Source organism: Corylus avellana, chromosome 4 (genome assembly GCF_965113065.1).
Source record: "Corylus avellana chromosome 4, dhCorAvel1.hap1.2, whole genome shotgun sequence".
NCBI lineage: Eukaryota > Viridiplantae > Streptophyta > Magnoliopsida > Fagales > Betulaceae > Corylus > Corylus avellana.
The window spans coordinates 25062129-25199568 of NC_142493.1; the positions used below are offsets into that span (position 1 = coordinate 25062129).

General features: G+C 35.9%; 22 protein-coding genes, 2 non-coding genes and 1 pseudogene across 30 annotated transcripts in view; 17 read left to right on the forward strand and 8 right to left on the reverse strand.

Moving 5' to 3' along the window:
- Positions 1-3583: 3583 nt before the first annotated feature.
- On the reverse strand, positions 3584-9752 carry LOC132178821 (bet1-like SNARE 1-1). Its single transcript, XM_059591377.2, has 6 exons — positions 9650-9752; positions 7184-7340; positions 5854-5910; positions 5698-5757; positions 5511-5596; positions 3584-4835 (listed from the first exon to the last, which is right to left on the reverse strand). The coding sequence occupies exons 1-6, from the start codon at positions 9661-9663 to the stop codon at positions 4808-4810; spliced, it is 402 nt and encodes a 133-aa protein (XP_059447360.2). The 5' UTR covers positions 9664-9752; the 3' UTR covers positions 3584-4807.
- Positions 9753-14920: 5168 nt separating this feature from the next.
- Positions 14921-17095, reverse strand: LOC132177539 (plant/protein (DUF668)). Its single transcript, XM_059589907.2, has one exon. The coding sequence runs from the start codon at positions 16800-16802 to the stop codon at positions 15093-15095; it is 1710 nt and encodes a 569-aa protein (XP_059445890.2). The 5' UTR covers positions 16803-17095; the 3' UTR covers positions 14921-15092.
- A 10950-nt stretch (positions 17096-28045) lies between these two features.
- On the reverse strand, positions 28046-28663 carry LOC132179563 (uncharacterized protein At4g14450, chloroplastic). Its single transcript, XM_059592303.2, has one exon. The coding sequence runs from the start codon at positions 28572-28574 to the stop codon at positions 28257-28259; it is 318 nt and encodes a 105-aa protein (XP_059448286.2). The 5' UTR covers positions 28575-28663; the 3' UTR covers positions 28046-28256.
- Positions 28664-30701: 2038 nt separating this feature from the next.
- LOC132178751 (Helicase protein with RING/U-box domain-containing protein) lies at positions 30702-37787 on the reverse strand. The gene is made up of 18 exons (XM_059591277.2): positions 36403-37787; positions 36104-36237; positions 35691-35826; positions 35514-35567; positions 34811-34960; positions 34555-34706; positions 34320-34404; positions 33929-34153; positions 33532-33675; positions 33231-33383; positions 32900-32967; positions 32627-32749; positions 32418-32517; positions 32172-32284; positions 31482-32058; positions 31333-31404; positions 31131-31229; positions 30702-30988 (listed from the first exon to the last, which is right to left on the reverse strand). Exons 1-18 carry the CDS (start codon positions 37351-37353, stop codon positions 30866-30868), a joined length of 3459 nt encoding a protein of 1152 aa, XP_059447260.2. The 5' UTR covers positions 37354-37787; the 3' UTR covers positions 30702-30865.
- Positions 37788-40369: 2582 nt separating this feature from the next.
- LOC132178727 (enoyl-CoA delta isomerase 2, peroxisomal) lies at positions 40370-41363 on the forward strand. The gene has a single exon (XM_059591246.2). It carries the CDS (start codon positions 40541-40543, stop codon positions 41261-41263), a length of 723 nt encoding a protein of 240 aa, XP_059447229.2. The 5' UTR covers positions 40370-40540; the 3' UTR covers positions 41264-41363.
- Positions 41364-41527: 164 nt separating this feature from the next.
- Positions 41528-41656, reverse strand: LOC132180186 (U11 spliceosomal RNA). Its single transcript, XR_009440074.1, has one exon. It is a non-coding gene; the product is annotated as a U11 spliceosomal RNA (small nuclear RNA).
- Positions 41657-42608: 952 nt separating this feature from the next.
- ARP9 (actin-related protein 9) lies at positions 42609-57562 on the reverse strand. Of its 3 annotated transcripts, none has more exons than XM_059589588.2 (21): positions 57268-57559; positions 57074-57146; positions 56803-56912; positions 56485-56544; positions 56317-56382; positions 55653-55755; positions 52481-52689; positions 51755-51875; positions 50427-50491; positions 49603-49692; positions 49142-49192; positions 48230-48361; positions 47608-47697; positions 47447-47517; positions 47148-47347; positions 47036-47079; positions 46896-46945; positions 46168-46213; positions 44837-44887; positions 43173-43319; positions 42609-42810 (listed from the first exon to the last, which is right to left on the reverse strand). In XM_059589588.2, the coding sequence occupies exons 1-20, from the start codon at positions 57268-57270 to the stop codon at positions 43176-43178; spliced, it is 1779 nt and encodes a 592-aa protein (XP_059445571.2). In that variant the 5' UTR covers positions 57271-57559; the 3' UTR covers positions 42609-42810; positions 43173-43175. The 3 variants fall into 3 exon arrangements, 2 of the variants coding, with proteins under 2 accessions (XP_059445571.2, XP_059445570.2); XM_059589587.2 differs by having other exon boundaries at positions 43129-43319; positions 57268-57558; XR_009439744.2 differs by lacking the exons at positions 42609-42810; positions 43173-43319 and having other exon boundaries at positions 44844-44887; positions 46896-46941; positions 57268-57562.
- Positions 57563-58035: 473 nt separating this feature from the next.
- LOC132178888 (uncharacterized) lies at positions 58036-60949 on the reverse strand. 2 transcript variants are annotated; one of them, XM_059591463.2, is made up of 5 exons: positions 60639-60949; positions 59034-59148; positions 58841-58930; positions 58630-58728; positions 58036-58534 (listed from the first exon to the last, which is right to left on the reverse strand). In XM_059591463.2, the coding sequence occupies exons 1-5, from the start codon at positions 60704-60706 to the stop codon at positions 58433-58435; spliced, it is 474 nt and encodes a 157-aa protein (XP_059447446.1). In that variant the 5' UTR covers positions 60707-60949; the 3' UTR covers positions 58036-58432. The 2 variants fall into 2 exon arrangements, with proteins under 2 accessions (XP_059447446.1, XP_059447448.1); XM_059591465.2 differs by having other exon boundaries at positions 59034-59206.
- A 3492-nt stretch (positions 60950-64441) lies between these two features.
- Positions 64442-68270, forward strand: LOC132179739 (uncharacterized). The gene is made up of 5 exons (XM_059592503.2): positions 64442-64722; positions 67302-67416; positions 67536-67625; positions 67717-67815; positions 67928-68270. Exons 1-5 carry the CDS (start codon positions 64655-64657, stop codon positions 68027-68029), a joined length of 474 nt encoding a protein of 157 aa, XP_059448486.1. The 5' UTR covers positions 64442-64654; the 3' UTR covers positions 68030-68270.
- A 1010-nt stretch (positions 68271-69280) lies between these two features.
- LOC132179968 (1-aminocyclopropane-1-carboxylate oxidase homolog 1) lies at positions 69281-71005 on the forward strand. The gene is made up of 3 exons (XM_059592794.2): positions 69281-70014; positions 70179-70500; positions 70607-71005. The coding sequence occupies exons 1-3, from the start codon at positions 69476-69478 to the stop codon at positions 70856-70858; spliced, it is 1113 nt and encodes a 370-aa protein (XP_059448777.1). The 5' UTR covers positions 69281-69475; the 3' UTR covers positions 70859-71005.
- Positions 71006-71411: 406 nt separating this feature from the next.
- On the forward strand, positions 71412-72792 carry LOC148586505 (uncharacterized). The gene is made up of 2 exons (XM_088515669.1): positions 71412-71499; positions 72434-72792. The coding sequence occupies exons 1-2, from the start codon at positions 71412-71414 to the stop codon at positions 72790-72792; spliced, it is 447 nt and encodes a 148-aa protein (XP_088371795.1).
- Positions 72793-78692: 5900 nt separating this feature from the next.
- LOC132179966 (1-aminocyclopropane-1-carboxylate oxidase homolog 1) lies at positions 78693-82111 on the forward strand. The gene is made up of 3 exons (XM_059592793.2): positions 78693-79278; positions 79736-80057; positions 81709-82111. The coding sequence occupies exons 1-3, from the start codon at positions 78737-78739 to the stop codon at positions 81958-81960; spliced, it is 1116 nt and encodes a 371-aa protein (XP_059448776.2). The 5' UTR covers positions 78693-78736; the 3' UTR covers positions 81961-82111.
- Positions 82112-82920: 809 nt separating this feature from the next.
- On the forward strand, positions 82921-84655 carry LOC132178274 (1-aminocyclopropane-1-carboxylate oxidase homolog 11-like). Its single transcript, XM_088515670.1, has 3 exons — positions 82921-83124; positions 84335-84433; positions 84554-84655. Exons 1-3 carry the CDS (start codon positions 82921-82923, stop codon positions 84653-84655), a joined length of 405 nt encoding a protein of 134 aa, XP_088371796.1.
- A 1590-nt stretch (positions 84656-86245) lies between these two features.
- On the forward strand, positions 86246-88076 carry LOC132179969 (1-aminocyclopropane-1-carboxylate oxidase homolog 1-like). The gene is made up of 3 exons (XM_059592795.2): positions 86246-86946; positions 87111-87432; positions 87555-88076. Exons 1-3 carry the CDS (start codon positions 86408-86410, stop codon positions 87804-87806), a joined length of 1113 nt encoding a protein of 370 aa, XP_059448778.2. The 5' UTR covers positions 86246-86407; the 3' UTR covers positions 87807-88076.
- A 513-nt stretch (positions 88077-88589) lies between these two features.
- Positions 88590-92024, forward strand: LOC132179970 (1-aminocyclopropane-1-carboxylate oxidase homolog 1-like; annotated as a pseudogene). The gene is made up of 3 exons (XR_015911841.1): positions 88590-89198; positions 89616-89944; positions 91622-92024. The product of XR_015911841.1 is annotated as a 1-aminocyclopropane-1-carboxylate oxidase homolog 1-like (transcript).
- On the forward strand, positions 89856-95458 carry LOC132179971 (1-aminocyclopropane-1-carboxylate oxidase homolog 1-like). Its single transcript, XM_088515146.1, has 4 exons — positions 89856-89944; positions 92529-93099; positions 94638-94959; positions 95061-95458. The coding sequence occupies exons 2-4, from the start codon at positions 92561-92563 to the stop codon at positions 95310-95312; spliced, it is 1113 nt and encodes a 370-aa protein (XP_088371272.1). The 5' UTR covers positions 89856-89944; positions 92529-92560; the 3' UTR covers positions 95313-95458.
- Positions 95459-97771: 2313 nt separating this feature from the next.
- Positions 97772-100062, forward strand: LOC132179963 (1-aminocyclopropane-1-carboxylate oxidase homolog 1-like). Its single transcript, XM_059592789.2, has 3 exons — positions 97772-98322; positions 98428-98749; positions 99811-100062. The coding sequence occupies exons 1-3, from the start codon at positions 97772-97774 to the stop codon at positions 100060-100062; spliced, it is 1125 nt and encodes a 374-aa protein (XP_059448772.2).
- Positions 100063-100895: 833 nt separating this feature from the next.
- Positions 100896-100969, reverse strand: TRNAN-GUU (transfer RNA asparagine (anticodon GUU)). The gene has a single exon. It is a non-coding gene; the product is annotated as a tRNA-Asn (tRNA).
- A 1443-nt stretch (positions 100970-102412) lies between these two features.
- On the forward strand, positions 102413-105798 carry LOC132178864 (1-aminocyclopropane-1-carboxylate oxidase homolog 1-like). Its single transcript, XM_059591436.2, has 4 exons — positions 102413-102562; positions 102710-103265; positions 104021-104342; positions 105238-105798. Exons 1-4 carry the CDS (start codon positions 102523-102525, stop codon positions 105487-105489), a joined length of 1170 nt encoding a protein of 389 aa, XP_059447419.2. The 5' UTR covers positions 102413-102522; the 3' UTR covers positions 105490-105798.
- Positions 105799-107364: 1566 nt separating this feature from the next.
- Positions 107365-110289, forward strand: LOC132178723 (1-aminocyclopropane-1-carboxylate oxidase homolog 1). Its single transcript, XM_059591241.2, has 3 exons — positions 107365-108239; positions 108815-109136; positions 109897-110289. The coding sequence occupies exons 1-3, from the start codon at positions 107701-107703 to the stop codon at positions 110143-110145; spliced, it is 1110 nt and encodes a 369-aa protein (XP_059447224.2). The 5' UTR covers positions 107365-107700; the 3' UTR covers positions 110146-110289.
- Positions 110290-112746: 2457 nt separating this feature from the next.
- Positions 112747-115585, forward strand: LOC132180006 (1-aminocyclopropane-1-carboxylate oxidase homolog 1-like). Of its 3 annotated transcripts, none has more exons than XM_088515986.1 (3): positions 112747-113652; positions 114226-114547; positions 115241-115585. In XM_088515986.1, the coding sequence occupies exons 1-3, from the start codon at positions 113453-113455 to the stop codon at positions 115388-115390; spliced, it is 672 nt and encodes a 223-aa protein (XP_088372112.1). In that variant the 5' UTR covers positions 112747-113452; the 3' UTR covers positions 115391-115585. The 3 variants fall into 3 exon arrangements, with proteins under 3 accessions (XP_088372112.1, XP_088372113.1, XP_088372114.1); XM_088515987.1 differs by having other exon boundaries at positions 113438-113663; positions 114224-114547; positions 115139-115585; XM_088515988.1 differs by having other exon boundaries at positions 113564-113652; positions 114224-114547; positions 115139-115585.
- Positions 115586-117792: 2207 nt separating this feature from the next.
- On the forward strand, positions 117793-119890 carry LOC132178686 (1-aminocyclopropane-1-carboxylate oxidase homolog 1-like). Its single transcript, XM_059591188.2, has 3 exons — positions 117793-118351; positions 118448-118769; positions 119616-119890. Exons 1-3 carry the CDS (start codon positions 117798-117800, stop codon positions 119868-119870), a joined length of 1131 nt encoding a protein of 376 aa, XP_059447171.2. The 5' UTR covers positions 117793-117797; the 3' UTR covers positions 119871-119890.
- Positions 119891-122814: 2924 nt separating this feature from the next.
- LOC148586506 (1-aminocyclopropane-1-carboxylate oxidase homolog 1-like) lies at positions 122815-124457 on the forward strand. Its single transcript, XM_088515151.1, has 3 exons — positions 122815-123365; positions 123467-123788; positions 124060-124457. The coding sequence occupies exons 1-3, from the start codon at positions 122815-122817 to the stop codon at positions 124321-124323; spliced, it is 1137 nt and encodes a 378-aa protein (XP_088371277.1). The 3' UTR covers positions 124324-124457.
- A 4560-nt stretch (positions 124458-129017) lies between these two features.
- Positions 129018-132723, forward strand: LOC148586507 (1-aminocyclopropane-1-carboxylate oxidase homolog 1-like). Its single transcript, XM_088515983.1, has 3 exons — positions 129018-129697; positions 130925-131246; positions 132281-132723. Exons 1-3 carry the CDS (start codon positions 129156-129158, stop codon positions 132521-132523), a joined length of 1107 nt encoding a protein of 368 aa, XP_088372109.1. The 5' UTR covers positions 129018-129155; the 3' UTR covers positions 132524-132723.
- Positions 132724-135693: 2970 nt separating this feature from the next.
- The window catches only part of LOC132178819 (1-aminocyclopropane-1-carboxylate oxidase homolog 1), a 1755-nt gene continuing 8 nt past the window's right edge, over positions 135694-137440 (forward strand). Inside the window, exons 1-3 of the mRNA XM_088515982.1 lie at positions 135694-136406; positions 136567-136888; positions 136987-137440. The exon at positions 136987-137440 is cut by the window's right edge and continues 8 nt beyond it. Coding sequence (XP_088372108.1) covers positions 135865-136406; positions 136567-136888; positions 136987-137244 — 1122 coding nt within the window. The 5' untranslated portion in view covers positions 135694-135864 and the 3' untranslated portion in view covers positions 137245-137440. The remainder of the gene's footprint in view (positions 136407-136566; positions 136889-136986) is intronic.

The following is a 137440-nucleotide window of genomic DNA, read 5'->3' on the forward strand; positions in this document are numbered from 1 at the left end:
AAGATAAAACAACCATGCCCTTTTCATGTTATTATCCTACCACAAAGAGGAGCCAAGAGTGGTGGGCATGTGTTTGAACCATGAAGTGGTGATACTTTCTTGTAATTTAATGTTCAAGTAAAGTTATAAATTAGCATTCATGATTATGTTCATTGAAAATTACTTTTATCCTTTTTTTTTTTATATTACAGAAAAGACTAATCACTAAGGAAATTGAAGTGCATGTACGGAAGTTTAAGCCTTTTTTTTTGTTTTTTGGGTCAATGGAAGCTGATTTTTTAAAAAAAATAATAAACTAAAATAGAGAATATCATTAAAGGAAATGATGGTAAGACTTCCCCATACTATTATGTTATAATATAAAATTGTCCAATTGATATAAAATTGCTGATCATGGACTCCACTTTATATTGTGTTATGGATTTTTTTTTTTTTTTTTACGAAAAAAAGAAAAAATACCTACTTTGGTTCGAGTTGTAGCAACAACTTTTGGGCCTCTTGATTGGATTATTTGCCGTTGCCTAGGCAGTTAACCTACTCCGAAGAAGGTTCCTAACATCCAATTGTAGCATTACAGCTTAGAAAAAAAATTTAAAAAAAAAAAAATTGTAGCATTACGTAATTATTTTTTTTATGGTAATTATGTTTATGAATAGGGTGTTTTTCCAAAGCAGTCCCATATCCATACTAGTTTGAACTTCATATCTCTACGTTTGAGAGAGACCAAAGTAATTAAACTAAATTATAGAAAAAGTATATAGAGCATAAAATCGTTTGTACTATATATCCACAGTAAGTAGTCAAAAGTACTATATCTAACTGTACGAAGAAGGCTCACACTTAGGTTAAGTCCAACCAGTTTGTGACCCAATGACCCTTTCACCAGACTCTATAAGACTTTAGAATGCTCTATGTGCTTATATATAAGGCTTAAGGTACACAATTTCATTATCTTACGCAATATCAATAATACACTCCCTCATGCCCCTTATTGACTTGGGCGTCAAACTCCCCCTGTCCTCCGATTCTAGCGAGCTTTTGACATTTTCTACATTTTTTTCAAGTGGAGTGCTCCTTGGAAGGCGGTCTAAAGTTGCTGTGGTGATCCGTACGCCAACAACTTCCACAATAGAATTTGACACTCAAGGCATGCATTGCTAAATAGTGCTCGGCGTGGATCAACACTTGTAAAAATAAAATAAAATTGAGAGTTAATTTTCACTGTTACGTCATCCAAATTTTATATAGTAGTTGAATAACGTTTTACCAAATAACATTATTCTTTTATTTAGCAATTGCCAAGAAAATGCCTAGTGCTAATTAATCCATTCTCCCACGAAGACCATTCGTTGAATGAGTGCCACTGCCACCCTAACTAGTGGACAATGCATTTTAGGAATTTTCACTTCTTATCGGTCTAATTGATGCTCAAAATGCTTGACTTTAACCTCTATTCTCTCCTTGTTAACCTCATAACACTAGACTGATGGAAGCCCACAAGGTAAGAGGGCTGTTTGGTTGAAAGAATTTCCCTTAATTTCGTCTTAGCATTTACCGCTTGCTTTGAAAATTCAAGATAATACACGAGTGAAGACATTGTTGGTCCACTCATTATAGAGTAATTATATATGTCACTCTTGTGTCCCTTTTTTATCATTCTATGAATGAGGTGATTTTTAAAATCACAATTTGATCAAAATTCAATAATGATCAATTACAAGCTCAATGGTGATTTTAGAAACCACATCATTTTTAAAGTAATACAAGAGAAAAACAAAAGTGACTTCTAGCATTACTACTCATTACAATGAAAGGCCCACTCACTACAGAAGCACCAACTTTTTTTATTTTTCTCTTTTTGTGATAAGCTTTTCTTTATGTCTTCAAACTAGAGGAGCTCCATTGTTCACGATGGCCTCTTGTCCACAACTCCACTTGGTGAGCTGCATGCCACAACTCCACTTGGCCTCTTCAATGGTGGTACACGGTGATGGCAATGACTGGCAATAATGGCCGCATCGATCAGGCCTTGGGTGGTGGCTTGATTGGCATGGTATTGAGGGGCGGCCGGATCTGCGCCGGCTTGTTCAAAATCGATTGTGATGTGGATGAAAAAGGAGTGGATGTCTTGTGGGTCTTAGGTGTTTGGCCTGCTGGCGCTGCTAGGTTGTGTTGGTGTGGGAATTCAATTTTTGGATTGGTGGGAGTCTGTTGGGTTTTGGGTAGCTCATTTGTGCAATGATGGAGCTGGGTCTTTTTGTGTAAAAAAGTTTTTGGTGTTCTTATGTGGGTCAAGATGGGGGTGGTTGTTCGGTTGGCGGATTGGGTTGAGTGTTATCATGGGTTTTCGAAAATGTACCATGGATTTCACGAAGCCATTTTTTTCTATGTTACCAAAGGTCGATGCAAAACCTTTGTACATGGCCATTGGTTGAGATGGTTGGTGCAATGTGGAATCTGGTAGTTGCAGGTTCTGGGTACAATGAGTGCGATAAAGATAGTGGGTTTCTGGAATGTTTGCCAATCAACCTGCATGGGCCACCAATTGATGGAAACCCACTCAATGAAGGGACTTGTTTGGGTTGTTTGGGTGAAAGAATTCCCCATGTCGGTTAAGAGAATATCACAATAGCTCATTTCGGTAGGAAAACCCACAAAACCATAGGGTTAATGTATTTTCTAGTTTTCTTGCTGTATTTGATGGATTTGTAATAGAAAGAATGATCAAATATGAAAGATTGGATGGTAAATGAGAATGAGCACTTCAAAAAGCCCCAGAATCTCCAAGTCTGATTTGAAAACAACTAATCTCCGAGGAACATTTTACTGAATAATCATTTTCATGCCTTATACAATTCTATTAGACTATTACCACAAAAAAATAAAATTAAAAAAAATAATAAAATAATAATAAAATAAAATAAAAAAAGAAAGAAAGGGGGTTTTAGTGACGGTTTGGATTGTGTCGGTTTAAGAAACCAACACTATAACGTGTCGGTTCAACTGACACCAAATTAAAAATGGTGTCAATTGAACAGTAACCAACACTAATAATAGTGTCGGTTTACTGTTCAACCAACACTAAATTAAAAATAGTGTCGGTTGAACAATAAACCGACACTAATAAAGGTGCCGGTTTACTATTCAACCGACACCATTTTTAATTTAGTGTTGATTGAGCAAAAACCGACACTAAAATTGGTGTCAGTTGATTGTTCAACCGACATCAATTTCAAATTTTTAATTTTGAACAAAGATTCAACCCTCTTTTCTAATTTGAATCTTTTTTGGGGTTTAAAAGTTTAACACACTATCATCCCATTTCACGTTTCTTCCTCATTCAAAGAAGAATAATGAGAAGAAGAAGGAGATCTGGATCTAATTGACATTAAAATGAAATGTAAAAAATGAAAAAAGAAATCAGTAAATAAGTGGAAAAAATAATATATATATCAGAATTTAATAAATTAGTGATGGTTTTTTTTTTAAAAAAAAATCACTAATTAAAAGGTGTCAGTTTGGATAAACCATCACTAATTAGTGTCGGTTTTGCCTAAACCGACACATTTTCCCATTTCCCTACCCTTGTTTAGCTACCCTTTGGAACCGTCACTACTTTTGTAGTCACGATTTTTAGCCTTAAACCATCACCAAAAAACTATCACTAAACCTCTATTTTTTTGTAGCGTACGAGTCTTATATAGAGTTAGCCCTAAACTCAGGCCTAACTATTTGGGCCTTACTCACCCAAGGGCTTTGGCCCACTAACCTAATTTGCCCATTACAGTTAAGGAGCCCCTAATATTATATCCCTTACACCTACCCAAGGCGAGAAAATTCCACAAATTTACAAATATTTTGATTTTTTTATTGATCACAAGCTGATCATCTTTAAATAGAATACAATAAAATGACAAATAAATTGGTAAGGACTCCTAATTAATCTTAGTCTTAATTTTAATTAACATTATCCTAATTAATTAGAATTCTATTACAATTCAACTACTGCACGATTAAAAATACATGTAACATTTCTCTTTTAACAATATTTAACCCAAATCATTCATCTAAAAACTACATATAACCTAATTCAGTAGCCACCTGGCCTGAAACCAAATAAGAGTAAGCTTTGGGCCTAGATTCGGTTGAACCCATAATCAATTCCATAGAAACCAATGAGTCCATTATAAAGCGTTTCACATCCAACAACAATCAAATTCATGCCCGATTATATGGAACTTTTTGCACATGGTAAACTGCCCGTTAGATTTCTATTCTCTATTAATTAGATAACTCAAGTGCAGGCAAAATTTGATACCAAAACTAGTATGACACTAAAAGATTTAACCAATTAACGAGCTCACAATATTCACTTTCTGCAATTTCCTTTTTCACTTTTCTTTTTTCTTGTTTGATCACTTTTTACACATGTTGATGCCTAACGTCCAATATTTTTAGTGGAGGGAAATTTCTCCACGAATGGTAAACTGAATCTCTCCTACAGAATCCAAATGCAGCATACCACTCTAAGGCCAACATGCACACAGATATAATAATGCCAAAAAGTTCTTTCACGATTCATTCTAACCTTTGATAGATTCAAGCCTGGGATTTAGCCTCTGGCCATTCGAGCTAACATAAAACCTCCGGCAACCAACTATCTTGTGGCAGAGCTGCTGAGAAACCACTATTTAGTCATGTTTCAGTTTCTTGCCGCAAGAAAAAGGGTTTATACACCTTCATGGGCATGATTTTCCTCCTCAACATCCACCATCTCAGGAGTAGAAAGGATTCTCATAATTATACTTTAACCAAGCCTGAAAAATCGGAGGACCCTGCAAAGAAATAGGGCAATCAGCATCAACAGGACAGAGTTGTTCAAGATTTGCAAACTAGGTAGTCTAATTCCTTCTTGATGTCTTATTTATTGTGCAAGCAAATTCATCCTGCGAAACCTACATCACAACTGCTCGCTCAAAAATCGAGCACCAAGCTCTTCAAAAGTTTAACTAGTATCATGGCTTCAACACAGCAAGCATGGAATTACCAAGGAGTGCTGCTAATGAAGCCCCAAAATGGAATACAAGCTCCTCACTGATGCCGTTAACAAAGCATGCATGGGATTATCAAAGGATACTCCCAACAAAACCCAAAAATGGCATGCAATTGTTTAAAAAAGGCTATTAATAACGGTGCAGTAATGAGGAATTACTGTATCGAGGATTGAAACTGTTGCAATTTTACAATATAGAAAATTATTAGACCACTAGAAACTAAATTAAAATATTATAACTCCATGGATTTAGTGCTCAAGTATAAATATCATTGGAAGGTGATTTCAGTTTATCAAACACCAGTAAATATTCCTATATTATCAAACATAATATAATCATCTCCAGAGGATTGACTATGGAGATCACAAAGTTAGTAAGGCCTAGATGCTCATCCCCTTAGAAATGTATGGCATCAATATTGCAATTGACAGTACATACCACAGTTGAGTCATTTACCTGATTAGATAAAATATAATTAAAAAGAAAACCACAAAGCATGCAACAAGAGTACACATTCTCCGGCTTGATTTCTTCTCAAATACCTACAAAACAACGAAATCATTTTAATAAACCATTATCCAACAGTTCTGTCAATAAAATAAAAAGAATGGAGCAAGATGGTCAAGCAATCTAGTTCATGTACCATCTTGAAACGTTCCATGGTTCCTGACATCACGCCCCTTGATGAATCCATGTCGTTACCCTGATTTTACATAGAATTGATTTATAACATAAATGAAAAAAAAAAAAAAAAAAAAAAAAAAAAAAAAACTTAAATAGCTGTCAGTAACCCACTTACCATACGGTCAAGTAGACGATTATGACTTTCCACCTCATCATGTATATCACCTGTTAACTGTTGGTAAGTAATAAATGCATCAAAATTTGTTCTGTGAATAGATTACACATTTAAAAAGCATGTCTTTAATCCTTTATCTAGGCAATTAACACATTAATATTCCACCTTAGTTCCGTAAAGCTGGATTATTTTAGTATCATATACAAGTACAAAAGCATTCAATAATCGGCATGGAGGTGCACAATATTTCATGATTACCTAGTGACAAAAAAGAAGGTTTGATGAATGTATGTGTATTAAAAAGTGTGTGGTCACGCCTTCACAGGCATGTGCATGTTGGTGGACACATTAAAAGATCCTTTCTAACCACACAACAACAAAACCCATGGAAAAAGGCAAAAATGAGACCGCCACCACAAGGTTGGGAGAAAAATGGGAGGAAGACAATGTATTAACAAGGGATTATACCATTCATTGCCTGAGAGGTGATATCATTTCCCTTTATGAAGACTACATGATTGCAAAAGAAATCTATGATAGACTAAAGGAGAAGTAAGGCCCAAAGTCAAACACACACATACAGCTGTTGTTAGAGAAATACAATTGGACCCGCATGGGAGAAAACAACATCGTTGGAGACCATATTTGTGATGTACCACATCGCCTAGGTATGGAAATGAGGATGTGCTTAAATGTATACTACACCCTTAATGACAACAACGCGTTTTAAAGCCGTGATGGTCATGATCCTATCAAAACTCTGCAGTTAAGCGTGCTTCTGCTAGAGTAGTACCAAAATAGGTGACCTCTTGGAAAGTCTGGTTTGGGGGAGCCAAAAGCGGACAATATCGTGTGTCATTAAGGTAGCGTGTTACAAATGGTATCAGAGCTATTGCCCAGCCTGAGATGGGGGGAGCGTGCACAAGCCCATGAAGATCGCTAGCGGGCACTCGCTGGGACGAACGCCAAGAATGGGCTAATCCCATGAGGGTCGCCAGAGGCGACGCTGGGTCTTAAGAGGGGGTGATTGTGATGTCCCACATCGCCTAGGTATGGAGATGAGGATGTGCTTAAATGTATACTATACCCTTAATGACAACAACGCGTTTTTAAGCCGTGATGGTCATGATCCTATCAGAACTCCGCAATTAAACGCGCTTCTGCTGGAGTAGTACCAGGATGAGTGACCTCCTGGGAGTCTGGTTTGGGGAAGCCAAAAGCGGACAATATTGTATGTCATTGAGGTAGGGTGTTACAATATTCATCAAATGAAACTCATTACCAAAGAAAACCCTAACACTGATCATCCTTTGTCCCAGAGAAAACTTACGCTCTTAAGAAATATAACTCTGTCTTGCAAACTGTCCACAGCTCTCTCATTGTCATGATCATTAGTTTCATGGGAGTATGAGGAGGACACCCTAAGACCACCTTCCTCAAGTCCATCAAATCCATCAAAGAGAGACGCTTTGGCAGCACGGTGCTCCCTGCACAAAAAGAGATCATGCCATAAATTTAAAAATTGAACAAGTACACCATAAATGATGACAATTACCTTTCTAAATACAAAGACTTCTGCAAAACAAAGAAAAAACAGAAACAAGAGTACATCCTGTTGAAATAAACCTCAAACTACTAGGAGATTTTGAATTAACTGTGAACTAAGTTACTTAAAGCACTTTATGAGAATTCTACCCCCTACGCTCTCGAGTGCATATTTAAAGAGAATCGGCACTGTAATACTAAAATAAAAAAGTATTTAGATTTCCTCACTTTAAACCAAGTTTCAAGTGTCTGTTTCTTTTTTACTTACACCAAAAACATGTGGTTTTCCAATATAATTGATTCCCTAAGGGTACTTTGGTACGCAAAATAGACATATGGAATGAAATAACTACTATTTTGTTTGGTTAGTTTTTTATTCCTAGGATTCCTCAAAATGTGGAATAACTATTCCTCTAAAAAAGGAGAGGAATAATTATTCCTTTCCTATGGGAATAACATATCGATTAATCTTTCCCACAAAAATCCTCAAAAGAGAACGATTGAGAAAACCACTCTCTGAGAGAGAGAGAGAGAGTGGTTTTCTCAATCGTTCTCTTTTGATGATTTTCTCTCTCTCTCTCTCTCTCTCTTCCTACAAAAAATCCTCAACAGAGAACGATTGAGGAAACCTCTCTTTCTCTCTCTCACACACACAAATACCTTTTCATCCTCTCTCTGGCTTCATAGTCACAACACACCAACTGAGATTGCTCATTGCAAAATAGAGGAAAAAGACAAGTCACAACTCAACTCGAACATAAGATTCTCTTATTCGCTCATTTTGTGATATGTTTACATTATTGACATTGATAATATAACTTAGATGTGTCACAAATAATGCAGATGTTTGCAGACATTAAGGATTATACCCAAAACCCATTTAACGAGCATCAGAACATTAATCATAATGTATATAAAGCAAACTTTCAAAACAAGTATGATGCCAATAGACATGCCTATGACACAGATGCAAATTGGTCAATTGGATGTCCCACATTATTTGACAAAATCACACCAAATCCTACTCAGATAGGGTAGGGTTTCAGCTCTCAATTGTTTCGCAGCTCCACTACTATGTCACAGCCTCCTATTAGCTCACCTTTGTTATAGTGGTTGAATTATGATCTATTTTGTTTTCTTTCACTGTAATTAGTTGAAGAGTGATTGTAGTTTCTAATTTAAAGAGTTTCTGTTCACTGTAATCTTAGAAAGGTTGTGTCCCTTCTATTCCATGGTTTAGGTCATGACAGGGTGAGGGAATTACAGATTCTAAAACATCTTTACAAACTAATTTCTTTGAAGATCCACTTCCAGAAATAGATTCAAAATCCAGAGATTCTAGGCAACTGACCCCCAAAAATGTTCTTTGAAAACCCAGAACTGGAAATGAAATCAACTATTAAGCTTCCTCTCCAAATCGCCCAAATCAAAACCATTGCAAGGCTTTCAGTTTCTTCAACAGCAGCATCATCAACCACAATTTTTTTTTAAAAAAAAAAAATAGTTATAACATAATTGTTTGTGTTTAAAAAATAAAGAAAAAATATTCTTAAAAAATGTAAATTAGATTTGTATTATAAGGGTGTTTAGGAAATTTGGTTACAATATGATTCTATTCACCAGCGGATTACATAGTTGGTAACTGGTGTTCTATTAAAGTGTTACAACCAAACTAAGAAATAGGAATACAATTTCATTACAGCATCTTCTATTCCCCATAATAGTTATTCTTTTTTCCAATGAAATAGCAATTCCACATACCAAACGTATCCTTAAATGTTTCACCGCGGATAGACAAATTAATCCCAACTTTAAACAATTTTAGATACACAATTATCGACGAATCCCAAATTTAACTTAAACAAAACGCGACTATCTTTTTCAATTCACTAATCATGTAGCAACAACAACTGCATTGACAGTCCATCATAGTGTTGCGTCTAACTTTCGAAGTAAATTCACGAGAAAAGCCAATCAAAAACCAAAATTAGCATTGCAATAACTGCACCAGAATAAATTATATAACCGGAATCTACGATACAAAAACTAAATTAAGATTAAATTAAAGCAAAATTATTCAAACAATAAAATCAACCTATTTTGTTTGAATACCAGATCTTCATAATCAAAAATATACAAAATGGAGAAATCCAAATAAATCAATCGTATATAAGGTTCGTTGGATCACATTGAGATAAATATGAATGTGAAAATGAAAGGAGAATGTGAGCGAAAAGATTCGCAGGCGCACCTTCTGTAACTCATTGCTAAGACTCGCGTTTGTTTTTGTTTCCAGAGATTTCGAATTCTGAGTGAGAAGCTTGACGAAAGAGACCCGGCGATGGTGATGAGTTCAGAAGCGTGGAGGCTTTGAATAGCCTGTGCTCCATTTTGGTTTCTTTGGGGCCGAGTGGCTTCCTAAGCCCAATCAAAATTTAGGGCGGCCCTGGTTTCTAAGCCCATTCAGATTAAAGTACTTCACCTCAGCTTAATGAAGGCGTAAAGGTCCTCTTGCGTGGACATGTCAAAAATAAAAAACAAAAAAAAAAAAGGTGTAAAGGTGGCTTATGTTTGTTTTGATAGAAAGATAAATATAAATTATATGATTAAATTGATTCTTTATTAGTTTATGTGTTTTTTTGGTTGTGATTAAATATAATATCAAAGAAATGGTTTTGACTTTGAACCATGATCACTTAGGCTTCGTTTGGTTCGCGGAATATCTAGTTCATTGGAAAAGGATTAACTACTACTAAGAATAGAAGAGTGTGGAATAGATTAGCTATTCATATTCCTTTGTTTGGTTGTAATGCTGGAATATACTAGCTAATCTTATTCATTCGTTTGATACAATGCAATATGTTGGTGAATGGAATCATATTGTGATCAAATTTCCTAAAATACCCTTATAATACAAATACAATTTATATTATTAAGGACTTTTATTCTTTTTTTTTTTTTTAAACATAAACAACTTTACTATAACTTCTTTTTCTTTTTTGTTTTTAATTATGTCAGGTATGTGGCCTTTTTTTTTTTTTTCTTTTTTTTGGCAATTATGCTACAAAATTATTTATATAAAAAAAATATAGTTGCAGAAAACAGAATCAAACTCAATCTTGAAATCAAAAAAATATAGTTAGAGAATGTACAGAGAATCAAAAGAAATAAAAAAACAGATTATATATTTGTATTTTATAAAAACCTTGCAGATTCTATTTCTCCGTCAAAGAAAAAAAAAATGAGACAAAGAGATAGGAAGAAACAGAATTTAAAAAAAAAAAAGGTACATAAATAAAAAGACAGAGAAACGAAGAGAAAAAAAATTATAGAGAAACGGTACAAAGAATCAAAAGAAATAAAAAAACAGAATTAAAAAAAAAAAAAAAAAAAAAAAAAAAAAAAAAAAAAACTGAGAAACAGTACAAAGAAGGGAGACAGCATAGAGAAAAAAAAAATCCGTCTACACTTGCAGAAAAATTGTACCAGGAAAATCAGAGAGAAAATAGAAAGAGAGAGAAAAAGAGAAATGAAGATATATATATATATATATATATAGAGAGAGAGAGAGAGAGAGAGAGAGAAGAATCAGAGAGAGAGAACGAAATTTAATCCCACAAGTAGGGTTCTTTATGGCAATTTACATAATTAATTTAATCCCATAGGAAAGGATTAGCTAAGCCACTCATTTTTTAGTAGCTTAACTAACCCTGTGTGTATGTGATTAGTAGTCCTATGGAAATAGACTATTCCCAATAATAGAGTGTTACCAAACAAAGGATTAGCTATACCTAGTGTTAGCTAGTCCAATCCAAGAGTCTATTCCGCAAACCAAACGAGGCCTTAGTTTACTACTGGGCTGGCTTAATAGCATAGGCAAGTGAAACCACCTCCCCCAATTTGGGTAAATAAAAAGGGTGCGTAACTCAAACGTTGATGATCAAAATGTAAAATTTCAAATAAAATTTTCAATGCAAGAAAAATTACACCTTGAAAATTTAAAACTTATATTTATCATAAAGTTTAATACAACATTTTTTGGAGTTTTATCATTATGTCGCATCGTTGACCCATTTTCGCATTTCTTAAATCTTAAACAGTGCTAGTTGGCTTATCCCAAAACACCATCATAAGCTCATCCGGTGGATGCGAGAAAGCTGTCGGAGTTGGAACCACCCGACCGATAGCCGACATGCGCATCTGTTGTTTATCATGCTATCCCTACATCATATAGTTAACATGTAACATAGCATAGCTTGTCATACTATCCAACTTGACATGTGACACCCCTCCTCAATCGACTGAGACTTGAACAAAAATTTAGAAATTTTGAGTTTTGATTCCAATTTTTTTTGTTCTTTTTGACCTGACGCTTATGAGTTTTTTCGTGCTCAATCTAATTGGAGCGATATCACATCGATGACAACAAATTAGGCTTGCAAGTCTCCAAATTACGCATATAATATCAATTCAAAAAGCTTTTTTTGGCTCACACGTCGTGACCATCCAACTACGCTCCGTAAGCATGATTTTATGTTAAATATTACAATATTGGGATTTTTTATTTGCTCACAAAAGAACCTAACTATCACACCACCCCAAAACAAATGCAAATAGGGCGCCAAAACTATAGAGTAACGTATACTCACAAAAGAACCGCACCTTATAAAGCGGAGGTCATTAGTTTATGTGGACATGTCAAAAAAAAAAAAAAAAAAAAAAAAAAAAGATAAAACAAATCTAACACACAGCATAGCAGACAAGTTACCCCACTAACCCACTACATGGCATTTGCCATGTTCATATGTCCACATAGCATGCTGCAAGTCGCATCAAACACTTTGGACTTAGTTTACATATTTGCAAAGCCTAACACATTAATTACTTTACCGGTTTCAAACACTTCTAATCTTCCCTCCCCTTCTTGTGTCAAACATTTAATAAAAAAAAAAAAAAAACAAAACAAAAACAAAAACAAAAACAAATCTATCATACAACATAGTAGACAAGTTACCCCACTAACCCACTGCGTGGCATTTGCCATGTTCATATGTCCACATAGCACGCTGCAAGTCACATCAAACACTTGGACTTGATTTCCGTATTTGCAAAACCTAGCACATTAATTACTTTACCTTCGGTTTTAAACCTAATACAACATATTACAACATTATTTAACCCAAAAAGTTTAAGAGTCAATTGCAGATTCGATGGTGAATTTGCAAGCAAGGATTGGGAACTCACAGGGTGGATCTGACCATGAAAGCCATTTATTTCGCGACAGTACAAGGCTAATCGAAAGAGAGGCTTCTTTGTCAGAGTTCACACTCAAAATTAATGATATCCAACCACATGAAATTATGAATGAAGGTTCTTTTATTATCATAGTCAATGCCCTCTTCTACCACCTGATTTTCTTGTTGGATGAAGCTGTAAATTACTGATGAACAAATCTATTCTAAATTTCTAAGAAGAAATATAAAATCCATTCCCATTGTAGAATAGAGAACCGTAATTCAAATCCCAACATCTATTAAAACATGAGGGGAAAAACAACCCCTTTAAAGAAAAGAAGCCATTTTGCTTGCAATGTGGTAGGGTTTGCTATTTACGAATAGAAATTCAGTCCCCTTTTATAGAAGAGCCTCTTGGAAAATTAACACATGAATGCTCACAGATCAGAAGTAACAGGTACTTAGAAAGTTTCTAATCCATTATGGGGGCTTCTAATCAAAACTAATTAGCTTGAGATCACACATCATTCTTTGCAGATCCAGCTGGCACATAGAGGGTAGTACACATGTTGACGATTATGCATTAAATGCCTGTTATTCATTATATGGAAATCAGCCTCAAAGGCATATTGTACTCTAGAAATGTCACAACAGGACAGGTAGAGATTAAAGATCACATCAAAACATGGAAAAATCTGCCCCGGATGAACAATACCAGATTTTATGTGTTATTAAAACAATATAACATAACTGTTCCTTTTGAAGATCGCAATAAATATATGTATCCAGTAAGTTGGGAAAGAAAAGGAAGTGTCAGAAAGGGCATTTTGCTATAGGAAAAACAGGGTATCCTTGTATAAAAAAATCTAGAAACATAAATTTTGGCTTCGGATTAGATCATCAGGGCATGTTGATACTCACCCCTATCACATAATACTGATATATTTAAAAAGCCCCCTGTAGCAGAAAGCTTAAGAGGACATGGTGCAACAGATTCCAATCCCCAGTTTATATATATATATTTCATAATTGATAAGCAGATCGGGAAGCTGTCAATACAAGGAGGAACTACCCTGCTCAGGATAAGAAAAAGAGAAACCACCCTAAAGAGAGACATCATCCAGATACAGTAAATTCAGGATGCCTGTGTTCCGAGATGATATCAAAGTTTTCAAGTATGACTAAATTTGTTCATAATGACAAGTTAAAGAGGAGCTATGGAATTGTTTTCAGTTCAAAAAAGGGAAACACTTGTATGAGATTGCTGCTTGATTGATATCCCCTTCGAAGGGGATGTGAAATGACACTTGTAATATAGGGCACATCAACAAAATGATTCATTTGCTAACTCATTGAATATATATCTTCCTTTTCCTAAATGCAGCGTACAACTCTCCAGTGTACTACACTCTCCAAATGTGCTGGTTCTTCCCTCCTTCCTTACCATGGTAAGTTTTTCTGAAATAACTTCAATGAGAAGACAAAAGGTGTTAAGAAGACCTTTCTGTACCAACCCTAGACACACTAAGATCCATTTTCAAATCAAACCTGTATGAAAAGATAGAAATAAAATTACTACGATTTTGGGTATTCACTTAATTTAGTTAGGTATAGGTACTTCATTTCTAGTATTCAAGGCTCTTTATTTTGGAAGCATATATGATACCTGATTACCTGGGCTCCAAGAGGGCGGAGATGTAAGAAAAATTACCAACTTGACCCTTACACCAAGTGTTATATTTGGTTATTTACTAAAATCTCCATATATATCACTTCCTGGTCATCAAATTAAAATACTAGCTAAGGGATGTTCATTGAGAAGAAAAATGAATTTGAGGAACGTCCCCAGCAGGATGATGGCACTCGCATGGCAAGTTTTCGACAAAGAGCACAAAGATTTAGTAACACCTTCAAAATCGCCATCATGTTTGCTAAGTGAAAAATAATTTTTTAACTCCCAACTTTAAAACCAGTCACGATGCCTGGATCCAGATGATTTTCAAATGTGATAATTTTCAAAAGAGTTCCTATTTGGGATTTGGTACAAGTCCCTTACTCCACAATGCACCAAAGTCTACAGAGAATATGAACTTAACAACAGCCATTGTATTCTAGATGATATGACTCCACGCATAAAAGTATAAATTGCCAGCAATGCACTGAAATGTTGAGAAGGAAAAGCTACTAACTTTACACAAACATTTATACAAATTCTAAACAAGATGAAAATGATACTTCTTTTTCATAAATAATCGGAATTATATACTTCAGATTTCAACTTCTCGTACCTTACGACATGCTACATTAGTAAACTCAGAGCCTTCAACAATTAAAGGTCTTCAGAGTGCAAAGCTCAGGTATTCACATCCTGTTGAACTATCATCTGTATCTTCATAAGTATCGAGAACCAAGAAAAATGCTCTACCACCCACTTCACGTGTTCAAATCCCAGCAATTTTATCAATGAATATAAGCAGCTCCACATTGCAATTGCCAATCCATGCAGTCCTCAAAATCGAAACTGCTGGCACAGTCCAACAACGCATTCTGCTGATGCTCGTAGCGGCATATGTAATTCAACCCCACAAGAAGCTCACATATAGCCGCCTCTGTCTTTTCCCTGTCGGCGAAATACAGCGTCTGAAGCAGCAGAACATTCGTCCGCGTAACAATTTGATGCTGCTCGAAATTCCGCTCACTTTGCCACCTGATCATGTTATGTGCAAGTGGCGCAAGCCACCTAAGAATCCCATCAAGAGTCTCCTTCCAATCATGCGCAAGAGGGGCATCATATATTGCCAAATTTTTTATATAGGACTTGAGATTAGTCTTCAGAGACATTCTTAAGCTCGTGGGTAACATCTGATACAAATCGTCCCTGGCTTCCTCACCCACGAGATGCGGGTAGCGAAGCAACTTCTCTATAACAATTATAACATTCGCATAATGCAAGGCCAAAGCAGAGCCTCCCACGGTGGTCGGAGGAGCATAGACCGTCAAGCGGCTCTTTGGGCCGAACCGAGCGCCTTGTATCACACTCGACTTGGACTGTCTCTGATCCCCACTAAACAAACCACCAATCTGGGACCGATTAACACAATAATTAGAGTGATTAAGGTGCTCTCTTTTCAAACTAACATTCCCAGAAACTTGGTTACTACGGTCCTCATGATCAACATCTTCGTCATCGTCCTGAAACCTGGAAACCGAGCTGCTTAAGCTAAGGCAATCCGTGAAAAACCTCCCGGGGCTCGCCCCACACGGGAAATTCAAATCTTCTGGCCGAAACGGCGCCATCTCACCCTTCCGCGAATCAAATTGAGACTTAAAGCTCGGCACCCTTTTCTTCTCCAACGAACTACTCCTACTACGTTTCAACGGCTCCGAACCCGAACCCGTCTGAACTCCACATTGATTCTTCTTTATGTTCGTTGAAGTGTCACCAAACACGGCCCAAATCCTAGCGTAGATTGTGCAGACTGACCTGGCCAAGAGCTCCACAACCTTATCGTATATCTGGTTCCAAAGCGAGACCTCCTTGAGATGCCTCACGTCCTGCCTCTGCCAAATAAGCTTCTGCTCGAACGCCCTCTTGCTCTCCTCGTGCTGGTTGTTCTGGAACTTCTTGGTCGCCTGCTCCAGCTCGTTCAGCACCTCCATTTCGCTGTACAAACTCGCCGTCGCGTTCACAAGCCTCTCCATCTTCTTCACCATTCCCTCCATATCCCTCACCAAAAACCCCAATTCCCTCACGTCAATAACCCCACTCACAACGTCACCGTAGACGTGCTCGAACCCCTGCAAGGCCGGCTCGGAGCACTTCTTTCCCAGACGGGACACCACGGCGGCGACGCGGTTCAGCTCGTCGAGCTTCTCCGCCAGGGCAAGCTCCCGAAGGAGGGTCTCGTCGGAGGACACGAGGTTGAGCACCCCCTCCGATTTCAAGATCTCGGTGTTGAGCTTGGAGATCTCGGAGTCGGTGAGCGACTTGTGGAGGTGAACGGTCTTGGACATCACGGTGGCGACCTCGAAGGAGAGAATGCCTATGGCTTGCTTCGGGGGTTGGTGGGTCTTGGGGCTCTTCTTCTTGGGAACTTCGAGAAGCAGCGCGTGCTTGAGATTGGTGCTCACCTGGCTGCCCATCTTCACAATCCAAGGCTCCGCAACCATTTCTCTCTCTTTCTAAGACCAACCAAGAAAAAACCCAGATCTGTTTTATACATAAACAGCAATGGCGTGCAGTGAAGCAGTGCGGCGCATTCGAGTAGGCGTGGGGTAAAGAGAGGGAGTGCGTAATCGAGACAAAGTGAAAAAGAAGGTTGTGGAAATCAGTAGGAGCAGTGTTTGTGAGAAGCTCTCATTTGGGAGCACAGAGCGGTGAAAGAAATGACGATGATAATTTTCAAAAAGGGGAAGCTCTCGGGGTATTTGAAAGGTGTCCGGGGGTCTCTCAAAGTACGATATTACGTCTCTACTCTTTGTTTTTTTTTTTTCAAATGATCAAAAAATAAAATAACTATATATATATATATACAAGGTAGAGACTAGCAGCAGAGAGGAACCGCCCCCTACGGTTTGACTTCTGGGATTGGTTCGTTTGCATTATAGAATGTGGAATTCCTTTAGTTGTTTTTTCGCTTGAATTTGTTTGTTCACATTGTTAGTTTATATTCAAAATTCAAAAATTCTGAATTATTTAATAATACTCAAATATTCGAAATTTACTCGTAAATGTTAGATTTATTTAAAATCAATAAATATAAATTATTTAATTTGAGAATTTCAAAAAATAATTATCAAATCTATTTTATCTAGAAAGAATTTCATCTTTCAAGTCGATCCAAAATTTTATAAGTGTAGGCACATTGACTATATGGAAAAATGTAAATTTGTTTATAAAAAATCTTACTCACTTAGCAATAAATTGAGTGAGAGAGAAGAAAGCTAGACACCTGTGTCACGTGACACATGCCTTAATCGACTGAGCAGATGCATCACGACCACCAGCTTCCTAAACCCCAAGAGCCTTAGTAAAAAGCTGGATCTTCAAATGCAAACTTAAAAGAAAAAAAAATATCACTATAAATATGACATTTTGGTCATATGCAAAGACACACAATCTCACAACTTCTTTTTATTCTCTTACATGTTCCATAAGGGTATTTTTTTTTGTTACTCTAGAAAGTGTTATTCTAGAATAACATTTGGGCTTTATTGTATGATATCGTCGTTGCAATCGAGCCCTTGATGTCCCAATTTTATTTTGCTTCGTCTGTTATTTCTATATAATTTTTTCCAACCATACATATCAAACCTATGACTCCAATAAATAAATCATTAATATGAATTAATAATACTCAAATTACGAATGACAAATTTAAATTATTAAGAAAATCAATGTTAGAGCTTATGAGTTATAAAGAATGGCCTGATCACTCTATTCAATTTATAGTTATATTTAAGAGAAATAGAGATGTTTCAATTTACATGGAATAAAATGGGGTATAAAATTCATAAAATAGGGACAATAAACAAAACCTAAGTGAATGTTTTGTCAAATTTATACTAAAAAAAAAAAAAAATTGACTTGCATGCGCAAAAATTGCAAACGATTAAAGAATACGGTGAGAGTCAAGGGAACTGTTTGAGTTTGAAGTCAAACATAAGTGATTTCAGCAGATATATACTTTTCTGGGTTTCATATTGAATGGGACAAATGTGAGACAGAGAGAGAGAGGACATTTTTGTTTGAGACCTGGTCTGGTTTCAGGTATTGCTTGTTGGTTGGGTCATGTTTTTTGTTCTACATCCCCGTACCAAAGCCAAGACCAACTTGTTAATTCTAAAAATTGGGTTGTTTTGACTTTCTGATTTTTTTTTTTTTTTTTTTTTTTTTTTTGAGGATAATGGTTTTGGTTTATGAGATGATTGGAAATACATGTTACAATATACGGGCTTGCACTAAGATCCATTTTTATTATGATATTGATTTAATTATAAAATTTATATATGTGTGTGTGTGTGTGTGGTGGTTTACAATGATATCAAAACTCCAAAAAAAAAAAAAAAAAAAAAAAAAAACTTAAGATTTTGTGTTCGAACTTTATATCTATCAATTGACCTTCTATTCACTTATTAAGAGGAGAGTGTTAAAATATTAATTAAATAATAAAATTTTGCGAGTCGACAATCCTAAAGAAATGCATCCTATTGGGTTGGAGTTTACTTTAGGATTGGTTTAACTTTTACATATTGAGAAATGTTATACAAACTACTCAGTTTACATTTGTCAAATGCTTATTTACTAGTGTGATATTGAAAATCATCATTTTAAATATTTGGGAGCGTAAACTCGAGAATTTGTAGAGCATTATTTCTCTTGAGTAGTTGAATCAACCCATGCATGAAGAAGTGGATGTTTCTAATCCCCACCATCTCAAAGTCAAATAGTAGGCAAACTGCTTTGCAAGGAGCTTCCATATATGTCAAAGTGTATATATTTGGTATGAATCTTGGAATGGGTCAAAGTTGAATATTGAAGTGCATGCGTTGATCCTCCTGCATAAAAGATGAGGATTCAGGGGGGTTGGTGCGTCACTTTGTTAGTGGTTTAGAAAAATTCCAACAGTTCACTTGCATTAAAGCTTCTTGCAACTAATAATAAAGCCCTATTTATTTTGCTTTAGCTTTTAGGTGTGACTTGCTCCCCTTCCACCCATGAAACTGCATGCATTTGCCTCATAAAGCACAACCAATGGAGATTTGGGAATTGGAACTTAATTATCCTTCCAACCAAGTACCAACTCATGATATCTAACAGTCCCCCCTTTTCCTTTTTCCTTTTTCCTTTTCCTTTTTTTACTTTTTCCTACACACACAGAAAAAGAATGACATTATTGTAATTAATTACATAATCTAAAGCCCCTTTCACACGTCTAGCTTTACATTATATATATAGAATTCATAGGATTTTGGATTAGAGTTGTAAATTTATAAATATCCAAGACAATGATGTTTATGGATGATATATACCTGAAGATTTGTCAAAAGTTAACCTAGCTAGTGGTAGTAGGTAGCTTCTTTTCATTGCCTACAAGACCCACCCACATTTAGATTCACCCTACAAAAGAGCAAGCAAATAGTGACAAAAAGAAAGAGATGGGAGTCTAGTGGGGGAATCATGATCAATTCATCTCCAAGCTTTGCCTAAAAATTCATGGTTTTGACTTTCTCCCTTCAGACAAGTAAGTCCATTGTGTGGGTACAACATATGAACAAATCAGTTTCTGTCCCTACAGTGTTTTGGTTCATCAAATCTAAACCGTAAAAATTATGTGGGAGCTAGCTATATAGTCACCCCGAAACGCAACCTGGCCAATCAAAAGCTGCTAAAAAGCCACGTTCCAGCCACTCAGATATTAACATGTGGTTATAAATATCATGTCAAAAATGTAGGCCTAGCTAGCTAATTCATTTTGCTCTCCTGTGCATATCGACAATTGAGAATGCGTGAGCGGCGGGACTCAAAACAAAGCCAACCCAACACGTCTTTACTACCGATAATAATCTTAATTAATAGAAAAATAATACACAAGTTCTCAGGTTTACATTGTCAAATGTTTATTTTAAACGTACGTATTCAACTATAATTTGAATTGCCATGTTCAATAAACAAGCATTTAAGAGAGTAATCTTGAGTGCGTTTTGATGGGAAAACCAATTATATATCCACGGGTTGACTTTGATTTGATTTTTTTTTTTTTTTTTTTTTTTCCCTCTTCCTATATTTCAAAATAAATTAAACTGTTTAGAGAAGGAGAAAAAGCCCATTTATCTAATTAAAAAAGCCCTTATGAAACGACTTTTCTTTATGATTGCATGTGGTGTAAATAGAAAAACATGTGCATGATTGCATGAAGTGATCACAACTCACAAGCACAACTAATAAATAGTCCACATGCAATTGAGCAATTAGCGTCCAAAACGACCCTTGGGGCTTGGCATCTAGTACATGTGCAAACCACGTGGGACCCGTAAACCTATCCCACCTCGAGGAAAAAGATAAGAGGTCCAAGATGGATGAGACGTTAAAGATATATATATGTTAAAGAAGAAGAAGATGAAAAAGCGTGTAAATTAAAAGATTGGTTGATGTTTACAACCTCCCCGCCAGATTGCATGTAAGTTTGTGTTTGGAGTGACTTTAAGGGTGGGAGAATCACCCGCCCCCCACAAATTACGTCTTTGGTTCACTTTTGGTGCATTTTTCTACAAAGGGACTGTGGACATCAACGTCGTGGAGGTGGTGCCGGTGGGGTTTTTTTGGTCCTATTAGGCCTTTACACTTTTTGACTCGCGTTCCACGCTATCGAATTCATAACCCTATCCCTAAGAGTCATCAACAATTGTTAACAACTCACTTACAATTATTATTATCTATTAAAATATTATTATTCTATTTGCTTCTTTTTTTTTCTTTGGCTCTCTAGGTTCTTTACGTTTTCTTTTCACGCGGCAATTTGGGTTCTTCTTCTTGTTGGAAAGATATTGGGTAAGGCAGCCATTGGTTGGTGTAAGGTTAGGGATCTGGCCCAACATGTCCTGATCATGCTTTTCAATGCAGACCCTATTCTAAGATAAAACATGTTGAGCTAGGCCCAGGCCTATGCTCTCAAGATGAGAAGATGGGCTCTCATAATCCAATGATGTCTACTGTTGAATGTCTTTACGAGTAGTTTGATGTTAAACACGTACGTTTACCACTAAAAAATAATTTAATAATGCTAAAAGTTTTAGTCGTGGAAAGTATTGCCCATTTCTTTTTCTTTTTTTTTTCTTTTTTTTATTGCCCATTTCTTGAGTTGCAGCCAAACACAACTGAAATCACTTTTTTTTTTTTCTTAACTTACTATTATTTTAACAATAGGAACAATATTCCTATTTTTGTTTCTTCAGTCAGATGTTATAATTAATTAATTCTTTGGTTGGATTACTCAAGATTTGAATTTTGTTTTTTTGTTTTTTTTTTTTTTTGTCTGAGCCTTTGAATTGGGGTTTGGATTATACTTTCTAGCGTACGTCTTAACGCATACCCCGGACAAAGTTTGGTGGAGGAACTGATTTGGAGAGCACATCTCGAAGTGGATTTTCTAAGCTTGGTGGTCTTCCGTTGAATTCTAGAAATGTTTGGCTGCAAACATTCAAATTACACTTGAGAGACCTTCTTCAATTTCTTTTGAATAATAATAATAATTCAATAAATAAATAAATAAATAACTTCTAGGGAGAGAAAATAGAAGGTTCACCACCTTTCCCAAGTCAAAAACGACAAGCGCTGCTGTTTCGCACTCCTACTTGTTTGGTCTTCGAGCTGAGGTTCTAGAATTTGGTTGTTCCAAAATGACATTTGATGTGCTAGGCACTAGAATTTGCCAAAAAAGTCTGCAACAAATTTGATTAATTAACATATGTAACTCCATGATCTGGGTGTCGAATAAAGTGAAGTATAATAATAATGATTCAATATTTGATTAATGTGCTTTGCTAAGTTTCTAAAGATAAACCAGAAAAAAAAAAAATTACGGTTTTACTGTTGCTCAATTATTACCTCCACTTCCACAAACACAAATAATCAATGCAATAAATCCCAAGATTTTGCTAGATTTTCAAGCTTCAGAGTGGGGCAGACTTTCCCCCGTCACCGTCACTACAGATGCACACCTCATATATGGATCCACAAATTTTACGCTCAATAATTGCAGAGTAAAGACAGAAAGGAGAGAAAAAGGAAGCACTAGCTAGAATTTGAATCTACTAGCTATTGTGTATTGACATCATCGGGCGGAGATGATAAAGTTGGTGACCAATCATTTCATCATCTCGATCGATCAGTACTGATCACACGATTAATTAATTCTTGAATTATTATGATCAGTCAAAAGGCAATATGAAGAATATGTTATGAAGCTCTCCAGCTCACTCAACATTTTTGACATTTGAGACCAAAAAAAAAAAAAGCAAAGGCGATATAAAAAGCATATTAGACCATATTTTTGGATTTAATTTTGAGAATATATTTGACCATTCTATAGATCGAACATAATGTATGTATGGTGCCACGTACAGAAGTTCTCCCCCGTTGAATGTCGGCCTTTATTACTTCAGAATCGTTTTGATTATTCATTTCTATGATTCTCTATCATTTGTGAACGTACGTACATCAACCTCTTGCCAAACATTTAAACCACATTATCATATATATTCTCACACGTATGGTGTAAATTCATTGTGTCCCAACAACTTTTTGTGATTTCTAAAGTGTGGGTCATCCAACCGATAGCCGTTGATTCCAATATTACCGAATGAGGATTTAATTTTTTCTTTTTAAAAAAAAAACTAAGACAAATAAACAAAATAAAGATTAAAAATTCATGCAAGGATGTCGCATGCAGCTGGAACATGTGCAGGGCTGCAGAAACTAAGTACAGAATACAAAATAGCATGTAGAATGCAGAAACAGCATGCGAGATGAGATGCATCGATCATGCAGGATATGCAGAAAACAATAAAATAAAAAACAGCATGAGCTAGCAATGTATATATTAACACATGTAGAAAGCACGTGTGTTTATATGGAAGGTGAATAGACTATCATTAGCAACATGAAAAATAGAATGTGAGCATGTGTAGAGAGCAAGCGAAGTGCATGTAGAAAACAGTGAAATTGACATTCATAGATACGTAGACAGCAAGAGCATTGGATAGAACATTATATAAGACAGTAAATTCATATATATATATATATATATATGAATATATCTTACTGATTTTGTAATTTTAGCATGATGTTAATTAATTTGGGGTTACAAATTACTATTAATAATCTTAATTTCGGACCGATATTTTAGATTATTGTTCATGATAAGAAGTCATTTACTATGATAACCCATTAATCTTTTATTTATTTAATTTACGCACCTACATATATAATCCTCTGCTACCGACATCCACAAGTAGTTTGAGGACCGATCCCTCCGATCTTCTTCCGACGGGGGCAACTTTCGTCAGCCTCCGACATTTAGGAAGGAAATTGGAAGTTTCTGAAAAATATATATATATATATATATATTGGAAAAAAAAAAAAAAAACACTATTCTTCAAGAGGATCTTCGTGTTCACTATGTATGAAAAGCTAGAGAAAATAAAAGATTCGGTTCTAGTCTAATTTCTGTGGGAACTAGACACGACCTAGTGTAGAACTTGTTCGTTTTGTCTTTAGAGGTCATTAATTAGTCCGAATTTGGCCATGTCCAGTTCACACAGATCGAGTTACACAGAAGCTACCCAAACTCAAAATAGAAAAGGGAAAACAAAAGAAATACTAGGAAGCATGCATCAGTTGATAAGGACCCCGACAATAGTAATCTGGGAAATTTTATATGAGACTTGCATGTTCGGATAAATGATCGAATTATCTAAAATTTATTTGACCAAGTGGGTTTTATATGAAAACTCTCACATTATTAGCTCAAATTGCTATTATAACAAGTAATTGTTATGAATCTCAATCCAAAACTTTAAGAAAACAACGTCCACATATACAAATAATAAAGAAGGAAAGTTTTGTCGAAGCTGTATCACATATTAAACTACTGAGCCAATGAAAATGTTCTTGGATCTTATTCTTTATCATGCTAGATTGGCTTCTAAATTCGGGTCCTTTTTCCAATATTGACTAGAAAGGCAAAGACATCTCCAAACTCCAAGCGATTTTTGGTTCTGATGAGATATGGTTACCTACTGTTTATATATATATATATATATATATATATATATATATATATATATATATTTGATACGCGGACCAAACTTTCCTACTTTCCGGAAAAATCATGAATTTTAATTAGAATAATAAGAATCTTAATATAAAAATGAAGGAACGCCTGATACTAGACTGAGGACCACATGTCACCCAACAAATTTGCTCTACTATTTTCTATATATATATAATACCAAGGACCAGTCTTGTAGATCAGACAAAGAGAAACCATTCAAAAGCGTATAGAAGTATCTTTTCCACGTATGCTTGATGTTTCTTCCATATATATTATGATTGTGACACCCTCGTCATCTTAAGGTTTGGGTTTATAATCTTAATTGGCACAAACTATTGAGTTTAGATGTGCATTTCATTGATAATATTGAACCTAGTTAGCTTAAGAAAAATTTGATCAAAGCCTTCTAAAACAAACCATATAAATTAAGGGAAAAACCTTTTCTTTTTTTTTTTGTGATTTAAATTTAATTCTTAAGTTTTCAATTTCGACAATTAGGTCCTCCAGTTTTTCTCTTATTTTCTCTGTTAATTTACTCTCTAATCAATTAACAGTATGTCATGCTAGACAAATCAATTAACGTTACGTGACTCTCATTTGACATGTTATTTGTCAAATTATGTGCTATGCACGTGACACATTTATTTTAAATAACAAATATACCATAAATAAAGAAAAAAAATTAACCTTTTTTTTTTTTTTTAAGGTGTATTTATAATTTAAAGTAATTTTGCTACATGGCACGTATAGTTGTACATGACATGTCAAATGAGAGTTACGTGGCATTAATTGATTGATTTGACGTAGCATATCGTTTATTGAATTAACAATAAGTTGATACAATGACCTACTTGAAATCAAAAGAAAACCTAAAGATTTAATTGTTAAATTGAAAGCCTAAGGATTAAATTGAAATCACATTAAAACTTAACTACATTTGATTGTTTCAAAAAATTAATGATAGGCATTTTCAAATGGTAGTTCAATTGGCTAAGGACCACGCCTAATGAAGTGAATGCCATTAGTTTGAATCCTTATCCCCTTTCCCTCCTCTTGTGCATACACTTAAAAAAAAATAAAAATGATAGGCATAATTTCATGATCTAATTCTAATTCATGACGCATGGCATATAGGACAATATTTTTTTTTTTTTTTTGGCAAGTCTGTATAAGAGGGGGAGGGGGGATTCGAACTGTAACCTTCACTTTATGACGCGCGATCCCTAATTGATTGAGCTACCCCTTAAGCCGACAATAGGATTAAATATTTAAATTGTTATGATTTCAACTTAACATAATTTTTTGTTAATTAAGTGATTTACATATCTTCAACTATATTTAACTAAGTCAACTCTTACAAATTTCTTATCTCAGAAATTTTGAATCATAAACCTTTTCATGCTATTATGTTAATCTTGTGATTTACTACCCTTAATCCTAATTAACTAAGTCAAACATTTTTTTTTCATGAAAAAAGTCAACCTTTGTGTGAACTTTTGTGCCAGTCTTTAGGAATTTAGGATTTAAGATTTAAAGTTGGTACATTAGTGCACCACGATTAAATTTAAATAATATGACATTATATACACAATTAAATTAAATGCACCAATTTTTGATACTAACTATAAACAAAGAGAATCATTGTCCGAGCCTTTAAGATTAACGAATCGGCTCTTTGGGGGGTGTACATACACTTGCTTTGAATACATTATTTTAGAAGGAAAGAAAATTGGTTCCTATATATAATACTTCTTTTAAAAAGATAAGAAAAAAGGGTACAAGGCGGTGGTGCCTATTATTATTATCAGGGCAAAACTATAATTTAATCCAGTTGACAAGGATGTGATAGTGATTCAGTTTTTTTTTTTTTTAAGTCTACAACTTAATTGTCAAATAAATTGTGATGTATCATAAAAAATTGTATAAATTCAATTGAAGTCATAAGCAGATTTAGGGCCTATTTGAGATTGCATTTGAGAAGTTTAAAAAATGCTTTTAACACTTAAAAATCACATTTGGAGAAAAAATATTCGTTTGGTAAAAAAATTAAAAGCCTAAAAATTGCCAAAAAAACACTTTTAGTAAAAGTTTAAAAATGAAACTTTTGCTAAAAAACTCTTTTGACTTAAAAACTCTATTTCTCAAATGCAATCTCAAACATGCTCTTAGAATAAACCTTTTAAAAAAGAAAAAGAAATTAAAAAAAAAAAACAAAATTCATATTTAGTTGTTTTCATGCAATTTCAATCTAACCTATGAGATTTAAATTTTGACAATTTAAATTTTTAAGTTTTTTCTAACTTAGAATAGGTCCTTTGGTTGACTTATTATTCTTTTAAATAATTGTATGCCACGTCAAATCAATCAATTAATATCATATGACTTTTATTTAACACGTTATGTACTTATGACTATTATACATGTAACGTTCCATACTTACATATAGTAAGTACATGACATGTTAAATAAAAGTCACATGATATTAATTGATTAGTTTGACGTGACATACAGTTAATTAACTGGACAATAAATTAATAAAATGACCTATTTAAAACTAGGAAAAAAAAAAAAAAAACCTAAAAATATGTATTTTGAGATTAATAAACTAAGAAAGAAATTGAAATCTCATGAAAACTTAAAAAGAATTAACGTTCATTTTTATTTTTTATTTTTTATTGTTGAAATTGAGGAGATTTAACGTATTCAGACGACACGTAACTAAAGATAAAACATAAGAACAATACAATAATAGCCTAGAAAAGAGAAACATTTATTAAAATCCTAAATTACAGCAACTTTTTGGCACTAGGACTCCAACTTCCCAACCATTAACCCATCATCTCGCCTTTTCACAAGTAAAAAACAAATACAAGAGAGGAAAAGCATCCCACATGCACTCAGTTAATTATAGTTATAATTATTGTCACCATCATCCTCATCATCCTTATTATTATTATTATTATCACAAATAATTTGTGCATATATGAAATTAACTAGATATAATTAACTACTACCTTGATATAAATTTTAGACTATTTATCCTCATCATCTTGTAAAAGTGAAAATCAACTACTGATATTCACTGCTACCTCATCTAGTTAATTATATGACATGAAAATCTGTTTTTCTATCTCAATTGGAAATGAGCACAGAACCTTGGATAAAAGCTACAGGATTGGTAGACGAGATCTCTAGTTACCAATTCTGACCCGACCAACATAGTTAACCAAACCGAGTCCAACGGACAACAATCGGTCGGTTTCGATTGAATTGGTTGATGAATGATAATGACAGAAGCAAATTGATTGCAGAATGGGTCATTCTAAGTAGACCTCGAGCACAAGATACAACGGTGGATGTGACATGATCGGATCTTGATCACGAGATCGGATGGTGGTGGTGCTCCAGAATCCAGATGTGTTCCCCAACGAGCACAGCCTATATGAGGCATTCATTTTATTTGCTTGATTTACAACTTGCAATGCAATTGATTCTTCCGATTGCAAATCATTTTTTTCCAATTATGTTACACAATATAGCGTGCCCATTAAAAAAGAGTTAGGAAATTTGAACCAGAACTTAACTAAAAACCTGCCCCCACGCAATAGATATATGAACAAGCAAGTTGGTTTTTGTGAGCGCAATAATATATATATATATATGATGAACTCTGTCTACAGCTTGCAGAAATTCATGTCAATGTTGATCAAAAAAACTCTTCCAACTCACACCGTTAGATCTACATACTATTTGCCAATCATACAGTTCTATTATCCCTATCTAGTCCTGACTACGCCGGCACGAAGGGTCGAACCCGCGGAGCCGGCTCGTAGCAGAAGGGAGCCGCCGGGTGCTGCCATTTCTTCAAAGCCACTTTCTCCGCCTCGGAGCCCTGCAGCCTCGGATCCTCCCTCGGCTTCATCTCCGCCGTCCGATCGCTGAACAGCTTCGGGGACGTCGGGGACGTGGCGAGCGGCGATAGGAGCGGGATGGCCACGTTCCAATTAGAGACGGGTGTGCTGATTTGTAGCGAGGGGGCCCGCCGCTGCAGCCGGCTAGGCTGGCGCCAGTTCCCGCTGCCGGACTTACTCCTCTGTGCATCGGCCATGGATGAAGAACACCGGTTCGGATGTGGGGTGAATGAGATATCTGTGGAGAGGTGGGTTTGGCTTGGCTTTGGTTGTGTGTAGCAGAGATGTGAAAGAGAGGGGGCGTGTGTGGGTGTATATAAAGGGGCGTGGGGAGCAGAGGTTAATGGGGTCCAGAAAGAGTCAAAAAGGGGGAAGGGATACACGGCTCGGCTTTACAGCTAAGATTTTTGGTTCCTGACGGAGTCTAGGCTATTTTGTTTCTTCAATTCCTCGCTTTATTTATTGACCAATGGATTCTCCACGCGGGATTCATGCAAAAGTTGGAAGGCTGTTTCTACTTTATAATCCCCTTATAATTCCACATAATTGTTGAGCCTGTAATTCTTTAAGGCTGATGAACGGTCATTACTATGACATGCCATTAGTGTTAGTTTTTTGCTTTTTTTTTTTTTTTTTTTTTTTAATTTACTCCCTTTTATTTTCATGTTCGCTCGATCATTTTTTGAGAAGTGGCTGAACGGCTCAAAATAGTTGATTGAATGATCAAACCATTCCAAAATAAATAATGAAAGTAATTGACTACTTACAAAACAGTAAATGACAAAAGTGACTCGACCAGTCTAAAACAACTTACGAGTTGTCCAACAACCTTCGAGAAATGGTTGGTCGAAAAAGTAGAGAGAGAAATGGGGTTGAAAATTGCTATTGGCCGAGATCGACAAAGTGGTATAATTGTAGTTGTTCATTGTAAATGAATGGCTTGTATTTAGAGAATTACATATTCCCAAATTGCAACTTTTTTTTTTTTTTAGTACTTTTTTATATTGACATATTATGTACCCATTAGTAGGTCTTGAACCTACAAACTCCACTATAATATTAGTCATATGAAAGTTCAGTTCTCTTTTTTCTTTTTCTTTTTTTCTCCTTTGTGTATAGATGAAGCTTCACAAGTCTCGCAGTTATAGTGGTTGAGCAATAATTGGAAGTCCAACAAGTAATAGAAAATAGAAACATACTCCAAGTTTCTTTATTGGAAGAAAAATAGAAACATCATTAAACTACAAGACCACCAATTGTCTTTGTTGGAAGTTCACGGGAATGCCACTATTGAATAAGCTTTATTTCTATGGGTTTAGTTCAATCGATTTTTTTTTTTTTTTTTTTTTTTTTTAATTTTTGGTATAAAGTCACCTGCCATAGATTTGTAAATTGTTTGGCTTGTTTGATAAAACTTTTTAAATAATGCTTTTTGCTTTTTATTGTAATATGAGATAAATATGAAAATAATTTGATGTGTTCACCAAACGAATCTGTTAACAGTATACTCTGAAATTTTGTCTATCACAATTGTGACATTGTCATACTATCAATGGCATCATAATATTCTTTCAACCACGTGACCATAGACTATGTTGGTGTGCCATGCCTAAATAATTACATTAGCCACAGCACTGTGAAAACCTTGTATGGAATTTTCTTTTTCTGATTCATATACAATGTTCAACTTCGCACCAAATTACCCTTTAATAGTCTTAATTCTATTAGAGAAAACCTTTGAGCCGCAAAAACTGGACCATTTCATAAAACAAATTCTTGTTTTCCTTTTTCATCAACACCATTAAAAAAGGGCTCAACTCGTTGTTACGTAGCCGAGCCGATCGAAGGAAAACCCCATTGAAGCTGAAGAGTTTTGGAAGCAACTTTTTCCTAAACAGAAAGGCAACGGGCAAAGCATCTACAGTCAAAGGCTGAGTGGGTGCGTTTTTGACGCTTCCTTTAACGGGGACCCCACCCCAACTGAAACCGTGGGGAGTGGGGACATGTTATTGTTAAGTTGTAACCCTCCCTTACCACCGGGTTTTGACCCTTCAAACGGACGTTATAAGTTATAACCTATGACATTTAAACTTACGGCAAAATCCACGGCCTCGATTTGGCGAAGCCAAAAACTACTTATGATCTAACGGCTGAACCCCCAATTACGTGGTCAATCCTCAACCTTAGTAAACCAAGATATGATGGGCACGTGTTTGGCCCACATTTGTTATTATCTCTATTGTCGTGTTGTAGGGAACTTTTGTACCGTCCTTTGGTCAAGGATAGAAGCGTCATTTTCAGGATATTCAAATGTTTTCCTGTAGCTATCCCCGGTATATACTCTCTATTGTGCTTCATGGCAGTCATTGTCGAAGAAACGAGCACCAAATTACCACTTGACAATTATAGAAATTTACAAAATTGGGCATCTTTGGACCATACAAAAAACAAAAGAGCCCCTCTCAAAAAATAAATTGCATCATGCAATTCATCGGAAAAGCATTTTGAGCTCCTCAATCCTAGCCGTCCGAACCTCCTGATCGGTGAGGGCCCCAGCAATCATGCGCTGCTTGCGTGCCTGGAGTAGTTGCATTCTTTCCTCCACCGTGTCCTAATCACAGTGGCAATAATAAAGTAATAAATAAAAAGATTCAAACTTTGACCTCCTCCTCCAAATCCCAACTCCATGGTAGGAAAAGCTTGGATCAATTCTGGACAGCTTGAAGCGGAAGATGAAAGAGTAAAAGTTTTACCTTAACAATGAATCTTCTAACACGCACTGTTCGCTTTTGCCCAATACGATGAATTCGCATGATTGCTTGCTCTTCAACAGCAGGATTCCACCATGGATCCTACAACATATTAAATACAAATATGGTGGGAAAGGGAAGAAGAGATTATTGTATATTTTGAGAAAAGGAAAAAAAGAAAGAACCAACTGTCTGAAAATTTTACCATTAAGAAGACATTAGAGGCTGCAGTTAAATTCAAGCCTACACCACCAGCTTTCAAAGACATCAGCAATACCTGAGATGCCAAAGAAACATATGATCAGCAACAATAATTCTCAAAAATGTAGAAGCAGAGTGAAAAATTCTGTTTACCATTTTCTCCTTGGTCTCGCTAAATTCCTTCAAGACATGCTCCCTCTGCTTCTGCGCAAGCTTTCCATCAAACCTTAAGAAGCCAATGCCTCTCCTCTTCAACGGGATCTCGAGGAGATCAAGAAACGAAGTCCACTGGCTAAAAACAATGCTCTTTTCACCAGAACCCGACCGGCGAATGCTTTCCAAGCAGTCCAAGAGTTTTGAAACCTTGGAAGACTCCTTCCAGTTCGTCTCAACATCAACCCAGAACTGGTTTTCTGTCGGGCACGTTATGAGATCGGTCTTTTTGAGTAATTGCCGGCAAATTGGGCACAGGCCAGTTGTTGGGGTCCGCCAGCTTGAGAGGAGACACTCCCTGCACATCCTATGCGCGCATGGAGTGAGAACTGGGTCGTCCGCATACTCCATGCATATGGGGCACTCTGTGTTTTCTCCCTTCCGGATACCTTCAACAACCTCTTCAATGTATGCATGGGTTGGGCCAGGCTGCTTTGAAGTGGAAGAATCGGGATTAATTTCAGAGAACCTTCTTGCAAGCTTGCTCAGGTCTGCATACTTTTGGGAACCAGCTCGGCTGCATATTTTCAAACCAAGAATTATTGGAAACAGAGACGTGGAAAGAATGTGGTAAAATGGAATTCATGACAAATTAATTAGCTCGTGCCATTTTTCCAATATTTTGCACACCTCATGACAAGAAACGGATGGTTGCAGCACTGCCGCAATCGAAGTAGTAGCTCAAGGATTGATGCATAGTTGTGAAGAACCTTGCCTTGTGCAACAAACTGGTCAAATTGGACCTGTTTTCATGAAAGATTGTGAGCTTCTTCATTGATAAAGAGACCGCTGCTTAACAGGCTAAGAATCCACTGAAAGCAATTCTAAGCACTTGAGTGCAGAATAAATAAACAAAAATAACCAAGAGAAACTTACTTTAGATCTCTTAAAAAGCGCATCATAAAAGTCACGCTCGGCTTCTGACTGTTCACACTCGATGATTTGAATGTCAGTTGGAGGTAGAACGAGTATAGGCCTAAAACCAGGACCAAACGTTACAATGCTGACAAAGTTTGCAAACGATAAAATGATAGGAAGGAGGAAAAGAACAGATTGAAAGGATATGAGAAAATAAGAGTTATCACCTTCCGGCTTTATCCTTTGTGTCCTTTGTCCTTCTCAGCATCAATGGCCTCAAAATAGCTTTGATCAGTCTCATCCCTCTTGGATCACCATTCTCATAAGGCTTTTGAATCAATTTGCTCCACCTATATTAAGAATCAGAAAAAAATAACTAAAAAAAAGGATCAGCTAATAATGCACTCTAGCAAGCTTAAACTATTAGAGTTTTCTAATCCATTGCAGTAACAAAAAAGTGACACCAGAAAAGTTAATATTGAACAAGTTTTTTATCCTACCAAGCCCAATTGCACCATGGTTCAACATGTAAGAAGCATAAGAGGCTGTAGAGGTCTTCCAAATTATTCTGCAGCAAGTGATGACAAAGAAAATCATTAAATTATTGGATGATATTCCAGTGAGTATTCCCTCTTCCTGATCTTCAAAGCTACCAGATAGATTATTTAGATGTAGGTTATTAGTTGAAAGATGGATAAAAATGCACAAGATATTAGTAGAATAAAGAAAAAGCAAAACAAATCGTATAATATCCTTCAGGGACTCCATATGCCCATACAACTATGATTTGATCTCACAAACAGAGCACATAAACATATAAACAATGCAAACCTGAAGAGGGGTTCCCGTTAGACACCACCTGCAGTGTGAAGACAATGTAAAGGCAGCCTGAGCACCTTGAGTCTTCCAAGATTTTATGGTATGAGCTTCATCTAGAACCACCCTATACCAACTGACCCTGTGGAAGATGCTGTTCTCTGCATCCTGTATCAGAGTAACAAAGTTCCCATTAAAAGATAAAAGAGAAAAGTGAAAGATAAATGAATATCAGGGTTACAAGGATTCTGGTAGATGGATTTTATGGGTGAGAAAATTAAGCAACTGGCAAATCGAAGATAGAGTATTTCCTTACATTTTTATAAGCAGCAGAAAGCACTCCATATGTTGTCAACACCACATCGTGTTCTGCAATGACCTTTGGGTCATTTGTTCTGCCCCCACCATAGTGAACAAAAATTGATATACTTTCTGGCTTCGAGTGGGTTTCAATCTCATCCTATAATTTTTTAACAGAGTGATATAAGACATCTAACGAAGTAGATAAAAGTGTGGTAGCATTTCAGAATTTAATGTTCGAAGTATCAGTAAAAAGTAAAGGAAGCATTATAAGCATTTCTTTTCTCTTCAGCCTAGTGCCATCACTGGTTGACTCATGTCATAAATCCAAAAGGTGAGTTTTGAAATTACTTGGGTTTTGTCAAATCATGGCTATCCTTTAACTTTTTTAGCATAAGAGAAAGGATATTCACCTTCCATTGCCCTAGCAATGCCATGGGACAAACAATAAGAGTGCCACCATTTGCTTTTGATGAGGTGTTCATATGACAATCTTTCTTTGTCTTCTTTGTAATTTCAGTAGTATCTGCAATTTTAGTGCCATACTCCTGGTTAGCAGGGCATCCTCTTCCTGGCCTTGTAAGTATTAGACCAATTGCCATCACAGTCTTCCCAAGCCCCATTGCATCTGCTAATATCTAAAGAATACTTTATTAAGTTAGAAATAAAGCATGCAGATAAAAAAAAAAAAAAAAAAAAAAAAAAAAAAAAAAAAACACAAAGAAAATATGAAACTGGTGATAACTGCAACTTATAAAAGAAATCCACATTGAAGTACGAATAAAGAGATATTAGAGAACTCACTCCTCCTCTTGCCATCTGTGTTGCAGTTGGAAATTTAGTAGTTGCTTCCCCTGAGAAATTGTTGACATAAATAGAGGAAGCCCGCCTGCAAAACAGCATGTCAGGTCAAGTTAGATACTTAATAGCTTTACTTAATCAAAAGGCTATGTTATTAGTTGATAAAACAAACTTCCTTTCCTTTTCTTCTCTCATTTTTTTTTTTTTCAATTTTCAAAATCTACAAGAAGCTACATACCGATCGCATATACGATATGCTGCCCAGCATGGATGAAGAGTTTTTGCTGCTTTCTCAACATCAATTCCCTTTTCTAATTCTGACATCCAGTATAGTGCTTGTTTCTGGTACGGCCTAAGATCACACATGAGTGTACATGGGGGTTCCAGCTCCTAAAGAATTACAAGAGAGGAATCAAAATAGACAACTTGATGACTTCCCATACAAAACTCCCTCCAAATTCTGAAGATAAGAGATAAAATTCAAATTGCTCTACCTCTAAGTTATACACTTCTACTGCCCCCACAAGTTTATTCAGAGATGACTCTGTGACAGCTTGTTCATCATTGGCTTGTTCTGGATACTGTTGACAACCCTTTCTTCGCTTCAAAATAGGCAAGGCCGATGCGGCTTCTTCTGAATCATCCTGTTCCAGTAAACAAAAAGTATTACTTTTGAGACCTGTGCATGTCTTCACTTCTGAGATAGTCCATGTTATCCTTTTCTGTCACTGTATATGTATCAGTGCATGTCTATATGCACAGAATTGTTAAAAATCCAGAAAACTAATGCATATGAAAATGTGCAACATATAAGGGCATATTCAGTTATCTAATGGAAATTAAACTGCTTCATTGAATTTTTACATAGCAATTAAACAAATAAGTTTGGCATCTTGAGTGGCACCATAATGGTACGCAGCCAACTTTAGAAATTCATGATATGCCAGCTGCTATCAGTTGTCTTGTGTAAATAACCAAATTCTATTTTCATGAGCAACCAAGTGGGCCCCAATAGAATAGAGTGGTTGACAATAGAAAAGTTCAATTAAGGTCAAATACAAATGCTTGTTAAGTCAACTAAACAATCAAATAGCATCAAATCCAAAACTATCCAGGTAGACTTTTATGCACACAAGCAATTGAGATAATGAAAATCACTAGATATATATTAAAAAAAGAAATTAAAAAAATACATACCTCTAGATTTAGCACACGTTTCCGCGAATGAAGGTCCTCAGGGGTAAACTCAGCCTGATTGAAGCAAAACACATAGTATGAATACAACATAAAAAAGACTTAAGAGGGAGAATACATAAATGTCATCACAAGACGTGTGCTTATATAGAACTTCAATATAAACAATAAAGAGTGTACCTTCTGATATGGTTTAATTTTCAGCGATTCGAACAGCTTGAGGAGAGGATAAAGTGTAGAGTCAATGTTACAGGAAGCATCTAGCCTCCACGAAGACTTGTCACCATCGGTGAATACTGAACGATGAATATAAAAGCTGCCACCATAGATGTAATTAATCAATTTCATTTAGACAAAAATGATCCCATAATGGAATGGTGATTATGAAAGCTTGCAAACTCCAAACCAGTTCGATTCATCGACTATGTAATGTTCGTTTCACCACAAAAAAAAAAAAAAAAAAAAAAAAAAGAACACTACTAAGATCTATTATTCTGTTATTCTACATTGTTTGGTATGTGAAAATGAGGATCAAGTAAAAAGCATAAATTTAGTATAGAACAGCTGTTAAAGGACAAAAATTACAACTTTACCTTATGTACAACATGATTTCTTGCATCATGGAAAGGTTTGATGGTGCAGCTAGACAACGTCCAAGAAGTTTAACCTTAGTGCCATTTACAAGTGGAATAATACATTTTGCCCACTCCATTGGAAGCCGACCAATCTAAAAGTCAACAAAAAAAACACACAAAAAATATGACACATCACTCTCTTAACTTAAATAAACATATACCCAAAACTCTAAACAAATCATATATCAAATTTCTCCAAAGAGGGGAAAAGACAAGGCGTATACAACATATAGAATGAAAACGTAAATTAAGTATACCTCTCCGAACCGTTTGGTAGAAAAGCGAACAATCCACTGCGCACCATGTCTCCAATGTTGGGAGGGAAAAGTGAAATCAACAATCTCATTGTCAACCAATTTCCTTCCTTTTGTGGTTGAAAGCGCAGTGACAATCGTCCTTCCCACCAGAAACCAATCTGACTCCTCCGGAAAATCCCCATCCTCCACCAAGCCCGAACTTATCCTTCGATCTTCATCTATTTCTTTCTTCACATTATGTGGTTTGGAAGAAAAGTTAGAACCAACCTCGTCTTTTACCAATCCATCTGGACAATTTGAGCGCATATTTTCCCTCACAAGACTCTTGCCTTCAACCCCATCAGGCTCCTGCTTGGTGCTGACCACCTCTGGTTCCTTAGGCTGATCTTCGTTAATCTGGGTTCTCAGACACTCCTCCTCAGACATCACCTTCGTATTCGTCACTTTAAGAAACTCCTCAAACGACATTCTCCATGAGGCCTTAACCTCGTCTTTTACGAAGCCGTCTGGACAATCTGAACGCACATTTTCCCTAACAAGACGCTTGTCCTCAACCCCATCAGGCTCCTCCTTGACTCTGACCACTTCCGGTTCCTTAGGCTGCTCTTCCTTAATCTGAGTTCGCAGACAATCCTCCTCAGACACCGCATTCGTATTCGTCGCCTTAAGAGATTCGCCAACCGACATCTTATTCGACGTCTTGACCTCTTCTTTCCCTGAGCCGTTTGGGCAATCTGAGCGCATATGTTCACTCACAAGAACATTCACTTCGCTCTTGGGCTCCCACCCAATAAGCGGTTTCGCTTCTTCAGAGTCCTCAGAGTCCTCTGCCTTGATCTGAGTCGTAATCCGAGCGCCGGTGCTGGTAACTGTGCGCTTCACGGTTACGAGCGGGGTCAAGAAGCTCGGATTCTGAATGATGTCGATTTCATTCATGGGTTTAGCGTCCATGGATTGGGATCAACGATAGAAAGTCGGTGCTAGAAAAATGGTTAATTAGATTCAAGAAAATGGGAAACAGCGAAAGAGAAAAAAGAAGAGTTTGAGCTTCTCCGTGTGAGAGAAGCGAGGGAGAGGGAAAGAGAATAGAGAAGCGATGGGATATGGAGGGATTTGGGTTTTGTACCACCACGAAAGTTTGGCGCGAAAGGTTTTTACTGTGTTCAATTCCCGGTCTTTTTCTGCTTTTGATTGCTTTCTTTTCACGATTTGGCGCCAAAGGGCAGTAAAAACGGCAAGTAAATCTGAGGTGATTTAACCTACGTTATTCAATCAAATCAAAGAGATTGCTTCCAGATATTTTTTTGAATTTCACAAATTATCTAATTTTCATATTCTAGTTCTGAACGTGTTCATTATTGAAATTTTACTATTCCTAGGTCTATTTGTAACAGTAAGCAATTAAGAGCTAGTTTAATTGGTTGGACCATGTTTAATGAAGCAGAAATCATTAGTTTGAATTTTTTTCTCTTTTGTGCGGACATGTAAAAATAAAAAATTGTAAGCAATTTAATATTTTGCCCACGTAAAATATACCAAAAATATATTTTCTTATTCAAATAAAATGGAGAGGATTATTTTTTCTTGAGGGACTCATTGAAGCAATAGAATAATAAATAAGCTTAAAGAGAACGAAAACCACCCAAGATGTAAGCATTTTTTTTTTTTTTTTATCTCTTTACTCTTTAGTTTATTTTTGAGGAAATTTCTTTTACATATTCTAATAAGTGTCATGATTTATCTCTCACATGCATTTTATTTTTTTTAATATTTTAACAGTTATTTATTATCATTCCATTAATTTACGAACCCCAACATTAATTTTTGTTGTAATATATGTTGATATTTATGGACCATTAAGAGAGTTGTTGAAAGGATGCTTTGGAAGTTATGAAAGATTAGGTTTTTCTTTGAAAATGATAGATTTTTTTTTTTTTGTATGAAGTTAGTGTGTTTCATGTGCATGTGTGATGTGTTGGAGTTGTGTGATGTGCTGTAGAAAAGAAGTTTTGGGGGAGTTGATATCAACATATATCAACAATGATGGCATCCAGACGAGCGGGTGTAGGCAACACTCGAATGGGGGAGGTGGAGACTCGAGAGGCTCATTGTAATGCTCCAATGATGTTATGGGCCTTGAAGGGTCCAGCGTCCTCCTCCATCCACACACTTATATTTGGGCTGAATGATGATGCCTGGCCCATAAGCCTAGTCATGTATCATTTGATTTTTATTTTTATTATACAAGTTAACTCCTGATGGAGAATTGGACCTCTCGACAAGCAACACTTTCCTATATATGTCTCTATATATTCGAATCACATCCTCCTCAACCTCTACCAAACTTTTAAAACAAACTACACTAATTGAAACACATATGATGATGTTATAAATTACCTTCATTTTTCTTGCCATAATATTCAAGAAGTCTTCAAAGTCTATGCTCATGTTAGAGTTGCAGCCACCCCTAACCCCCGGGTAGCCGCAAGTCATTCCTAGCCATATGGGGTGGGTGCAAAGTCACCATATAGGGTGCGTTTGACAACCGATTGTGGTTCCTGTGCGTGTGTTGTGCACTGTAGAGCAAGTTTGAAAATAACGCCAAAAGCTGCAGCATGAAAGACTTGTCCGCAGTACTTTTGCTATGTTTAACACGCTTGCATTTAGTGTTCCAAAACTGCCCCTGCAGCAAACCCATTCAATGTGATATTTTTTCCCACTTTTTTTTACTTCATTATTCAGAGAGGGTTGCGGTGGTGGATGGGCCTTCGCCGTTGTTGGGTCACGGACCAAGCAGCAGCTAGAGAGGATTTCTTCACTGAAGAAAGAAGAAAGACGGCAACCCTCTCTAAATAATGAAGTAAAAAAAAGTGGGAAAAAATATCACATTGAATGGGTTTGCTGCAGGGGCAGTTTTGGAACACTAAATTCAGGCGTGTTAAACATAGCAAAAGCACTGCGGACAAATCTTTCATGCTGCAGCTTTTGGCGTTATTTTCAAACTTGCTCTACAGTGCACAACACACGTACAGGAGCCACAACCGGTTGTCAAACGCACCCATAGGTGTTGAGGTAGCTTGCGGGCCACCCCTAAGCCTTTGGGGGTGGCTACATGGTAGGTTTGGGGGTGGCAACCCTACCGTTGGCCACTCCTTTAATATTTTTTTGTTTTTGTTTTTGTTTTTTATTATTTTTTGTAGATTTGATATGTAATTAAATTAATAAAAATTAATATTTTAAAGTGAAGTGAAAAGAAAAAGCTGATGTGGTAAAACAGTGAGTTTTTTTTTTTTTTTTTTGACATGTCCACACAAGAGGGGGGAGGGGGGATTCGAACTAGTGACCTCCGCTTCATAAGGCGTGGTTCCTAGCCGATTGAGCTACCTCTTGGGGACAACAAAACGGTGAGTTTTGAGAGTGAATGATGGACATTAGACATTTGGAAGAAAATGTAATGGAAGGGTTTATGAAATATTTTCGATTGACTCAGGAACTAAAATTTTTTTTTTTAAAAAAAAAAGTTCTAGGTCTTGTTTTCACGCGTTGACTCATATATTTATTATAAATTTTTCCTTAAAAAAAAAAAATAATAAAATACAGAATTTATTGAAGCAAGTATTGCACTTTTTTATTAGCGTTCAATCACTTCAACAAACAAGGGAACAAGAAATAGATCTCTATAAAATTTATAGTCTGATAAGATTTAGATTCCTTTCTTATTAGAGTCCTCTTAAGCAACACCTAATTAGCCTTTTATGCATTTGGTAATCTATTATTTTTCTATGTAAAAGAGAATTATACTGTATATGTTAAGACTCCCTCAAACTAGCCCTATCTTATGTTGCCAGTTGGTTCGCATCAAAATGCTAAATTATCAAAAGCTTTCGGATTTCTTCACAGGCCGGCTTTTTTCTTCAAAATGAAAGTGAATAATGTTTTTTTATTATTTAATTTCAAATAATTTTTGAAAAGATTACTATGAAACCATTTTTAGGTCCGTTCCTATAGAGAGAATCCAAACGGTTTTGATCCCTTTTAACATTGGGCCCATACCTTTCGAACTCAACCAAGAGACACAGATAGAGTACACGCGTACCAAGGCCTAACCGCCTGAGCCAATCAGCACCCAACTTCCACCATGTGCACTTTGGAGAAGCGCGGCAACCTCTTCATCCTAACCCTGATCGGCGATGACGAGCACCGGCTGAGCCCAGCCGTGATCGACTCCCTCCTCTCGGCGCTCTCCCAAGCCAAGTCCCAAGCCATCCGCGGCTCGGCTCTCGTCACCACCGCCCACGGCAGGTTCTTCTCCAACGGCTTCGATCTCGCCTGGGCCCAAGCTGCCGGCTCCTCCTCCGCCGCTCGCGATCGGCTCCACCACATGGTCGAATCCTTCCGCCCGGTTGTCTCCGCGTTGCTCTCCCTCCCGATGCCCACCGTCGCCGCCGTTTCCGGCCACGCCGCCGCCGCAGGGTTCCTCCTCGCGCTCAGCCACGACTACATCCTCATGAAGCGCGATAGAGCCGTGCTGTACATGAGCGAGATCGACCTCGGCATCACCTTGCCCGACTACTTCACGGCTATGATGAGGTCCAAGATCGGCTCGGTTTCGGCTCGGCGCGATATCTTGCTCGGGGGGAGGAAAGTCAAGGGTGAGGAGGCGGTGACGATTGGGATCGTGGAGTCGGCACACGATAGCGCGGAGAGTGTGGTGGAGGCTTCGGTGCGCCTTGGGGAACAATTGGCGCAGAGGAAGTGGAACGGTGAGGTGTACGCGGAGATCAGGAAGAGCCTGTATCCGGAGGTATGTGGCGTGCTGGGATTGGCTGCCAAAGCCATCATAGCCTCTTCTAAGCTTTAGAGTGAAACTAATAAGCAGCTGCTTAATATGTTTCTGTAATTTGTATTTGCGTGGAAACTGAAAAATCTATTACATTTATCCTTTTATTTTGTCTGCTTAATAGATATCCAGATGCGGGATTTCAACTGCAAAATGGAACTCCATCCTCATTTGTTTGTTTTGTTAATGTATAGAAGAAGTAAGAAGAAACTCATCGACAGATTTTGGCTAGCATTTGGATTTGTTGACCCACTTTCTGAAATTTAAACAAGCTTGACTAAGGGTAGGAGGGTCGGCCAAAACGAGCCAACCCTATTGGAGTTCCACAAATTATGTCGGCCATATGTCTTGATAGCCATACAGCACTCACCAATCGAGGGCGAGCGTGGCATATTTAGCCAACCGACCCTTTTAAATTTCTAAGTAGCATCGCAAGTAATATTTATAGGAAGCCTTTTCCAACACCTGTTCGTCTTTTTCCAATGTGGGATACAGTAGCCTTGAAGCATCTTGAGTTCCTTTCCAGGCTTCCACAACCTAGTCAAGTTTTCGCGATTGGGTTCTAACACATCTCTCAAAAGAGACTTTGGTGGCACTAGCTGCCTCACATCCTGATAAACACCGATCATTTCCAGCTCCTTTTGCTTGTTGGTTCATACTGATTTAACTTCTTTTTTCCCCTTGATACTTATTGGGTCTATGGGTTACACAACATTATATAGCCATCTCATATTCCCTTAAAACCCTCTTCTTTGGTGTAAACGGAATCTAATTCCAAATCTCTTCTAATCGACTAAAGATTTTATCAGCAAACTTTAATTTCATCACAGAAATGAAAACGTTGTTGCAATCTGGTTGGAATTATTTATAACGTTATAATCAACCTCAACTAAGAGTGCATTTGGCATGCGATTTTAAACCAAATTGTAGAAAACCTATCAAACCATAGATTTTTTGTGGTGTTGAAAGGACAGTAAAGTTTCCTAATAATCAACTGAGCTCATCTATGAGTTGTCTCACTACGCAACACAGCCCAGGGTATTGTTTTGCGTTGATTAGGCAAGACAAGCACTGGGGGGTAGCTCGCATGCTCTGATTGTGCTAAATACAATCTGGGTTATATTTGTTGAAACCTCAAGGGAATCACTATCGCAAGCTTAAAGCTTGTTTTTAAGAATTGGTTCCTTTGATCCAGCCATGGGTTACGTTTGTCTAAACCATATATAATCATTCAACAAAAATATACCTAAAATGCAAACTTCTGCCCAGAAACTCATACACAACAACCCATATAGCATTGCACAATCCTATTCTCCAAACAGTTATGCTATTCAAAAAGAGTAAGAAATTGATTTTGCAAGCAGAGTGAAGAAAATAAGTGGATATATATTAACTCAAAAAATTTCATGATCCACTCCGTAATATAGTAAGTTATGCTAAAAGACTAGTTGGTCCTTACAGTATAATCATATTTCACATACTTAGATGAAGACCTGTACAAATGAAAACACAAACAGTCGGAAGCCCGTTTCTTGCATCATTTTAATGGTGCACTCTGCTTGTCAAACCTGCGAGTCCAAAAGTGAAACCGGTAAATAGTGCCATAAAAGATCAAAGTTGCTCATTTTAGTGGAGCACTTATAAACAACCTCTAACTTCAAATTTGGTGCATTTATAAACAACTTCAGCATCGATTCTAATGGCAGTTAGAATTAAGATGTATGAGGATAAAAGGGTGCAGAGAATTTCTTTTTTTTAAAAAAAAAAAAAAAAGAAAGAAAAATCAGAAAATGACGGGCAATACCTGCTCCTTTAAAGATGGTATAAAGTCAACAAAGTTCAAAAACTATGATTTAGACTGTTTTGCTTTAAGTAGCAATTAGCACCTTCAATGTTGAACTAATAAAATCAGAGCAGGAGGCCGTGCCACCTTTTAGGAGTTAATGTAGCACATTGCTTGTGCTTGAAGAAAATAAGAGTCCTTGTATTTTCTGCCACTTCCAATGTGAATTCCATTGCGAATCCAGTCTTCTCGATGTATCCAAGCATCCCGGCCAAAATCAAGAATTCCGAGAATCTGTCAAGATGTTGTAACATAAGGGAATTATTTTTATAAGTAAAAAAAATTCATTAAACGCACAAAAAGGCGCACCCAAGTACATAGAAGGTATAGAAGAGAAACGCCTAACTAAAAAATAAAAAAATCAAAAAGTCAACAAGAAACATGAAACATGAAAACACTCAAGGCAACCATCCATTGTTATAGGGTATTGAAGAAGAAAGCCTTTGACTTCACCACCTTCCTCTTCATGTCTTCGAAGTTTTGATTGTTTCTTTCTCTCCAAATGTACTACATCAAGCATTAGCACTGGTTGTCTTGCAATGGAGTAAGAGCTGGTCCATGGTTTCCCCTCTCTTCTTACACATGCAACACCAATCTACCACAATAGTCTGTTTCTTTCTTAAATTATTCAAAGTGAGGATCTTACCTAAAGCAACCAACCACACAAAGAAAGCCACTGTCAAGAGGGCTTTGCTCCTCTAAATACTCCTCTAAGGGAAAGGAATGCTAATATGGGGAATTAAGGCATTATAAAACGATTTTACATCAAATAACCCTCTCTTGGAAGGGGCTCATCAAAGCTTATCCTAACTAACCCGTCTCAATCTGATGGAATACAACTAATGGAAGAATGAAGTAAAGAAATCTATCTCCCAATCATCCGTCGCTCTAACAAAATTAACATTCCACTGAGGATAACCATTAGAAAAGTGAAGGTGATTCACCACAAAGGCCTCCTTAAGGCATTACTAATCCAGAAACGCTACCTTAAGGGGGTTGCTCTCTACACCACACATCCTGCTAAAATCTAACCTTTGAACCATTATCCACCTCAAATCTAGAAAACCCCCGAAAATTCCTTCTAAGCCCTCCTAATGAATTTCCAAAGAGCAACCCCATGTGACCTACTAACTTCATTAGAACACCACCTGTCCCATTGACTACCATACCTTGGTCCACCACTACTCTCTCTCTCTCTCTCTCTCTCGTACGTATAGTACCATAACCACTTCCCTAGAAGAGTTCAGTTGAACATAAAAAAATTTCTAACCCACAAACCCCCCTCATATATACCTAGGGCCAACTTACTAGGTAAAATTTGAACTTTTCACCCAAACCTCCCTATAAGAAATCTAAATGTAACTTCTCAATGCCCCTAGCAACTTTAGCTCGGAGGGGGAACCGAGACAAATAAGTAGGCAGATTAGACAAGGTACTCCTACTCAAGGCTATCCTACCCCCTTTAGACAGTTACAACTTCTTCCAACCAGCCAAACATCACTCAATCTTCTCAACAATCAGATAATACTTCTCATATTTATGGTGGCATATTTTCTACCAATGCACACAGGAAGTAATTAAGATGTTCAAATTGTAAGAAGACAACGATAAAAACATTAATAAAAAAAAGAAAGAAAAGTAAGGCAGTAGCAGAACAAAAACACGTAATTGATCAGAATCAACTTTTAAAGGACCAAAGGAAAATAGGCGATATCCAAATAAAAGAGAACGGTGGTGAGTACTTGACTTACCACTCCGCCTTTCCATGACACAAAAGTTGGATTTGTTCTTGATTGCAAGACCTATTTAAGATACACTGAAGTCAGAAAATCTATCATCTAAAATTGAATGAAAGTGAGAGAAGAGATGATTTAGGAAGTACAGAGGAATCTCAGGGGTCAAAAACTGATGATGCATATAAAATTAAGATCTTGATCAGCGCATACAGTTGTATAACTCTGGAGCTAAAATAGAAGTAGAATGTATAATTAGAGTCATACTATTACCGCTACCAGGCTAGAAGCAACTTTACTAGAATTTAACTCATTGATTGTTTTGTGTACAGGCCTTTTCAGCTTTCTCCCCCCTTAATCGGAGCTTTATCTACTTATCAAAAAAAAAAAAAAATCGGAGCTTTATCTATAAATTTTCCAAAGATCTTTTCTTCTTTCCCAAGAAAAAAAATAATCTAAACGTATGACCATTTTGCAATGATTTTTGGATATGGATAAGGTGTCATGTTTTAGCATAGACACAAACTCTTGGACATGGCAATTTAAAAAAATTCTAGACAAGGAGACACGGCCATGTATTTTCATCTTCTAATGTAGAATTTTAAACATTTATTATGTTTGACTATCTGGTTGAATGCATAAGAACCAAGGATGTGAAAAAATACCAGAAATTATAAATATGTACAACTTTGTTGACATTTTATATATAACTTCCCTAGTTCTGGATTTCTTTTATACTTATTGGGAAAGATGTCTGTGTTGCTTTAGGTGAATAAACGAAAATTCTTCTATTACTGATGCAGCAGCAACCAGCCTGCACTTAAAAATTTTATCCATAAACGACGAGGAGGGGGAGCGGGGGCGGCGGGCAGTGCGATCAAAATACTAGCCTAGTTGGGTGTTTACTAAATTACGCTCATCCACCCATGGGATCGTTAAGCTGTTATGTTGATATAAGTTCAAGTAACAAAGGGTATTTATGGAGTGCATATGTTTGTCTTCTAACTAAGGAGTTGATTTATGAGAAATCAGATTTCAGAAGCTTTAAGTTTGAGAAGGTTGATTTTGACAGCCATCTAGAGCTCTACCCATTCTGATTGATGTGACTGCTTCTTTTCCTATATGCAACCTCTTATGATATATTCAAAAGAGTTGAATTATGTATCATAAGATAACATGAAAAATGAATCATTAATTTTAGGAATACAATTGAATGCAGAGACACAAACTTCATCCAAGAAAAGGTTAAAATTGGAGTTAAGAAGCTTATTTTCTGAATGAAGAAGTATCCAAGAAACAGAAAGTAAAGCTGTGCAATATGGAGAAGAAGATGACACGTTTAAACTAACCTCAACAGTATCAATTGCTTCATTTGAAGGAATTGCATGTAAAACTCTGCAACAAGAAAGAACAAATAAGACTAGTAAAAACATTAAAAAGGCGTTGGAATCTCCCAAGGAAACTGAATAGGTCCACTACATTTCAAAAAGCATTTAAAAGAGCCTACTTTAAATTAGAGTCCGTTTGGCCTTATGATTTTGCAGGCCAAAAGTGCATTTTTAGACAAAATCGCAGAATGTCTCGTTTGGGAATGTGTTTGAAAAAAATGGTGGTTTAAAAACATGATAAAATCAAAGTTTTCAAATCGCACGTAAGTAAGATGGTGCATTTTTTAAAAACACGGAAATTCAAAGACCAAACTGCAATTTTAATGGCTAGAATGTGATTTACCAAACATTTAACCGTGTTTTTAAAAATCAAAGTTTTAATTAACTGTGTTTAGAAATAGCTATTTTTCAAATTGCATGTTCTAAAACCATTAAACCAAATGGACCCTTAATATAGCTTCTAACAAGGGCATATCAGGATCTCAATAGTTGATTTCATCTTAATTATTCTTTACTAATCATGGCAAAGGACTAAAACACATTGGGTAGATTCATTCCTCCTGGGCCATTTTAAAGCCATTACATAAGTATGAAATTTTGTGTGAAATTCTATCAAATAAAGTATAATCTAAAATTGATAGTACTAACACAATTGCATTTGTTCTTTCTAAAGCAACAGTTGAACAAACCTTTCCTCCACAGCAGGCACAAGACCACTTGTCAAAGCCACTCCACCTATCTAAAGCACAAAACAATGTTATTACTTCTTGCCTACATTGAATATACTGAAATAGGATCTCACACAGTCCAACGGTGCTCCCAAACTCACCAATTGTATGCTACAAAACAACTTTCTCTGGAGGTCTATACGCCCTGTCAATCACCAGACAGTTTAATCAGTATCACTTACTATATAGTAGGAGAAATGTATGCAAATCTACCTGTTGAAAGAATGCTGCTTGTGATAGCCTCTGCAAGGCCAACCTTCTCTTCTTTCTTTGGTCTAGCCGAAAAAACTGGGTAGCTATCCCACATTGGTAATCCAACATTCATGCTAGGATATAAACCATCTGATATGTCAGATCTTCTAGGAAATTCCATGTGCCATGTATCTTCCAGCATATCCTCGTAGTCATGAAACCTAGTAAACAATTATAGTATCAGAAGTTACTACCAGTACCAGAAGTTACTACCAGTTTCTTCATGTACAAACTAGTAGAACTTGATAAGCAATACTAACCAAGAACGGGGTGGTGGAGGATACACGTCTGGAACCAAAAGAGTTGGGTAAAACAAACCCATAGGAGGAACCTATTAAAATAAACATAAAAAATATTGTTCCGCCAAACTACATTCAAAAAGGACTGAATAAATGGAAGAAGATTGGTTTAAGAAACACACATTAAGAGCAGTTAGCCTTGTCTTGTGAGATCCAGCTGGCATGCCATCTTCATAAGAATGAACTACAGCAACAGCATCAAGTTCCCCCTCCTATGCACAGGAAAATAAATATTAGCAGGAAGTACAACCAGAGGGGAAAAGACATTTATGTAAAGAAGCCTTTGTCCATGCCCATAAAATGTCAAACACTCTTTTGACATGTTCGATAGACATCAACAGCTAAATAATATAACTATTTTGTTCACGAATCATGTCAAGCATTAAGGAAGTAAACCTTTTGATTCGAATATTCAGTCAACCTGCATCCAACATGCAGTCAACTCTTTAGATGTCCATGTCCAAACAACAGAGGGAACATGGTATGGTACAAAGCTTGTGGCAAGGTGATGGCATAATGTGGAACAATATGTGTATTTCTTAGGTCTCATCGACTACAATATCATGCATAAAAGAGAAATCGCAGCAATGAACTTAGGACTCATATTTACAAGGTGAGAGTTATGTGACACATTTTACACAAGGCACCTAGGTGCAAAGAACCATCCTAGTGCGCTTTCATCACATCACATCAAATCAGCTAAACACACAGAGAGAGAGAGAGAGAGAGAGAGAGAGAGCTCACTTTAATTTCACAATATGTCTCTTTCAGTCGGTTAAGCATCAACAGGTCTATAGGCTTTGTCAAAATGTCGGTACGGATTTGTGGCCATGTCTGATGATGCCTTTGAGTCCAGAGAAGGCATCTTGCTATATCCTGAAAAAAAGGAAACAGATCATTGAAATTTCAGTGCAATTAGCAAAGACAAGTATGGATCACCTATGTGCTATGTGGAGCAGATTGGGCAATCACAAAACAAATGCAAAAAGAATGCAGCAGAAGTAATCCAGAAACATGAGAAGAAAGAGAAGGTCATTGTAAAGAGAATCTTTGGTTTTGTTTTGTTTTGTTAGCAAATCAATGCAGCAGCAACGCATGATATTCAAGTTAAAATTCACTTTAAAAAACAAGATAAAATGAGAAATGTAAAAATTTAAGGGATCAAAAAATTGGTGCCGTGCACCTTTACAAAGAATGTAGAATGGACACAAACATGAAACAAAAGAAAGAAAGCTGTATAGGATGATTCGGTGCCATGCAAGAACAAAGGAATGCAGCAGCAAGATATGATTCAAGATGAAGGCACCTGGAGGACGAGAAATCAGTCAGAAAGTTCACAAGTCAACATAAAAGGAGAGAGAGAGAGAGAGAGAGAGAGAGAGAAGAACGTGGCAGCACACACTTTTGCCAAAAATAAGGCCATAAATAAACAGAAAAGCAACCCTCACACTGCTCACATAAATAATTCCGATTTAAGTTAAATTATTGATCAAAGGATAAGATTTAGTATTAAGGTAAACAGTTTTCTCATATACTTAGCTAGTAAGGGTGAAGATAACATAGAAAAATCTATTTTTCAACAGTGACAACTAAAGAAACAATAAATAAGTACAGTTAATTTAGAAGTAAAGTAATGAGTTGTAAGATGAACCAAACCTCTCCACCAAAAGGTAATGTCTTCTCTGTAGTAGGTAGTGCAACTCCATCCTAAACACCAAAAGAGGCAACAAGTTGATTACCACAGTCAGGAAAGACTTACTTTCCAAAATTGAGACTTCATCACGCTACTATTGGTGTCATCGGTTGTTAAGCTAGCAAAGGATACATGATGATCGAAGCATTGAAGGTAGCAGTTGTGATAAATGTCATACATGGCAGTACCAGCAGTGGCAGTGGTAGTCTGTCAGTAATGCTGATAATAGTATAATATAAGGAGAAACCTGGTAGCTTTTGCTTCAAAAGGAAATATTTTTGCTACACATACATCTTTTATTTTATTTTTTTCGTGTAGAAAAGTATATTTGAGTTGGATAACAAGACAAGTGGTTTGTTACATATTTAATTTCAAATGCGAAGAAGCAGGTCTGGATGTCCAGTTACAAAATTATTGCAGTTACCTCGACGCAAATCACTGATGTCACCTGAGCCCCCATGCTTACAACACAAGCTGTTGATAACCCATTCCCAAAAACAGCAGCTAGACCTTCCTGCACCACCAGTTCCAGAAAAAATCATCATCTGCTAGGGGAAAACCCAAAAGAATCATTGGTTACAGCCAAAACAATTCAAACGTACATGTGGAAATGCGAAGTTCAAAAAAGAAGATCATAAACACTGAGAACAATCAGAATTTTTAAATCAGGATTCCATTTCTAGCTTTAGTCTCAAGGAGCAAATGGCATGTGGATAAAAAAAAAAAATGTAATGGTACAATTTTTACTAATACTCCAGAAAATAATAATCTAGTAGCTATCATAATATAAGTATATCTTTTGCTGAGCAGCATGTTAAATCATTAACCAAGTAAAATTTTCACAAAAGAAAAAAAAAAAAAAAAAAAAAAAAGGGCATGAACAAGACAAAAGGGAGGGGGGGAGGGGGGAATACACTCTCATTGATAACATGGTTGAAACTAAGACACCAAAAAAATTCATAAAATATTGTGCCAAATCTATCTCCAACATGCTCATTTTACATAGCCAATAAGTTCATTAAATATTCATGCACACTTGCGAAATGGTTGATGCTCAAGATAAATCAAGCTCAGACTTTATCCAGCAAAATAAGATCACGAAACTAATGCGTATCACACAGCCATAGGACAAAATATTGGTCTGCAAAATTTACTTACATGACTCCAGTTTCACAAGATTACTATGAACTGTAAAGTAATAAATATCTAGCAAAAACAAAACTTTTACTAATTAATAGAAACTCTCACCTGGTGTACCACCGCTGAGCTAAAGCGCAAGTCTCGCAACACTAAGGTTAACATTTCCTTTATTTCTGCTTGTAACAAACAACAATAGAAAATTAAAATAGTTCTCCTATCTCCCACATTAATTTTTCTCTTCAAGTAGAAGAAAATTAGGCAAAGATGGCAAGAGAATCAAAGATTTACGAGCATAAGATCCTTGAAGCTTTTGCTTAGAACATAAGACAACTAGAAAATGGAGTTTTAACCAGAGTTCAGACATCATCTTTCACATAAATGGCATGCCAACCAGTAAGATGAAATACATGTGCCAGGCAGAAATGCCCAGTATGTTTTAGTAGGACTTGATCAAGTAACAGCAAAGGTCGTTAGCCTTTCACTTATACATGATGTACAACCCACCAACAGATTGTTAGCTAGGTCGCAGGAGCTAGCAATACAACTTTTTTTTTAAGAAAAAAAAATATTATTCTGTTGGACAGGCAAATAGGCGGAGGATCGGAACCTAGAGTGGAGGCTTGAATTCAAATTATGGTACAACTTCAACAGACTTAAACCAGGTAAAGTAGCATGCATCTTTAAAATCATCCAAGTCAAAAAAATAGTGACAGCACTATGAACTGCCATTACTATGATGCAAGCTAACACTACACAGACTGACAAGCACAATGAGATATAGTTTCAAAGATGCTTAAAATCCAAGATTAATGCTTAATAGTTTTTTTTTTGATAAGTAATAAGAAGTTTTATTAAGGAGAAAAAGTCCTAAAAATACAAGAGGGAAAGCCAAAGAGTCCCCAGAGTTTTTCTTTTCCCCAAAAGCAAATCAAATCGCTGAGTATCCATAATTTCTTAAACCTCAAGAATATTTAGTGCTCTAGTCAAAGAGTATCCAGCATACACAGAAGAAAAAGGCTTATTGAGAAGCCTGAGCCATGGATATCTTAGTCTTAGATCTGGCCAGCAAATTCTAAAGTACGTATCAGAGAGGATACGTTTAAGTTCAAGCTGAGAAAAAGCCTACACTCAGCTGAGACAACAGGATTCCAAAATCAAGTCTTTTGTGTCAATAATGTATTTGATATGCAGATCTCCTTGATCCATAGAGGCATTTATGATGAATATGATTTGTTTTTAAGAAGATATAGTAATCAGAAGGGTCAAAGACCTAACAAATCGAATAAGGCTATATAAATTTTCTCTTCTCTCTTGTAGAGAATATATAATAAGTAGTTCTCAAGTACTTATTTTATATATATATAATAAGTAAATGAAACAGATTTCTCTATCTAAAAATCTCAAAAACTGTAAAGAACTACTTGAGATATAAATACCACGATTATCAAATGTTTCTGGCACAACAAGAATGGCAGAGTACATGTTTCTCTCAATGTGAGGGATATGCAATTTCTCTATCAAAATCCAGTCCCAAATAGCATGCAGATCCTCAAGTACCTGAAAAATAAGCAAAATGTAATTATAAGAAACAGTAGTTTGTAAAACACTAAAAGACAGTATTGTTTTGTGTTTTCATTAAAAAGTTAAAGCGCAAGACTTTTAATAAGTCTGGCATCGACGTTCCCATATCTGTTGACCATAAGTTTTGCATGATCAGAATGGAACCATAGATTTGCAGGATCAAAATGGATGATATAGTAACACCACAAAATGGTGATTAGCTTTACCCGGGATGCAGATCATAATGGTACACAATACAGGAATGTGTAAGCAGCACAACGTTTCAAGAGTAAAGTGGTTTCTTATCCATCCATTTCCTATTTTCCTTCATCTCTTGCAATTTGTGACCATTATTCTATTTTATCGCATCACATTATAAGGTTCCAATCCATTACATACCTACATTTGCTTTACAATAAAAACAACGATGATGACGACAATAACAATAAAAACAATGATAATAATAATAAAAAGGGATTAAGAAATAATTATTTGGGTCACTAAATTCAGTGATATGGCAAAAAAGACTTGCATTTGACAAATATGACAGCTGGAAATCTTTTTTCTGATGCATGAGGAAGTTAATAAACATGGGACTGTACCTGCTGCATGGGATAGTGTTGAGAAATATTCAAATGACCTCTGCGAATTGGACGTCGTAAGCAATATGGCTCTGTTGGGGATATTTTAAGTGCTTCATCACCACAAATGAACTGTCTGAATTTAGGTTTGCTTGAAATAAGTTCCTTAGAATTAGTTCCTTCATGCTGGTCCACAGACTCATTAGTCACAACTTCATTTGTCGAATTTCCTGCATAACCAATTTGTATTTTTAAAGAAAGGAAATCTGAGACCAAACTAATTGTGGTAACATGTTAAATGCCATCAAATTTAATTCCATATTATCCAACAGATTGTGATCAATTAAAGAATGAATCAAGTAGCATAGAACACAAAACATGTAACGAAAAATAAGAATACTATGAAGCTATCTTGCTGATAATTATCAATGCCTCAATTTTGAAATAAAGTCAACATACATCGATACATCCGCCATTGTTATTTTAATAAGAAGATATACGATACCAGCAAAAGCTTTATCTAAAATCTCTAACCACTTGGCCACCAAAACTAAACCCTCTCCGCATCCCCTCCCCCCACCCGCCAAATAAAAACCAAAACAAGGGCTTTTTATCTAATCCTTCCTGATCACAGAAGAGATATAAGCAAAGGAAAAATGATATTTAATCATAACATTTCAATGATAGAACATGAAATTATGACCTAGAAACCCTGCAATGCAGCAATAAAGAACAAGAACCTTGTTGGATGAGACTTCTCATGCTGTTCACTGCTTAATGGGCTGTCTACTGTACAAATTAAAACAGGATTTATGGCCTGATCAGGCCACCCGCTATAATTAAAGCCGACCGACCCTTCCCCTAGCCCACCAATGTATGTGGAATAATGGGGTAAAATATTATCCAGTTGACCTATTGAGAAAATTATGCACAAAAACATGGGGAACTGACGAGGTTCAATTTTTTCCTCCCAGTTTAACCATGTAGCATTGTCTCACTCACTTATCTCAAGATGGATCAGATCCAAAGTATGCTTAGCGATACACATAAAGAAAGGCATTATGACTGCAATTAACCTATCAAATACAACAAATGCAAAGGAAACACCATCAAAGAGTCGAGGTGTTCTCTCTTAAGAGCTGTATTCCGACTGCAACTTGCCAAACAATGTGGGAAAACCCTTTATCTGTATGTACCATGGCTTACATGATTATTTTGAAACAGCTAATCCAAATAGTGCTTTCAGTTTGCTTCTAGAATGCCATTGAAATGGTTTATTTTGATTCTTTATCACTTTGTTAGGGCTTCAATGGACTTGAAAGCAGTAACCCAAGTCTCACTTTTATACGAGAATGAAAGGGTATTTCAAGTAGTGCTTTTGTAATTGTCATGAAAACGATATTTCAATCAAGCGTTGTTCATTTTTGTGTATATTTTCCACAAAACATTTTCCTCATTTTCAGGTGTTTGGTTGAGACAAGAAAATTTGGTCAATTGAAATAGTTCTAAGAGTAAATGTACAATCATCCTTAAATTATATAAAATGACCTGTGTTTCTGAGAGATCATTGACTCTTGCCATCTTGCACCCAATACCATCACCCACCTATCTGATATGGGTCTACCAATTGAAGTCAACAACGAGTTTCTTGGTAGGGGAGCCAAAGCAAGTCTTGAAATCCTCACTTAAGTTGGCGATAAGCTTGTTAAGGTGGTGGGAGCGAGAAGGAAGACAGTGGTAATGATGACATTTTCGGTTGGGTAAGTCGACATTGCACGAACGTCAATACAGCTTGTGACACCTCATAAAGTCAAGTCTCATATTGGGTGTTACATGAGTGCCGAGTCCCGCATTGATTCTTTACTATGTGAGACTTGACTTTATAAGTGATTCCAATGAGCTTTAATTGTAATTTCAACTAGCTCTTTCCGAGTAATAACACAAATATGACTAGCAATTTTTTAGGATTGTGACAAATGGTATCAAAGCAACTTAGTAACTTCATGTGGCACTTAGTCACTAAAGCATAACATGGGCCCTGACGAGAACGTTAGGGATTTGAGTGCAGGAGTTGTGGCACACAGAAAGTGTTTCACATTGGATAGATGGTTTGTGATGGTGTTACATAGGTGTCTAATCCCACATTGGTTCCTTATTAGGTGAGAATGAGATTTATAAGTGGATTTAATGAACTCTACTTGTAACTTTGACTACTCATTTTGGAGTAATAATATAAATGTGGCTAGCGTTTTTTTTATGGTGTGACATAGTCAATGTCCCAAAGGTCAACGTTAAGACAAATCCAGTGAATGAGGTCAAAGGCCAAGCTTCTTATAGGCCGAGAGGCCACAATTACAAAACCCAGTTTGAATATATGGGTTTTTGAAGCATGATGAGTTGATGCTTGGGTTGATTGGATCTAGATTTTGGGTATTATTTGTTTGGATTTCTTGTAATGGAGTCATTGATTGGTAGTTTGTCTGGTTGGTGATTGTGGCATGGTGACAACTGCGGCAGTTTGGATGGATGGGCATTGTGGTGATGTGAGGCTTATGGCTAACTGTTCAGGGAGGTCAGTGAGGTCACCAATGGTTGTGTATTGAATTTTGGCTGAAATTGTGTGAGGTTGTCCACGTGTAGAGTGTGTGAAATTTTCCTTTTTTAAGGGAGTTATTGGCCTCAAGATATGGTGGTTTCCAGCAAGTTCCTAGTTGGTTTCTAGTTTTTTATTGTCTTCTAGTTAGTATCAACCAATAGCGGAAAATGCTTTTAGAAACCTTTTTAGTGTGATCGCCAAACATCTGAAAACTAGTAGTTTTCCAAAAAATATTTTTAGTTAAAAACATTTTGCGTCAGAAACGCATCAAAACAAATGGAGTCTTAGTGTTTCTGTAATTTTTTTTTTGGAAGCACTATTCTAGAAATAGCTTTTCTATAATTGCTTTAGAACCAACAACTTGAACGGCACTTTTAGTTCTTCATCACTTTGTTTAGGATCCCACTGAATTTTAATGCACCACTTGAAGTGCTTCTATAATTAGTTTGAAACAGCTATCACAAGCAATGTTCTATAATTATATGGAAAGCTTTATCCTAATTACTTTTCCACCTCAAATAAGGTGCTTGGCAAAATGGGCATGAGAAGTCAATGAACAAATAGAAATGCATGCATATGTTCCAAATTTTCAGTTACCTAATGGTAAAGATGAAGTTGTTTCCTTTTCAAATATATCAGTCCAGGTAAATGCTGTTTCCTTCCTGCCACTCTGTGGATTATATCCATCTACACGTCCCATCTGCATAACAGTTTATCAATTTCATTACTCTTAGCACTTACTGACCAGTGAGCAAGCTATTGTATATGGTCCATTCAAGTCTCAATCATTGAAAATTCTTCTTTTTCATATATAAAGAACTAAGCATTACTGTTTATAGTACATTTATACATTTGTTACACCCAAACTGAGAGAGAGAGAGAGAGATGTGCAGCACTTGGGAAGGAATTTGATGGAATTAAGATTTAAGAAAAAACGAATGAATTTTTCATTCTGCCCTTATTAACATCTTTCTAAGTAAGTATTTAGAATAAAAGAAATTCAATGAAAGTGGACTAAGGACTTGTTTGGTAGCAAGTCTATTTTCTTGTTTCCTTACACACATGAATTCCAGTTTACTAATTTCAAAAAGATCATGCTTTTCAAATAGCTTTCAATCAGAGCAAAAAACAGCCTGTGTTTTTAAGAAATGTTACATACCGCCACAAAAAATACAAGGAACCAACCTGTTTTAATCAAATTACCGCAACTACAATGACAAAATTCATGTAAGAATCTTTTTCAAAATATCTTTATGCATACCTTGCGAGGGAACGAATTGTGGGCAACCTCTTCATCCAGAAAAGGTATCTTCATCAAAGATGCAATCTTTAAAAAAGAAGAAAACAAACAAACAAAATTAAAATGAAGAAAATAAAAATGAAATTAACAATATTCTGTAAAAATGTGTAACAATGTGCATAGACTCACAACATCATAAGCCTTCTCCCGTTCTATATGCTGAGCAGTAGTAATCTGGGAATTGAGCACCTGAAAAGGCCAACCAAAAAAAAAAAAAAAAACTGACTCTTCAAATGCTAATATAATGATTAAATTCACCTTCTTTATATCAGTTTGGTAATTTAACAAGGTATCATAAAAGTAGTTAATAGTTATGAGCTCAAAGCCTAACTCCGCACCATACCTCACACATTTCAGTTAAATAAATGGGTAGGAGTGGCATAAGTTTTTAGAATGATTTAACACCAACTAAATCCAAGACTTTAATGAAAATTGTAAACCACAAACCTGGTCTTGAACATTTCTCTTGGGGACTTGGTTGGTGTACCGAGCAACGCAGTGAGGAATATTGAACGGAGTGTCCTGCGAAGCAAGACCTATTCTGATATTTGCAGAACCTGCAGGCACCAAAAGGGGAAAAAAGAAGGAAAAAATGAACGAATCAGTGTGCCAAATTGGGATTGGCTCTGCGGATTTTTACGTAGTGCTCGTGAATTTCAGTGGTGAAGAGCAATGGTTAGTGCGTGTGCGAGTAGGAATAGGCTTAGGGTTACGGTACCTGGGTTGATGACGACTAGATTGGAGCCTCGCTCGGCGACGAGTTGTGTAGGAACCACGGTTTTTAGGTAATCCTGCGAACATGAAAGAAAAAAAAAAAAAAAAAAAAAAAAAAAAAAAAAAAAAAACTTTTCAGATTTTCCAGTTGGTTGAATCAGTGGTGGAAGCTCTGAGGGTTCGTCTGGTTGTTCTTACCATGGTAAATCGACTTGAGTCACTGCAAGAACACTGAACTTATTAGAATCGCCTGTTAGCCGTTGCTTCACTCCTTTTATTGCACTGCGTTTCGGTTTTGGTTTTCCTTCTTTCCTCTTTTTTTTTTTTTTATTCCTCAAGCCGGGAAGTTCGCCAGTCCTAACACCCGGACAACTTTGCAGTCTTGCAGAGTTCTTCAGCAGCGGTAACGGCGGGTAGATTCAAGAATGGAAACGACGTCGAGGAGGCTGGGGGCAGCTAACAGAATTTATTTGGGGAAAACATGTTTTGGCCCTCGAATTATTACATATTTTGTAATTGCATCTCCAAAATTTTTAAAAGTGACATCGAGGCTCAAAATTTTGTCATTTACGAAAATCGCGTTGATTTAAGGGTGTTATATATAATTTATATATATACATATTTAAAAAAAGAAAAAAAAGTTCAAAAGAATAATATGAAAAAGGCCATCATTTCTTATGTTTTTAGTTACTTTTTTTAAATAAAATTAATAAATGTAATAATTCAAGAAGCTATTTTTTTCCTAGTTCTTTTGGTGTTTCTGAGATTTTGTAAAATCCAGTCACAGTATTTATACCAAGCTAAAATCCAAGGGTAGTATTTATAAAATCCCCAAAAATAAAAAATAATATATATATAACACACAGCCAATGTTACATTTTGTATAATTTTTGTTTTGATTATTAATTATAAACAGAATTACAACAGACAACCACTTATTGGGATCTACACATGTAAAGGATCATGTCTGCTAAAATTGTCCTTTACTATAGAGAAAACCATATCTTGCCCACTAACTACTATGTGAAGAAAAGAAGCAAAGTTCATCAAAGTTTTCTTCTTTTCTTCTCTAATAATCACATCTTCAAGCAACCCATTCATTCGCTGATAAACAATGTCACCCCATAACAGGGGAAAAAAAAAATCAAAGTAACATGTCCTAGAAAAGGAGAAATACATTTTACAAAAAAGGAGTATAAGCTGAGTAGCTTGATTAACATCCACACTTATGCCGGATGCTGCAGAGTCTCAGATTCACACCCTGAAATTTCAACACCTAAAAAGAATCCATTTTGCAACTCTTACTTCTTTGATATATCTAAACTGTTCTTTTTTTGTTTTTTTTTTTTTTTTTTTTAGTATATCAAACTGTTTTTGTTTTGGGAGTCTTCTTCTTCAGTTGCCTCTTCAGAATTGAGTTCTTCATCCCAATGAAGAACAGCAATGCACCACAAAGTGCTGTGCTCTGCAAAAAATTTGCAAACCCAAAATTCATAGTTTTCACATGGCAAACAAACAGATAACGAAGAGAAACACACCAAAAGACTTTTTTATACAAACCTGCAAGAATTCATTCAAGAGAAAATGATATTGAGGCTGATCAGGAGGGTAGTTATAAAAATCATAAAGAATTGGAGTGGTGAGCACCAAGTGGAGGAGCTACAGCAAAGGAAAAAGGAATGTCACATAATCAGCAGTAGCTGGAACACAAAACTCAGAGGTCATTTCTTCAAAGGTATAAAATAAAACTAAAATTAAAGTAAATTCTAACCATGAGACAGGCTGCAAGGGTGCTGTAAAATACAAACAGAATGCCTCCAATCCCTTTCATGAAAATAGTAATTCCAACTAAATATCTAACCTGTTCGAAAGATTGTCAAATCATAAATGGAGTTACGCATGGATAATTGGTAAAACAACTGAAACAATTGATCCAGAGAGTAAAACCACCAAAAGGCTCTTACATCAACATCAGGCACCCTGACCCCTAATTTGGAGGACAAATTTTTCTGCAGAACACTGAATTTGATAGCAAAATCCTTCGCAGCAAGTCCGTCATCAGCACCGAACTCATTATACCTAAGTATCATTTCAACACGAAGAAACTAGCATTGCTCAGTACACCCCAGTGTGACAGCTTCATAATGCAAGCAATCAACCGAACTTATGTTATTCATTTAGTTCAACAAACGGCAAAGAGAAGATAGTTGTTAAACAACAAGCCCATGTTACACTCTTATATATATATTGAGCTACTATCTTTTAATTTTAACTTCAAATTACACAAACCTTGTTAAATAGTCAAGGGCAATGACAATAACAGGCAGACAAGCAGAAGAGGCCGAGCAATTACAAATTCCACGGCAGGCCACTCTATTTACATTGAGCCGATAATAGTATTCTCTCTTTTGACGGCTTCACTCATCTATTATTATTTAATGACTTAACACTATGCTTATACATAATACCAATACATTTTAATCTAGTCTATAGATTGCCCACCCTGTGATTCGATTACAAAGCCACAATCCATCCAATCCTATACTCGACAAACTCCGTCCAATCTCATGTTCAATGTGATAACTAGCTCTGATACTAAATGATACAAACCTCAAGAATTCATTCTTGAAAATTAACTTACAAAAGGAAAGTGCTTAAAACTTAAAAGCTATATATATATATGGTTAAGATTGCACTTAACCAATGTATGACACTTAAGATCACAGCACAATTACTAATGCAGGTCAAAGAAGTGTTATCCCGGGTGCCGCAATTATAGCATATCACAAGATAGATTGTGTTAGCCAGCACACTGAAATCTAGAACTGAGCACTTTGATCATCCCCTTCCCCAACCAGTGTTTATATTAAAAGTAGACTTTAAAAAAAAAACACACAAAAACAATGTTAAATTAATTATTTACAAACATTTTCCACAAGATCACAGCTACGATTGTTGCTAGAGTGCTGCACAAAGTATCAAATATGAATTTCCTCCCCCAGACGTTCAAGAACTCAATGAACCACATCAAAATTTGACAAGAAACTGTATCAACATTCTTAGAACCTCTTCACAACAATCACGTACATTAAAGTTACATCTTCAATTATTGTATGCCCATCATTACTCTCTATTTCTTAAAATCTTACCAAGTTATTAAAATCTTAATTGTTATTTTTAAGTTAAATGATTTAAATTTTGTCACTCTACAGCTATTATCTCAATTATTTCTTAATTTATTACCATCTTATTAACTAATAAACACTAACTTGATCAAATCTAAGTCAGTTAACTACTTAATTTTAAAATGGTAGATAAGATTGTAAGAATAGAGGACCCCTAAATTAACCACCTTTAGAAACCCAAAATACCCTAACCACAATTTCACACGGCAGTACTATTAACTTTAGAGGCAGATACATAAAAGAAATATAATAATAGCAGCCTCTTCTAATCTTCTTGTACACAAAATATGCGCAAACACAAAGAGAGATGTAAAGAGGTAAACAAGACCGGATTTGACAGATCTGAGTGGAAAAAGAGAGACAAAGAGTTAAAGAAAAGCTTACATTTGCCAGGCGGAGAGGATGAAGAGCGAGGCGAAGAGCACCCGTCCCAAGAAAGAGACGAATCCCATTAGCCCCCTTCGGTTTTTCTTTTCTTTTCTTTTTTCTTTGTCTGCACAGAGAGAATGAGTGCGAAGATAGTCGTTGGAGACGAGTGGTCAATTATACAGCAAACAAAACGGAATATCTACGAGATCAGACGGACACACAGACTGGGTTTCGATCGGATCCAACGTTGACTCGATGATGCCAACAGTTCCAAACTTCCAGTGTATGCAGTCGTTGGCTCTCGATCAATATTATGTTCACTCACCCACATAATTACATTTTTTTTTTTTATAAGTTTAGAAACATTCAACGTGGGTATTTAATGCCATATTTATGGATATAATTTTGGGTTAAATAAGAGCATAAAAAGATGAAAGGTTTTTTTGCCATCCGTCTGATTCGATTTCAAAATGTGTGATTAAAAATAGTAAATTAAAAATATGATTTTTAAAATGCAGTTAAAGTATTTGGTAAAATCGTAATTTGACTTTTAAAATCGCAATTTAACATTTAAAATAGTGTTTTCAAAAAAACACATTCTTAATTACCTAGGATTTGAAAACTCAGAATTGTAATTTTTAAAAAATGCAATGCCAAACAATCAATTATTTGTGATTTGGTTTAAAATCACATTTTTTGTCTATAAAATCGCAATACCAAACGCACTCTTATACTCTTTAATTTTTTTGAAATTATAAATTATCCTTATTCAATAATTAAATTATTATTATTATTATTTTAAATAAAAAATGACCCTGAAGAATATGTTAAGAAAAAAATCAAAAAAATAAGGGGATATTTAAAAAATTTCGCATCTGGTTAAATCCTAACGGAGGGGTGACATTTCAAACTTTTTAAATTTAGATACCTGACATTAAGAATTTTTAAGGATATAATTGCAAAAATATCAAAAGGTAGTGAAGCTTCCCATATTCTTTTGTCTTGTTTTGTTTCTAATAATACAAAACACAAGTTAGGAGGGGCTGTTTTGGATAAAGGTCTAGCAATTTTGTTGTGGTGATTAATAATTTGATAAGTAAATGTGAAAGAATCTTTTATGAGGTTCACTTGCTCTAACAAGTGTGTGAGTTATTCAGTACATGTTCAGGTAAGTAGACCTCATTGAAACTTTATTATATTTACTTTTTCCATTACTAACAATCTGAGCAATAAATTACTAGGGATTTGAGTCGCGTGAGTTTAGGTCACTGACAAAGAGACAAACGTGTAGGAAACAATGAGGGTGGTGGTCTAATAGTAAATGTTTTGGAGGCCAAGTAGTCCATGACGACATGATGCTTATTGTTTCTTTAACGGTCTTACTAATAACTTGGAGTCACTAACATTGGATGAAATTAAGATCAGGCTATGACTTGATAGATACTCTCTATTTTGGTGTCTCTGTTTAGACATCTTCCATCGTTGATTCCTCAACGAGGAGGAAGTTATTACAGTCATGTCCAAATAAAATTGTAAAAGTCACTTGTTTAGGAAAAAAAAAAACTCCTTAGGAATAAGGAATAAGATGAAAAAAATTCATTTAAATTAAGTTGTACACAACTAGATTAGCACTCTAGCAGACATTTTGGATGCTCCAGGATGAAATGTTTCTCAAGAAAAAGTGAGCATTTGTTATAAATGGTTTGATGCTCCAATCTTGTTTGTGATTTTGGTTGATGCTCTCCAATCCCTTTAAATTTGCTGTCATTTAGTTTTATCATCTATGTGAGTTGTGATATTCACGTGCTGGTGCATCAGATTCTTGATGAAGTGTGAAGCATTTTGCTCTGCACCCATAGTTTCTGATCTCAAATAAAACATAAAAAAAATATATATATATTAAAAGAAAAGTAATAGAAAGACAAGTCAGCCACGAGGCAACCTTAATTGAATAACGGGGGTGCAGTTGGAACGTGCTGTAAATGCCTGACTTGTTCATTGCTTTTGTCTCAAGTTGACTTTGATTTCAAATCTTGCAAATTGCTTTGCTTTGCAAGTGCCCTTTGAATTGGCAACCCTTTTATATCTGCTGGGATCTGGAGAAGCTGGTTTTCTATACTTTCTATAATCAGTGGCGGATCTAAGAATTGGTGTGGAACTAAAATAATAATATTTTAAAATTTTTTGAAGGGGCAGAAGAAGAAGGAATATAAGTTAAGGTCACGAAAACTAAAAAAATTACCCTTTAAAAAAAAAAATTCAAAAATTTTTGGAAGGACGGACGCCCTACCCGCCCCCTTTATATCCGCCTCTGCCTTCCAAGTTCCATTTGCTCATGCTTTGCCACTTATTTTCTTTGTAAATAAAAGTTTATTCAACCCCATGTGACGGGGCACCTGATTGTGTTCATGCTTCCACTACTGCAAATTTTCCATGAATTATAGACTTCCTTCAATTAAAAACTGATATGAAGGACCAAAAAAGAAAATAAAAGCAAGAAAAGAAAAGGAAACAAAAATACTGGTGCCAGTGCAAAACACTGAAACTACAACCATACAGAGAGAAGGCCGACATGAGACTGTTTACTTAAGTCATAAATTCCTACAACCGCTTTCTGCGATGCAAATATTTCAAACCATTTTTAAGAGATGCCCTCAGTTACTGGATAGAGTAATTAATACTTATCTTATGGCTCAAAAAAGGTGGCATGTGAATACTTTATTGATAGCACTCATTCAAGATTATTCGATTTATTTGTTAACATTTCTAGATGAATTTACCAGAGATACATATACTTAGGTCCGTTTGAGAGTGCGTTTTTAAACAAAATCTCAATTTTAGAGTATTTGAGATTGCGATTTTAGAAACGTAAATTTTAAAATCATGAAAAAATTTGCGATTTCTATAAGCTGATTAAGAGGTGCTTATTTGAAAAAGTATGAATTTAAACCAAAATCACGATTTCGCTTAAAAGAATATTTGGAGCAATATTTACCTATTTGGCCATAAAACCGTAATTATATGTTAATGTTATCCAAATATTCAATTGATAAAAAAAATACTTCTTAACATTTTTATCAAACGCCTATACGATTTTAATAAGTAGTGATTTCAAAAACGTAATTTTTAAAATTGCACTTCCAAACGGGCCCTTACTTCTCAACGGAATCAATTACCATGAATCCTTTTATGCCACTCAACTGTTTTGTTTTTTACTTTTTGTCATCTCACTATATATTTAACAAGAATTTTTATTTTTACTAATGTTCTTTTCACACTAATTATAACCGTTTAAGAGTAATGTCGATTGGAGTCCCCTCGACTACAGAAAAAAAGTTTGAATACCGTCTAATCACTTGTTGACACGTGTCATCGACGAATTGCAAACTTAAATTTAACATTTTTCTATGTTTAAACCATCTAAAGTAACTCTCTTTATTTGATCTTTAATTAGTAAAACACCCATAATTCCCATTATTTTAATCTATCAATTTGTAGTGTTTGTCAACTGTAAAGATGTAAAATTGATGATATTAACAAGGAAAACTTATGTTTAGTTGCATCTATTGCATTCGATTAACCTTTTAGAGTCGCTTGCCCCTTGATTAGTGGGGAGCTCGTGACAAGAACCATGAGGGCGCACCCATCATATCACATACCGCAACACTTTCAAACGCACAAAAATATCTGTACTCGCTTCCCCGTACTGCCATCTACTCATCTATTAATCTAATCCAACCAACCCGATTGGCTGCGCATATGTGTAGCCCTCCGAACACACCACCGCCACCGAGTCGCAGCGAGTCCGCCATATCTCCACACTCTCGCGAGTACACCTACTCCCGCGTGACTTTTTAGGCGCCGAAGTTGTATTTATAATTATACTTAAACATGGGGAGAGCGGTATTAGGCCAAAAATTTTCAGACCCAATTTGGCCGGCAAAAGGAAAAACACGCGTCCTCTCCGGTTTTTGCGCACCGAGTTTCGAATCTCCGTGTTTTCCTTCTTTTGTGTCCGCGTCCGTACAGCCATGGCCTTCGTTTCGTTCGTCGGGAGAGTCCTCTTTGCTTCCGTGTTCATTCTTTCTGCTTATCAAGAGTAAGCCCCTGGATCTGCTTTTTTTTTTTTTTTTTTTTTCCTGATACTTTTTTTGTTTTAGTGTTTGTGATATATTGCTGTGTTTGGTTGCTGAAAAAAGTCTGGGAAATGGAAGAGGCGGAAGATTTTGAAAGTTTGGACTTTTGGGTTTTCCGGTAAGTCGGAATCGGGAAAGTGGAGGCTTTTTACTTCACCGACTCTGGTGCGGCTACTTGGAAACTAGAGACGCATTCTTTAGTTTTACTTTTTAGTCTTTTGTCGTCTGTCTAGTTTTCTCGGGAACCAAACAAAGTTGTCTCTGATTTGGGATACTGGATGTTGTCGAGGAGTCATTCTGGTCGAAAATCTAGGGCTTTTCTCACTGGTTTTACTGTCGGCCTGCTTGTGCTACTTTGAACTAAATAGGCCGTTGGATCCGTTATATTTTCAAATTTGATGTGGATTTTGATGCATTCACAACCATGTATCAGACTAGGATTTTTCTTTTTTCGATTGTAGAGACAAAGGTTTTAACTTTTTCTTCCTTGGTTTTTGTTGGCTATTTTAATCAGAAGTTGCAAACTGATTTTATTTATTGATGGTTCTGTTATTTATGCTTTATTATTTTGGTTTTCATTTATTGCAATAAGCTTGTTGGTATTACTGATCTGTGCGTTTGTGGGTTCTTTTGAAAATGGTAACTGTCCTATTATAAAGAACTTAAATAAGATCTTGTAAAGTTTTGCTTGATGGGATTTTAAATGTTTGCTTGAAAGGCCTAGACTAGGTGTTCTGTTCACCATGATGTAAGGGCTTGGTTTGATGAGGGCTTTTCTTTTTTTTTTTTTTTTTTTTTTTTTTTTTTTTTTTAAAAAAAAAACAATAACGTTTCTTGTGTTGTGTTTGAATTGTTCTTTTCCCTGGAGAACATTTCTTAGATGTTGCGGGGAGAGTACTGGATGCTTCACTATGATTGTTCATGAAATTGTTCTCTTTTTCTCCATTTTGAAATTGCAAAAAGCCACTTGAGGTTACTAGTCAATTTAGAAGAGGTTGACACTCTAACAAATGACTAACTGGTAGTTTGATCATTTAGTAGGTTTATCGGATTGCATTTTACAGTTTGATTACAATAAGATAGGTTTATCTATAGGATGGGCTTTGCCCCTTGTATCAGAATATCGGGTATCTTGAAATCTTTATTAGGTATTTTCCCTACTTTTAAAGCATTGACTTCTTTTTATTTTATTTTGTGTGTGTGTGTGTGTGTGTGTGTATTGGACTGAATGATAGGCTTTAGCTACTTTGGATTTATATGTTGATACTTTTCTCTTAGGCTGCAACTTAAGTGGGTAGAAAATGGTATTGATATGAAATATTATTTTTCATGAAATTATGATTGAGAGGTCAGGAAGTCTTCCTTGTTAATCTTCTGGAATAATAAGTTTCCATGAGAGGAAGCTATTTTCAAAAACATATGACTTCTCTTGGTTCTGCTACCTTAAGTTTTGCCATTTTAGCAGTAGCATTTTAACTTTTTTGAAGATAAAATTCGTTACAGTTGTTGGATCTTAAAGATGGTAATTGGATTGTAAGCTCGGTTTGGAAAGCTTCTATTTAGAGGAAAAAGTATGTAGAAATGGAAAGTGGAACCATCAAATTTATGTTTTCGCTGAGCATCAGAGAATCTTAAGTCTTTATGTTTTTTCTTTTCTACATTAGTAACGATTTTTTGTTACTTTACTCTCAAAATTTGGATGTAATTGTTGTATAATGTTTAACCATAACAAAGTTGGGACAGCTAGATATTGTATAACAAAATGATGTTTGTTGGCGCACATTCTTCTCAATCTTGTATTCTGTACTTTTTGGTGGTACTTAATTAATACTATGAAAATAAAGTACAAAGGATGGAGGATTGCAGTGTAAAAGTTCATCGAGAACTTTTGTTTGACATAATTTAGATAGATAGAAGTATGCCTGTGAAATTCTCTTTTATACTTTCTGTATGCTAGGGTTTGATCCTTTTTCCAAGAAAGCTAAACTCCCAATTTTTGAAGGAAAAAAAGAAAAAGAAAGAATACAGGAGTTTTCTTGCGAAATAAGTTGTAAATGCACGTCTGTTACTGGCCATGGTGGGAAAGAGGAATTTTTTGAAAATATGTTCCTACAAAACAAGTGGTGGTTGAACCAATTATTTTCCATAGTTCAGTGTAACCTGATCTTCACTTGTTTATTAAGTATGTCCATTATTTGTATTGTACAACTTTGACACGTGAAGTTAACTCTTTTATGTGAAAGAGTTATATCGAATAATACCGTGAGCTCAATATGAAATTGTAGAGAGCAATTCAACTAGGTTGTGGTTGACCTTATGTGAGGATGATCAATTATCTTTCCAGTACAAATGGTGGGTTTTTGCATTGGCCCAATGGAAGATTTATGTTAATAATTTTAATTGTACAATTTAAGCTGTCTCCGCAAATTGTCCTAGTTATAAACCTCAGGAACTGGCATATTCAATTTTATCGCTATAATTAGCATTCTATCAGTGCTTGGTACAAGATGTCTGAGCTTTAATTTGTTGTTTCAACCTACAGGTTCAATGATTTTGGCGTTGATGGTGGGCCAGCAGCGAAGTATCTGAGACCAAAATTTAGTGCTTTCTCAAATCATGTGAAGACTCAGACTGGGTTGCAAGTGCCGGAAGTTCAAGTGAGTAATGCATTCATTTCTTATCAACTTACCATTGAGGTGTTACATGTGGATAATTGTAGTTTGCTTTGTAAGTTTTTTTGTACACACTGTGTGACTGTTGGTGTTGTTATTGGCAGATTAAGCAGTTAGTGGCTGCTGCGATAGCATTGAAGGGCATTGGAGGTCTTCTTTTCATCTTTGGCAGCTCTCTTGGAGCATATCTTCTGGTTTGTTGTCTTTGAATACCCCCTCCATGTTTTGTACCTTCAGATCAACCAAAATTGAAAAAAATTAAGTGTTTATTGCTGTCTGGCACAGCTTCTGCAACAGGCAATTGCTACTCCTATATTGTATGACTTCTATAACTACGATGTTGAGAAGAAAGAATATACTCAACTTTTCCTCAAGTTTACACAGGTTAGAATCTTTGTGGCATTTGATCTGTCTTGTCCCTTTTTTTGGGGTTGGTGGGGGGCGTTTTCCCAGTATGAATTGTTAATTAATTTTTCCTTTGTGTTTTGTTTTGCAGAGTTTGGCATTGTTTGGGGCATTGCTGTTCTTTATAGGCATGAAGAACTCAATGCCGAGGAGACAATTGAGGAAAAAGGCTCCCAAAACCAAGACAGTGTGAATGGAACATTCTGTAATATGAGCGCTCAGTTACTTGATCTGCCCAACTCTGCCTGAATTTTGGTCAGGAACTAGTTTTGTATGCTTATAATATCATTGCTTCTCTTTCAAAAGTTTAGGGTAATTAATTTTGGGCTAAAGAAGGAATTTCAGCTTGTTTTGAGGGTGTGATGTTTTGTACTGAGTCGATTTATGGACACATTCAATTGAGGTTAAGAAAAATTTGAAATCTATGGATATCAGATCGACTCATTCTATGGTGGTTTAAATATTTAATCTTACCTTAAGTAGTTTTGAGATGGGCATGGGATTGATTATATTAGAAGGTCTTAGCTGCTTCAGTTTTCGGTATTATGTCTCGGAGTAGTCCGGGTTGAGAAGTGTTTAACTTTTCATTTTTTTTTTTTTTTTTCAAAAGTTAGTTTTTAAATGATGTGTCATTGACTCATGGAGTGGTGACATGTCAATTTTTGAAAAAAAATTTAGAATGAGAAAAATACTAGGAAAATAGGAAAACACTAAGAGAGTATTTAGCATTTCCCTTTTTGGCACCACAGTAATAATACTCCCAAAACAGATTTGATATTTGTTTAATTGAGATGAGAGAGAAATACTTCCCAAATTCACAATGGTTCTGGGCTATTACCAACCTGGGTGAAGAGGCAAAGTTGAGACTGAAGAAACAGTGGGAGCAGCGGTGTTTTGGTGCATAAAGTCTCAAGTAAAGTGAAAGTGAAAGTGTCTTGTGAAAGTGAAACCTCAAGTAAAGTGTCTCAAAAGTCGAATGTTCGAATCCAAGTAGAGAGAGCTAAATTTATTTAACTTATTATATAATATTAAATGGGTGGGTGGGCACGCATCATCTACAACTGCTTATTCTAAAATTGCTAAAAATAGAAAAAAAAAAAATGCAAGCATCGACAGGACAGGAGGCATACTGAATAAAAACTATGAAACAGTAAATTCAAATATATATAATTATGATAATGATAGTTTATCCGTTTCTAATACGAGCACTTTTGGGCTAATTGCTACTTACATACGTCATCTAGGATGGATAATCTCCTCTATGGGGGGTTACTTTTTACAAAGAAGAACTTCTAAGGAAGCACATACGCTAATGATATTTGACTATTTGTTGGAGATATTATTTGTCCACATTCTTTCTTCTATACGGACCTATCAACAAATCTTATTTTATATTATCATTATTCGGTTAGGGAGATAAATGATAGCTCACCGCGTTGCTCTCTCACTCTTTTCTCTGCTTCACGACGCAAGAATTTTGTCCAGATTTAGCAATAATGAACTACTAAAAGACAACAGAGGTTGGTCCATACATACAAGTAGAGGACATCTTTGATTTCTCTTCTTTTATCTTTTTCTGTCTCTTTGTTACAAATCCGTTTGAGCAGAACTTCCACGGTTACCTCACAAAAGAAGCAAAATGGTTGTCACCAGCAGAGATGAAGCTCCAGCAACGCTCAAGCCGGAGTATGACAGAACAAGTGAGCTGAAGGCTTTTGATGACACAAAGCTCGGTGTTAAAGGACTTGTAGATGCTGGGGTTACTGAGATTCCTCGTATATTCTATAGTCCACCGGACGACATGGACAACTCAGCTTCTGTTGACACCCAGTTTAGTATTCCCGTCATAGATGTCCAAGGCATCGACAAAGATGCAATAAAACGCAAGAAGATTGTTGAAAGCATTCGCGATGCATCTGAGACGTGGGGTTTCTTTCAGCTGGTCAATCACGGGATCCCTGTGAGTGTTTTGGAGGAGATGAAGGAAGGAGTGCGTAGGTTTTATGAGCAGGACGCTCAAGTGAAGAAAGAGTTGTATACCCGCGATCCCCTGAAACCGGTGGTGTATAACAGCAACTTTGATCTGTATAGCGCTCCGGCGACTAATTGGAGGGATACCTTTTATTGTCTGATGGCACCTAATCCCCCAAAGGCAGAAGACTTGCCAGCTGCATGCGGGTATGTGATTAATTTGCAATATATAATCCACTGGATTATTGTTAAGATTAATTAGTCATTTAAGTTCAAAAAAGATTGTATGAATTTCTGATAAACTCATTTGCTGGTCAACTGAATTATGATCTGAATTTATGACCACCTAATTAATGTGCGTTTGCCTGTAGAGATGTACTGGAGCAGTACTCGGAGCTGGTGATGAAGTTGGGGATTTTATTGTTGGAGTTATTATCAGAGGCTTTGGGGCTGAACCCAAACCACCTAAATGAGATTGACTGCAGTGAGGGGCTTGCGGTTCTGTGCCATTACTATCCCGCTTGCCCACAGCCAGAGTTAACAATTGGCGCAAGCAAGCATTCGGACGATGCTTTCCTCATTGTTCTTCTACAAGACCACATTGGTGGCCTCCAAGTCCTTCATCAGGACAAGTGGGTCGACGTCCCTCCGGTGCCAGGGGCTCTTGTAGCTAACATTGGAGATCTTATGCAGGCAAGTCTTCTCATTAACACCTTTTTTCATTCAATTATAGTAATTACACTTGATATTTTGGCTGCAGCTAATTTACAAGGTTTTTTTTTTTTTTTTTTTTTTTTAGCTTATAACAAACGATAGGTTTAAAAGTGTAGAACACAGAGTATTGGCAAACATGGTAGGGCCTAGAGTATCTGTGGCGAGCTTCTTCTACACGGGCCCTCGGCCAACCTCAAAACTTTATGGACCCATAAAAGAGTTATTATCAGCAAACAATCCTCCAAAGTATAGGGAAACCACAGTGAGCAACTATGCTAAGTACTTCAGGGAAAAAGGCCTTGATGGGACTTCTGCGCTACCGTATTTCAGGCTCTAAACTCCAATATAACAGATATGAATAAATAGTTTGTGAGTTGGATTTCTCATTTATATTTTCCATCTACTTTGTGAGCTAAAAGATAATGTGGCACTTTTCTAGTTTTCTGTAATGTATTTACTATAAACAAGTAGACAGTTTCAATTATTCTGGCTTTATACTTTGGTGAGCAGCCGTGTGTTGTTATTAATAGAATAATAAGGAGTAATGTTACAAGTCTATTTTATTTCACTCTAAGAATGATGTGGCTAGCTCTTAAAATTACTATTGAACTTGTAATTGATCATTATTAAATTTTGCTCAAATTGTGATTGTAAAAGTCACATCATTCTTGGAGTAACACGAGATAGACTTCTAAAATTACTCGAGTAATAAGTATAAGAGTCATTATATAATTGTATCCCTATGAGAGGAACCTACTGTACAACAATTGTAATTGAACTACATCTCTATCTATTTCTTGATTATCTTGATCATATTTATCTCTTTCATTCTTCCCTTGGTGCATAGTACGGTTGTGTTGTTGATTGCTATCCAATGACTTGTGATCATCATGCGTCACAATGGTAGAGAAGTGATGTTGAGACTTGAGATTGTCCCCAAGTATGACGAATTTCGGAGCCGGAAAGTGCTTTGTGAAAGTATCTGCAAGTTGATCGATCTTTAGATGAAATAAATATACTGAATAAAACCTATCAAACAGTAAATTCAAACACATAATACGAGAACTTTTGGGCTAATTGTTACTTAATTCCAAATGTCATTGGCTGAAAGATCTCCATTGCATTGCTCGATCTTTCCCTCTTTTCTCTGCTTCACGACGCAAGAATTTTGTCCACATTTTACTCCGCAATAATGAACGATATCAAGACTCAACCATATTCTTGATTATAGTCGTCATTCTCACACTTTTCAGTGAGGATTTCCCTTCACATGTAAAGGCATGCATACACCCAGATGACAATTGACACACATAAATTAAGGCAGCCGCACTGGCTACTTCACAAATGCTATAGAAAGAGAAATGTTACTCTCATCGCACATTTTTTATGTAACATTAAAAATTACTATTGAATATAATATTTAATAGTAATTCTCCATTATCTCCAGTTGACTGGCAGACCCTTTGGGGCATCAAGATTCAAGCCAGATTAAAACATTTGCTATGAAAAATTGGGTGGAATATTTTACCTTCTAGAGCTAATATTGGTAGATTTGTGACTTCTGTGGATGACAATGCTTGGGTGTGTCCATTCTGTAAAGGCTCTTTAGAGACCTTGAATCACATTTTCTTGAATTGTGATTTAGCAAGGATTCTTTGGAGGACTTCTCCTTGGCCTATTTTGATCTCTTCTTTTGTTGCCAGACCCATTTCTGATTGGATCATTGCTATTATTTATCCCTCTGACAGGTTGGCTATTCCTCTAGTTGATTCCTGGAAATTTCAACTTTTTGCAGCTCTTGTTATGGATACCATTTGGTTCTCAAGAAACAAACTGATCCTCGATGCTATTCAACCTGATCCGCCCAAGATTATCTAGCAGCTCAAGATTACTCATGAGTACCATGTTTCAGCTTGGCAGATTTCAGCTCTCCCCTCTCTTTGGTCTCCTCCTCAGCTAGGAAGTGTTAAAGGGAATTTTGATGTAGCTGTTTGTGGAAATTTTGCTGTGGCAGCTGCTATAATCAGTAATCATGATGGTGAAATTATTCATGCTGCTACCCAAAAGCTTTTCTCCTCTGATGCTCTTTTAGGCGAGGCTTCTGCTGCTCTTCTTGCCTCCCGACTTGTAGTGTCTTCAGGCTTTAGTAATTTCATGCTTGAAGGGGACGCTCTTTTGGTTATTTTAGCTGTTAATCAACCTCATCTTTTTGCTACTTGGCATTTTGCTCCTATTGTCTCTGATTTGAGACTTGAGCTCTCTTCCTTTTAATGCTGGAATGCGTTGAAAGTTTCTAGATGTGCAAATTATCGTGCACATGTCTTAGCAAAATGGGCCGCTACCCATCTAGTGTTTGGTAGCATTCCCATAGAATCCCCCATTCTTTCTTCCATTAGGATCAAGAATGGGAAAGATCCTCCCTTGTAGCCCCCTTTTTCCTCTTCAATTAGAAAAAAAAAAAAAAAAAGAATATAAAATTTAATGACAATTTTTAGTACCACGTCAAAGAGCGTAAAAGTAAAAGTTACATAGTATTTTTTCTATAGAAATAAACAGCCTCACTTCATGACTTTCATATTTCTTTTTAAGTTTTGGAATAGAAATGGATTTTGTAACCACCGAATTTATTGTTGCAGAAGATATTTGTGAAGCTGGCGTGTTTGAGAATGCTTTTATTTATTTATTTATTTAGAATAGTAATAAGAATTGATTGATGTAAAATAAATGAGAATGCAGTTTTAAATTGTTTGTGAGAAAAAGTAAAAAAAAAAAAAAAAAAAATTATTTGGTAATCTAATGAAAAGAATTTGACAATTTTTTTAAGAAAAATGAAAAGGAAAAAGAATAGGTTTTGCCACTAAAAGTCACTAGGAAACCGACAATCTTTCCTCGTGCATATCCTTGTCAAATTGCTTTCTTCACATTAAAAAAATATCATATCCTTGTCAAATTGCTCATCACAATTAAAAAAAAAAAAAAAAAAAAAAAATTCTTCTTCTGTCTCTTTTTACAAACTGATGGGCTAAATTTGCATACCATAATAATGAGGCCCATTTGGTGGCCTCCAAGTCCTCATCAGGACAGGTGGGTCGACGTCCCTCCGGTGCCAGGGGTTCTAGTGGTTAACATGGGAGATCTTCTGCAGGCAACTCTTCTCATTAACACCTTATTTCATTCAATTATAGTAGGGCACTTGGTATTCAAATCAAGAATGATCCTTTTTTGCTGCAGCTAATTTTACAAGTTTTTTCCCTTTTGGGTTTTCCAGCTTATAACAAACGATAGGTTTAAAAGTGTTGAACACAGAGTATTGGCAAACAGGGTAGGGCCTAGAGTATCTGTGGCGAGCTTCTTCTCTACGGGTCCTCGGTCAACCTCAAAACTCTATGGACCCATAAAAGAGTTATTATCAGCAAACAATCCTCCAAAGTATAGGAAAACCACAGTGAGCAATTATGTTAAGTACTTCAGTGAAAAAGGCCTTGATGGGACTTTTGCACTGCCGCATTTTAGGCTCTAAACTCCAATAACAGATATGATCGAATAAATGGTTTGTGAGTTGGATTCCCCATTTATATTTTCCATCAAGTTTGTGAGCTAAGATAATGTGGCCCTTATCTGTAATGTATTTTTTTATTTTATTCCAAAAAAAAAAAAAAAAAAACATTACAGAAAAGTGCCACATTATCTTAGTAATGTATTTACTAAACAAGTAAACAATTGTAAGTATTCTGGCTTCCTACTTTGGTGAGCACCCGTGTGATGTTATTAATAGAGCAAGTATATACAAGAGAAACCTACTATACAATAATTGTAATTGAGTTACATCTCTATCTTATATCTATTTCTTGATTATCTTGATGATATATATCTCTTTTGAAAAACGTATAACGACTCCAAAAACGTGTTTGTCACATAATATGCAGAATAAATAATATGAAGCTGTTGGGTCATGGATTGGCCACGTAAAGCCCAACATACCTCAAGGCCCAAATCTGACTAATAAACCCGCTAAGACATCCCACGTGAAGGCTCGGTCAGCCCAGCCTGACAGCTAGTTGGTTCACGGGGCATAATAGTCTTATGTTAGGGATAGATTGGTCATCTTACATGATAGATATATATTATCCCCACATAAACGGGATAGTCTATCATTAAGCAGTTATCTTCACTCACCAGGATGTAGACCAGTTGTCAACGCCTAAGCTATACACGTATGACTGAGAACTACTTGGGCATTCTTATCTAGCGCCAAGAAGGCAAAATCGCTTATCTGACAATTTCAGGCTACTAAGATCACGGAGCGGCTAACAACCCATATCTTTTGCCAATAACTGCATAGCAAATATTCAGGGATATGGGAGCCGAAATGTACGGGGAACAACAACTCCACTCAATGCCTATAAAATGCAAGTCATAGCTCAACGTCTGGGTAAGTGGAACTCTTGCTCTCTAACTTTTTGTTGCTTATACACTTTTTCCTCAAAATACTGACTTAGGCATCGGAGCTTCCCCTGTCGGAACACCACCAGTTGCTCTGATCCTTTTGTTTGCTCTTTTGCAGCTCGACGCCTCCTCGGACACAGTAGCAGATCCTTGGTGGGTGTGCCATGTCACTCCTTGGAAAACTATGCATCAACAAAAAAAATAAACAATTATACACCAAAATATGTAAAGCAATAATGCAAGTAGACATATATTTTGGTGACGAAGAGAAAAATTTTTAAAAATCGTTCTAAAAGTAAAATCTCTCCGAAACAGTCAAACCCAGGAAATCATTATAATAAAATATTCTGAGATTACAGACACGGGAAACACTTACAACCCTTTGCAAGTCCTTGACTTTGTAAGATTGACAAACCTCCAACTTGTTTCCTTGCTCACAATCTTCTTCACATGATTCTCCTTTATCGAACCCTGTCGATAGACTTCTCAACCGTAGTTTATCAACGAACTACTTCAAACCACAAATCACTCTAAGAGAGATGCGTTCTAGCTTACATATAATAGAACTCTCTTAGCTTAGCCTATCACGAATCCTTTGGTGGAAATTCGTACCTATACAAATCTGTAGAGATCTATATATATAAGCCTAAAGACCCCTAATCTAATTGAAACTCAATTACATGGAAAATAGACTTAGAAGCTACGAGCCATCCGGACGGAGCTAGTTTATCAGGGAAAACTAGACTTGATCACGGTCTGTCCGGACAAGGAGTATGCTCGTCCGGATGAGGCTAGGGCTACATCGCAAACTTGGTTCTCTAGGCGCGGCGTGTCCGGATGGCTTGCAGATGAGACTTCAGACGAGGCTCTCGGGAAAACTTACATTCGGATGCCATGCAGATGAGACTTCAAACGAGGCTCTCGGGAAAACTTCCGTTCGGACGCCATGCAGACGAGCTTGCAGACGAAGCTCTCGGGTTGAAGAATTACTTTGCGGCACTGCTGTCCATTCGGATATCCATGAGTCCCGTCTGGACGCCCATGAACTTTTGGCATTTTGATCACCGAATTTAGCCAACAAATAAACTAACATCTTTCATTCTTCCCTTGGTGCATACAGCTGTATTTAGGAGTGAAAAAAGCGTTTATGTTTATTGGTTATTGACTAAAATTGTTAACCATCGCCTAGGCGATTAGAAAAATTCACTGATTGCCTCCACTAACCGTCAAAAGAAAAAAAAAAAAAAAAATTCAAAACAATGTTGTTTCTATGATAATATAATAATATCAAAATTTAATAGTAATTTTTAGTACTGCGTCAAAGAAGGTACATAGTATTCCCTTTACAGAAATAAAGACAGCCGCACTTCATGACTTTCATATTTCTTTGTAACTTTTGGAATGAGAATTGATTTTGTAACGACTGGATTTATTGTTGCAGATGATATTTGTGAAGCTCGTGTGGTTGAAAAAGTTTTATTTATTTATTTAGAATAGTAATAAGATTGATTGATGTAAAATAAATGAGAATGGAGTTTTAAATTATTTGATAATCTAATGAAAAGAATTTGATAATTTTTTTAAGAAAAATGAAAAGAAAAAAAGAAAAAGCTTTGCCAAATAAGGCACCGGCTAAAAGACATTAGGAAACCGACAATCTTTCCTCGTGTATAATTAAATAAATCAAGTGGCAGCTCAACATCTTACAATTTTTCTCCCAGATGGTGCATTTGCTTTTGTCCAGACTATAATTGGCGTCAGAATTAAGGGCTTGAAGTTCTCGTGGGTAGGGCTGTAAACGAGCCGAGCTTGGGCGAGCTTTGGCTGTCCAGGCTCGGCTCGTTTATTTTGGAGTCAGGCTCGAGCTCGAGCTCGAGCTCGACTCGAGCCCGACTATGCTGCTCGAGCTCGGCTCGACAGGCGATGTACCCTGCTCGAGCTCGAGCTCGAGCTCGACTATTTTGCTCGATCTCGAGCCAGGCTCGAGCTCGAGCTCGAGCTCGACTTTGTTTTTTTTTTTTTTTTTTTTTTTTGTAATTTAGATGTATTAGATTATAAAAATCATCCAGAATAATTTGCACCTTAAAATACTAAAGAATATTAAACAAACATATCAGATTAATGTCAACCTTACAATTAAAACTAACAAAATCAACTAAAATGCTAAAGAACATTAAACAAATATAATAGATTAATCCCAACATCACAATCATTCATACAAAATCAACTAAAATGTTAAAGAACATTAAACAAACATAAGACGGACGCAATCCAATGCATTGGTAGCGCAAATTCCTCTTCAACCCAAAAGCCAGGATGAAGTTCATGTCCACAACTCGAAGGTTTGGACTAAAATTCACATCTACGACCTAAAAGATCTGGATCAAAGTTCAGTACTTCAGTTCACATCCAAGTAGGCAGATCGAGTGGCCAAGCCTTATTACAAAACAGAAGCAAGAAAACCGAAATACTCAAACTCTAAGTAATAAATTCATATGATCTAATGGTCGTATACTCATACTTAAATTTTATGATCATATTATCTCAAAATTAATATTAATATTATCTTAGATCTAAGATCATGTGATACATCATATATGTTTTATAAGAATAAAGTATATAATTATAATGTATTGATTAAATAACACAATAACTTATGCAGATATACCATATGATTATATAATGATTAATGATTATGTGATATATACGATTCCAATTTCCAAAATATAAACTATCTAATTATAATATTTGTATTAAATGACACAATAACTTGTGCGGTTGTACTATATGATTATATCATATGATAAAATGATTAATGACAATATATATATATATATATATATATATATATATATATATATATATATATATATATTTCTTATATGTTTTTATATTAATATATACATATATTATATATATAATATATATACACACATATACATAAATAACAAAAAAAAAAACAAAAGTATATAATATATTTGTTATTATTGAGTAAATGAGTAATGTTGATTATATATTGTTATTTGTTACTTAATAAAAAATATACGAGCCGAGCTTAATAAGCGAGGCGAGCCTTATACGAGCCGAGCTCACGAGCTGCTCACGAGTTAGCCGAGTCGAGCCGAGCTTGTTTCGTTTAATATTCGAGCTAGGATTTGTGTTCACGAAGTGCTTCATATAATATTCGAGTCGAGCACGAGTCGATCTTATGCGAGCCGAGCCCGAGCTTGCTCGCGAGACGCTTCGCTCACTTAACAGCCCTACTCGTGGGTGCGCGTGCATATCCTTGTCAAATTGCTTTCTTCACATTTATGGTCAATCTCATCACAATTAAAAAAAATATCTTCTTCTGTCGGCGTGCTTCAACAGTGAAGCACGCCTGGCTAAATTTTTTTTTTTTTTTTTTTTTTTAAAAAAATTAAAATAATAAAATAATAATAATAAAAAAAAATCACGGCCGGCGTGCTTCACTGTTGAAGCACGCCGGGCGTGGTCAATATCTTTACCCTTTACAAACGAGAAATGATACGTTGCACGCCTGGCGTGCATCAACAGTGATGCACGCCAGACACAAAATTTATTTTTTTTATTATTTTATTATTATTTTTTTTTAAAAAAAAAAAAAAAAAAAATTTTTGCACTGGCGTGCGTGGGCGTGCCACGCACGCCGCGTGCATTGTATCATTACTCCTTTACAAACTGATCGGCTAAATCGACTGTGTATGCCATAATAAGGCCCATTTGAGTAGAGCCTCACAGAAGAACCAAAATGGTCGTCACCAGCAGAGATGAAGTTCCTGCAACGCTGAAGCCAGAGTATAACAGAGCAAGTGAGTTGAAGGCTTTTGATGACACAAAGCTCGGCGTTAAAGGACTTGTGGATGCTGGGATTACTGAGATCCCTCGCATATTCCATCACCCACCGGACACCTTGGACAATTCATCTTCCGGTGACACCCAGATTAGTAATATTCCTGTCATAGATCTCCAAGGCATCGACAAAGATGCAATAAAACGCAAGAAGATTGTTGAAAGCATTCGCGATGCATCGGAGACGTGGGGTTTCTTTCAGCTGGTCAATCACGGGATCCCTGTGAGCGTTCTGGAGGAGATGAAGGAAGGGGTGCGTAGGTTTAATGAGCAAGATAATCAAGTGAAGAAAGGGTTCTATACGCGCGACCCCATGAAACCGGTGGTGTATAACAGCAACTTTGATCTGTATAGCGCTCCAGCGACTAATTGGAGGGATACATTTTTTTGTCAAATGGCACCTAATCCCCCAAAGCCAGAAGACTTGCCAGTTGTATGCAGGTATGTGATTTGCAATATATAATCGATCCACTGGAATATTGTTGTTGAGATCTGGGCATATAAATTCAATGGAAAAATCAAATTTAGTCTTTTAAGTTTTTATGCGATTTTAATTTATTCTTATTCTCTCATGAAGGGAGGCTGCCCGTCTATAATCAAATTTAGTTCTAAGAATATTTTATAATCTCAATTGCTCAACTAAATTATATCACATAATTTTTGAATTAGATGATGTGATATTGATTTGAATTGTGATTAATTAGGGACTTTTGGTCAGTGGTAGCTAGACCATGGCGTACGAGTATCACCTTCTCTAATTACTTTTTAATCAATTTTCGTACTTGTCACTAACAATAATGGACTTATTGTTTGCCCATTTTTTTTTTTAATTTTAATTTTTTTTTTTTTTTAATAAAGAAGTAAAAGTATATATATATATATATATGTGTGGGTGTAGAGATATACTACAGCAGTACTCGAAGCTGATGATGAAGGTGGGGATTTTATTGTTCGAGTTATTATCAGAGGCACTTGGGCTGAACCCAAAGCACCTAAATGAGATTGATTGCAGTGAGGGGCTTGCGATTCTGTGCCATTACTATCCGGCTTGCCCACAACCAGAGTTAACATTGGGCACAACCAAGCATGCAGACAATAACTTCGTCAATGTTCTTCTACAAGACCACATTGGTGGCCTCCAAGTTTTTTACCAGGACAAGTGGGTCGACATCCCTCCGGTGCCAGGGGCTCTAGTGGTTAACATTGGAGATCATCTACAGGCAAGTCTTCTCTTATTCTTGTGTTTCTTCAGGTGTATTGTTGTTGGATCATATTTATGACACCTTATTTCATTTAATTTTAGTAATGATACTTCATATTCATAAAAAAAATGACTCCAATTTTAATTTCATACATATCATATGGTCCTGTAATAGGCGCTTCCAAATGAGCTTAATGTGTGATATTAGGACTTGAAATTTGAATCAAGAGTAATTTTAAAAGTTCTTCTTGTTTCATTTTAAAAATAAGATGACTTTTAAAATCATTATTTGATCAAAATTCTATCGTAATTAATTATAAATCCAATAGTAATTTTAAAAGTCACATTATTTTTAGAGTGACTTCTAACACTATTCATGGACCGTCAATTTCAATTCCATACATATATACCATGTGGTGGCCTGTACCTCTTTCTTCAAAAACTTTAGTTTTAATTTAATACATATTTATGCAAGGTGTGAGCATGGATGAAAGTCCTTAGAGTGAGGGGCAAAAAGTCCATGGCATGGGCTTGGACAAGAATTGTGGAATAGGGAGAAAATTGCAAAAGTGTGAGCCTTGTTAGGGAGATTGATATACTGGAATCTTTTAATGGGCCCATAATATATCTTGTTGAGGCATCATGTAACTCAAAAGTTTAAGCCTATAAGTTTGGGTACAACTATGTTATACTAACCATTCAAGCTTGTGAGTCGTGACACCTTTCTAACGTGACTCATTCTTTTTATGTACACTCACATGTGTAAACTCAGCAATTTTTCCCACCTATATGAGTCCGTCACCACATTGTTACACTCCCCCTCAAACGAAAGCTCTTTTTTTAATTTAATTTAATTTAATTAATTTATTTTTATTTTCTAGGCTAAATGGGTTTGTTCGCACCATGTACCTTTGTCACTACTATTGAGACTTTCATTTAATTTATGTCCATGCCATGAATCTTTGCCCCTTATTCCAAGGGATTAGTAACTTCCCATTGGTGACCTGTCAATGGCCAAAAACGTCACTAATGGGTTGGTGACGTGGGTGACACGTTAAAAATCCACTGGTCGAGAATGGGAATTGGTGACATGTGGATTGACTACACATTAGCAATTGGTGACACCCACCAGAAGGTGATCAAGTGCCATGTGTGGCAAGTCACCAATTATAAAGAGAGAAATGCTAAGGGTCAATAAGTTCTTTATATTTGACCTATATTCTCTTTCAATTTTTTTGTTTTATTTTTCCTTTTTTCGAAATATTTTTTAATGGTTTTTTAAATTGGTTTGGTGACGTTTGAAAAAACCTTAGACTGTAGACACGTCACTAAATTGCTAGTTTTTTTTTTTTTTTTTTTTTTTTTTGTAGTGTTTGCACCTTTGTCTGCTGTGCTACTCCACTTATACTTGCACTTTCATACATGGATTAAGGTAGAATAGTTATATTTGGTCTTCCCCTCTAACTTTTTTTATATTAGACAAAAAAAAGGGTCTAAAGCCGAGTCACTTGCATTTTTAAAGGATCATAAATGAAATACATGATTCTAACTAACTCGGTTGCGGTGTAGCTAAATTTCTTTTGTATTTGTCAATTTTGATGCTCCAAAATCAAGAATGATCCTTTCTGGCTGCAGCAAATTTACAAGTTTTTTCCCTTTGGTTTTTCCAGCTTATAACAAACGACAGATTTAAAAGTGTTGTGCATAGAGTATTGGCAAACCGTGTAGGGCCTCGAGTATCTGTGGCGAGCTTCTTTTCCACAGCTATTCTGCCAACCTCAAAACTTTACGGACCCATCAAGGAATTATTATCAAAAGACAATCCTCCAAAGTATAGAGAAACCACAGTGAGTGACTATGTTGCCTATTACAGAAAGAAAGGCCTTGATGGGACTTCTGCGCTACTGCATTTTAAGCTCTAAACTCCGGTAATAGAGTATCGGAGATGAATAAATGGCTTGTGAGTTGGATTTACCATATGCTAATGAAGCTTGTACTTGTAGTGATGTTTATGTGCCAAATCAAAATCTTTGCCATTATGTATCCTTAAATAAATGGGTCTTAAAGTGATGACTTCTCAGTCTTTTTATGGCTAATTGGTATATATATTGTCAAAAGAATTTACTTTCAATGAAGTTTATCTACTATACAATTGTAATTTCTGGAAATGACAAAAAAAAAAAAAAAAACATTTTGCTCAACCAAGCAGGTAAACACCATGCACTAATAACGTTTTAGATAAATTTATTGAGGTTGAATAAATTAGATATTAGAGTTCTAATTGAGGTTTAATTTACGAATTTGATATACTGAATAACCCCTATCAAACAGTGAATTCAAATATATAATTTTGTTTTTCTAATGGCAATAACTTTATGAAAGTTTTATCCGTTTTTAATACGAGAATTACAGTCCACTTCCTTGCTTAGTGAAGAATAACCCTCATTTAAAAAAGAAAAAAGAAAAAGTCAACAGATGTTGGTCGTAGAGGGAGCTGACAAAATTCATTAGGCCATATTTGGTAAAGGAGTTGGAGTTGGCTTAGACACTGTTAATCACAATTTCTCAAAAAAATCAATATCAAAACATTTTAATTTTTTCATTTTTTATATCACATCATTCACTTTTTATTATTATTCAAATAAAAAAATCACTACAAAACAAAATTTTTTCACTTTTCCATACCACTTTTTCATTTTTTTATACAAAATATTCTTAGTTTCTTTTCACATAAACCTATATCAACTACAGTGTCTAGGCCAACCCATTTACCAAACACTACCTAAATTGCTTTCTTTACATTTCTGGTCAAAAACAGCTCGAAAATATTTGTATATGATAACGTCCGTTAATTGAGCAGAACTTCCAGGGCTAGAGATGAAATGGTTGTTACCAGCACAGATGAAGTGCCAGCAACGCTGAAGCCAGACTGTAATAGAGCAAGTGAGTTGAAGGCTTTTGATGACACAAAACTCGGCGTTAAAAGACTTGTGGATGCTGGGGTTACTGAGATCCCTCGTATCTTCCATCACCCGCATGACGACTCGGACAACTCAGCTTCCGGTGACACCCAGATTAGTATTCCTGTAATAGATCTCCAAGGCATATATCGACAGAGATGTAATAAAGCGCAAGGAGATTGTTGAAAGCATTCGCGATGCATCGGAGACGTGGGGTTTCTTTCAGCTGGTCAATCGTGGGATCCCTGTGAGTATTTTGGAGGAGGTGAAGGAAGGGGTGCGTAGGTTTCATGAGTAGGATACTCAAGTGAAGAAAGAGTTGTATACGCCCGACCCCATGAGACCGGTGCTGTACAACAGCAACTTTGATCTGTATAGCGCTCCGGCGACTAATTGGAGGGATACTTTTATTTGTCAAATGGCACCTGATTCCCCAAAGCCAGAAGACTTGCCACCTGCATGCGGGTATGTGATTAATTTGCAATATATACATTCACTGGATTATTTTCGTTCGATTTTAATTTTAGTCCATAATTTTTTTATTTTTTATTTTATTTTATTTTTTTACTTTCGAACATTAAGTTCTTAATTAGGTTTTCTTAATTAATAGTTTACCACGTTGGACTCATCGGTTAATGCCACGTGACTTTTGTTAGCTACGCCATATGCCAATTGTACATGCCATTTTAATTTTTACATATATAGTTAGTTTAAATTATAAATATGGAAAATGCTAGGCTTGCAAACACATTTTACAATTTTTTTTTTTTTTACAAACTGATGTGACACACTATGATTGGGTTTCTCAAAATTTGAATTTATCTCATATACAATCATGTTGTACCATATCAGTTTGTAATTTTTTTTTTTTGTAAAATGTGTTTGTAAGTCTAGCATTTCTCTATAAATATACACTAAATTGGTAAGCAATCACCTCTCACATAGGCCAAGGATTGTGAGGGGTACGGCCATTCTTTACTAAGAGGGGCGGTCACCCCTTTATGAGGGATTGCCTCTTATAGGAGAAGAGTTGCCCCTCATAGAGAGGATGACCATCGGTGGTCACCCTTTGCCCCTCACCAAAGGGCCCTTTGGTGAGGAGAGGCCTCTAGCCCGTGAGAAGACGTTACCACTGAGAATGCCTCTAGGCCCCCTCAGCAGTTAGTGGTGACTGGCTGCCCCTGGACCACTTTTTTTTGTTTTTGTTTTTGTAAATATTTTTTATTTAGGGTATATTTATAATTTAAAGTAATTGTAGTACCTTATATGTACAGTAATTTCAATTTTTTTCAACCAAAATTGAAAAAAATTAAGTGTTTATTGCTGTCTGGCACAGCTTCTGCAACAGGCAATTGCCACTCCTATATTGTATGACTTCTATAACTACGATGTTGAGAAGAAAGGATATACTCAACTTTTCCTCAAGTTTACACGGGTTAGAATCTTTGTGGCATTTGATCTGTTTTGTCCTTTTTTTGGGGTGGGTGGGGGGCGTTTTTAGCCTTTTCCCAGTATGAATTGTTAATTAATTTTTCCTTTGTGTTTTGTTTTGCAGAGTTTGGCATTGTTTGGGGCATTGCTGTTCTTTGTTGGCATGAAGAACTCAATGCCGAGGAGACAATCGGGGAAAAAGGCTCCCAAAACCAAGACAGTGTGAATGGAACATTCTGTAATATGAGGGCTCAGGTACTTGATCTGCCCAACTCTGCCTGAATTTTGTCAGGAGCTAGTTTTGTATGCTTATAATATCATTGCTTTTCTTTCAAAAGTTTAGGGTAATTAATTTTGGGTTAAAGAAGGAATTTCAGCTTGTTTTGAGGGTGTGATGTTTTGTACTGAGTCGATTTATGGACACATTCAATTGAGGTTAAGAAAGATTTGAAATCTATGGATATCAAATCGTCTCATTCTATGATGGTATAAATATTTAAGCTTACCTCAAGTAGTTCTGAGATGGGCATGGAATTGATTATATCTAGAAGGTCTTAGCTGCTTCACTTTTCGGTATTATGTCTTGGATTAATCCCGGTTGAGAAGTGCTAAACTTTTTAATTTTTTGCTTCAAAACTTAAGTTTTTAAATGATGTATTACAATTAAATGAGATTTATTATTTTAAAAAATGTCATCAATTCATGCAGCGACGATATCATTTAGACAGAACATCCAAAATCACAACTTCCCATCACAACAGTAATGATTTGATATTTGTTTAATTGAGATGAGGGAGAAATACTTCCCAAAGGATCTGGGCTATTACTAACTTGCGTGTGCGTGAAGAGGCAAAGTTGAGACTTCAGAAACAGTGAGAGCAGCAGTGTATGGGTGCAGAAAGTCTCTTTGTCTTGGTAAAGTGAAACCTCAAGTAAAGTGTGTTGAATGATCGAATTCAAGTAGAGAGAGAGAGAGAGAGGTAAATTTATTTAACTTACTATATAATATTAAATGGGTGGAAGGGCACCCATCATCTGCAGCTGCTTATTCTAAAATTGCTATTTACCCTGTGTTGAGTGAATTTTAAAAATGATTTCACTTGCCCTAAAAATGGGGAAAAAAAACAGGACAGGAAGCATACTGAATAAAACCTATGAAACAGTAAATTCAAATATATAATTATGATAATGATAGTTTATCCGTTTCTCTTGGGCTAATTGCTAGTTCCAAATGTCATTTAGGATGGATAATCTCTTCTCTATGGGGGTTTTATCAAATGTGAGATTCAATATGTTGTGGATGAACGAAAAACAGAGAAAATGAAGAATAGAGTATGCGAGCACAAAAAGTATTCTTTGGTTGAATCACCAGGATTTCTGTATTAATGAATAAAAAATGTACAGAAGAGTATTTATACAAAAGACTTTGCTGTAAAAATACACTCAACTAATAATAAACTTCTCCACTAAGTTTCAGCTAATCAAACACATGTTTAATCCTAATCCAGCACATGCTTCATGTGTGTTCCAATACAGCTCATGCCAGCTAATTTAACACATGTTTCATGTGTATTCCAATAGTTTTTTTACAAAGAAGAACTTCTAAGGAAGCACATACAATAATAATATTTGACTATTCGTTGGAAATATTATTTGTCCACATTCTTTCTTCTATACGCACCTATCCACAAATCTTATTTTATATTATCATTATTAGATTTAGCAATAATGAACTACTAAAAGTCTCTTACAAAAAAAGAAAGAAAGAAAAAAACACTACTAAACGTCAACAGAAGTTGGTCCCAGAGGGAGCCGAGTGGTATAGCCCAATCTCTAGAAGTAGATTTTCTTCAACATTTATCAATGTTTTATCATAAAAGTAGAGGACATTCTTCTTTCAGTTCTTTTATCTCCTTCTGTCTCTTGTTACAAATCCATTTGAGCAGAACTTGCACGGTTACCTCACAAAAGAACCAAAATGGTTGTCACCAGCAGAGATGAAGCTCCAGCAACGCTCAAGCCGGAGTATGACAGAGCAAGTGAGTTGAAGGCTTTTGATGACACAAAGCTCGGTGTTAAAGGACTTGTAGATGCTGGGGTTACTGAGATACCTCGTATATTCTATAATCCACCGGACGACATGGACAACTCAGCTTCCGGTGACACCCAGTTTAGTATTCCCGTCATAGATGTCCAAGGCATCGAGAAAGATGCAATAAAGCGCAAGAAGATTGTTGAAAGCATTCGCGATGCATCGGAGACGTGGGGTTTCTTTCAGCTGGTCAATCACGGGATCCCTGTGAGCGTTCTGGAGGAGATGAAGGAAGGGGTGCGTAGGTTTAATGAGCAAGATAATCAGGTGAAGAAAGGGTTCTATACCCGCGATCTCCTGAGACCAGTGGTGTATAACAGCAACTTTGATCTGTATTGCGCTCCGGCGACTAATTGGAGGGATACTTTTTATTGTCTAATGGCACCTAATCCCACAAAGGCAGAGGACTTGCCAGCTGCATGCGGGTATGTGATTAATTTGCAATATATAATCCACTGGATTATTGTTAAGATTAATTAGTCATTTAAATTCAAAAAAGATTGTATGAATTTCTGATAAACTCATTTGCTGATCAACTGAATTATGATCTAAATTTATGACCACCTAATTAATGTGCATTTGCCTGTAGAGATATACTGGAGCAGTACTCGAAGCTGGTGATGAAGTTGGGGATTTTATTGTTGGAGTTATTATCAGAGGCTTTGGGGCTGAACCCAAACCACCTAAATGAGATTGGCTGCAGTGAGGGGCTTGCGGTTGTGTGCCATTACTATCCTGCTTGCCCCCAGCCGGAGTTAACATTGGGCACAACCAAGCATACAGACCATCATTTCCTCACTCTTCTTCTACAAGACCACATTGGTGGCCTCCAAGTTCTTCATCAGGACAAGTGGGTCGACGTCCCTCCGGTGCCAGGGTCTCTAGCGGTTAACATTGGAGATCTTCTGCAGGCAAGTCTTCTCATTAACACCTTATTTCATTCAATTATAGTAATGAAACTTGATATTCGAATCAAGAATGATCCTTTTTGGCTGCAGCTAATTTACAAGTTTTTTCCCTTTGGTTTTTCCAGCTTATAACAAACGATAGGTTTAAAAGCATTGAACACAGAGTATTGGCAAACAGGGTAGGGCCTAGAGTATCTGTGGCTAGCTTCTTCTCCACGGGTCGTCGGCCAACCTCAAAACTCTATGGACCCATCAAAGAGTTATTATCAGCAAACAATCCTCCAAAGTATAGGGAAACCACAGTGAGCAACTATGCTAAGTACTTCAGTGAAAAAGGCCTTGATGGGACTTCTGCGCTGCGGCATTTCAGGCTCTAAACTCCAATATAACATATATGAATAAATGGTTTGTGAGTTGGATTTCCCATTTATATTTTCCATCTACTTTGTGAGCTAAAAGATAATGTGGCACTTTTCTGTAATGTATTTACTAAACAAGTAAACAGTTGGAAGTATTCTGGCTTCCTACTTTGGCAAGCAGCCGTGTGTTGTTATTAATAGAGTTAGTCTATATATAAGACTATAATAAGAGAAGCCTACTATACAATAATTGTAATTGAACTACATCTCTATCTTATATCTATTTCTTGATTATCGTGATCATATTTATCTCTTTCATTCTTCCCTTGGTGCATACGGTTGTGTTTAAGAGGGAAAAGACGGTTACGATTACCTGTTAGTAAAATTCGCCGAAAGAAAAAAAGAAAAAAAAGAAAAAACCAAAATAATGTTGTTTATATGGTAATGTGATAATATCAAAATTTAATAGTAATTTTTAGTACTACTTTCAAAGAATGTGAAAGTAAGAGGTACTTATTATTTCCTCTATGGAAATAAAGACAGCCGCATTTCATGACTTTCATATTTTTTTTGTAACTTTTGGAGTGAGAAAGTTTTTTTTTTTTTTTTTTAGACTAATAATAAGAATTGATTGTTGTAAAATAAATGAGAATGAAATTTTAAATTTTTTGTGAGAAATGAAAAGGATTTGCCAAACACGGCACTGACTAAAAGTCACTAGGAAACCAACAATCTTTCTGTATAATAAAATCAAGTGACAGCTCAACAATATTTTATAATTTTTCTCCTAAAAATGGTGCATTTGCTTTTGTCCGGACTATAATTGGCATCAGAATTGAGCAGAACCTCACAGAAGAACCAAAATGGTGGTCACCAGCAAAGATGAAGTTCCAGCAACGCTGAAGCCAGAGTATAACAGAGCAAGTGAGTTGAAGGCTTTTGATGACACAAAGCTCGGCGTTAAAGGACTTGTGGATGCTGGGATTACTGAGATCCCTCGCATATTCCATCACCCACCGGACACCTTGGACAACTCATCTTCCGGTGACACCCAGATTAGTATTCCTGTCATAGATCTCCAAGGCATCGACAAAGATGCAATAAAACACAAGAAGATTGTTGAAAGCATTCGCGATGCATTGGAGACGTGGGGTTTCTTTCAGCTGGTCAATCACGGGATCCCTATGAGCGTTCTGGAGGAGATGAAGGAAGGGGTGCGTAGGTTTAATGAGCAAGATAATCAAGTGAAGAAAGGGTTCTATACGCGCGACCCCATGAAACCGGTGGTGTATAACAGCAACTTTGATCTGTATAGTAGTCCGGCGACTGGTTGGAGGGATACATTTTTTTGTCAAATGGCACCTAATCCCCCAAAGCCAGAAGACTTGCCAGCTGCATGCAGGTATATATGTGATTTATTTGCAATATATAATCGATCCACTGGAATATTATTGTTGAGATCTGGGCATATAAATTCAATGGAAAAATCAATTTAGTCTTACGGTTTTATGCGATTTTAATTTATTCTTAATTAATTCTCTCATGAAGGGAGGCTGCCTGTCTATAATCAAATTTAGTTCTAAGAATATTTTATAATCTCAATTGCTCAACTAAATTATATCACATAACTTTTGAATTAGATGATGTGATATTGATTTGAATTGTGATTAATTAGGGACTTCCATGGCGTACGCCGTACGAGTAACACCTTCTCTAATTACTTTGTAATCAATTTTCTTACTTGTCACTAACAATAATGGACTTGTTTGCCCATTTCTTTTTTAATAAAGAATTGAAAGTTGAAAGTATATATATATATGGGTGTAGAGATATACTAGAGTCTAGAGCAGTACTCGAAGCTGGTGATGAATGTGGGGATTTTATTGTTCGAGTTATTATCAGAGGCACTTGGGCTGAACCCAAAGCACCTAAATGAGATTGATTGCAGTGAGGGGCTTGCGATTCTGTGCCATTACTATCCGGCTTGCCCACAACGAGAGTTAACATTGGGCACAACCAAGCATGCAGACAATAACTTCGTCAATGTTCTTCTACAAGACCACATTGGTGGCCTCCAAGTTTTTTACCAGGACAAGTGGGTCGACATCCCTCCGGTGCCAGGGGCTCTAGTGGTTAACATTGGAGATCATCTACAGGCAAGTCTTCTCTTATTCTTGTGTTTCTTCAGGTGTATTGTTGTTGGATCATACTTATGACACCTTATTTCATTTAATTTTAGTAATGATACTTCATATTCATAAAAAAAAATGACTCCAATTTTAATTTCATACATATCATATGGTCCTGTAATAGGCGCTTCCAAATGAGCTTAATGTGTGATATTAGGACTTGAAATTTGAATCAAGAGTAATTTTAAAAGTTCTTCTTGTTTCATTTTAAAAATAAGATGGCTTTTAAGATCATTATTTGATCAAAATTTTATCGTAATTAATTATAAACCCAATAGTGATTTTAAAAGTCACACCATTTTTAGCGTAACTTCTAACACTATTCATGGACCGTCAATTTTAATTCCATACATATATACCATGTGGTGGCCTGTACCTCTTTCTTCCAAAAAATTTAGTTTTAATTTAATACATATTTATGCAAGGTGTGAGCATGGATGAAAGTCCTTAGAGTGAGGGGCAAAAAGTCCATGGCATGGGCTTGGACAAGAATTGTGTAATAGGGAGAAAATTGCAAAAGTCTGAGCCTTGTTAGGGAGATTGATATACTGGAATCTTTTAATGGGCCCATAATTTATCATGTTGAGGCATCATGTAACTCAAAAGTTTAAGACTATAAGTTTGGGTACAACTATGTTATATTAACCATTCAAGCTTGTGAGTCGTGACACCTTTCTAATGTGTGACTCATTCTTTTTATGTACACTCACACGTGTAAACTCAGCAATTTTTCCCACCTGTATGAGTCCGTCACCACATTGTTACACTCTCCCTCAAACGAAAGCTCTTTTTTTAATTTAATTTAATTAATTAATTTATTTTTATTTTCTAGGCTATATGGGTTTGTTCGCACCATGTACCTTTGTCACTGCTATTGAGACTTTCATTTAATTTATGTCCATGCCATGAATCTTTGCCCCTTATTCCAAGGACCCTCATCCATGCTCACGCTTTCACTACAAAACTTCAAGGGATTAGTAACTTCCCATTGGTGACCTGTCAATGGCCAAAAACGTCACTAATGGGTTGGTGACGCGGGTGACACGTTAAAAATCCACTGGTCGAGAATGGGAATTGGTGACATGTGGATTGACTACACATTAGCAATTGGTGACACCCACAAGAAGGTGATCAAGTGCCATGTGTGGCAAGTCACCAATTATAAGGAGAGAAATGCTAGGGGTCAATAAGTTCTTTATATTTGACCCATATTCTTTTTCAATTTTTTTGTTTTATTTTTCCTTTTTTCAAAATATTTTTTAATGGTTTTTTAAATTGGTTTGGTGACATTTGAAAAAACCTTAGACTGTAGACACGTCACTAAATTGCTAGTTTTTTTGTAGTGTTTGCACCCTTGTTTGCTGTGCCACTCCACTTATACTTGCACTTTCATACATGGATTAAGGTAGAATAGTTATATTTGGGTTTCCCCTCTAACTTTTTTTATATTAGAAAAAAAAAAAGGGTCAAAAGCCGAGACACTTGCATTTTTAAAGGATCATAAATGAAATACATGATTCTAACTAACTCGGTTGCGGTGTAGCTAAATTTCTTTTGTATTTGTCAATTTTGATGCTCCAAAATCAAGAATGATCCTTTCTGGCTGCAGCAAATTTACAAGTTTTTTCCCTTTGGTTTTTCCAGCTTATAACAAACGACAGGTTTAAAAGTGTTGTACATAGAGTATTGGCAAACCGTGTAGGGCCCCGAGTATTTGTGGCGAGCTTCTTTTCCACAGCTATTCTGCCAACCTCAAAACTTTACAGACCCATCAAGGAATTATTATCAGAAGACAATCTTCCAAAGTATAGGGAAACCACAGTGAGTGACTATGTTGCCTATTATAGAAAAAAAGGCCTTGATGGGACTTCTATGCTGCCGCATTTTAAGCTCTAAAATCTGGTAATAGAGTATCGGAGATGAATAAATGGCTTGTGAGTTGTATTTACCATATGCTAATGAAGCTTGCACGTGTAGTGATGTTTATGTGCCAAATCAAAATCTTTGCCATTCTGTATCCTTAAATAAATGGGTCTTAAAGTGATTACTTCTCAGTCTTTTTATGGCTAATTGGTATATATATTGTCAAAATAATTTACTTTCAATGTTGTTTATCTACTATACAATTGTAATTTCTGGAAATGACAAAAAAAAAAAAAAAAAAAACATTTTGCTCAACCAAGCAGGTAAACACCATAAGCGTTTTAGATAAATTTATTGAGGTTGAATAAATTAGATATTAGAGTTCTAATTGAGGTTTAATTTACGAATTTGATATACTGAATAACCCCTATCGAACAGTAAATTCAAGCATATAATTTTGTTTTTCTAATGGCAATAACTTTACGAAAGTTTTATCCGTTTTAATACGAGAAGTACGGTCCATTTCCTTGCCTAGAGAAGAATAACCCTCATTTAAAAAAGAAAAAAGAAAAAGTCGACAGATGTTGGTCGTAGAGGGAGCCGACAAAATTCATTAAACTGCTTTCTTTACATTTCTGGTCAAAACCAGCCCGAAAATATTTGTATATGATAAGGTTCGTTTGAGCAGAACTTCCAGGGCTACCTCACAAAAGCACAGAAATGGTTGTTACCGGCAGAGATGAAGTGCCAGCAACGCTGAAGCCAGACTGTAATAGAGCAAGTGAGTTGAAGGCTTTTGATGACACAAAACTCGGCGTTAAAGGACTTGTAGATGCTGGGGTTACTGAGATCCCTCGTATCTTCCATCACCCACATGACGACTTGGACAACTCAGCTTCCGGTCACACCCAGATTAGTATTCCTGTCATAGATCTCCAAGGCATCGACAAAGATGTAATAAAGCGCAAGGAGATTGTTGAAAGCATTCGCGATGCATCGGAGACGTGGGGTTTCTTTCAGCTGGTCAATCATGGGATCCCTGTGAGTGTTTTGGAGGAGATGAAGGAAGGGGTGCGTAGGTTTCATGAGCAGGATACTCAAGTGAAGAAAGAGTTGTATACGCGCGACCCCATGAGACCGGTGCTGTACAACAGCAACTTTGATCTGTATAGCGCCCCGGCGACTAATTGGAGGGATACTTTTATTTGTCAAATGGCACCTGATTCCCCAAAGCCAGAAGACTTGCCAGCTGCATGCGGGTATGTGATTAATTTGCAATATATACATTCACTGGATTATTTTCATTCGATTTTAATTTTAGTCCATAATTTATTTTTTATATATTTTTTTTTTCTTTCGAAAATTATGTTCTTAATTAGGTTTTCTTAATTAATAGTTTACCACGATGGACTCATCGGTTAATGCCACGTGACTTTTGTTAGTTATGCCATACGCCAATTGTACATGCCATTTTACTATACCTATAAAATTTTTACATATATAGTTAGTTTAAATTATAAATATGGAAAATCCTAGGCTTACAAACACATTTTATAAAAAACTTTTTACAAATTGATGTGGCATAATATGATTGGGTTTCTCAAAATTTGAATTTATCTCATATACAATCATGTTGTATCACATCAGTTTGTAAGTTTTTTTTTTTTGTAAAATGTGTTTGTAAGCCTAACATTCCTCTATAAATATACATTAAATTGGTAAGCAATCACCTCTCACATAGGCCAAGGATTGTGAGGGGTACGGCCACTCTTCTAAGAGGGGCGGTCACCTCTTTAATTATGAGGGATTGCCTCTTATAGGAGAAGAGTTGCCCATCATAGAGAAGGATGACCATCGGTGGTCACCCTTTGCCCTCACCAAAGGGTACCATCCCTCATCTGGTAGGGGGCGGCTCCCTCAGCAGTTAGTGGTGACTGGCCGCCCCTGGACCACTTTTTTCTTTTTTGTTTTGTTTTTGTAAATATTTTTTATTTAGGGCATATTTATAATTTAAAATAATTGTACTACGTTATATGTTCAGTTAACACATAACATATCAAACGAGAGTGATGTGAAATTTATTGGTTGATCTAACATACTATCAATTAATTGGATGATAGGTTGATAAGAGGAACTATTTGAAATTAAAAAAAGAAAAAAAAAATCCCTTAAAAACCTAAATGTCAAATTGAATACTTATGGATTAAATTGAAAGTTGCATGAAAATTATAAAAAACGACCTTAATTAAAGATTGTACTAATATTCAATCAATATCTTATAATACCATTTGCTCAACTAAATTATATCACATACATCTAGAGTAGATTGACTTAGGAATAGTAATTCAGCCATCATTTTTGAATGAGATGATGTGATCTAGATTTGAATTCTAATTAATTAATTAAGGTACTTTATTTTGGTCAATGGTAGATGATCATGGCATGGAATGCGTCCGAGTAACACCTTCACTTATTTTAAACAATTTTTTAACTTATCACTAATAATGATGGTATCTTCCATAGAAAGCGTCCAAATGCGGCATTATCATGGAAATATGACCCCTTGTTTTTTTCAGCTCCTCAAGCTTCCGGTCTAATTGTAATGCATTTTCAAACTTTAAAAATCCCAGTTTGGTGGGTTAATGGAAATTTTATGGGAACAATGTAGTTTTCTTTTTTTTTTTTTTTTTTTTTTTTTTTTTTTCTTTTTTCAATCACGTTTTTCTTTCGTAATGATAGCTAGCTTTTGCACTCTTAAATGCGCTTATAATATATTTACATGCCTGTAAATTCGTAGAGATATACTGGAGCACTACTCGAAGGAAGTGGGGAAGTTGGGGATTTTATTGTTCGAGTTATTATCAGAGGCACTTGGGCTGAACCCAAAGCACCTAAATGAGATTGATTGCAGTGAGGGGCTTGTGGTTCTGTGCCATTACTATCCCGCTTGCCCACAGCCGGAGTTAACATTGGGCACAACCAAGCATGCAGACAATGATTTCCTCACTCTTCTTCTACAAGACCACATTGGTGGCCTCCAAGTTCTTCATCAGGACAAGTGGGTCGATATCCCTCCTGTGCCAGGGGCTCTAGTGGCTAACATTGGAGATCTTCTACAGGCAAGTCTTTACGTCATTCTTTGATGCTTTAAAATCAAGAATGATCCTTTTTGGCTGCAGCTAATTTACAAGGATTTTATTTTTATTTTTATTTTTTTCAGCTTATAACAAACGATAGGTTTAAGAGCGTTGAACACAGAGTATTGGCAAACCGGACAGGGCCCAGAGTATCTGTGGCGAGCTTCTTTTGCACGGGTTTTCAGCCAACCTCAAAACTTTACGGACCCATTAAGGAGTTATTATCAGCAGACGATCCTTCAAAGTATAAGGAAACCACAGTAAGAGACTATGTTGTGTTCTACAATGAAAAAGGCCTGAATGGAACTTCTGCGTTGCCACATTTCAGGCTCTAAACTCCAATAATAGAGATGAACATGTGGTTAATTTGTAAGCTAAATAAAGTGGCACTTTTCTGTGACATATTTGCCATATGCTAATTAAGCTTGAGAAGTGAATAAATTATGTGCTATGTTTGAAGGCCAAATCAAATCTTTGTTCATCGATCTGTAACCTCAAATAAATGTATCTTGAAGCAATGAATTCTCAAATATATGTTTAATCAGAGCAATGACTTCTCGAATGGGCAGCATTGGGGGCAGCAAAAGCATCCAATTGTGTTGCTTTCTTCACAACATCTTGCCTTCTTCACCCTGCCGGCCGCCTTAGCCACCTCATTGCTTGCCTCAATGTCCATTGTGTTGTTCCTCAGAATTGGCTTAGTTCTCGTATTGGATTTTTTCAAAGCTTCATCTACTTTCCTTTGTCAGTTTTGGCCCTCAACACGCTCGTCTACCGTCTTCTTTGGCCTTCGAGCTTCTAGCTTCTTGTCCACGTACGGCTGTTGCTGTGTTTTAGGACTTTAATTTTGTTTTTCTTATGGTATTTTCCTTTGTATTCAGGGGCGGAACTACATGGCCCCTTAGGGGCCTAGCCCTTAAAATTTTTAAAAAAGTCCTTAAATTTTTTAATTTTGCCCCCCAAACTTCATTTACCCATAATTTTTTTAATTTTGTCCCCCCAAACTCCAAATGTTAATTCCGCCCCTATTTGTATTCATGTTTTTGTCGTCTTGTTTGAGCTCTTGCTTTAGTCTCCATGCTCTTGTGTTGTTTTGTAAGGTCGAGACCTTTTTTTTTGGCTCCAATCCAACCTATTTCAGTGCTAGTTTGTTTGTTGTACGTGTTCCTTGCGAAGGTTCGTGTAAGTCTGTGCGGCCTCATACCCTTTGCTAGCTGTCCCTTGTGGCAGCTTTTGTTCTCTTATTGGGTCGAGTCATTTATTTGAACTATTTTCATTGGTTACATTGTTACTTGTTTTTTGCACTATTTTCTGGTTGTTGTTTAGGTTGCCCACTCTTTTTTATGTTCTTTTCAATTGTGATTTCTCCTTTCCCGTTCCCTATATATATATATATATATATATATATGAGAGAGCGACATTGTTGTCTTCTAAGGCCAATTATATATGAAAATGTCGCTATAAGCTTCGAAATTATTATCCTTTTGTTTTTTCGTGAGCATCTAAATAATTGTCCTATTTATTATTATTAATTTTTATTATCGCCTTATATATATATAACCTTGACGTAACGTTCATGAACTTTAAAGTACTAGTAAGACTTATTTATCTACAAAGCGTCCCTAATGCTAGTTAATTAGAGGCTCAAATCTGCAAAGGGTTGTGGTCAGCCACTACGTCACAGACTAACAAGGCCGCTACAATATTATTGTTGATCTTTCAAGTGGCAGCTGATAATGACGAATTATCTAATACACACCATTATTGACTTTTAAAAAGCCAAAACCTCTTAGACTTACTCCATCATTCAAGTGGAATGCAGCAGATAATGGTGGATCATCTGATATACAACATTATTGGCCTAATTTGAAAAAGCCATATAGTTCCTTATATAAGGAACTTCTTTTTCAAAAATTGTTTATTTTATTTTATTTATTTATTATTTTTTTTTAAAAAAAAGAGGTTGGATATATATATATAACGTATAGCTAGCATATATAGGATTATATTCATATTTGATGTGTAATATACCTTAATAATCCATGTCATATATATATATATATATATAAAATGTCTATTTTAGTTCCTAAGAGGTAGCTCAATCAGTTGGGATCAAGCCTAATGAAGCGAAAGTTACTAGTTTGAATCTCATTCTTCCTCTTGTGCGAACATAGTGCAGACATGTCAAAAAAAAAAAAAAAAAAAAGAGTTTATTCTGAATTCTCGTATTGCACAGAAAATAAATAAGAGATTTTGCTATTCATGCATCATTTCTCAAGTATTGTCATCTCCAAGCATTTTCTTTGTTTTGTTTTTTTAATTTTTTAATTTTTTTTAAAAATGAATGAATGTGAATATGCCACATATACAAGAATGATAGGACATCAACATTTAAAAATGCTAAATAATATTTCTCAAAATAAATTGGAGGCCTGTACGTACTAGCTCCCATTGGACAGCCACTTAAAGACAGGACTCAGGAGCACGAAACATGTTGCAGCATGCGTAAATCAATCACATGAGAGGATGAGTTCTGCACGTATTTATAATTTTACAAATTAATTACAGCATATTTTTTAGCATGTTTTTTTATGAGTCACGGCTGTACTGAGCACTACTTGGTCCTGGAGCATAGTGGTGAAATTTATTTCTTTAGATTTCTTGTCACTCTCATCATTGTAGAGGAGAAGAAAAAAAAAAAAAAAACTATCTCCTTGTGTCCTTTATTACGTACTGCTTAATTATATTGATTTATATAGCATGAGGTCCATTTGAGCGAAGCTTGAGAAGAAAAATGGTTGCTACCGGTACCAGCAGAAATGAAGTTCCGGCGACATTGAAGCCGGACTATGACAGAGCAAGTGAGTTGAAGGCTTTTGATGACACAAAACTCGGCGTTAAAGGACTTGTAGATGCTGGGGTTACTGAGGTCCCTCGTATATTCTATCAACCGCCGGATGACTTCGACAAGACATCAGTACTTTCCGGAGACACCCACTCTAGTATTCCTGTCATAGACCTCGAAGGCATCGACAAAGATGTAACAAAGCGCAAGGAGATTGTTGAAAGACTCGGTGAGGCATCGGAGACATGGGGTTTCTTTCAGGTTGTCAATCATGCGATCCCTGTGAGTGTTCTGGAGGAGATGAAGGAAGGTGTGCGTAGGTTTTTTGAGCAAGATGATGAGGTGAGGAAAGAGTTGTATACGCGCGACCTCACGAGAAAGTTGGTGTACAACAGCAACTTTGATCTCTATAGCGCACAGGCAACCTGTTGGAGGGATACATTTCTTTGTATAATGGCTCCTGATCCCCCCAAGTCAGAAGACTTGCCAGCTGCATGCAGGTATATATATATATATAACGTCACGTGCATTAATTCATAATCCACTGGATTAAATTGTTAAGACCTTCGAGTTTATAATATTTCTTCCAATATTGAAAATTGCAGAGATATAATGGAAGAGTACTCGAAGCAATTGATGAAGTTTGCAATTATATTGCTGGAGTTGTTATCGGAGGCTCTTGGGCTGAAACAAAACCACCTAAATGAGATTGACTGCGGTGAGGGTGTTGCGGTTCTGTGCCATTACTATCCGGCTTGCCCGCAGCCAGAGTTAACAATGGGGGCGGGCATGCATACTGACAATGATTTCTTCACTGTGCTTCTACAAGACCATATTGGTGGCCTCCAAGTTTTTTACCAGGACAAGTGGATCGACATCCCTCCGGTGCCAGGGGCTCTGGTGGTTAACATTGGAGATCTTCTACAGGCAAGTCTTCACATTATTCATGTATTTTCTCTCGTATTTAATTTCTTTCATTTTATATTTACACTTCATATATATTTATTAATATAGTTTGTGATTACATGCGTGTGAAGCATTGAAGGTGCATGATGCAGCATGGTGTAGTGGTTTGAAGATTTAACAATCACACAAAGTACAACTCTTCTACAAACCAAGAATAATAAAGGATTTGTAGGGAAATTAAAGAAAACACTTTCTAAAATATTTTTATTGATAGAAAACTGATAAAACAACATACTAGCTAGCTAGCCTCTCATGCCGTCTTAATTTATTAAGCTTAATTAAATATTATAAAATAGGGTCATAACCCTAAAAAATAAGAGATATTTTGAACTTAATTAATCGATTGAGTGGCTTCTTATTTCCAAACCCCTAATTTTAAAATGCCAAAAAAAAAAAACCCTAAAACCTTAATGAACCATCCTTAATTAGTTGATCAAGCATCTATCAAATAAGTGCCTTGATTTTTTATTTTTTTATTTTTTAATATATTGAGACTTGATGCAACATTCTCGGTCGATAGAGAATCTATATATATAGATATCTACCGAGCTTCCCCAACTACACTGTTGAACTTAATTTTATTGACATTATGTTTTGATCTAATAGTAAACGTTAGAATTGAAAAATCTTCATGAAATATAATTTTGTAAACCTTTGAATAATATTTTCAACGCCACCAAAATTGTCTTCATATGATATTAAAATCACAAGATATAACGTACCATTTTGGTCGAAATGGTTATATCTTCATGTGATTTATAATTATAATTAATTATCATCATCTCACTGAAGTAAAAGATCGACTTCCAACATATATGGGAAGAATTTCTAGCTTGGAAGGATCGTTTGTGTAGAAGGAAACCAAAAACATGTTATTAAACATTAATGATGATACAATATTAACGTACACTTGCTAATTTTGTTCACTCGTGTGTGGTCCAGCTAAATATTTCTCGTGTATATCTCAATTTTGCCGTAGCTAATTAATTAATTACAATTAATTTTCCCATTGGTTTTTTCAGCTTATAACAAATGATAGGTTTAAAAGCGGTGGACACAGAGTATTGGCAAATCGGGCAGGGCCAAGAGTATCTGTGGCCAGCTTTTTTTGCACAGGTCTTCGGGAAACCTCAAAAGTTTACGGACCTATCAAGGAGTTGTTGTCGGAGGATAATCCTCCGAGGTATCGGGAAACAACGGTGAGAGACTATTGTTCCTCCTTTGATGAAACAGACCTTGATGGGACTTCCGCGCTGCCGCGTTTCAGGCTTTGAATTCCAGTAATATTGGTCGGAGGTGAAGAAATATTGGCATCAATAAATGTGGTTTTTGAGTTGGATTTCCGATATTATTAAGTTCGGCCTAGTTTGTGAATAAAGATCTATGTATGAACAATGTGCATATATTTGGAAAATAATTTAAATTGTTTATATAATTCAATATTTCAATTGGATTATTATTATTTTTTTTTCCTACACTTATCATTTGATTATGTCAAATCGTGCAGAAGCAGGTTACACTTCTACACTTTCTCAAAGAGAGCTCAACGCAATAATATCTGAAAACTCACTATTATTAATGAAATTCTGACTCTGTTATCTGATATATATATATATATATATATATATATATATATATATATATAAAGAAAGAAGATGCTCAATCAAGACTGATCGGCCACACAAAACAAATTTTAGGCTAAGGTTATATGGAACAAGAGGACAAATATATTCCTCCAATATAACTAATTGATATTCTTCGGTTCAAATGAATTGGAAAAAATCCTAATTCCATAGTACAGTATAATCATACTTATTTGACTGTTTCTATCATTCTTTTGTTGGAGTTGAATGGGCTATGGAGCAAGCGAAGCATCTCTAGCCAACATATAGTGCTTGATGTTAATGAATCGTGTATATGTTTTATTGCATAAATAAATTGAGGGAAAAAAAAATACTTAGAAGGAATTTTTTTATATTAGTTTTAGAACCTATTCGAGATTAGGTGTGAGAAATAGAGCTCTCAAGTCTAGGCGTAAAAGTAGTTTAAATAATACCATAGTTGGCATGGGAAGTTCGCTAACAATCGTGAAAATTCTCAAAACAAACGCTAGAAGGAGGGCTTGAACCTCCGACCTTGTGGTTAACAGCCACACGCTCTAGCCAACTGAGCTATTCCAGCTTTTGTTGGCGAATGGTCGTTATACAATAGTAATAAAGTTAAAAAATTACACAACCTTCTGATGGGCTAAATTTTCTCCTCGCTAACCCATTTAATCGTTATAGGCTATAGCCCTGTCTAAAATCATACTAAATTTTTGGAGTAATTCTTTTTTAATAGAATATGTACGATTGTCTTATAATTAGGACTACTGAAAATTGTTTTTGAGGGTAATTCAATTGATTATAGATCACACCTCATGAAATAAGAGATGACTAATTTTTAATGTTGTATGACAAATATAAACGAGTATACTAAATAACATTATTTATTAAATTGCAACAAAAATGAAGACTAGTAATTATATATGATTTATGTTTCCTAGAAATATATATATATAAAATTTACGGGTGTATTACAGTATCCTCCTTTTATAAATGAAAAAAAAAAAAAATAATAAAAACACATGAATTGTGGTCTTCTTGTAACGAAAGACGAGTGTGATATTCAATTCATTCATGTAGAAAAGGTATTTTTCTCCAGATGCATAGGGCGCTTTATTATTATTATTATTATTGTTGTTGTTGTTGTTATTATTGTTTTTGGTTCATCAAATATCTCATTGAAAATATGTATATTTAGCCAGATATGATGTGATTATGAATATAAAGTTAAATGACTAGAAGGTGTTTGAAGAAATGTTTCTGTGGTGCTTTTGACACACAGTTTTGGCTTCTATTTATAACTTGTATGTATACAAGGGATTACAGAGTTGAAATGATAGATTACAAGAGAATGAAATAGGGTGTTATCAACTCTTCAAATGATTAATTTGACTTGGCTTAAACTACTTCTTTCCGTGGAGTCTTATCTGGTGGTTGGGTTTATTGTGCAGCGAATATGTTGGGTTCTGAATACCATCGTCTGACCCTATATGCCACCTGCAAATGTAACGGCATTAATGTAACGTTTGGAATTTGTTTTTGAAACCTATGGGAGACGAAAGGTTTTGTAAGAACATCAGCCATCTGATCCTTTGAAGAGAGAAACCGAACATCCAGATGTTTTGCAGAAACTTTTTCCCGAACAAAATGATAGTCGAGCTCGAGCTAGAAAGTGAGATTTTTTTTTTTTTTTTTCTTTTTTTCCTTGCGTTGGGGCATGGCCTATACGGCTATACCGGCCCCCTATTACGTCCCCTGGTTGCGACCCCAAAAGCAAGAGACAAAAATACCCTTCTACAACTCGGTTGATCAAGCCATTCATCGAGTGTCTCGGGTTTTATATGGACAAATGATGCAACATTCTTGGTCGATCGAGTTTATGGGAGTATAGACTAGAGTATCCTCCCTTTATAAATAAAATTTTCAATTAAAAATAAAAAAAAAAGACTGAAAGAGCAGAGCACATGGGTCGTTGACTTAACGAAAGACAGGCGTGATATTCATTTCATTCAAGTAGAAAATGTATTTTTCTCAAGAAGCATAGGTCCCCCTTTTTTAAAAAAATTGTTTTTGGTTCATCAAGTATCTCATTGAAAAGGATAGGTGCATCAGCCAAGATATGATGTGATTATGAATAGAATGGAAGTGCTTTATCTTGTCTCCACTACAGGTATGTTTGGTTGTAGTTGACAGGTTGTTGCTATTTCAAAATCTTATCTTCTTTCAACTGCTTCTATTCTTATTCTACTAGTTTTTAGAAAGTGAGAGGCTTTTTTATCAGTAATTCTGATCATCACAATCTTGTTGAACTCAAAAGTCTTGCAAAGAAAGAAGATGGCAGTGACGAGTACAGATGAGTATCAGGCAGGAATCGACTCCAATTACGACCGGGAAACTGAGATAAAAACATTTGATGAGTCAAAAGCCGGTGTTAAGGGACTCCTTGATGCTGGGGTGACAAAAGTCCCACGCATGTTCCACCGCGGACAATTTAGCCTTGATGAGAGGCCAGGAAGAGAATCCCACATCAGTATTCCTATCATAGACCTTCAAGGCATCCATAAGGACTCGACTGTACGTACAGAAGTCATTGAGAAAGTTCGAAATGCATGCGAAAAATTTGGTTTCTTTCAGGTTGTTAATCATGGAATTCCTGTTGCTCTTTTGGATGAGATGATAAATGGAATGCAAAGGTTTCATGAGCAGGATACTGAGGTGAAGAAAGAGTTCTATTCACGCGATTATGGGAAAAAGGTACTTTATTTATCCAATTATGATCTGTACCAATCACCAGCAGCTAGTTGGAAGGATACATTTATCTGTTTTGTTGCACCAAATGCTCCCGAGCTGGAAGAACTGCCTGCAGTATGCAGGTATGTGGCAAAACTAATCCTAGTCTTTAACATTTTCTTCATCTATTATTAGGCAGATACAATTGGCCTCTTTTCCATGATTTTAAATGGGATAATATATCATTTTATGTTTTATTTAGTTTTCTTATTCTATATTTCTCCATGAATATAAATTGTAATCAATTCCTAGAGATTTTAACTATGGTGGAGTGAAAGTGGTGGTTAATGGGTTTGAGGTGAAGAGGACTCACCTCACAACACAATGTTTCTGTCTTTATTCCATAATAACAACAGCCTTTAATTAGAGATACGATTACAATTTACCCAATGACTTCTTCTCCTAATACTAGTTGGATTATATAAGATTATTGAGTCATCATATAAGATGTCTCTTATTGGAACATAAAATCCTATAAGACTACACTCGACTTAACCAATTCCTACTAGGATTGACTTGGCAGGGGAATAAGGATTACTAATCCTAGCTAGCTACCCCATTTTCCCAATAAATAGGTTCATTTCTAACACTATTTAACTCAAGTCAGTAAGAGCAAAATGTAGCCTTATTGCCTGTTATTAGGTTCTTTTTCATGGTGAATGTGAGCCTTTAAGACCAAACTACCCCAAAATCTCGTCTCCCTTTTCTTCCCTCTTACTAATTAGGTCAAAACCTTTTGAGTTATAAAGAACTGAAATGTCATGGTTCATCCCCTATCTTTGTTCTTACCAAAGGCACATAAGACGTATTATAACAGCTTGATGGATTGAGCTTGCAGAGAGATAGTTAAAGAGTACTCGGAACAAGTAATGAAGTTGGGGCTTGATTTCTTTGAGTTATTAGCAGAGGCTCTTGGGCTAAATCCTAGCCACCTAAAAGACATGGACTGTGCTGAGGCGCTTCAGCTTCTTGGCCACTACTACCCCTCATGCCCTGAACCAGAGTTGACTTTGGGCGGTAGTGATCATACTGATGGCAGCTTCATTACCATACTTTTACAACATCAAAAGGGTGGCCTCCAAATTCTCCATGAGAATCAATGGGTTAATGTTCCTCCAGTGCATGGAGCTCTAGTAGTCAATGTTGGAGATCTCCTACAGGCATGTCTATCCTATCTAGCTTAATTCAATACTGTTGTCATCACTATCATGTAAAATTTAGAGTTACAAGGCATTTTATATACAACAGATACATGTGGCTTTACAAAGACATCAATGACAAAGATAGCAAATTCCCTTATGAACTGAATTGACATGCAAGTTTCCTTCTAGAGGTGAATTCTTTTTGTGTGTGTGATGATTGAGAATCCTCTCCTGCACGATTTTCCTTTTCTGCATAATTGGATAATGGATACTGCACAATCTTCTCTTTCAAGGCTGTTATTGCATGAGTTTCTCTTGTAAGTCTGGCTGATGATATGGCAAGATCTTTCTTTACTGAATTTGATGATCCTTTCCCATCGTGGCTGGTTTCCTTAGCTAGCTTTGATTCATCTTCATGATCTGCAACATTAGTTGCAGCAGCTCCATTTGGAATGTTATGATCTGGGTCTAAATACCTTAACATACATAATCATGTAACTATCACCATATTCTCATTATTATATGAAAAATGATAAAAATTTATTCTTTCAACTATCTCCACATAATGAATGGATTATGGCCTAGCTCACAGGCAGATATATGAATGAACTCATGCTGGTGGGGTATATATTTACTTTATCACCCAGAGTAAATATCGTTATTAAGGATATAATCAAGATTTTGATTTACCGCTATATATGTATATGGTTACCGTGAATCAAGTTGTCTATATAGAGTGGTCAAGTTTCCTGCAAGAGATTGTTTATATTTGGAAAAAAAAAAAAAAAAAATTTCAGATTGCTAGATTATAAAGTGCATCAAACATTAGTCATGGGGTGAATCTCTTTAAGAAATTTGGCATAGCAAATAAGTTAATTAAATTGTTTATCGGTTTTCACTTGTATTTGTGCAGCTTATCACAAACGACAAGTTCATTAGCGTCACTCACAGAGTATTAGCGAACCATATAGGACCAAGAATTTCTGTGGCTAGTTTTTTTAGACCCTATGTTCAGGCAGGCTCGAGGGTTTATGGACCAATCAAGGAACTGTTGTCGGAAGAAAACCCCCCAATATACAGGGAAACAGATGTAAAAGAATATCTTATGCGCTACTACTCGAAAGGGATTGATGGGATCTCTCCTTTACAACATTTCAAGTCGTAAAGATGTCCACACAGATTTAGATTCATGTTTCTAGTAATTGGCACAACTAGTCATGCTTCTAAGTACTACTGTCTGCAAACCTCTTCTTGTGTCTTCATGTAATGACTCTACCATGCTCTCCATCTATAACATAGAACCAAACCTATGGCTTATATCATGTATAATGGCATTGTTGGGCTACGATATTTAGCAAATTTGTTAAGCATCTTTTTTGTTTTTTTTTTTTTGACATGTTCACACAAGAAAAGAGAAGAAGAGATTCAAACTAGTGACCTCCGCTTCATAAAGCGTGGTTCCTAGCCCATTGAGCTACCATTTGGAGATAATTTGTTAAGCATCTATAACAAGATTGAATGACTAATTTTTAATCTCACATTATTTAGTTGTATGACAAATATAAACGAGTCTACTAAATAGCATTATTTAGTAAATTGCAACAAAAATGAATAATTATATATGATTTTTGTTGTCGTTGTTGTTGTTATTGTTTTCGGTTCATCAAATATCTCATTGAAAATATGAATAGTTAGCCAGATATGATGTGATTATGAATATAAAGTTAAATGACTTGAAGGTGTTTGAAGAAATGTTTCTCTGGTGCTTTTGACACATAGTTTTGGCTTCTATTTATAAAACTTATATGTATACAAGTGATTACAGAGTTGAAATGATAGAGTACAAGAGAATGAGATTCAGTGTTATCAACTCTTCAAATGATTAATTTGACTTGGCTTAAACTACTTCTTTCCGTGGAGTCTTATCTGGTGGTTGGGTTTATTGTGCAGCAGAATATGTTGGGTTTTGAATACCATCATCTGACCCTATATGCCCTTGCAAATGTAACGGCATTAATGTAACGTTTGGATTTTGTTTTTGAAACCTATGGGAGACGAAAGATTTTTGTAAGAACATCAGCCATCTGATCCTTTGAAGAGAGAAACCGAGCATCCAGATGTTTTGCAGAAACTTTTTCCCAAACAAAATGATAGTCGAGCTCGAGCTAGAAAGTGAGATTTTTTTTTTTACCTTAATTTTATTTTATTTTCCTTGTGTTGGGGCATGGCCTATACGGCAATACCGGCCCCCTATTACGTCCTCTGGTTGCGACCCCAAAACCAAGAGACAAAAATACCCTTCTGCAACTCGGTTGATCAGCCAATATTTATCGAGTGTCTCGGGTTTTATATAGAGAATTGATGCAACATTCTTGGTCGATCGAGTTTATGGGGGTATATACTAGAGTATCCTCCCTTTATAAAATAAAATAAAAATGAAAATAAAATCTGTAAGAGCACATGGGTCGTTGACTTCAAACGAAAGACAGGCATGATATTCAATTCATTCAAGTAGAAAAGGTATTTTTTTCAAGAAGCATAGGGCCCTTTTTTTTAAAAAAAAAAAAATTGTTTTTGGTTCATCAAGTATCTCATTTGTTTGAACAGTTTTCCAAATGATGACGTAAGATGGACCCTGTAAACGTTCTGGTATATGAGGAATTGCCTGGTTATAAAATAACAAGAAAAATGATCAAAGCTGCCGGCGTTGTCCGGCGGGGATAGCTCCGATACCTAAATTAGTCACTGTGTTTAAGAGAAATATAACCTTGAAGATGATAGATAAGATAAAGAGAATAGAAGATATTCAATTAAGGAGAGGAAAATAAGTTACCAAAATCTTGAGATGAGATGTCCTTTTATAGGCGTCGGGTAGTACCTGCTTATCTGGCATTGTGGACTTACCTAGGATCCACGTGCCATGTAATGTGTTGATGAATGATGAGTGAAATGTTATGCAAGTATATTTAATCTTCCAAGAGTAATCCTCGGGAGTTTATGCAGGACTCGGTTTATTGAGTCTTTGAACCAAGTGTAGTGTATACTGTATTTAGGTAGGTATAAATTTACCGAGCATAAGTTCGGTAAGTGGGTGCAAATATATCGAGTTTAGTCATGGGATCCAACATCATTGAAAAGGAATGGCGCATCAGCCAAAAATATGATGTGATTATGAATAGAGTGAAAAGTGCTTTATCTTGTCCCCACTACAGGCATGTTTGGTTGTAGTTGACTGGTTGTTGCTATTTCAAAATCTCATCTTCTTTCAACTGCTTCCATTCTTCTTCTACTAGTTTTTAAAAAGTGAAAGGCTTTTTTATCAGTAATTCTGATCCTCACAATCTTGTTGAACTCAAAAGTCGTGCAAAGAAAGAAGATGGCAGTGACGAGTACAGATCAGTATCAGGCAGGAATCGGCTCCAATTACGACCGGGAAACTGAGATAAAAACATTTGATGAGTCAAAAGCTGGTGTTAAGGGACTCCTTGATGCTGGGGTGACAAAAGTCCCACGCATGTTCCACCGCGGACAACTTAGCCTTGATGAGAGGCCAGGAAGAGAATCCCACATCAGTATTCCTATCATAGACCTTCAAGGCATCCATAAGGACTCGACTGTACGTACAGAAGTCATTGAGAAAGTTCGAAATGCATGCGAAAAATTTGGTTTCTTTCAGGTTGTTAATCATGGAATTCCTGTTACTCTTTTGGATGAGATGATAAATGGAATGCAAAGGTTTCATGAGCAGGACACTGAGGTGAAGAAAGAGTTCTATTCACGCGATTATGGGAAAAAGGTGCTTTATCTATCCAATCATGATCTGTACCAATCAACAGCAGCTGATTGGAGGGATACATTTGTCTATCTTGTGCCATCAAATGCCCCAGAACTGGAAGAACTGCCTGCAGTCTGCAGGTAGATATTTATTGGGTTTTATATATAGTTTTCTTATTATGTATTCCCTGTATCTATTTGATTTCCTTTCTTGTATTTACAGCACCTACCCTATGTTTTCTATAAATACGTTTGATAATTGCTGATTTTAACAAGGTATTATAGTCAAAAGTTCGGACTTTGAACTTTAACTCTGTCATTTAATCCTATTTCAATTAAATATTTCACCTGTTGGGTTTCACTTATTAAAATAAAGTTTAAGACCACACGTGAGAGAGAGTGTTAAAGTATTGATTAAATTATTAAATTTACCTCTTCCTATTAGCTTAAATTTTTAGGATTAGTGTTGATTTAAGAGTAATATTAATTCACTCATGTCAAGAAGAGAAAAATGTAGCTTGGACAAGAGCCCTTTAAAACCCGAACTACCCCCCAAAATCTTTTGTCTCCCTTTTCTCTCTTTCTTCCATTATTTTCTTCAATACAAATTTCTTAATTCATCATGACATCTCATCCTCCTGTGGCTGTTTGCACATCTAGCTAACACAAAAGGCACATTAGACTTGTTATAACACCTTGGTGGGCTGAGCTTGCAGAGTGATAGTTAAAGAATACTCGGAAAAAGTAGTGAAGTTGGGGCTTGATTTCTTTGAGTTATTATCTGAGGCTCTTGGGCTAAATCCCAGCCACCTAAAAGACATGGACTGTGCTGAGGCGCATCTTCTTCTTGGCCACTACTACCCCTCATGCCCTGAACCAGAATTGGCTTTGGGCACTAAGGATCACACTGATAGCAGCTTCATTACTATACTTTTACAAGATCAAAAAGGTGGCCTCCAAGTTCTGCTTGAGAATCAATGGGTTAATGTTCCTCCAGTGCATGGAGCTCTAGTTGTCAATGTTGGAGATCTCCTACAGGCAAGTCTATCTTATCTAGCCTCTTTTTTTTTTTTTTTTTTTGGGTTGATGAATATCTTACCCTCCAGTGCATGGAGCTCTAGTTGTCAATGTTGGAGATCTCCTACTGTTGTCATCACTAGCTATCATAATCATGTAACTCTCACCATATTGTCATTAATTACTATATGGCCTCAGAGGCAAATATATGTAAGAACTCTTGCTAGCCTAGTCTGCTTGTAGATGCAGTATTTACTTTACCAACCAGAAAAAAATATCATTAAGGATATAATCAAGAGTTTGATTTACTGCTTTATATATCTGATTAGAGTGATGCTATACATTATCCATATCCCTAAAGCTTATGTGGCGTGATTTTTCATAGTAAGTATTTGGTACATGAACTTTTTTTTTTTGCTTTTGTTGGGGAATTGTGTCACATTGGTTTTGAGGGGATAGGAGAAAGATAACATTACCCGTCTAGTAATCTGATTATGTTTATATATATAGTTTTGAAAATGGGTAGAAGGACTTTGCAAAGAAATGTACAGACCGTTCCCTACAATCTCATTGCTTGGGAATGTCTAATACAGCGAAAGATATACATAATATATATACACTCACACATCAACGAGTTGTCAGAATTATTCAACATTTCTCGTATGGAGTGGTCAAGTTTCCTGCAAGAGATTGATTATATAGGAAAATATCTGAGAAATTTAGCATAGAAAACAATGATCATTAAATTGTTTATCCATTTTCACTTAATGTATTTGTGCAGCTCATCACAAACGACAAGTTCATTAGCGTGAGTCACAGAGTATTAGCGAAGCATATTGGGCCAAGAATTTCTGTGGCTAGTTTTTTTAGACCCTTTTTTCAGGCGGGCTCAAGAGTTTATGAACCAATCAAGGAGCTGTTATCGGAAGAAAATCCCCCGATATACAGGGAAACAGATGCAAAAGAATATCTCATGCACTCCTCGAAAGGGATTGACGGGATCCATCCTTTACAACATTTCAAGTTGTGAAGATGTCTTCTTGTAATGACTCTACCATACTCCATCAATAACGAAGAATTGATTAAAGCCATGCTTATATAATGTATAATGCATTATTGTTAAATACGAATTTTTTATTATTATTATTGAATGGATAAACACCACTTTACAGATTATGCCTACCAAATTTAAAGATTCTTTGGAAATATATATATATATATATGGCAATGTATGTTGTTACACCTGTTACTACTTGGTCTTCATTTTTCAACCAAAAATATATATATATATATATATATATATATATATATATATATATATATTTTTGGTTGAAAAATGAAGACCAAGTAGTAACAGGTGTAACAACATACATTGCCCCATGTTAACATTGCTTTTGCATTGTATTGTCTGATTTTTTTTAACGATCCAGAAAAAAGTGCTAGGCTGCTTGCTATATATATTTGCACTAATATTCTAAAATGAATCACTTATAAAGCTTAGTCTCACTTAGTAAAGAGCCAAAGTGAAATTTAGCACCCTTGATCGAGTGCCTTTATAATCCACCCACCCTATATAAGCTATTCATCTTCTCAATGTGAAATTGGTGTGTTACAATCGCCCTCCCTTAAATTCGTGATGTCCTCATTAGGAGTATGTCATGTAATAATACAGTACCACATATCATTATTACTAGGGTACTGATGTAGAGTATCTTGGTTTTCATACCAACTCATGCAACGGGGTATAGCAGTTCATAGATTAAACAAAAACCCAAGTCACAACTCTTGCACAAGACCAAGAAAATTCAAGGTTTAAGGAAGAATAGAATAAAAATCACCCATGGTGAGTCTCTTAATGAAAAAAAAAGGAAAGAGATAAACAAACAACATAAATTGGTGGCAAAGCCAATATTATTAGTGAAAAACTCTATGCCGACTCCAAAAACTCTAAACAGATAAATATCACAATTTTATGCGGAATTAACAGATATTTATCAAAAGAAACATTTACCAAGATATGAACAATCACACACAAAGATTTTGGTGACGAAGAGGAAACCTTTTAGAAAACGTTCTAAAAGTAAAACCTCTTCGGGGCAGCCAAACCCAGGAAATCACTATCAAAAGATTATCTAGAGATTACAGACACTAGGAACACTTACAACCCTTTGCAAGACCTTGACTCTGTAAGATCGACAAGCCTACAACTCGTCTCCGCGCTCACAATCTTCTTCAACGTGATTCTCCTTTATCGGACCCTTCCGATAGACTTCTCAACCGTAGATTTATCAAAGGAATAATTAAAACTCTAAGAGATTCACTTTAACGCTCACCACATATGATCTCTCTTAGCACAGCCTCCGACGAACTCTCTGGGGGTGAAAATTCGTGCCTCTCTTCTATAATGATGTATATATACCCCCGACAAAACCTTAGACCTAACCCACTTAAAAACACGTTTTTGGGCCTAAAACTTACGGGGGGTCCGGACCTGTTAATGGGCGGTCCGGACACGGCTTTGCGGAGCAAGATTCTAGTTTCTGGAAATGAGGTCCGGACCCGGGGAATTGAGGTCCGGACCCGGCCTGTCAGGTCTTCATCAACAGCTCCGATCGATGGGCGTTTGTGGTCCGATTGAGCTGAAATTTTGCAGAGACGTTCATAACACATGAATCTACATTATGAACGGTGGAGATTGGATTATGAGCATTCTATGTCAGTGTTTGAGCCATGAACAGTAGCATCTGCATTTTGAAACTGAATTAAGCCAACACAAGAACTAACAATTAGGCTTGAAATTAGGGTCGCAATCCCAAAAATCAAGAGACAAAAATACCATTCTGCAACTCGGTTGACCAAGCCATCCATCAACTGTCTCGGGTTTTTATATGAAGAACTTATGCAACATCCTTGGTCAAACGAGTTTACTATCCTCCCTATAAATAATATATATTTTTTTTAAAAAAAAAAACTAAAAGGGCCCATCGACCATGGAAATTTTTTTTTTTTAATTCAAAAAATGGTAGGCAAGAGAGACCAACGTGACCATAGTAGCACCTATTCGCTGAGCGCCGCACAAGAGAAACCTAGACGGTGAAAACCGTAGGCTTTTCCTCAAGTCCGATTGAACCATAACTTGACCCAGTCCCACCAGGGCATTATTGGGAATTCAATGCGACTAATACTAATCAGGCATATGTGGAGATACTCCATTGTAGAGATTTGAACCCATGCCTTAATACATACTTTATTGCGAAGATTCAAACCCACGTCTTAATACATACTCTGATCACTTAAAAATTTCTTTGAGGTATTTTGAATCACCAGCCTTCATAGTATGAACCATGGGCTTGAGACGAAAGACAAGTGTGTTATTCAACATTCAAGTAGAAAAGGCGTTTTTCTCGTGAAGCATAGGGCCCTTTGTTTTTTAATTGTTTTTGGTTCATCAAATATCTCATTGAAAAAGATAGGTACATCGGCCAAGATAAGATATGAGGTGATTATGAATGAATGGAAAGTCCTTTATCTTGTGATTCTTGTCCTCTCTACAGGTATGTTTGGTTGTAGTTGACAGGTTGTTGCTGTTAAAAGGATAAATCTCAGTTCCTCTTTTTACGGATGACAATAGTCCATCGTCCGTGATTTATGCTAGCAACCTACCTCCTATGGCTTCAGCAGCTCAAGCCGTCTGACAGCCATGTCCGGTGGAGCAGCTCAAGTCCTTCTTTGTAACATGTCTTTCCATTTTGTAAAGTCTTCAACCTTTATTCTTTTAAGTTCTCTTCTTTATCTGTTCTAACATGCTCTTCTCTGTTCTTGGTAAGTTGACCAAAACAGAGCTTCTTAAACTCTCTTCAGTTGCTACATGAAAATCTTATCTTCTTTCAACCGCTTCCATTCTTCCACTAGTTTTTAGTCAGTGAAGGCTTTTATCAGTAATTCTGGTCATCACAATATTGTTCCACTCAAAAGTCTTACAGAGAAAGAGGATGGCGGAGGAGGTGACGAGTACAGATGAGTATCAGGCAGGAATCGACTCCAATTACGACCAGGAAACTGAGATAAAAACATTTGATGAGACCAAAGCCGGTGCTAAGGGACTCCTTGATGCAGGGGTGACAAAAATTCCACGCATGTTCCACTGCGGACAATTTAGCCTTGATGAGAGGTCAGGAAGAGAATCCCAGATCAGTATACCTATCATAGACCTTCAAGGCATCCATAAGGACTCAAATGTTCGTGCTCAAGTCATTGAGAAAGTTCGAAATGCATGCTAAAAATTCGGTTTCTTTCAGTTTGTTAATCATGGAATTCCTGTTACCCTTTTGGATGAGATGATAAATGGAATGCAAAGTTTTCATGAGCAAGATACTGAGGTAAAGAAAGAGTTCTATTCACGCGATTATGGGAAAAAGGTACTTTATTTATCCAATTATGATCAGTTCCAATCACCAGCAGCTAATTGGAGGGATACATTTATCTGTTTTGTGGCACCACATGCCCCCGAACTGGAAGAACTGCCTGCAGTATGCAGGTATATATGTGGTAAAACTAATCTTAGTCTTTAACATTTTCTTCATCTATTATTAGGTAGATACAATTGCTGGCCTCTGTTCCATGATTTTGAATGGATAATCTATCTTTTTATGTTTTATATAGTTTTCTTATTCTGTATTCCCCATAAAAATAAATTGTAATCAAGTCCTAGAGAGTTTAACTATGGGGAAATGAAAGTGGTGGTTAATGGGTTTGAGGTTAAGAGGACTCACCTCATATAAGATGTAAGGATAAAGGATTACTAATCTTAGCTAGCTACCCCATTTTCCCTATAAATAGGTTCATTTCTAACACCAATTAACTCAAGTCAAAAGCAAAACGTAGCCTTATTTATTGCCTGTTATTAGGTTATTTTTCATGGTGAATGTGAGCCTTTAAGACCAAACTACCCCAAAATCTCGTCTCCCTTTTCTTCTCTCTTACTATACTAATTAGGTCAAAACCTTTTGAGTTATAAAGAACTGACATGTCATGGTTCATCCCCTATCTTTGTTCTTACCAAAGGCACATAAGACTTATTATAACAGCTTGATGGATTGAGCTTGCAGAGAGATATAGTTAAAGAGTACTCGGAACAAGTAATGAAGTTGGGGCTTGATTTCTTTGAGTTATTAGCTGAGGCGCTTGGGCTAAATCCCAGCCACCTAAAAGACATGGACTGTGCTGAGGGGCTTCTTCTTCTTGGCCACTACTATCCCTCATGCCCTGAACCAGAGTTGACTGTAGGCGGTAGCGATCACACTGATGGCAGCTTCATTACCATACTCTTACAAGATCAAAAGGGTGGCCTCCAAATTCTCCATGAGAATCAATGGGTTAATCTTCCTCCAGTGCATGGAGCTCTAGTAGTCAATGTTGGAGATCTCCTACAGGCAAGTCTATCTTATCTAGCTTAATTCAATATTGTTGTCATTACTATCATGTAAAAGTTAGAGTTACAAGATAAAAATATCTTTTAAATATAATAAACCAAAATGCACAAGGCATTTTATATACAACAGATACATGTGACTTTACAAAGACATCAATGATAAAGAGAGCAAATTCCATTATGAACTGAATTGACATGCAAGTTTCCTTCTAGATGTGAATTCCTTTTCTGTGTGTGATGATTGAGAATCCTCTCCTGCACGATTTTCCTTTTCGATCTGCATAATTGGATAATGGATACTGCACAATCTTCTCTAGTAAGGCTGGCTCATGATATGGCAAGATCTTTCTTTAATGAATTTGATGATCCTTTCCCATCGTGGCTGGTTTCCTTAGCTGGCTTTGATTCATCTTCATGATCTGCAACATTAGTTGCAGCAGCTCAATTTGGAATGTTTTGATCTGCGGCCGATACTTCAACCTATCATAATCATAAATCATGTAACTATCACTAAATTTAGCATTAACATAGCATAGCAAATAAGTTAATTAAATTGTTTATTGGTTTTCACTTCTTGTATTTGTGCATGCAACTCATCACAAACGACAAGTTCAATAGCGTCACTCACAGAGTATTAGCGAACCATATTGGGCCAAGAATTTCTGTGGCTAGTTTTTTTAGACCCTATGTTCAGGTGGGCTCGAGGGTTTATGGACCAATCAAGGAGCTGTTATCGGAAGAAAACCCCCCAATATACAGGGAAACAGATGCAAAAGAATATCTTATGCGCTACTTCTCGAAAGGGATTGACGGGATCTCTCCTTTACAACATTTCAAGTCGTGAAGATATCCACAGAGATTGAGATTCATGTTTGTAGTAATTGGCACAACTAGTAATGCTTCTAACTACTGTCTGCATGGGAACCTCTTCTTGTGTCTTCATGTAATGACTCTACCATGCTCTCCATCTATAACATACAATCAAACCCATGCTTATGCTTATATAATGTATAATGCCATTGTTGGGTTACGGGGTTTAGCATATTTGTTAAGCATGCACTAGATGTAGGAGCGGACCCACGTTGCAAGGTGCGACCTGGCAACCCCTAAATTTTTTAAACTTCTTCTAACTATTGCAGAAACATATGGGTATTCAAAATAGAACGAAAAGAAAAACTCAATTTTGAATGTAAATTAGTATTTTCTTCTAAGCCGACATCGAATGTTTAACCCTGTAAGTTTTTGGTTCTATCTTGAATCAATAATTTCTTTTGGATATGAAATTTTCCTTAATTCAGCCTTTTTTTTTTTTTTTCTCCTGTTTTCTGTAGATGGTGCCGATCTTTCATTTGCAATTCAATTAGACAGATTATGATCATAATGTAAAAGAAAGAGCGGGACTCGAAACCTTGTTGACATAGACGACACGTTGGACTGGGTCTTGCAGATGTAGCGACTGCGTATCCAAATATCTGCAGGAAATTTCAAATAAATTGAATGTGAAAAAACTATCTGAAATCCAAAACACTATAGAGAAGAAGAAGAAGAAGAAGCGTACCCGAGAGAGAGATTTGGGAGAAGAAAGAGACAGGAAAGAAGAAAGAGCTAGAGAGAGAGAGAGAACATCCGTGAGAGTTAAAAAGACATTCTATCAAACACCTCCGGGCCTCATCCAAACAATAACAGATTACCACAAAAAAAAAAAAAAAAACAAAACAAAACAAAACAAAACAAAGAAATCTATAATACCAATTAGTGATATCATAATCTTATCATTCAATTAGTGCACTTCTCTCATCTCTCATCTCTGAAACGCTTGTAAAATCAACTTCAACCTGGAGAAGAACGCACCCCATTTTATTCCTGCCAACATTTTACAAAATATATTTACATGATAAGAAAACTTTAATTAAATTTCACACACGATCTTGATTCCCAGGAAATTGAGCTTATTTTCTTTCCCAAGGAAACAAACAAAAAATAACAATTTACTTGATCTGATAGAGGTCTTTGAGGGTTCCGATTGGGGCTGTGAATTGCAGATGCTAGAGTAAGCCTTCTACACTCTATAGACTAGCATCGACGTTCTCGGAGATCCGCTCCGCATGTACACCGCTATATGAACAATATTCATGATTCGTTGTTGTAAATGGTGGTGAAAATAAAGAAGAAAGCCGGCCTACAGAATTTATGCTGCTACGAAAACTAAACGCACTGAATTTTTATCGGTACCATTTTCGTTTCTTGTAGTTTGCAAATTTATGTTGGAACACACGTTTACTGAGAAGAGTAGAGATGGAATTAACTTAATGCAGCAATTTTAGCGTTAAACGCAGTAACTTTCACCGGAATGCACGGAGTCGCAAAAATTCTCTAATTCAGGACACATGTTGTAATTTTAGACACTCTTACATAAATAGGTTCAGTGATCATAACGTAAGTGTCTTTTGATTTTAAACTCAGTTTAACTTAAAATGACACTTGGCAGCATTTTAAAACGTCACGTGTCGCAATTTTATACCCTCTTCCTAAAAACTTCCCTATAATAGATAGATAACATAGATTAGATTAGATTTAGATTAGCATAATTTCTTTATGTTTATGTAGTATTAGTGTATTTCCTTTATTTTCACTGGCTTAGTTCAATTAATTATAAATAGGCTAAACTATTGTACAGTTTTATACAATTTCATAATTCTTTAGCTTATCGTTTTTTCTTTTGTTGGTGAGGCTGTCTTCCTACAACCATTACTTTTTATTTTTTTATGATGAGTATTGATTGTTTCTTGGGACTTTAGTGGGTTATTTCTGCCGCGACCAAGACAGCTCTAAATTATCGCCTTGTGCGGCTCATGAAAAAGTTTGTTTTGTTTATAGTTTCGCTGGGACCATTGATAAAATTATTGTTTAGTGTTTGATTCTTTTGAATCATTCTTTGTATTTTTGCTGTATTTTTCTTTTGGGCATCATTGTTGGAGTACCCTTTTTATGTTGTTTGATCCCTTATAACTCACTTTCCCTTATTTGATTAAAAAAAGAAAAAAGAAAAAACAGCTCTAAATGATCACGTTTTATTTTCTTCTTATTCTTTAATCTAGTTAAAAGACAAAAAAGCGGTTGCACTAATTTCTTTGCTGTCCTTGTTATCCCTCGAAAAAAGAAAGATTCTTCTTACTCCACATGCAAGAGCGGTATACAAACACCTGTTAATGCTTCGTAGTTCATAGCATTAAGATAAAGGGAAAAAAGAAATGGAGATGACAAGCTCACTGGAGTTTCAGGCAGAAATGGAATCCAAATATGACCGAATGAGTGAACTGAAGGCTTTTGATGAGTCAAAAGCTGGGGTCAAGGGACTCGCAGATGCTGGAGTAACAAAGATCCCGCAAATATTCATCCATCATTACCATCATCAGCAACACAATGATGATTCAGCTGGTTCCTCATCCTCCGACCCCAACTTCACCATTCCAATCATAGACTTTGAAGGCATTGGCAAAGATGCTGGTCAACGTGCTAAGATTGTTGAAGAAATCGGAGATGCGTGTGAGAAGTGGGGTTTCTTTCTGGTTGTTAATCATGGAATTAAATCAACTGTGCTGGATGAGATGATTGATGGGGTGCGTAGATTTCACGAGCAAGACTACGAGATTAAGAAAGAATTTTATTCGCGGGATGAAACGAAAAGTGTGATATATAACTCCAATTTCAATCTCTATAAAGCACGAGCAGCTACTTGGAGGGATACCATATATTGTGCTACGGCTCCTTCACCAAAGCCTGAAGAATTGCCACAAGCATGCAGGTTGTTGATTTCAATTATAGGTTTTTTTTCTTCATCTAAAGCCATATGTGTTTTTTCATTCATGATTTTCTTACTCATGGATTGATCGATTTGCAGAGATATAATGATTGATTACTCGAACGCAGTAATGAGATTAGGCCTTACTGTATTCGAGTTGCTGTCGGAAGCTCTTGGCCTCGAGCCCAACCACCTCAAAGACATGGGTTGTGCCGATGGACTTCTTGTTGTGGGCAATTACTATCCACCATGCCCCGAACCAGATTTGACTTTGGGCCTTAGCAAACACACCGATAGTACATTCCTCACTATCCTTTTACAAGACCAAATAGGTGGCCTTCAAGTCCTACATCAAAATCAATGGGTCACTGTCACTCCCATTCCAGGGTCATTGATCGTTAACATGGGAGATATGATGCAGGCAAGTAATTTTCTTGCTTCAAAAAATGAAACATTATGATTCTACTGTTAATGTGTTTTGGGGATTATTTTTTGTTCTTTGTTTGAAAAACTGTCATTATGTAGGTGTTGTGTTTTGGAAAGTATTTTAGGTGTTTTTAGGAGTATTTTATGTTTTAAGCTATTTATTAATGCATTTATTTTGAGAACAAAAAACAAAAGACAACAAATAAAGAATATAACAATAGACTATAATTTTCGATTGCATAAAAAAAATAAAATTATAATATGAGACATAATATTATTTTCATTCTTGCACATTCATATGTCTAAAGGCAAGATTTCTCATGAGCTAGCCAAACTTGCTAGGGAGAAAAAAAGTATAATGTGAGAGATCATATATTTATCTCACAATAATCTCATAATGTTGAAAACCTTTTGAATTTTTTTTTTTTTAATTTTTTAAGCGCTAAACTAAGAAGAACTAGTAAAACTGTCACATCAGTATTGTGAAATTAAAATGTAATTTCAAACATTACTCAAAAAGCATAAATGTATATTGCTAAGCAGTTCTTGCAATCTAATATAGGTTATATTGATGAGTAATATTATACATACAACTTTTAATAGGTCAGCATGTGATTGGAGGGTACATTTCCTATTCTGATTATAGTTCCTCATATTCAAATTGGTTCAATTATATATATATATATATCTGATCAACTCAACATTGAACCCAGAGCTAAAATCTGTCCATGGCAAGAACATATACCCTTTGGATAGATACATGGGAATATCTTGTAGGAATCATATGTTGAACTGATAAAAATGTTGTCTTAGTTTTGATGTCTCTCTCATGTATGTGCAGCTAATCTCCAACGATAAGTTCAAAAGCGTGTTTCACAGAGTATTGGCAAAGAATGTTGGTCCAAGAATCTCTGTTCCTAGTTTTTTCAGAAAACATTTCAAGCAAGACATTGCCGCCAACCCCAGGCTGTATGGACCAATTAAGGAGCTGCTATCAGAAGAACACCCCCCAATCTACAAGGAAACCACCTTAAAAGATTATGTTTACTCGAAAGGACTAGATGGGACCTCTGGACTAGAATATTTCAAACTTTGAACTTGTTCATAGATGAAAATATATGGTTCATTTATTTTGTTGAACTTTCAACTCTGAATTTCAATGTTGCTCCAATGTACACGTTAAGACTGTCAAGCTTTGCTGTGCTTGCCTATAGTCTGCTGATAAGTATTAAATATTGCATACTTGGATCCCTTTACATTAGTTAATCCTTTAGTTGTGTCGTTATTTAATGTTTTGAGTTAGTTTTGTGTTTTTAGTATTTTATAGGTCATTGAAGAAAAACTATAGCTTTAATGGGAAAAATGCAAAGTTTGGAAGAAAGCATACTTTGAGAAGACCTAGATGATGTAGTTAAGTATAACCAAATCTAAGAAAATGTTAAATCGGATTAAAGATTAGATTTGATTAAAGTTGAGATTGGATAAAATTTCGGATTGAATTCAAATTCAGATTCTGCACATGTCTCAGTATTTTAACCATAATTTTCCGCTCAAATATCAGATTGAAGTGATTCAAGTGGCATTGGAAAGCTAACTCAAAATACTACAGTTTATTGTAATATATGATTTTCCTAATTTGAACAGTTACTATGTCAAAATCCCCCCGCAATAAAATGACACAAATTTAGACGAATCTTATTCTGATTTCAGACTTCTATTTGGATTGGGAAACAGACCTCCGAATTATCTAAGTTTACTAGTGCTTCTAGGACTCTCCTAAGCCTATAAATAGACCTCTTTGCATTCAAGAAAAAATATGCAATTTCAAAGACTAGTTTTGGGATACAATTTTGGAGATAGAATGTAATCCACAGCTTTTCTTTTAGTTTAGTTTTTCTTTAGGTTTAGGTTTTAGTTTTATAGTCACGTGGAGCTAAATTCTCAACTAAGGTTGGGGATGAAGCCTCGCCGATAAAGAACAACATCACTTTTATTTAAGTCTTTATTTATCCGATTTTATTGAGTTTATTATTTCAATTGTTTTACTTCTAATCAATTGTGTGGAGTGATTCTTAGATATCTCTTGTGATTCAAGGATACATGTGATGATTTGAGATAATTTCATATGATTGATTGCTTGGTTTTTAACTAATAAAAATTGGATATCCCTTGTGATTTGTTCTACTGATACATCTGGTGTTTCAATTAAATTTGGATTCCTTTTGTGATTTGGTCAATGAATGGATACATGGGATGGTTTTGATTAATTATTTGAAGCATAGTAAAACATACATAAGATTTAAATTGTGAGAACTTCGGATTAATATTGATGAATATAAAATATGTTGTTATGATTTGGTGAGTATAGATTCCACATCCTTAGTGTCTTTATCTATTGATTTATTTAGTTTATTTAATTTATGTTTAGTCTTTTAATTTTCAAAACCAAAATCAAAAACCTTTTGGAACTAGGTTAGGATTTAATTAGTTTAGATATATAAGTTGTTCTTTCAAAAATACAATTCTTTGTAGGTTCGACCTCGCACTTGCAATTAATCCATTAAACTACAATCGATTTGTGCACTTGTGAGTTAAATAAATTTGCACAACATCTACATATAAAGCGTGTCTAATGTGTAGAAGATTTGAGCTTTTAATATTGTTCAAATTAAAGCTCGAAAATTGTTATGGATTAGTTGAAGAAATTGTTGTTTTTAATGTCGTTCTGTTTCACTTGCTGTGGTTGTTACAAGTGAAACCTTTTCATGCAAGTTACTATAGAACTTTGTAGCAATTGAAGTGGCACTTTACATGTATGTCTTGCGCAGAGCTTTAATTTATTTCGGGGCTGTCATGGTACTGCAATAAAAGCATGGAGTGGCAAAGCCTGAAAGGGTGTATAAGTGCCATCACATAGACAACTTTGAACTCATCTTGCACATGAAAGTTTTGGGAAGAATAAAATGGTATAATCATTACGTTGCAGTTCTCCAAATTTTGCACTATGTCAAGAGAATTCTGTTTCATGGATTTCACTTCTCTATACATTCCTCCCTTGAGCTCCACGCATATTCCGATACTGATTAGGCTGTTAATCTCATATATCCCCGTTCTATCATTTGTTACTGTTCCTTATTTGAAATTTCTTTGATTTCCTAACATACTAAGAAATATTTTGTGCACAGTCCAACATTGAGGCTGAGTACCACGCGTTTGCTGACACTACTTCTAAATTTTTGTGGTTATTCTGGCTTTTGACAAACATGGCTGATGCCCCTCAAATTGCTATTTCTCTCATTCATTATGACAATCATGAGAGTGCCATACATTTTGCACAAAATGATATTTTTCATGAGCATATAAAGCACATTGAAATTAATTATCACTTCAAAAAGCATCATCCTCAATAGGGCACCTTACGTCTACGATTAGTATCATTCGAAGATTAGTTTTTTCACGTCTCAACTTGAGCTAGCTTCAGTCGCCACTTCGAGATTAAAAAGATGTTAACATATTACCATAATTATGGGAGAATATCTTCGTAGTATTCTCAATATTTATATCATGGTCATATTCCTTATTCACTACCATATTAGCTCCTCTTAATTATTATAAATCAATTAGCATAATTTCTTTATGTTGTATTAGTGTATTTCCTTTATTTTCACTGGCTTTGTTCAATTAATTATAAATAGGCTAACCTATTGTACAGTTTTATACAGTTTCATACTTCTTTAGCTTATCTTTTTTCTTTCGTTGGTGAGGCTGTCTTCCCTACAGCCATTACTTTTTATTTTTTTAAGATGAGTGATTATTTCTGCCACGATCAAGACAGCTCTAAGTGATCAGGTTTTTTTATTTTTTTTATTCTTATATATTGTCTAATCCAATTAAAAGACAAAAATGCTGCTGCACTCATTTCTTTGCTGTCCTTGTTATCCCTCCTTGAAAAAAGAAAGATTCTTCTTACTCCACATGCAAGAGCAGTATATGATCACGTCTTAATGCTTCATAGCATTAAGTTAAGGGGTTACAAAAAAATGGAGGTGACAAGCTCACTCGAGTTTCAGGGAGAAAGGGAATCCAAATATGATCGGATGAGTGAACTGAAGGCTTTTGATGAGTCAAAAGCTGGGGTCAAGGGACTCGTAGATGCAGGGGTAGCCAAGATCCCGCGGATATTCATCCATCATCATCAGAAACACAATGATGATTCAGCTTGTTCCTCATCCTCCGACACCAAGTTCAACATTCCAATCATAGACTTTGAAGGCATCGACAGAGATGCTGGTCAACGTGCTAAGATTGTTGAAGAAATTGGAGATGCGTGTGAGAAGTGGGGTTTCTTTCTGGTTGTTAATCATGGAATTGAGTCAACTGTGCTGGATGAGATGATCGATGGGGTGCGTAGATTTCACGAGCAAGACTACGAGATTAAGAAAGAATTTTATACACGGGATGAGACGAAAAGTGTTACATATAACACCAATTTCGATTTCTATCAAGCAAGAGCAGCCAATTGGAGGGATACCATATATTGTGTTACGGCTCCTTCTCCACCCAAGCCTGAAGATTTGCCACGAGTATGCAGGTCGTTGATTTCAATTATAATTTTTTTTTTTTTTTTTCATCTAAAGCCATATTTGTTGTTTCATTCATGATTTTCTTACTCATGGATTGATCCATTTGCAGAGATATAATGATTGATTACTCGAACGCAGTAATGAGATTAGGCCTTACTGTATTCGAGTTGCTGTCGGAAGCTCTTGGCCTCGAGCCCAACCACCTCAAAGACATGGGTTGTGCCGATGGACTTTATGTTTTAGGCCATTACTATCCACCATGCCCCGAACCAGATTTGACTTTGGGCCTCAGCAAACACACCGATAGTGCATTCCTCACTATCCTTTTACAAGACCAAATAGGTGGCCTTCAAGTCCTACATCAAAACCAATGGGTCACTGTCACTCCCATTCCTGGGTCATTGATCGTCAACCTAGGAGATATGATGCAGGCAAGTAATTTTCATGTTTCAATAATGAGACATTATGATTCTATTGTTAATGTGTTTTGGGAATTATTTTTTGTTCTTTCTTAACGTTTGCGCGCGCACACGCGCACATATATATATATATATATCCGATTAACTCAACATTGAGCCCAGAGCTAAAATCTGTCCATGGCAAGAACATATACCCTTCGGATAGATACATGGGAATAGTTTGTAGCAATCATATGTTGAACTGATAAAAATGTTGTCTTAGATTTGATGTCTCTCTGTGCAGCTAATCTCCAACGACAAGTTCAAAAGCGTGTTTCACAGAGTATTGGCAAAGAATGTTGGTCCAAGAATCTCTGTTCCTAGTTTTTTCAGAACACATTTCAAGCAAGAGACTACCGCCAGCCCCAGGCTGTATGGACCAATCAAGGAGCTGCTATCAGAAGAACACCCCCCAATCTACAGGAAAACCACCCTAAAAGATTATGTTACTTATATTTACTCGAAAGGGTTAGATGGGACCTCTGGACTTGAATATTTCAAACTTTGAACTTGTTCATAGATGAATATGGTTCATTTAATGTGTGACATATTTGAACTTCTATTGTTCAAGCTCGAATATGGTTTTCTTGAAGAAATTGTTGTTTTTAATGTTGTTCTGCTTCATTTGACCCCCCCTCCCCGTTAATCCAGCCAAAATATAAGTCTCATCATTTCCTTAGTTTGTTGTATGATCTATGCTCGTAGATGCTTTGAAAATTATCAATTCTTTAATTTTAATTAGTTTCCAAATAGTCAACATTAACCTGAATCACTTGATTGTGTGTTTAACTTTATCCTTGGATAGATTACTAGATATGAATCGATTGGCTTGGCCTTTTACCTAAAAGTACTGAATAAATGGCTACACCAGCTAATGCGTATGGCTCCTACACCAGTTACTACAACAGCCACAAGCTGTTTTTTTTTTTTTTTTTTTTTTTTTTTTTTTTTTTTTTTTAGTAATACTCACATTTTTATTATACTCTCGTGTTGAATTGGAAATTCAAAATTTTAAAATTTGATTTCCGAATCCTATATTGACCCAAGTCGGAATTGAAAATCATTATCGATCCAAAGCCGACAATTGTTGGAGCCATCCTATGACTTTGGAATTAATAGGGTTTCGCTCAATATATATATGCATTCCTCCCTCCCCGCCGTGCAAGCCGTAATAAGATCCTCTCCATTTCAAATAAAATTCGTACTATTTATTTTATGGTCATAATTTAAAAGTTTGTTTATCTAATAGTATACATTATGTCAATGGACCTCTAACCTCTCTCTAGTTTTTCCTCTCTGGTGATTTTCTTTAGGGAAGAGAGATGGTTCCATCCCTCCCCCTCTTCCCCTTCTTTTGCTTTTATGCACTTGTTTTTTCTGTTTTTTCTCCTATTTTTGGTCCCTATCACCGATTTCAGCAGCGTTCACCCCAACCCTCCACCTTGTTGACTCGCCGCCTCATCCGATTGTCGCATTTTTCTTTGTTCTAGTCAACTTGTGGGTTTTAGATTCAGTTTGATATAAACTAGATCTGTTCCTTTTTGGCTTGCCAGGCCAACAACGCGCCTTTCCCTTGTCTTCTCAACCTCTCTGCCACCTGCAACCTCCTTCCTCATCGCAACACTACCAACACACGCTAGTGTGTGGTCTACACGCGTTAATGTGGGAGCTTCACTCTCATGCACGTGCTTCATCCACGCGGTTGTTGTTTGGCCTCCACCGATGCTGTTGTTTGCTGGTTTTGTATTTTTTCTATATTTTAATTTATTTTTTGTGGTTTCTTTGTAACTTGTTTGAATAAGGATTATCTAAACCTTTGGGTTGAGGATGTGAACAGTTTCCTGGCTTTCGAGTTAAGGAGGATGAGTTTCGGCATTGGGTTTTCTACTCTTAGGGCCGAGGAATATGAGCTATATATGTATTGAGTTAAGTCTGTCTGGAACAGATCTGTTGTTACAACTAAAAATTAGTCATGAGTTAGCGAATATTGATATCATTGATAAGTCTTGAATGTCAAATTATTATATATGTATCTATGACTTGTAACCTCGTAGCTTCGTCTATGATTTTCTAAGAGTTTTTGCTCTATGATATAAGAACTTTATGCTCATGACTCTTCATCAATTAATTATCACTTCGAAAAGCATCAACCTCAATAGGGCACCTTACATTTATGATTAATTAGCATCATTCGAAGATCAGTTTTTCCACGTATCAACTCGAGCTAGCTCGATCACCACTTCGAGATTGAGAAGATGTTAACATATTACCATAATTGTGCGATAATACCTTCATAATATTCTCAACATATATATCATGGTCATATTCCTTATTGACTACCATATTAGCTCCTCTTAATTATTATAAATCAATTAGCATAATTTCTTTATGTTGTATTGTGTATTTCCTTTATTTTCACTGGCTTTGTTCAATTAATTATAAATTAGGCTAACCTATTGTACAGTTCTATACAGTTTCATACTTCTTTAGCTTATCTTTTTTCTTTCGTTGGTGAGGCTGTCTTCCTACAACCATTACTTTTTATTTTTTTACGATGGGTGATTATTTCTGCCACGATCAAGACAGCTCTAAGTGATCAGGTTTTTTATTTATTTTTAATTTTTTTTTATTCTTATATATTGTCTAATCCAGTTAAAAGACAAAAATGCTGTTGCACTCATTTCTTTGCTGTCCTTGTTATCCCTCCTTGAAAAAAGAAAGATTCTCCTTGCTCCACATGAAAGAGTAGTATGCGATCACTTCTTAATCCTTCATAGCATTAAGATAAGGGGTAAAAAAAAATGGAGGTGACAAGCGTTAAACCATATCATAGAGTTCAAAAATAATAGTTACAATATAAGATTATTATTGACTTACAGTTAAAGAATATCATTGAGTCACACTTAAAGATTATCACTGAATTACAGTTGAATAGTTAAAGACTATTACCTAATTAACTAAATTAAAGTAGAAATCTATTTGTATCCAAGATGATTTTCTCATAAATAGGAGTATGTTATATTGTAAATATCACTCAGAAAATAAGAGCTTACTGCAACTTTAGGACTTGATCTAAACCGAACCACGTATATCTATCTCTGTATCACTATATTATTATTTCCGCAAGTTCAAATAGGTGGCCTTCAAGTCCTACATCAAAATCAATGGGTCACTGTCACTCCCACTCCGGGCACTTTGGTCGTAAACCTAGGAGATATGATGCAAGCAAGTATTCTTTATATTAATGTCTTTAATTTGGAGATTATTTTATTTTGATGTGATATTAAGGTGAAAAGTAGTATAATTTTATGGGTTTTGAGTAGCTTATTAATATTTTTGTTTTAATAACAAACATAACATAATTTTTCGATTGCATCAAGAAGTAAAATTATAATATGAAACATACTATATGTATAATTGAACCCAGAGCTAAAATCTGTCCATGGCAAGAACATATACCCATGGGATAAAAACATGGGAATATCTTGTAGCGGTCATACGTTGAACTGATAAAAATGTTGTCTTGGTTTTGATGTCTCTCTCATGTGCAGCTAATCTCCAACGATAAGTTCAAGAGCGTGTTTCACAGAGTACTGGCAAAGAACATAGGCTCCAAGAATCTACGTGGCTAGTTTTTCACATTTCAACCTAAAGACTACCTCTAGGCTGTATAGGCCAATCAATGAGTTGCTATCAGAACACCCCCCAATCTACAGGGAAACCACCTTAAAAGATTATGTTATTTATATTTATCCGAAGGGTAAAGATATTGACCACGCCTGGCGTGCATCAACAGTGATGCACGCCAGGCACAAAATTTTTTTTTTTTATTATTTTATTATTTTAATTTTTTTGAAAAAAAAAAAAAAAAAAAATTTGTGCCTGGCGTGCTTCAACAAGGGCTAAATGGGACATCTGGACTAGAATATCTGAAACTTTGAAGTCAGCCATATCTATATACAGATGAATATGGTTCATTTATTTTGTTGAGCTTTAACTATGAATTTCGACTGTTGCTCCAACATATGTGTTATGTCTAGCGCTTTACTGTGCTTGCCTATTGTCTGCATATAAAGCGTATGTAATGTGTAATATATTTGAACTTCTATTGTTCAAAGCTCGAATATGGATTAGTTGAAGAAATATTTGTTGTTTCTAATGTTGTTCTGTTTCAACCACACATAAAATAACCAAAATCAAATTAAACATATAGTTATTAAAACACACAATTTTGGTTACAAACTCTTCATAGGACTCTTCAAAGGTAAAAACACTTTTAGGCAATCAAACCTAAAAACTTTACTTTATACGCTTGAACTTCTACGTGATTTGACAAATTTCCTTGAACTTTGAAATCTTTTAATTTGAACCCCTGAACTTTCAATTACAGTCAATTTGTCAGATTTAAGCATTAACTTTTAGCAGCAAAACCTAAAAAGACCAAAATGTCCCTGATTTTCGTTTTAAAAAAAAAAAAAAAAAAAAAAACTGTGGCTCAGGCTAGACCTACGGCTACGTCTAGCCAGTACCCAGTGTGGGTCTAACCTGAGACCCACCATTGGTCAGCAGACCCACAACTAGGTCTGGCCGTGACCCAACCGTGGGTCAGCAGCCAAACCTATCCTGGGTCAGCAAAGACCAAGCAGTGGGTCACGGCTAGATTTTTTTTTTTTTTTTTTTTTTAATTTGAAAGTAAGGGTAAATTTAGTATTTTTTTTTTAAAAAAAAGTCGGGTATAAACGTTATTGCCTCACTTTTAACGTTTTAAATATGACGGAGAGGTTCAAATTGACTGCAATTGAAAGTTTAGGGGTCCAAATTGAGAGATTTCAAAGTTTGAAGAATTTGTAAAATCGTGTAGAAGTTCAGAGGTCTAAAGTAAAATTTCCAAAAAAAATAATGCATAAAAAAAAATTAAAAATAGAAGTTTCTTTTTCCATAATTCTTTAGTTTTTTTATTTAATTTTTTTACCATGAGTGATCAGTTTTTACTTTTTTTTTTTCTTATCTTTTCTAAATCCCGTGGTTGCACTTTGTCATTTCTTTCTTGTCCTTGTTATCCCTTCTTGAAAGAAAGAAAGATTCTTTTACACGAGAACATGCAGCAGTACACAAGCACCTCCATTGCTTCATAGTATTCAGACAATTAATTTAAAAAAAAGTGGAGGTGACAAGCTCACTGCAGTGGTTGCACTTGTCATTTCTTTATTGTTGAAAAAAAAGAAAGATTTTTGCTTTTTTGAAAGGAAAAAAAGAAAGAAAGATTCTTTTTACACGAGAATAGTGGTACACAAGTACCTCCATTGCTTCATAGTATTCAGATAATTAAGGAAAAAAAAAATGGAGGTGACAAGCTCACTCCAGTTTCAGTCAGAAAGGGAATCTAAATATGACCGGATGAGTGAACTGAAGGGTTTCGATGAGTCAAAAACTGGGGTAAAGGGACTTGCAGATGCAGGGGTAACGAAGATCCCGCAGATATTCATCCATGATCATCAACATAACGATTCAGGTTCCTCATCCTCCGACTTCAACTTCAGCATTCCAATCATAGACTTTGAAGGCATCGACAGAGATGCTGGTCGACGCGCTAAGATTGTTGAAGAAATCGGAGATGTGTGTGAGAAGTGGGGTTTCTTTCTGGTTGTTAATCATGGAATTGAGGCAACCGTGCTGGATGAGATGATCAATGGGGTGCGTAGATTTCACGAGCAAGACTACGAGATTAAGAAAGAATTTTATACACGCGATGAAACGAAAAGTGTGAGATATAACACCAACTTAGATTTCTATCAAGCAGGAGCAGCCAATTGGAGGGATACCATATATTGTTCTGTGGCTCCTTCTCCACCCAAGCCTGAAGATTTGCCACAAGCATGCAGGTATGTGCCATGTTACCTAACATGGAAAAATAATAAAATATTTATTTAGTTTGCTAGGGTGAATTTTTTTTTGATAAGTTTGCTACGGTGAATCTAGTCAATGTTTCCAATTTTTTACTCAATAATATGTTTTGTTATGACATTTTTTTGGTCTAACCGTCTCCGATTAGTGAGATCTGCACACTCTTTGTGTTCTTCGAGGCGTCCTTGATCTTTGATCTTCGTGCTTTTGCAAGACAATAACCAATTAAAAAAATTCGCCGGTGGGGTGCCGGCATATCTTACTCCGATGCCTAAGTTCATTTGAGAAAAGTCTGCTCTATATCCAATAATTGAGTGTAGGGTTTATACCTGGTATATGGACTTTTTTTTTTTGATAAGTAGGTATATGGGCCTATTTATAACTTAGGACTAGATCCTCTACTTCGACTTGTCCTATAAATGCTGAAAGTTGTGGCCAATTATTTTTTTGGTGGGCTGGTATTGGTCTTGAGGTGCATGTTGTATTAGGTGGGCTAATATATGAGAGCTCCTACTATCCGATCCAGGTGTAAACCAGGCATTTTACAGCTTCCAATCACCATGTGACACATCATCAATTGAAGAAAAATGCAAAATATTAAAGTGAGAACAAAAACACCCAATCAAAATGAGAAAAGAATAAAAACACCTTGTGGCCTGGGAGACCCAACCTGGGTCTGGCCAACCGTGACCCGATTGTGGATGCTTCAAAACCTGTTTCTAATGTCTCAAAATTCATTTCTAATACCTCAAAACTTGTTTTTGAATTCAAAATTAAAACTTAGAAGTGTAAGGTTAAGCCTCTAGGGATTCTATCACCATAAATGCCCAAAAAAAGTGACTCACGGCGCCAGAAAAGGTGACCCACAACTGGGTTAATTACAGCCAAACCCAGTCATGGGTCACACCAAACCCACTGGCGTGACCTAACTGTGGGTCACCCACGGCTAGGTGGCTGGGCCTAGCCAACCAACACCGTTTCAACATTTTTTCTTTCTCTCTTTGACTTCAAATCTAGTATATTTTGTTGTAGGTTATTTTTGTGCACTTTTTATACTTTTACTTATGTGTCAATTGATGATTGGGGGCTATAAAGATGTGGTTTTATGGCTCATCCAGATATAAGTTTAACTCCTAATATATATTTAAATTATTGCCAACATGTTTCATTCATGATTTTTGAGTCATGCATTGATCGATTTGCAGAGATATAATGATTGATTACTCGAACGCAGTAATGAGATTAGGCCTTACTGTATTCGAGTTGCTGTCGGAAGCTCTTGGGCTCGAGCCCAACTACCTCAAAGACATGGGTTGTGCCGATGGACTTTATCTTTTGGGCCATTACTATCCACCATGCCCAGAACCAGATTTGACTTTGGGCCTCAGCAAACACACCGATAGTGCATTCCTCACTATCCTTTTACAAGACCAAATAGGTGGCCTTCAAGTCCTACATCAAAATCAATGGGTCACTGTCACTCCCATTCCAGGGTCATTGGTCGTCAACATGGGAGATATGATGCAGGCAAGTAATTTTCATGCTTCAAAAATGAAACATTATGATTTTTTGGGGATTATTTTTTTTGTTCTTTGTTTGAAAAACTGTCATGATGTGTTGTGTTTTGAAAAGTATTTTAGGTGTTTGAGGAGTATTTTTGTTTTGAGTTGTTTATTAATGCATTTATTTTGAGAACGGAAAACAAAAGACAACAAATAAAGGATCTAACAAACCAAGTATAATTTTCGATTGCATCAAAAATTATTTTCATAATATGAGACATAATATTATTTTCATTCTTGCACATTCATATCTCTAAAGGCAAAATTTCTCATGAGCCAACTTGCTAGGGAGAAAAAAAGTATAAGTAATGCCAAAAATCACATTTTTATCTCATAATGTATAGAAGTCTCACAAACCCATTAATTTTTATTTCTTATTTTTAACAAGCACTAAACCAAGAGTTAGTTAAAACTGTCATGTCAGTATTGTGGGTGTTGAAGTTCAATAATGTCGCTACTCTACTCACTTGAACGACTCTTAGAACATGCTTTGCGGGGTGCGATTTCGAATGCTATAAAAGAATTTGGCTTCCCTCACTGGGCATCAATTGGTTTTTAGATGAGATGGTCAAAGGCCCGATCCAACAATGGGATTAAAATGTAATTTCAAATATTACTCAAAAAGCATATATGTATATTTCTAAGCACTCCTTGCAATCCAGTATTAATGGTTATATTGATAAGTAATATTATACGTACAACTTTTAATATATGTGAGCATGTGATTGGAGGGTATGTTTCCTATATTGATTATAGTTCCTCACTTCACTTACCCGAAAAGATTATTGTTCCTCAAATTCAAATTGGTTCAATTGTGTGTGTGTGTATATATATATATATATATATCCGATCAATTCAACATTGAACACATAGCTAAAATCTGTCCATGACAAGAACATATACCTTCGGATAGATACATGGGAATATCTTGTAGCAATCATATGTTGAACTGATAAAAATTTAATGTTGTCTTAGTTTTGATGTGTCTCTCATGTGCAGCTAATCTCCAACGATAAGTTCAAAAGCGCGTTTCACAGAGTACTGGCAAAGAACATAGGCCCAAGAATCTCCGTGGTTAGTTTTTTACATTTCAATCTAAAGACTATCCCTAAGTTGTATGGGCCAATCAAGGAGCTGCTATCAGAAGAACACCCCCCAATCTACAGGGAAACCACATTAAAAGATTATGTTTTCTCGAAAAAACTAGATGGGATCTCTAAACTAGAAGATTTCAAACTTTGAAGTTGTTCAACTCCAATGCACATGCAAAGACTGTTTATCTTTACTGCGCTTGCGTATTGTCTGTGTTAGAACACATGCATTCTACATAGGGTTTATTTTAGATCTTTTAGTTTGCATATATAAAACATATCTAGTGTGTAACATGTTTGAACTTCTATTGTTAAGAGCTTGAATACGGATTTCTTGATGAAATTGTTGTTCTTAATGTTGTTCTACTTCATTTGAGCCCCCGTAGTTTGTTGTGTAGTATGATTTATGTAGATGCTTTGAAAATTTTCAATTCTTTAATTTTAATTAGTTTCCAAATAGTCAACATTAACCTGATTCACTTGAGATGTGTGTTTAACTTTATCCTTGAATCGATAACTGGATATGAATCGATTGGCTTGGCCTTTTACGTAAAAATACTGAATAAATGGCTATTTATTATGCGTATGCTCCTACACCAGTTCCTACAACAGCCAAGAAGCACAGGCGCAAGGAAATTCTTGGAAAATTCTAGCATCTTCTCAGGTGCATTACATTTTTTTTTTCCAAGCGTTTATAACAAATACAATCTAAATTAACACCGGTAATAGCATTTTTTTATTTTTATTTATTATACTCTCGTGTTGAATTGGAAATTCAAAATTTTAAAATTTGATTTTCGAATCCTATTCCTACCCAAGTCAGAATTGAAAATCATTATCAATCCAAAGTTGACAATTGTCAAAGCCATCCTACGACTTTGGAATTACAGGGTTTTGCTCAATCCATGCCTCCCTCCCCCGCAGTCCAAGCCCTAATAGAATCTTCTTTATTTCAAACGAAATTTGTAGTATTCATTTTATGATCATAATTTAAAAGTTTGTTTATCTAATAGTATACATTAGGTCAATATCACTACAAAAAAACAATTTTTTTATGACAGGAGATTTCTGACGTTTTTTAGTGTCTGACGCGTCAGGAAATTTTTCTGACGGATCGTTTCTGACGCGTGTCGAGTGTCAGAAACATAGATGTCAGGAAAAAAAATTTCCTGACGTGTGAGTGGGTAAAACGTCAGAAAATTCTGACGTTTTACTTTGTCACACGTCAGAAATATTTTCTGACGTGGTGATTCTACCACGTCAGAAAATTGAAAAATTAAATAAAATATTAATTTTTCATTTCTTAAATTTTTTCTGAAATTTTTTTTTTAATTAAAAAATTTATTAATTAAATTTTAATTTTCCATTTTTTTGGGTATTTCTCTGCACCATGGCCGGCCACCCTTTCTTCTTTTCTCAATTCTCTCTCTCTCTCTTCTTTTCTCCAGCTCTAGCTCCCATTTCCCCATTTAATTTTCTCACTCTCTCCCTCTTCTTTTCTATCTCCATGGTGCAGATCTGCACCATGGTTTGAGTTTTTGAAAATATTTTCAAAAACTCAAACCGAAAACATCTTCAAAAATTTAAAACCAACCATCAAGAAATCAAAAAATCAATATGAAAAACCCAGAAAATCTTCTTATCGATCTTCTCCTCTTCTTCTTCTTCTTCTTCTTCTCTTCTCCTTTTTTTTCTTTTTTTTTTATTCTTCTTCTCTTCTCCTTTTCTTTTTCTTCTTCTCTTCTCCTTTTCTTTTTTCTTCTTCTTTTTTCTTCGATCTGCTGCATGCTTCTCAATTTTTCCCTTTTCTTTTTGTTTCTCTTCATCCTCTAGAGGTGCCGTGCAGACTGCAGAGAAGCAGCTGGGAAAAAAAAAAGTGCTGCAGGGAGATTGAGACAGGAGAGAGAATGTGCTGGAAAAAAAAAATGAAGAGGTAAAAATTAATAAGTGGGAAAAAGTTGAGGGGGGAAATAAAAAGAGGGAAAGAAGTTCAAAATCCCGCCTAAAGGGGGCCAATCGAGGTAATTTCCTGACGTGCCAGGTGTTGCACGTCAGAAATTTCTGACGTGCGACACCTGGCACGTCAGAAAATTATATATATATTTTTATATAGTTGTATATATTAATATATACAACTATATAAAAATATATATATAATTTTCTGACGTGCCAGGTGTCGCACGTCAGAAATAAATATCAAAATTAAATATATATATATATATATATATATATATATATATATATAATATAATATAATATATATAGCTATATAGGTATAATTATAGCTATATTTAATAATCTTATAATTATATTTAAATATCTGATAATTTTAATATAATTTTATTTATAAAATTATAATTATATATAAATATCTGATATATATAATAATTTTAGATATTATGATTTAAAATATCTGATATATATATATGAGTAGTCTGACGTGGCGTTGTGCCACGTCAGAAATTTTCTGGCGTGGCGTAATACTACGTCAGAAAATTCTGACGTGGCGTTATGCCACGTCAGAATTTTCTGACGTGGCATAATACCACGTCAGAATTTTCTGACGTGGTAAGTCCTCACACGTCAGCAATTTTCTCAATTTCTTTTTTTTTTAAGAAAATGAATGAACCTCCCGACGTTGGTGTGTTTGCCACGTGAAATTTTTCCTGACGTGTGAACAGTAACACGTCAGAAAATTCTGACGTGTTACTGTTCACACGTCAGGAAAAATTTTCCTGACGTTTTATATATAAAACGACAGAAAATTGCTGAGGTGGCAAAAATTTTACACTGTAGCACACGTCAGAAAATGCCCTTTTTTTTGTAGTGTATTGACACTTTTTTTTTTGTTGAAAAATTCAATAATATGATATCATGTACATAATTAAATTCAATAACTTTAAATTTTGATCATCCTATCTATTTCACTTAAAATAAAGATGTTTGGGAAAAATTCACTTTATCCTTATGAAGTTTCAGAAGTTATTTAATTTAAACTCAAAAGTTTAAAAATTTGCAATGTACCCCATAATGTTTCAAAAATTTTAAATTTAAACCTTCCGTTACTAATTTTTGTCAAATTGAACGAAAATCGATGAAATTACGTAATTATCCTCAAGCTTTTTTTAAAAAAAAAAATTTATCAAATTTAACAGAAATTAGTAATAAAAGGTTTAAATTAAAAATTTTTAAAACATTAAAAACTACATTACAAATTTTTAAACTTTAGAGTTTAAATTAAAAAACTCATAAAATTTTAGAGTGGAAAGTGATTTTCCCCATTGTTTCTTACTTGAGAGAATTAATTGGGTTTTGGAAGATACCAACCCTCCCCAGTCCCCACTCTACTACCGATAAATAAATAAAAGATTGATAAAATCACTTTGCAACAAGGACCAGAAACTCTTTGCATTATCTAAGGATTTAAAATTGGACACGTCGCAGAAAAACTTGCCATCCAACTTCTCTGTGTGCAAAACAAGAACAAGAAAAATGGTGATCACCGACGCTGGAGAATCACTCACCGGAAATTCCATAAACTATGACCGTCTCCAAGAGCTAAAGGCGTTTGACGAATCGAAAGCCGGTGTCAAAGGCCTTGTGGACGCTGGTATTACCAAAATACCAAGAATTTTTGTACGACCGCCGGAGGATATCGCCAGCGACTTTCCCAGTTCCGGTGATCCAACTAATAACCGATTCACAATTCCTGTCATCAACCTTGGCGACACCGTCGGCCGGCATGCCGAGGTTGTCGCGAGTGTCCGGCAGGGCGCTGAAATGGGATTCTTCCAGGTGGTGAATCATGGGATAGACGAGAGTGTGTTGGAGGAGATGTTGGCGGCGGTGCGTAGGTTTCACGAGCTGCCAAGGGAGGTGAAGGCTGAGTACTACAGTAGGGACCCGACAAGGAGGGTGAAGTTTGAGAGTAACTTTGATTTGTACAAGTCCAGGTTCGCTAACTGGAGGGACAACATGTTTTGTGTTATGGGTCCTGAGGATCTTGACCCTCTGGATTTTCCTCTTGTCTGCAGGTAATTTTATATCAGATTTCAATTTAATGAAGTTAAGTTAAAGCCTTTGAATTTAAACTCACACGCACACTCAACAGATGTAATTATTGTATAAAAATTGGTGTTTATGGGAATTATGAATGTCAATTTGGTAATATGTTCATTTACGTGATATATGCAGAGACATAAGTATCAAGTATTCAAAGGAAGTGAATACATTAGGGATCACATTGTTTAAATTGCTATCGGAAGCACTTGGGCTGAAAGCAGAGCAGCTGATAGAGCTGGATATGGCAAAGGGACAAGCTCTTCTTCTTCACTACTATCCAGCATGCCCTGAACCCGAATTGACTCTTGGCACCAGCAAACACTCGGATCCTGATTTCTTAACCATCTTACTTCAAGACCATATTGGCGGCCTTCAAATTCTTCATCAAGACCGTTGGATTGATGTCCCCCCTTTGCCTGGAGCTCTAATAGTTAACATTGGTGATCTCTTAGAGGCAAGATTTTCTTACACTCTAAAACTTTGTTCTTCAATATGCACTAATTGAAGTAACTAGAATTGCTTTGTCAATTGTTATAAGTTTTGTTCTTGCAGCTCTTGTCTAATGAAAGATTTAAAAGCATAGAGCACCGAGTGGTTGCGAACCGAGCAGGACCAAGAGTCTCTGTTGCATGCTTTTTCACTCCGAACTTTTATCCATCAAGAATTATTAAGGGTCCCCTCAAGGAATTGTTGTCAGAAGATAATCCGCCTGTATTCAGGGAGACCTCGGTGCAAGATCTCATTGCTCACTACTATGAGGGAGGACTTGATGGGAACTCTGCTCTTTCACATTTCAAGTTGCCAAAGTAACAATTGAAATAAGACTACTCTTTGATTTGTGATATGAATATTCCATAATGTTGCTTGTAAAACATGTTCTTCTTACTTGGAATGCTGGGGGTAGTTCTCTTTGTCTGACTCTGTCAATAACAGGACAGGATGTAATAAAGTGATGTTTTTCAATTAGGATTTGTCCGAATCCTTGGAGAAATTTCATTAGTCTCCT

Bases quoted from the DNA above. Each gene is read 5' to 3' on its own strand.
- LOC132178821 (XM_059591377.2), bottom strand. The intron at 5,911-7,183 runs GTAAGTTTTCTC...ACTTACCAACAG, and splicing joins GAGTTATATTTCTTAAGAGC to TTAACAGGTGATATACATGA. The intron at 5,758-5,853 runs GTAAGTGGGTTA...ATGTAAAATCAG, and splicing joins ATCGTCTACTTGACCGTATG to GGTAACGACATGGATTCATC.
- LOC132177539 (XM_059589907.2), bottom strand. From the start codon at position 16,802: ATGGTTGCGGAGCCTTGGATTGTGAAGATGGGCAGCCAGGTGAGCACC.
- LOC132179563 (XM_059592303.2), bottom strand. From the start codon at position 28,574: ATGGCCGATGCACAGAGGAGTAAGTCCGGCAGCGGGAACTGGCGCCAG.
- LOC132178751 (XM_059591277.2), bottom strand. From the start codon at position 37,353: ATGGACGCTAAACCCATGAATGAAATCGACATCATTCAGAATCCGAGC. The intron at 34,961-35,513 runs GTATGTATTTTT...TTACTGGAACAG, and splicing joins AACGTGTGCTAAATCTAGAG to GATGATTCAGAAGAAGCCGC. The intron at 33,676-33,928 runs GTGAATATCCTT...AAAAAATTATAG, and splicing joins CATTGCTAGGGCAATGGAAG to GATGAGATTGAAACCCACTC.
- LOC132178727 (XM_059591246.2), top strand. From the start codon at position 40,541: ATGTGCACTTTGGAGAAGCGCGGCAACCTCTTCATCCTAACCCTGATC.
- ARP9 (XM_059589588.2), bottom strand. The intron at 56,383-56,484 runs GTGAGTCTATGC...TCTTTTTTAAAG, and splicing joins GGGAGAAGGCTTATGATGTT to ATTGCATCTTTGATGAAGAT. The intron at 52,690-55,652 runs GTAACTGAAAAT...TTGGTTATGCAG, and splicing joins AACTTCATCTTTACCATTAG to GAAATTCGACAAATGAAGTT.
- LOC132178888 (XM_059591463.2), bottom strand. From the start codon at position 60,706: ATGGGATTCGTCTCTTTCTTGGGACGGGTGCTCTTCGCCTCGCTCTTC. The intron at 59,149-60,638 runs GTAAGCTTTTCT...AATGATACTTAG, and splicing joins ATCCTCTCCGCCTGGCAAAT to GTATAATGAGTTCGGTGCTG. The intron at 58,729-58,840 runs GTTAGAATTTAC...CCTTTGCTGTAG, and splicing joins CCCTTGCAGCCTGTCTCATG to CTCCTCCACTTGGTGCTCAC.
- LOC132179739 (XM_059592503.2), top strand. From the start codon at position 64,655: ATGGCCTTCGTTTCGTTCGTCGGGAGAGTCCTCTTTGCTTCCGTGTTC. The intron at 64,723-67,301 runs GTAAGCCCCTGG...TTCAACCTACAG, and splicing joins ATTCTTTCTGCTTATCAAGA to GTTCAATGATTTTGGCGTTG. The intron at 67,816-67,927 runs GTTAGAATCTTT...TTTGTTTTGCAG, and splicing joins TTTTCCTCAAGTTTACACAG to AGTTTGGCATTGTTTGGGGC.
- LOC132179968 (XM_059592794.2), top strand. From the start codon at position 69,476: ATGGTTGTCACCAGCAGAGATGAAGCTCCAGCAACGCTCAAGCCGGAG. The intron at 70,015-70,178 runs GTATGTGATTAA...GTTTGCCTGTAG, and splicing joins GACTTGCCAGCTGCATGCGG to AGATGTACTGGAGCAGTACT. The intron at 70,501-70,606 runs GCAAGTCTTCTC...TTTTTTTTTTAG, and splicing joins ACATTGGAGATCTTATGCAG to CTTATAACAAACGATAGGTT.
- LOC148586505 (XM_088515669.1), top strand. From the start codon at position 71,412: ATGCGTCACAATGGTAGAGAAGTGATGTTGAGACTTGAGATTGTCCCC. The intron at 71,500-72,433 runs GTATCTGCAAGT...ACCATGTTTCAG, and splicing joins CCGGAAAGTGCTTTGTGAAA to CTTGGCAGATTTCAGCTCTC.
- LOC132179966 (XM_059592793.2), top strand. From the start codon at position 78,737: ATGGTCGTCACCAGCAGAGATGAAGTTCCTGCAACGCTGAAGCCAGAG. The intron at 79,279-79,735 runs GTATGTGATTTG...GTGTGGGTGTAG, and splicing joins GACTTGCCAGTTGTATGCAG to AGATATACTACAGCAGTACT. The intron at 80,058-81,708 runs GCAAGTCTTCTC...TGGTTTTTCCAG, and splicing joins ACATTGGAGATCATCTACAG to CTTATAACAAACGACAGATT.
- LOC132178274 (XM_088515670.1), top strand. From the start codon at position 82,921: ATGGTTGTTACCAGCACAGATGAAGTGCCAGCAACGCTGAAGCCAGAC. The intron at 83,125-84,334 runs GTAATAGATCTC...TGTCTGGCACAG, and splicing joins ACACCCAGATTAGTATTCCT to CTTCTGCAACAGGCAATTGC. The intron at 84,434-84,553 runs GTTAGAATCTTT...TTTGTTTTGCAG, and splicing joins TTTTCCTCAAGTTTACACGG to AGTTTGGCATTGTTTGGGGC.
- LOC132179969 (XM_059592795.2), top strand. From the start codon at position 86,408: ATGGTTGTCACCAGCAGAGATGAAGCTCCAGCAACGCTCAAGCCGGAG. The intron at 86,947-87,110 runs GTATGTGATTAA...ATTTGCCTGTAG, and splicing joins GACTTGCCAGCTGCATGCGG to AGATATACTGGAGCAGTACT. The intron at 87,433-87,554 runs GCAAGTCTTCTC...TGGTTTTTCCAG, and splicing joins ACATTGGAGATCTTCTGCAG to CTTATAACAAACGATAGGTT.
- LOC132179971 (XM_088515146.1), top strand. From the start codon at position 92,561: ATGGTTGTTACCGGCAGAGATGAAGTGCCAGCAACGCTGAAGCCAGAC. The intron at 93,100-94,637 runs GTATGTGATTAA...GTAAATTCGTAG, and splicing joins GACTTGCCAGCTGCATGCGG to AGATATACTGGAGCACTACT. The intron at 94,960-95,060 runs GCAAGTCTTTAC...TATTTTTTTCAG, and splicing joins ACATTGGAGATCTTCTACAG to CTTATAACAAACGATAGGTT.
- LOC132179963 (XM_059592789.2), top strand. From the start codon at position 97,772: ATGGTTGCTACCGGTACCAGCAGAAATGAAGTTCCGGCGACATTGAAG. The intron at 98,323-98,427 runs GTATATATATAT...TGAAAATTGCAG, and splicing joins GACTTGCCAGCTGCATGCAG to AGATATAATGGAAGAGTACT. The intron at 98,750-99,810 runs GCAAGTCTTCAC...TGGTTTTTTCAG, and splicing joins ACATTGGAGATCTTCTACAG to CTTATAACAAATGATAGGTT.
- LOC132178864 (XM_059591436.2), top strand. From the start codon at position 102,523: ATGAATAGAATGGAAGTGCTTTATCTTGTCTCCACTACAG. The intron at 102,563-102,709 runs GTATGTTTGGTT...TGAACTCAAAAG, and splicing joins TTATCTTGTCTCCACTACAG to TCTTGCAAAGAAAGAAGATG. The intron at 104,343-105,237 runs GCATGTCTATCC...GTATTTGTGCAG, and splicing joins ATGTTGGAGATCTCCTACAG to CTTATCACAAACGACAAGTT.
- LOC132178723 (XM_059591241.2), top strand. From the start codon at position 107,701: ATGGCAGTGACGAGTACAGATCAGTATCAGGCAGGAATCGGCTCCAAT. The intron at 108,240-108,814 runs GTAGATATTTAT...CTGAGCTTGCAG, and splicing joins GAACTGCCTGCAGTCTGCAG to AGTGATAGTTAAAGAATACT. The intron at 109,137-109,896 runs GCAAGTCTATCT...GTATTTGTGCAG, and splicing joins ATGTTGGAGATCTCCTACAG to CTCATCACAAACGACAAGTT.
- LOC132180006 (XM_088515987.1), top strand. From the start codon at position 113,523: ATGGGAAAAAGGTACTTTATTTATCCAATTATGATCAGTTCCAATCAC. The intron at 113,664-114,223 runs GTAAAACTAATC...TTGAGCTTGCAG, and splicing joins AGTATGCAGGTATATATGTG to AGAGATATAGTTAAAGAGTA. The intron at 114,548-115,138 runs GCAAGTCTATCT...TTGTGCATGCAA, and splicing joins ATGTTGGAGATCTCCTACAG to CTCATCACAAACGACAAGTT.
- LOC132178686 (XM_059591188.2), top strand. From the start codon at position 117,798: ATGGAGATGACAAGCTCACTGGAGTTTCAGGCAGAAATGGAATCCAAA. The intron at 118,352-118,447 runs GTTGTTGATTTC...ATCGATTTGCAG, and splicing joins GAATTGCCACAAGCATGCAG to AGATATAATGATTGATTACT. The intron at 118,770-119,615 runs GCAAGTAATTTT...ATGTATGTGCAG, and splicing joins ACATGGGAGATATGATGCAG to CTAATCTCCAACGATAAGTT.
- LOC148586506 (XM_088515151.1), top strand. From the start codon at position 122,815: ATGGAGGTGACAAGCTCACTCGAGTTTCAGGGAGAAAGGGAATCCAAA. The intron at 123,366-123,466 runs GTCGTTGATTTC...ATCCATTTGCAG, and splicing joins GATTTGCCACGAGTATGCAG to AGATATAATGATTGATTACT. The intron at 123,789-124,059 runs GCAAGTAATTTT...CTCTCTGTGCAG, and splicing joins ACCTAGGAGATATGATGCAG to CTAATCTCCAACGACAAGTT.
- LOC148586507 (XM_088515983.1), top strand. From the start codon at position 129,156: ATGGAGGTGACAAGCTCACTCCAGTTTCAGTCAGAAAGGGAATCTAAA. The intron at 129,698-130,924 runs GTATGTGCCATG...ATCGATTTGCAG, and splicing joins GATTTGCCACAAGCATGCAG to AGATATAATGATTGATTACT. The intron at 131,247-132,280 runs GCAAGTAATTTT...TCTCATGTGCAG, and splicing joins ACATGGGAGATATGATGCAG to CTAATCTCCAACGATAAGTT.